General features: G+C 33.1%; 12 protein-coding genes and 1 long non-coding RNA gene across 19 annotated transcripts in view; 3 read left to right on the top strand and 10 right to left on the bottom strand.

Moving 5' to 3' along the window:
• Positions 1–9,760: 9,760 nt before the first annotated feature.
• Positions 9,761–13,196, bottom strand: LOC130612123 (uncharacterized). Its single transcript, XM_057433411.1, has 5 exons — positions 11,817–13,196; positions 11,543–11,675; positions 11,257–11,390; positions 10,825–11,002; positions 9,761–10,641 (listed from the first exon to the last, which is right to left on the bottom strand). The coding sequence occupies exons 1-5, from the start codon at positions 13,050–13,052 to the stop codon at positions 10,376–10,378; spliced, it is 1,947 nt and encodes a 648-aa protein (XP_057289394.1). The 5' UTR covers positions 13,053–13,196; the 3' UTR covers positions 9,761–10,375.
• A 15,195-nt stretch (positions 13,197–28,391) lies between these two features.
• Positions 28,392–45,915, top strand: LOC130612085 (5-hydroxytryptamine receptor 1A-alpha-like). 4 transcript variants are annotated; one of them, XR_008975381.1, is made up of 2 exons: positions 28,392–28,719; positions 41,436–42,840. XR_008975381.1 is itself a non-coding variant. In XM_057433373.1 (2 exons), the coding sequence occupies exon 2, from the start codon at positions 43,042–43,044 to the stop codon at positions 44,740–44,742; it is 1,701 nt and encodes a 566-aa protein (XP_057289356.1). In that variant the 5' UTR covers positions 28,442–28,719; positions 43,028–43,041; the 3' UTR covers positions 44,743–45,915. The 4 variants fall into 4 exon arrangements, 2 of the variants coding, with proteins under 2 accessions (XP_057289356.1, XP_057289357.1); XR_008975380.1 differs by lacking the exon at positions 41,436–42,840 and adding an exon at positions 35,404–37,306; XM_057433373.1 differs by lacking the exon at positions 41,436–42,840 and adding an exon at positions 43,028–45,915 and having other exon boundaries at positions 28,442–28,719.
• Positions 45,916–47,590: 1,675 nt separating this feature from the next.
• LOC130612042 (leucine-rich repeat-containing protein 74B-like) lies at positions 47,591–51,604 on the bottom strand. The gene is made up of 2 exons (XM_057433329.1): positions 48,510–51,604; positions 47,591–48,370 (listed from the first exon to the last, which is right to left on the bottom strand). Exon 1 carries the CDS (start codon positions 51,458–51,460, stop codon positions 50,021–50,023), a length of 1,440 nt encoding a protein of 479 aa, XP_057289312.1. The 5' UTR covers positions 51,461–51,604; the 3' UTR covers positions 47,591–48,370; positions 48,510–50,020.
• An 807-nt stretch (positions 51,605–52,411) lies between these two features.
• LOC130612040 (putative uncharacterized protein DDB_G0282133) lies at positions 52,412–58,942 on the bottom strand. The gene is made up of 5 exons (XM_057433328.1): positions 58,816–58,942; positions 58,069–58,294; positions 56,733–56,998; positions 53,998–56,545; positions 52,412–53,471 (listed from the first exon to the last, which is right to left on the bottom strand). The coding sequence occupies exons 1-5, from the start codon at positions 58,895–58,897 to the stop codon at positions 53,273–53,275; spliced, it is 3,321 nt and encodes a 1,106-aa protein (XP_057289311.1). The 5' UTR covers positions 58,898–58,942; the 3' UTR covers positions 52,412–53,272.
• A 5,418-nt stretch (positions 58,943–64,360) lies between these two features.
• Positions 64,361–67,642, bottom strand: LOC130612043 (ELAV-like protein 3). Its single transcript, XM_057433330.1, has 3 exons — positions 67,343–67,642; positions 65,819–66,079; positions 64,361–65,429 (listed from the first exon to the last, which is right to left on the bottom strand). The coding sequence occupies exons 1-3, from the start codon at positions 67,400–67,402 to the stop codon at positions 64,641–64,643; spliced, it is 1,110 nt and encodes a 369-aa protein (XP_057289313.1). The 5' UTR covers positions 67,403–67,642; the 3' UTR covers positions 64,361–64,640.
• A 651-nt stretch (positions 67,643–68,293) lies between these two features.
• LOC130662614 (dual specificity protein kinase TTK-like) lies at positions 68,294–100,100 on the top strand. Its single transcript, XM_057461509.1, has 9 exons — positions 68,294–68,676; positions 91,566–91,769; positions 92,441–92,745; positions 93,727–95,225; positions 95,614–95,768; positions 98,263–98,506; positions 98,856–98,960; positions 99,468–99,641; positions 99,778–100,100. The coding sequence occupies exons 1-9, from the start codon at positions 68,654–68,656 to the stop codon at positions 99,847–99,849; spliced, it is 2,781 nt and encodes a 926-aa protein (XP_057317492.1). The 5' UTR covers positions 68,294–68,653; the 3' UTR covers positions 99,850–100,100.
• LOC130662616 (E3 ubiquitin-protein ligase CCNB1IP1-like) lies at positions 71,328–78,600 on the bottom strand. The gene is made up of 12 exons (XM_057461511.1): positions 78,303–78,600; positions 77,487–77,502; positions 76,886–76,945; positions 76,432–76,502; positions 75,624–75,698; positions 75,030–75,144; positions 74,523–74,543; positions 73,966–74,057; positions 73,812–73,834; positions 73,162–73,277; positions 72,499–72,594; positions 71,328–71,970 (listed from the first exon to the last, which is right to left on the bottom strand). Exons 1-12 carry the CDS (start codon positions 78,372–78,374, stop codon positions 71,849–71,851), a joined length of 879 nt encoding a protein of 292 aa, XP_057317494.1. The 5' UTR covers positions 78,375–78,600; the 3' UTR covers positions 71,328–71,848.
• On the bottom strand, positions 78,745–88,297 carry LOC130662615 (LIM domain-containing protein B-like). The gene is made up of 12 exons (XM_057461510.1): positions 88,181–88,297; positions 87,189–87,399; positions 86,723–86,817; positions 85,335–85,407; positions 84,701–84,750; positions 84,537–84,612; positions 83,594–83,673; positions 82,409–82,511; positions 81,911–82,030; positions 81,735–81,830; positions 81,304–81,519; positions 78,745–80,041 (listed from the first exon to the last, which is right to left on the bottom strand). The coding sequence occupies exons 2-12, from the start codon at positions 87,390–87,392 to the stop codon at positions 79,949–79,951; spliced, it is 1,206 nt and encodes a 401-aa protein (XP_057317493.1). The 5' UTR covers positions 87,393–87,399; positions 88,181–88,297; the 3' UTR covers positions 78,745–79,948.
• Positions 100,101–102,084: 1,984 nt separating the features above from the next.
• Positions 102,085–104,862, bottom strand: LOC130612374 (lens fiber membrane intrinsic protein-like). Its single transcript, XM_057433678.1, has 3 exons — positions 104,615–104,862; positions 104,235–104,372; positions 102,085–102,739 (listed from the first exon to the last, which is right to left on the bottom strand). Exons 1-3 carry the CDS (start codon positions 104,784–104,786, stop codon positions 102,546–102,548), a joined length of 504 nt encoding a protein of 167 aa, XP_057289661.1. The 5' UTR covers positions 104,787–104,862; the 3' UTR covers positions 102,085–102,545.
• A 3,418-nt stretch (positions 104,863–108,280) lies between these two features.
• LOC130613147 (uncharacterized) lies at positions 108,281–110,442 on the bottom strand. Its single transcript, XR_008975607.1, has 4 exons — positions 109,883–110,442; positions 109,519–109,566; positions 108,982–109,028; positions 108,281–108,664 (listed from the first exon to the last, which is right to left on the bottom strand). It is a non-coding gene; the product is annotated as an uncharacterized LOC130613147 (long non-coding RNA).
• A 1,583-nt stretch (positions 110,443–112,025) lies between these two features.
• Positions 112,026–121,209, bottom strand: LOC130612296 (uncharacterized). Its single transcript, XM_057433606.1, has 11 exons — positions 119,710–121,209; positions 117,766–117,863; positions 116,458–116,582; positions 115,961–116,013; positions 115,408–115,474; positions 114,822–114,914; positions 114,170–114,456; positions 113,628–113,716; positions 113,264–113,311; positions 112,727–112,773; positions 112,026–112,409 (listed from the first exon to the last, which is right to left on the bottom strand). The coding sequence occupies exons 1-11, from the start codon at positions 120,862–120,864 to the stop codon at positions 112,345–112,347; spliced, it is 2,127 nt and encodes a 708-aa protein (XP_057289589.1). The 5' UTR covers positions 120,865–121,209; the 3' UTR covers positions 112,026–112,344.
• A 5,398-nt stretch (positions 121,210–126,607) lies between these two features.
• Positions 126,608–128,352, top strand: LOC130612248 (uncharacterized). Its single transcript, XM_057433553.1, has 2 exons — positions 126,608–126,743; positions 127,535–128,352. Exons 1-2 carry the CDS (start codon positions 126,624–126,626, stop codon positions 127,760–127,762), a joined length of 348 nt encoding a protein of 115 aa, XP_057289536.1. The 5' UTR covers positions 126,608–126,623; the 3' UTR covers positions 127,763–128,352.
• Positions 128,353–130,097: 1,745 nt separating this feature from the next.
• LOC130613256 (oxysterol-binding protein-related protein 8-like) overlaps positions 130,098–143,252 on the bottom strand; it is a 19,853-nt gene continuing 6,698 nt past the window's right edge. For 2 of the 4 annotated variants that reach the window (XM_057434597.1, XM_057434596.1), the window contains 21 exons: positions 139,785–139,880; positions 137,984–138,085; positions 137,745–137,825; positions 137,370–137,492; positions 136,799–136,883; positions 136,615–136,681; positions 136,228–136,277; positions 135,993–136,018; positions 135,619–135,664; positions 135,444–135,526; positions 135,034–135,099; positions 134,655–134,767; positions 134,336–134,417; positions 134,013–134,208; positions 133,727–133,825; positions 133,534–133,631; positions 133,239–133,328; positions 132,735–132,935; positions 132,176–132,327; positions 131,741–131,950; positions 130,098–131,250 (listed from right to left, as the gene is read on the bottom strand). In XM_057434597.1, the coding sequence (XP_057290580.1) occupies positions 130,977–131,250; positions 131,741–131,950; positions 132,176–132,327; positions 132,735–132,935; positions 133,239–133,328; positions 133,534–133,631; positions 133,727–133,825; positions 134,013–134,208; positions 134,336–134,417; positions 134,655–134,767; positions 135,034–135,099; positions 135,444–135,526; positions 135,619–135,664; positions 135,993–136,018; positions 136,228–136,277; positions 136,615–136,681; positions 136,799–136,883; positions 137,370–137,492; positions 137,745–137,825; positions 137,984–138,085; positions 139,785–139,880 (2,340 nt within the window). In that variant the 3' untranslated portion in view covers positions 130,098–130,976. Of the gene's footprint in view, positions 131,251–131,740; positions 131,951–132,175; positions 132,328–132,734; positions 132,936–133,238; positions 133,329–133,533; positions 133,632–133,726; positions 133,826–134,012; positions 134,209–134,335; positions 134,418–134,654; positions 134,768–135,033; positions 135,100–135,443; positions 135,527–135,618; positions 135,665–135,992; positions 136,019–136,227; positions 136,278–136,614; positions 136,682–136,798; positions 136,884–137,369; positions 137,493–137,744; positions 137,826–137,983; positions 138,086–139,784; positions 139,881–141,483; positions 141,769–143,252 lie in introns of those variants that run through there. The other 2 variants (XM_057434599.1, XM_057434598.1) reach the window with 2 other exon arrangements.

The raw sequence follows: 143,252 nt of genomic DNA, 5'->3' as shown, positions 1-143,252 counted from the left end.
AAGTCTTTAAATTATGTAATCTATCAAATTCTCTTCATCTATTTGAAAGTGTTACTTTTGTTAAAAAACTTTCTATGACGTCACGAAAATCCCCTCGCTGCGTCGGTGGAGGTATAAATATTGCAAACAAAACAATGAATAATGGAAATTACTATTTCCTATCATCCTTTTTTGTGTTAGGCTATTTTTCTATTAGGCTAACGTTATGCATTCAATAAACCTCCTTTTATCATATATTGAACAGCAGTAGGTAAATCTGTTGGTAAGACACTGGCAGGTAACCCTACTACCTAATAATTTGTCTATGGAATAGTTTTGAATTTAAAAGCTATAAAATATATATTTAAGACTTTTCCAGGCTTATACCCACAAAGGAAATTTTTAGATGCTCTAAATAATCTATTTTGCAAAATTTTTTGCCATATCAATCCCACGAGTGGACACAACAACATTGTATATATTGCACATATGAGCATGTTTATTGTTGGACACCCACGCTACCATTTTTATTGCAAGCATTACCAAGCAACACTGAAGCCGTGTAGCAACTTATATATATGTAATTTTTTTATTAAGGTATCATTATGAATTACTTGACTGATTATTTGTTTTTGTTTTTAGTTTTTGTTATCGCTAATCGTTAATATTTCCTGGCAAGGTCGTTTAATTAGGTATAGTTATTTATTTATGGTCAACACTACATTGCCGCCATTTTATGCGAATCTAAAATGCCAACCAGATGGAGATTATGTCAACATTGCTCCAAAATGCGCGGGACATTGTTATAGAACAGTCGCTAAAGAACTTTTAAGAAAAGAAAATCAGAGATAAAGTATTTTAATGTTTGATCTGAAATTTGACTTACGACGCTTACAAACAAAATTTTACACAGACTTTCAAGTTTAATTTTTCACAATTTTCAGGCAAAATTAAAAAAAATTAAAGAAATGACCTTCTGCATGTCTTTTATTTCTTTTTTTTTATCTAGCTTATCTTCCACGTGACGACAGGAAATAAGGGATACCATTTATCTAGCGTGCCTTCCTGTATTTGATAGTAAAGCAGGTAATCTTTAAATAAATTGCTGGTTAAAATATTTTACCGCGAGTTGTTACATAACATTGCCACGCAACACTTAAACCACACCAAATTCTATCTTCTTTTCCTACAGCTAAAAGTTCTAACTCTCGTGGTGTAAAATTCTGGGAGTTTTGTCAGACGCATACACCTGCATGGAAGGTGAAGGGGTGGCATTACCCAGTTTTTATAAGTACTGATTGAGAATACTTTATTTTAAAGCTTGGAAGGTACAAACACCAACATTTAGCGTAAAAAATCATTGACGATGTTGGCACAGTGAAAATTTTTGCTTAGGTTGCAAAAATTACTTTAATTTGTTAAGGATGTCAGAAATAAAAAGAAATGTTAAAATAAAGCATACATGTAAATCATACATGATAAAAGTTACTAGATATAACTAACCGTGTCTTGTAGCAGCTTAGTCTATTGATTTTCATTATTATCGATAAAAAAGGAATTTTAAAAAGGTTATAAAGCTGATAGTGAAGGAAAAAAAGTTTTATGGAACAGTGTTTTCGGAGCTTATGATGAAGTTTAGGATACGTATTATCCTACCCTTTCCATGATGGGAATAACGGTGCAGAATACAAACATTCTTGCTTAGTATACTTTAATCATAGATAAAAAATGTAGGTGAGTTTTCATGCGAATATGTCAGGCGAATGTCTTCTGCAGTGTAAATGATAACCAAAAAAAAATACTTCAAATCGTGACTCAGCATAAAAATGATTACAAGCATATTATAATATTCTAATCAATATTTCCAACAGAGACACCCTGAGAACGAATTTGGTGACAGAATCTTTTCATTGTGTTTTATATCTCCTTCAAACGTTCAAGTTTACAAAAAATGTAAAAAATACAACATAAGGAAAAAATGTAAGTAGAGTACAGTTGCATTGACATTTGCAAAGATAATTTGAGATCACAAAAACAAAGAAAACAAAAGAGGTTACTGGACAACTACCCTTTTTCTCATACTCATACGCACTTAGGTTAGAGCACAAAAATATCCAACCAATTTGAAGACATAACTTAGAGAGACCTTTCAACAATTTCTTTTTTGATCAAAAAGCATATTTAAGAATTACTATATTCGGCTGCTAATTTCGCAATGTTGGGTTATTTCTTCAGTACATATATTGGTGCTGAAGTAGAAGTACTTTTGACATCTGAAGTACGAATTTTTTTAACAATATTGCTCAATTTTATATGAAAAAAAATGTGCAGCAATATTCAAAAAAAGACTTTATGATACCATGTGGGAAATCTCAAAAATAATGTTAAAATTGAAAGATTTGGCGGTAGACTTGGAGAGGCACATTTATTCTCTACAAATATGGAGAAACATGGTATTACGCGTTTGACTTCGTTTTTTGCCTTGTCGCCTCCTATGCCAGAATTAATCTTTTATTATAAAAGTGCATAATGAAATGAATCTCTGGAGACATGAAGTTGTATTTAAATCAAACTGCTTTGATTTGAAACTCCTTTGTCCTAGTTAAAAGAAAAAATATCACTTTTGTGAAATTTATCGTGGATCTGGGTCTACTCTAAGATATTTTACGCAAACCACAAAAATAAACAATGAGTGAAAGATAATCGCAAGTTAGTGGTTAGGTTCAAATTGAATCACTTAATGTTTGAATAAAATATTGATTTACGCAAGTCTTCAAATTGACAGTTATTATATACCCGCCAAATTGAATTGTTCAATTTCCTTTTGCACGTATCGTGTGGGCAATGAATTTTTTGTGTTGGTGAGTTGCTATAGCACTCTAGAATAAATACCAACTAAATTGATCTATTTTTGTTGGAAGTACGTAAAGAACGATGAAATACTTTTGTAAGAGCACTAGCCCTCAAAACTATTTTAATTTTTATGCCAGGAATGACTCATAAATCAAATAGTGTACGGCAATCCAGCTTTTAGATTTTATCCCTTCCCGTTCTCCTTGCTCTAAAATTTGAAATAAAAAAATGTAGGTCCAAGTATCGTTAATCAATACAATCCCAAGTCTTCAGACATATAAATGTAGTAGCATGTAATATTTTTCACGGTATGCTCTATTTAAAAGTCAAGAAATTTAAACCTCTTTCCCCTAAGCCGGCTTAAGTTCAATTTGCACTTTTTAATTTGGTCTTTGCCTTGAGCATTTTCTATCGCGGACATTTCCCTTTAGAAAAAATATATTGGTCATTTCTCAAGCTAAGTTCACGAGCACTTAAATTTGTGAACCTTTGAAATAACTATTGTGTTTATAATGTGCGAAAAATATGATTCGGGTTTCGGGAGGGGGGGGGGCATGGGATGTAATCTTTTATCGCTACACTGGATATGCTTGCAGGTTTGATATTGAAAAGACTAAAAACAAATCGTTTCATAATATAATTATAAAATGAACGCCTTAGCTATAATTTGGACCAATTTACTTAAGTAAAAGATGTTTTTATGGCATTTATTCTTCAGCATGCAGTGTTGTAGCTCGCGCAAATTAAATATCCCTTCCTAGGTCATGTTTATTAAAATTTCATTAAAAATTTAAACTTGCTCTAGTTATGTTAAAATCGTCCTAATATAGGAAGTGAATATTTCCCTTCAAATAAACCGCTTGGCACATGATCAAAAACAAAGATTTTCTCTGATGTCATTAATTAGAATAGAGTTCGGTTTGTTTACCACATTTCAATACCATCAATCTCTTTAGTAATTATTCATTTAACGTCCTGTCTTAAACTAATCAGTGGCTAATTAGGGCCGTAACTAATGATTTATATGACAGTTGCTTAGCAACCTTAGTATAAAGTATAGAGCCATGGCAGTAGTGAGTAAATTGTGGGCCGTGTTAAAAAACTGAGATGCAATTACCTCTACGTGATCAATCCGTACAATGGCAATTTCCGAACTAATTATCAATTTTAGTGTTTACGTCATCGAAGGGAGGTACGCTTTGCGATGACAAATCTTGTTGATTTTCATTAATTACTAATTTTATGGCTTTGTTTACAGAATAGTGATACTTATATTTTTATATAATGTCGGACTCCTGGTGGTCCTTCAGACCCAATGATTTAATTCCACTTTTTAAAAGATCTTTGCGGGATTATTTCGCTAAAACAGCAATTGGGAACGATGGAACCTTAGAACATTAGAAGGTATAACTTGGCAATTAAAATGATGCCATGATTAATTAGCGATGTCTCATCTAGCTTATCTCTTGTTTCGTCATAAAAAATTGATGAAAAAGTTACAGAACAATATTGTATTTTCGAAAAACATATTTAAGGTTCGATCGTGCCGAAGACATATTTTAAATCAATGGCATGTGCAAAAATAAATTTCAATCAGACTGGATTCTGAAATTTTTTTTTTTAGATTGTTTGGAGTTATGATTTGTTACATACATGTTGCCCTTATGGTAAAAATCAAGATCGATTGTACTTTTTCTAACTTAATTAGGCACCATCTAGTATCTGAAAAATAATGAAGTCACTGATTATGAAAACGTTGATTTTTTTTTCTTTGAAGTAAAAATTACAGAACGTTTGTGTTTGATGGGCACTTCATCAATTGGCTATTTCATTTTTATGCTTAGACTGCAAAAAATTATTCACTAACAGCCCCATACACGACCGCCACACCTCCTAAGAACTAGAATGTTGATTTGTTTTAGAAAGAGGATGGATTAGGTTACCCAATGGTAGCAAACACGAACGGTGTTTTCTTTAGCCACCAATGGAAACTTTATGGTGTTTTTTGGTTTGTTATTGTTGTTGTTGTTGTTGTTGTTGTTGTTGCTGCATTAGCAATGATGTTGCTAACAAGTTGAAGTTGATTTAGGTTGATTTGATTTAGGTCAAAAACTCAAAAGCAATTTGCGAGGCTGAAAATTTTGAGAATTAGGCGATTGAAGTTTAGATCTCAATAGGCTAACACGGAACGAGGAAAGGAATTCTTCCAAAGAATAACATGTTTTTCCACTAATTTATAAATAGGAGACGCTAAAATAGCAAATGGTAATCTAAAATGCTATAAAATTTGATTATTGCGTACACATTTTCCTTGTAACTTCAGGGTGAAATGAAAAATAGAGTAGAGTCATAAAATAGCATGGAGGCTGGACACGCATCTTGCAGGCAACAAAAGTACAATAGACACCATAAAGTGAAAAACTCACTTTAAGAGATCATATGGTTATCTTTTTTGGGTGCACTGGACTTCCATACACCAATCTTACTATTACCCCAAAACAATAACAAAATAAGCATTCCCTGTGTGTTTCCTCACAATATCCCTTCCCACGGTACTCTAAATGAAAGTTATGGGAAAATGACAAAGAAAGTTCCCGGGGACTTAAAGTCCTTTAAATCTTCAAATATTCTATCTCCGGTATCAGTGCCATAACTTGTTGTTTTTACATTCTAAGAAAAGCAAAATTTTTGTCCTTTCTGATACCCCTTTGTGAACATGCGCAATGAAGCTATAAAAGACAGTACAAAATTTTGATAAGTTGGCTTGGGCGTGGGCTTGATTGAAGCATTATACGGTAGACTTGGTAGTGCAACGCAACGCCCGGATACTTATTGGATTTTTTTGAGGTTTAAAGGGGGCGCTTATTTTTGAGAAGGTGTTTGATTGATGCATCAAACCATCATAAGTAATACTTAAGATTAGTCAATTTTACGACATGTTTTAAAAATACGTGTGCTTCCTCTTCAACTACGCTTTGTTTTGTTTTACAACCATGAGTTGGGTTTCACATAGTTTTAATTGACAGATATCGTGAAAACAGATAGTCTTTTAGGCTGCTAATTAGAACAATAAATTTTCGTTAATCTAACACTAACTCGACCGCAGAAACGCATTTCTGCAATAGTGTTCTGAATATCTATTAAAAGAATATAGATGTGGCTTTGTAGCTGGCTGACCTTAAACGCATTCCAACGGATAAATAAATCATTTTTTCTAAGTGCTTTGTTTAAATTTGGAAAGAATGTTTCTTGTTTGAATTCTCTTTGCAGTGCATGCGCAGAAGGTATCAGGTAAAACTGGAAAAAAATGCAATTTAACATTTTTAAAGGGGAAATTTATCTATGAAGGAATAATTTGATAAAAAATTTTTTGGTCCGATAAAAAAATAAGTACTCATAGCAGAAAACTGCTTCCTTTGATCTTTTTTTTTGTATTTATTGATTTATCTTTTTTAACAAGATTGTTTTGATTCTGAGTTTCAGTTTTTCCATAAAAAATACATCTTAACCCACAAAAATTCATTATTTCAACCAAAATTCAATTTAACGAGGACCTCACTGAATTTGCACGTTGTTCTCTGAAGGTTTTGATTATGGAAAAAATGTAAACATTTTCTTCCTTCAAAGCATCGTGAAAATAATATGTTTTTATTTGAATCAAGTTAAACTAACCTTTTAAACCTGCTTTTCCCATCTCAAAACTTTAAATGAACCAAGATATCACGAGAAATCTCATCTGGGCTAACATCTGGACCAAAAAATGATAAAATTAAGCTGGTATATCATTGAAGTCAAAATAGAATCAATTGGTACAATTAAATATTTAAAAATAAAAAGTAAAAGGAAACCAAGCTAAGCACGTCAACTTGCAGCATTGCGTAATAACTTTGTCCACTTTGCAATTTGTTTCCGCGCGGTTGTGGTAATTTCCTGCGTGTAGAGCACGGTTGAATAGTTCAGTGTTATGAAAAAAATTTGTAAGAGGCGTGGCCCAACTAAATTAAAAGTACTGCGTTACTTAATGGTTAATCTAATTTTTCCATCATAGCCGAATGAAATACTTCGGAAATGCGTGGTGTCTACGTTTTCCTAACAGCGCAATGCATCATAAAGTTAAAAGTAAAGTCACGTTTCCAGCAGTCATTTTTAGTAGCAGGCATTTTTAGTAGCAGCCATTGTTAGTAACAGCCTTTTTTAGTAGCAGCCATTTTTAGTAGCAGCCATTTTTAGTAGCAGCCATTTTTAGTAGCAGCCATTTTAGTAGCAGCCATTTTTAGTTTGCCTGTAAAAGATTGTGACGATCTCTTATATTAAGAGCAGCCAGTGACGCAACCGACAATACGCATGTAGCAAATCGGTTTTATAGCTAGCCTAACTTTTGCCGCAAGTTTCAACGTTGGTTAAAAATCGCTCTAAGCTTTCATAATAAAAACTACAAATTGCAATTTGCGGCATTTTGTAGTAAAACGTTTCACAAACTTTTGTGTGATCCGTGATCGACCTTGTTGAAAATAAAAAAAGGGAGAATCCTTAGCCTAATTGTGAAGTTTTTAACTAACGAAACTCGTTGCCTTCTATAACTTTAACATTGGATATTTTCATTATTTTTTCAAACCAAACGGTTAGAAGAATTTTCAGAGCATTTTACTAAAACTCGGCATTAATTGTTCAGGTGGTATTGGAGTGACCCAGAATCAAAAGAACCCCAACTCCAACGGCCAATCTATTTCAAAGTAAATGTGATTATTGCTGACGACAACAAAAAGATTTTTCGACATGTATCAAAATACATTTAGGGATCCTTTTGTCTAACTTGCATCAATTATTATAATCGAAAGCGATTGACAAGGTTTCATGTTAATTTGTTCCACTGCAGAATTTTTTCTTTTACAAATTTTTATATTATATTTTTATTTTTAATTTTTAATTTTATACATTTTTTTACATTCTTTGCTGTTATTGTTTATGAGAGTTGACTAAACATAAAACCAAGGAAACTTCCTTGATATGATATTACAAAATATAGCGCGCTTTTGTCCATATAGTGTTTGTTTTGGCGTGGAGGACGCAAAAAGAAGCGCAACAATTCGCAAGAAAATACATTTTTAATAAATAAACATATTTCACAAAGGCTTAATTGGCCACTGTCTTATTATTTAACGCCATAAAAAAAATAAAAAGTCAGCTATTAAATAAAAATTGTATAAATTTAAGTAAAGAAAACCACAAGTAAAGAAATAACTTCCCTCATCTACTTATATTTGTCGTTGATAGATTGAAGGCATCTTCGACAATAAAATTGACTAGCTTTAAGCCCGCTGAATATTTTTTCCATCCTATAGTATAGTTATTTAACCAACAGCCAATTTGAACAAACAAATTTGGTTAGTTACTGCGCCAAGTTTGAAACCCATAGCAATTGTTCTTTCTTAAATTTAGGTTGTCCTACCAACTTACCCTAAATATTCCATTCTTCCTCCATTAAGATCGAGTTAAAGCCGAATTTTTCCGATTCTTTTTGAAAAAAACAAATAATGCACAGTTGAAACAACTTGATAGGACGCTACAAAGATAATTAAGAATTGCAAAAACACCTTTCATCAGTATCTTATTCCTTCGTCAGCATTATTAATAGTCACTAAATTACAACGCATCAGACGTTTACCAAGTTCCTGGAGTGTTTTGATAATTCATCTTCACTTTTACAACTTCCAGGAACAGTTTAGAAACAATCTCTATACTGACGTTATTAATTGAAATTCACTTTAATTATTCTGCAGTACCAAACAATCGCCCATCCCATCCCCTCAATTACTAATTTTTGAAAAACAAGCCCTAGCCCCCCTCCCAAGCGTTATTTTCAACACCCCATTTATAAATTTAGCGATATAGATCATCTAAAATATAAATTTACGATTGTTGCATATTTTTCAAGTCGAAAATTGAATTTTACAAATTTTTTAACTAACTAATTAAGCTACAAGTAAAAGTGTTATCCATGCGTTGAACACCCAGTGTAGCAATTAATAAGAGTCGCAAATTGTGCCACACATCCAGGTGGGGCGCTTTAGTACAGATATGGTGTATGTCGTAAATCAAGTGGAGCGCACACAAAATTATGGTGTTCTGGATATAATATAATCATAAAATAACTTTCCTGCACGTTACCGCGTCATAGAAAAAATTGACTTTCCCGGTGAAAGTTCAAAAATAAATGTCACTCCAGGCTGAGGTTTTAGTACAGGTAAACAATGTCGCACACACATAAAGATGCAATACCCTTTTTCAATAAAAACTATCGTAACTTTGGCTAAATAGGAAAAAACACAGGAAACAGCCCGTTGTAACACAGGGCTAAGCGTTTAGTACAGGTATACCGTGTCGCACATTCGTATAGACATATTACCTTGTTCCAAAAAACTCTATCCTAACTTCAGTTTAAGTAAAAACATAGTGTGCGGCTAAAACAATCACTAAGCAATTTTATTTGGTGGAAAAGTTTTTGTAAATTTAAAAATAAAACCACAGTTTATAACCTGTTTTTACTCTTTCTTTAAAGCAAAAACAATCTTTCACATTCAAGAAATTTTATGCACAAAAACCAAAAAAATGTCACGCAGAAAATTTACTGTCTACTATGGAACGCCAAGGCTGCCTTATTCGATGATTTCATTCGGTCATAAAACACTATTTGTCGCTAATTGTATTCGATTTTGTTAAAATTCATTCGATTTTGTAAAAATTCATTCGATTATGCGCTAAATTCATTCGATTATGCGCTAAGTTCATTCGATTATGCGCTGAATTCATTCGATTATGCGATGAATTCATTCGATTATGCGATGAATTCATTCGATTATGCGATGAATTCATTCGATTATGCGCTGTTTGCATGTGATAAATTATTCGATGCGCTGAATTCATGCGCTAAATTATTCGATGCGCTGTTTGCATGCGCTAAATTATTCGATGCGCTGTTTGCATGCGCTAAATTATTCGATGCGCTGAATTCATGCGCTAAATTATTCGATGCGCTGTTTGCATGCGATAAATTATTCGATGCGCTGAATTCATGCGCTAAATTATTCGATGCGCTGTTTGCATGCGATAAATTATTCGATAGTTTTGGCGCCTCAATCAAAATTAAAATTAAAAAATGGTAACCTCTGAATTTCTTAGAAAATTAACAATTTCGCGGGAACACTTTACCATAGTGTTACGATTAAGCGTCAGTCTAATCTTGCAAAGTACATCGAAAATTTCTGAAGAAACTACGGAACATTTATTCTCCTATAATATAAGAAAATGAATACAAACGATAAGAGCTAAAATATAAAAAATATTCTCTCTGAATAAAACAAAAATTAAGTGTCCCTTTGGAAAGGGACACCGTAAACAAAACGAAGTTTACAAGTAAACAACTACCAATTATAAAATAAGTTTTGAATCAGTGAAAAGGTAACGAAAGAAAGCATAAATGTTTGCATTTAATCACAAGAGTTAAGTTCCTAATAGGCATAAATAATAAAACTGTCGACGACTTTTAAATTTGTCCAAAAAATCGACTAGAAAAGGCTAAGTCATATAAACCGAACAGAGCGTTTTCGTCTGGAAGGGAAATAGCATTACTTTCCATTGGTAATTGCAATTGATTAATGCAAGTGTTACTTGTCGGAAGAAATCGACCTTCTTCCATCACCGGAACAAATTTTATCGAAGGGGCCAGTGCAAATCCTAACAAAGGCTCTTCTTCACTTCCAGTGACAAACCTTAGTACATCGGGAAGCGAAACACCCGAACGTTTTCCACCTAAACAGTAACAAAAATAGAAAGTTTATATATAGATATTTCTTCCGCACATAATTTCTTCCCTTAAGGTAGCAGAAGCCAGCTTCCTTTGTGAAACTCTGCTCATACAAAATAAAAAATGTTTGGCTATTTAGTTTATAGAAAAGCGGAGCGAGCGCGTGGAAATTTAAATTTGACACTTACCATGTGCTTGCCTCAAATATTTCATTAATGACGGATAAAGCTTTTTCTGCCTGTAATGTTCGTTTGACCCTTCAGCTGCCCATTTTGGCTGAAGCAAGTTGACCAGTTTTTTAAAAGTGAAAGTAGCATTAGGATTGGGTCGGAAAAGGTGTAGCATGATAGGAAAGGCTTCCACAATCTGAAAGCAATGATAACTAATTATAATGATAAATAAACTCATTGAGTGTAGATGTAAATACAATGCTCAACAGATCTTTTCCTTATGTATTTACTTACCGTATTTCCTCTATTAACGCCCCCTCTAATAAACCTTAAAATGCTGAATTTAGGTATTAGAAAACAGACGGATAAGAGGAAATACGGTATGTTAAGAGAAAGCTTTATGAGAAAAAGCTTCTTTTAGAGAAACATCCAAAAATATATAATACAAACTTGGAAAATTCCAAGATCCTTGAAAGCTCTTCGGAGTTCATTGAATTTGCCAGGTTCTTCGTTAAAAAATATTTTTTGCAGGTCATCTTCTTCCAAAAACTGTGGAAATGGACCATTCTGAAGCAAACTCAAGCCTAAAAAAATAAGAATAAACACTCATTTTCATAGAATATTTATCTTTTTAGATTTTTTTTTAGTTTTTAAGAAGCTCACAACAACAAGAAATGTTTTTGTGTTCCTTTTTTCAATTTCTCACAGTGGTATAACGCTGAGTGTAATTACGTACCAAAAACTATTCCAATATCATAATAATCACTTAAAGGAAACAAGTTTATTTCACAATCAAAGTATTTTTCTTTGATTTCTCTTATTATCTGTTGAAAAAACTCTTTTCTTGGCCCTCCATAATCTTCTGCCAACTAAAAATATAATAATATAAATGATAAATAATATAATATAATGATTACACAAACATGTCTGGTAAAATAAACAAATTAACTGATGAACAAAAAAACAATCTTAATATTAAACATGAAGATAAAAATAATACTCTTTCCTACCTCACCATAAAACTGCACAGATAAACAAATCAACTTATTTTGCAGTTCCCGTATCTCTTCTAAACCAGTTTCAATAAGATTGGCCCGATCAACCATGATAAAATTTGTTGGTCTGTCATCATGAACCGCAATATCAGTTATTTCTAAACTTCGACCTTGAACTAACTTCTGCTGCATATACCGTAATATCTCGACTGGTGAATTCACTTGATTATCAATGCAATAACTGATGATGTTGTTAATGTTTGCATTGAGATCAAATTCTTCGTTGTTATTAGCATTATCCTGCTTTTGATCTCTTGTTTCTGGAATGTACTCATAGCTTATTCGAAAAGCAGATTCAGTTTCAGTTATTTCATTGTTTTCCTCTTCATGGGTCACCTCATTTGATAACACAGGGGGTAATGCAACTTCTGAATCATCACTAGATTCATAGTATGGCATGCATAACTCAGTATGTTGTCTCAGTTCTTCGAGACAAAACTCCTCAAAACAATTTAAACATTTTTCTTTGATAGAAGTTGTTACTGTACTTGCCTTTTGCAGAGGTATTACCGACAACGACTTTTGAATTGGACGTATATAAATCTTTCCTTGTCCTATGGTAGCTTTCAAAGATATGGAACTTAGTTTGCAATTCAAAGGTTCAAGGATCCTGCAATTTGGGATACATTTTAATAACTCAAACCCGCCACAATGTTTTAAAGTTGGAAAACCTTCAGTTTCTCCATTCTCTTTGTTTTGTGCATCTGCCATTAATTTGGTGTAAACGTCAGTCTCATCATCATCAATATCAAAAGAAATCTTTTTTAAACCAAGGCCAGCATTATGTAGCACTTGCTTTTCTGAAGGTGTTGGTAATTTTGTTCTTGTTCTGTCAGCTAAGCAGACAAACTGGCCTGTCCAAGTTCTTTTCTTTGCTTTTTTTGATCTACCATTTGGTTTACTACTGCTGCTGCTTCTGCTGCAGTTTCCATTTGTCTGTCTTGCATATGGCGCGAATAGTGTTCTTCTCTCTTCTCTGATTCTACTGGACGGGCCTTCCCTACTATTAGAATTTTTTTGACGACACATGTCCTTAAGACGGATCCTGTCACCCAACCTTTGCACTCCCAGACGTTTCAGATCCTCATCCGTAGCAGCCATAACAATATTGATATCCACCTTTTCTTCATTAAATCGGGGGAGAAGGTTTAATAAACCTATGTCAGTAAGAATATTTTCGATAGAAGCCATGTATACTATTAGTTGTTGCTAAAGAAGAAAGACAGTATTATATGATAGTATCCCCATAGAAATCTGTAATTTAAATAATAATATTTTTTGTTAAAGAAATATAGCTTTATGCATTTTAAAAAGAACTTTTCAATCATTTAAGATGCAATCAAATTACTTTAAGATACAGGGTGCCACAGGAAGAATTTGTTTGAACATAAAACTTACAACATATATAAAGGCTCTTATATATATACACCATGTTAATAACAAAAAAACAATTCAAATCCAGTTAATATAGTTCTTCAACAAGAAGAAAAGTAAAGAAGAAAATAATATATATATATACTATTTACATGGATTATATATATGTAACATAGACAACTTTCTGAGCCCTCAAAACAAAACAAATTCTGAACTTGGTTCTCAGTTCATAACTTAATTTTGATGAGTTAATTTTCCAGTTCACATTAAGCGAAGTGAGAATGTATCCAAAAAATTACTCATAAAAAATAAATCAATCAAAATACACCAAAATTCACAACTTTCAATGTCAGATTATTATTCTTGGATATATTTTTCTATTATATCCAGAGCCCGTAAATAGCTGTTAATTCCACTGTTCTCATGTTTAGAATCATCCGTTATAGTTTCTGAAAGCTCTTGAAAACAATTTTGACTTATCTGCTGATGAAAAACAAAGATTGGTCTCTCATTCTCCTCAGGTTCTTCCTCTTCAGTGGATAAATAGCCTTCTACTCCATAAAGTTGATCAACCTCATGAGGGGCAATACCCACAGGATTGGTCATCTGTCCAGAAACCCACAATCTGATGGGAGAAGAGTTGACTGTTCTCAATCGGTGAGTAGACCATGCTTGTCTCCACCATTCAAGCTTAGCAACAATTAGGGGCATATATATATAATGCAATGCAGACAAATGCAATCCATTTGTCGCATCTAAAATACCTTTGTCTTCCATAAAGTAAAACAGGTTATAGAAATAAGACAACACTCCACTAAAAATGTCTCTCCAAAGTCTTTCCACTCTTTGGTTGTGTGTACTTTTACCTGCTATCACACTTCGCCTGTCAGTTCCACGCTTTTCTAGCATGTAATCTGCTACGAGAACATTTTCCTTCCCTTTGTCACACCTCAATCTGCTTGGAAGACCATATTCGCCGACTGCGAATTGAAAACATTGAAGAATAGTGTCCGATTTATTGTTATCGGTGCAAAATAAACCGACAGGTAACCGGCTAAACCCATCAACGATCCCAGTAGTTATAAAATACCAGCGCACCAATTTGTGGTTTGTGTCTATATGCCACAAGTGGTTTGGCCCTTGCACGTTATAGATTCGACGGTGCAGCCTCCTTTTGCTTCTAAACTGAATACCATCTTTATCAATTCTCTGCAAACTTTCTCTTAGCACTTGCCTTTGAATTCGTATCCCACGTTCCCTTAACAGTTCTCGTAACATAACTTCGCCACAATTAGGAAACTCTTGAGTCACAGTGCTCAGAATTGAATCACACTCTTCATTAGACATTTCTGTAAAGTTATGCTTTTTAAGCCCATACTCTTCCATTCTTCTATAAATTGTTCTTTGTGAAACGCATAAGATATTGCTGATCTCCGAAATAAGACAGCCGTCATTGAGTAGGTTTTGTAGGACTTCTTCAGGTATTAGGAATTTTGGAGCTCCTCCATTTTCCCACTTTAACTTTTGTGGTTTAATTCCACCAAAGCTGCAAAATTTTACCCTCAAGTTCATTATAACTCCATTATCTGTTACACCTAAGCTTTCGAAATGCTTTAGAGAAAGCTTTGGTATCAAATCAGCGGTTATATTTTCTTCACTAAACTTCAAAATAAGGTGTTTCAATCCAAGTTTCTTTAATATAGCTCGTGTTCTTTCGTCAGCCATATTAATTTTGTAATCCTTGAGTTTTGATTGAGGCGCCAAAACTATCGAATAATTTATCGCATGCAAACAGCGCATCGAATAATTTAGCGCATGCAAACAGCGCATCGAATAATTTATCGCATGCAAACAGCGCATCGAATAATTTAGCGCATGAATTCAGCGCATCGAATAATTTATCGCATGCAAACAGCGCATCGAATAATTTAGCGCATGAATTCAGCGCATCGAATAATTTAGCGCATGCAAACAGCGCATCGAATAATTTAGCGCATGCAAACAGCGCATCGAATAATTTAGCGCATGAATTCAGCGCATCGAATAATTTATCACATGCAAACAGCGCATAATCGAATGAATTCATCGCATAATCGAATGAATTCATCGCATAATCGAATGAATTCATCGCATAATCGAATGAATTCAGCGCATAATCGAATGAACTTAGCGCATAATCGAATGAATTTAGCGCATAATCGAATGAATTTTTACAAAATCGAATGAATTTTAACAAAATCGAATACAATTAGCGACAAATAGTGTTTTATGACCGAATGAAATCATCGAATAAGGCAGCCTTGGCGTTCCATAGTCTACAGATATATACCAAAAATTGCAGATCGTACATGTTTTACACAGGCTTCCTGAAGGTAAAATATTCTGAACCGAAGTTGAAATGCGGTAAAATTTAATGATATCGTTTTGATATGGTTCTGCCTCCAGCGTCAATGCGCTATTTTGTGGTAGCCTCGTTTTAGCCACTACCTTATAGGAGGTTGCGTTTAAACCGCAGGTGTGTCTGATAAAATCATTTTACGCGCCGTTTAAACTTTCCTGAACAGTTTTTTTAAAAAACGAAAAGAAATACATGAAAATAACATTAGTTCATGTTGTGATGTTTGAAAACTCAAATAAAAAATTAAGGGCCCTTGCATGCTAACATATCTCGATGTTTCATATTATCTTGCATAGATCCTGTGGAAAAGTTTTTAATTGATTGCGTAAAAGAGAAGAGTTTTCCTTTTTTATGTTTAGATGAAAATTAAGAAATATCTTCTAACCCTGAAATGCCATTGCTGCCAGGTTTGAAATCCACATGCATTAATATATTTGGTACATAAAAAGCACGAATCTGTCAAGATGAAAAATAGGATGTGAACTTGAGCTATGGTATTTAGGTTTGTTATGTTGTCTTGATGTATTACATTTAGTTTGTTTTTTGTACAGTCAGTTTAATTTTATTTTCGCTTATTGGAGCTTTCGCAACATCTTCCCCTACTGTGGTGTGATAGAAAGTGTTGCGGAGCGGGGGGCAGGGTCCCCTAGGTTCGCAAAATTTTTAGTGAGTGTTATTCTGAAAAGATAATTTGAGACATGGCAAGACAAACAAATGTCTTTGTGCAGCATAATCACTTTTTAAGATGGATTACAGATATTTGTAACCAAGTCAAAGTCTCTCCCAAATCGGTCGTGGAATCTTCTTAAGAAAATGGAAAATTTAAAAGATGTTTTTTATCATCAAGTTTCTTCTTTTTCATAAGATCATCATTTTTGACACTCCATCTCACCTTTTAATTCATTTGTACAAGGTATCCTTTTTGCATTTAATCTATCTGGATTACAAATTTTAACTTTATTGCACTTCTTTATTTTTCTCTTGTTTATTATTTAAGTGTTGGCTTTCCAGCACCAATATATTATAAAAACCAATACATTTTACAGAAGTTTCAGGTCAAATAAATTATAATCAGCATAAACTTTTAAACAAGTCAAATCAACTTTAAGGTGAGTTTCCATTAACATATAAGTGTTGAGCAACAATTGTACGACACAGCAGCCGTCACCACCCTGTCACACCTGCTGTACAACAAAATGACACAACGGATGTTTTACAACAATTGTTGTGACTTTAATGAAAACCGACCTTTATAAAATGTTCCTTACACTCACTCACGTGGAATCTGGAATTAATTTTTAAGTTAATACAAGTGAACCAGTGCATAAGCTTCCAAAGTACACATCTAATAACTTTTGTAAGATTCATTTAGATACATGATATAGGATTATTCAGTCGTTTAGCAGAGAAAAACTTACAAATTTTAACATCTCCATCGCCACCTCGTGCCAGTAAAACTGTGATGTTCCTTCACTCTACGTGATGCATAAGTAATTTGTATTTGAGAAGCAAAAGCTCCAATATAAAATGTCATTTAAACACTAATAATAATAAACAGTAGTTTTGCTTGTGGTTCTTTCAACACAAAAGTAAACATTTGGTAGATACTGATAGCCATAACAGCTCAAATTTTTCTAAATGCATTCATTGATAAAAGAATATGAAATTGCAATATCTGTTACTGTATACATTGTCACACCTGCAAAGTTGTTTTGTTGATATTTGGCTTGTGACGACGTCCTGCTGAAACTTTTATAAGATAGACGAATATCTGATTTGAAGTTAGCAAAAAGATTTAACGCTTTTTTCTAAGATAAAATTTACAAATTTCTAATTAAAAAAGGGCGGATCACGTGTTTTCGCCTGTATAGAGAAGAAAAAATTAAGATTGTTCCTGATCTTATTGGTAAATCACCAGTTAGGTTCAAATTTCCATTCCGGTCCACTTTAAGGTTGTGAACTTTCTAACAGCCGCCTTGTGATTGTAATACCGTTAGGGGGAAAGTCTAGCAAGCGATGGATAAAAACTTACCGTACTGATTAGAACTTACGCCCTGGGTTGTTATTAAATTTTTCAATTTTTGTATGGGCGTTTAATCAGTAGGGGCGCTTACAGGAAGCAGGCGTTTGATATTTTTTCTATTTTTTGTTATTTATTTAAATTACAACAAAAAAAGACAAAAACGTTCCAGCAAATTTTTCCACCTACACAAACCGACTTATTCCAACTTAAATGGGAAAAAAGGGATAACTTTACAAGTTGTGTTAAATGGTAGTATTTAGGTCGTCGGGAGATGTCTTTCTCGCATAACATTTTACGTTATTTTATAAGCACATTATCATTGAAAATTACGGGCTTAGGGTAAGGGTTATGTAAGAGACTTGAAACTAACTTATAGTTCACTTATATATTGTTGCAGTGCTAGGTTACTAAGACAGAAAATAATTATCGTAAATTGTTTCCGAAAAAATGATCAATATTTTGCGCAAATGAATTTTTGCGAATATCGCGAACGCCGAGCTCTCCAAAAATTTTAGCGGTGAAAACTTTTCGCAAAATTGACAAAAATTTATAAAATTTGCAAAGATTGATTCACTAGAAAACAGAGAACTGAAAATAGAAATTACACACCTATCTAAATCTCTATTTTCGCTTGCGATTCTAAAAATACGGAAAAGTGCAACTTTCGAAAGGGCTTGTTTGTCAGAATTGAGAACTTATTCGAAAGAAGAGAGTTGTATTGGAAGGAGGGGGTTGAGTATTTACGGTAATGAAATATATAGAGCGTGTTCTAGACATTGACTAAATTCAATGTTTTGGTACGAATGACATCCGAAATGAGGAATCTTATGTTTTTCTATTGTGCATACAACATGTGACAAACACGCGCATTTTTCATTCCGCGGTTGTTTCTCACTGGATAGACAGGAAATCCATTACCTCGTCCATGTGTTAACGGAATTTTCTGGAGATAATTATTCTTTTTTCAAAAACCGTTAGATTTTTGCGGTAAACGAGTTATGTACATTGCGAAAATGTGTAATGCGATAGATAACCACGACAGGAAATGAAATAATTGCCAAGAAAATGTTTTTTAAAAATAAAAAATCTACACAAAAAATTTAACTTGTTTGTTTTTAAGTCATCGTACAAATACTCATTAATTGATTTTCATGAACAATGCTTTGAATTTCTATCCTTGGCTAGGTATTCACAAAATAAAATACTGTTTTTAGCTACAAGTATGGAAAGAAAGATCTTACCTTCTAAACATGATTAGGACTCCTAGACATAAATAGGAGAAGAATGTAAGGATCACATACTTCTTAGATTTCTGGGAAGGTTGTTACAAACTTCGCAACAACTTTTCTGAAATATTGTGTTCTCTCGATTTATACCCAACCATTCTCGTTTCCAGATCTCTTTGAAATTAAAACAAAGAGCGCTGGGAACGAAAATGACACCCAGCTATATTGACAATGTCGAGGGGAATAAACTGTTTAAGTGGAATCTCTATTTCTTTAAATCCTACAGGCTGGAAATCTTTTTCAAGGAATATGATAAATTGGAAATTAAGCACCCTCGTCCCCAGGTTTTTTTTGTCTTTTTGATATGAGAGAAGACGACGAAAAATCTTTCATATCAACAAGTCAACAAAACCCTGGGAACGAGGGTGAGGGTTTGGGTCAGTGTTACGACTTATACGAGGTTACCAATATACGAGGTTACCAACTGGCGATGTTTTATCCTCTTACATAAATATTCAATGCACGTGATACACAGAAAGAAAAAATAGACAGTTAAATACAAGAAAAACGACGGAAAAGAATGACGAAAAATACATAAAACAAATAAACTAACATCTAGACCAATCGATAGCATGCAATGTAACAAATTACATATTGCAAGTAACTCTGGCAATTTGAACATCGTAATAAGAGGCGGTAGCGGGTAATAAATCTCTAATCTTAGCCTTTTCGTTCTTTGACCCTTTTTTGACACGCCTCCCTTCAGACGCCTCCCTTCAATACAATATTCTCTCAAAGCTTCCTTTAGCACACTGAGCAAAAAAAACGCTGACAACACACACGGAAAGCTCAACGGACCGTAAAATATTGTTTGCATAATTAAGAAATATATGTTTTACTTTTCCAAGAATGCATCATTGTTTGACACCTGGCTTTTCGTCGGAGACTCAAACTTCCTCCGTTGCGACTAACATCACCAGATTGTGTATTGCATGCTTAAAGCACTTCCATTAACGAACATGTTTACACTTCGTACTGCGCCATTTTTGTCTTCAAATACACAAGTTACTCTTGCCATTGGCTGCTCACAACGATTTGTTTCCCTTTTCAAAAAGACGACATCTCCTACCTGCGGGTTACGTTGTTTTTTTATCACTTTTGTCGAAGTTGTAAGGCGCATAAACTCTTTTCTCCAACGGTCCCAGAAGTAATTAGCAATGTTTCGTACCCTTCTTCATTGACTCCTACTGTAAATATTGGCGCCTGAAGAGGATTCTGCATACTTTTAATAATCAGTGCTTCACTTTGTATCTTTATCCCGGCTTTCACAAAATAAATCTGTACAAGAGGATAGAAAGAGAAACCTAACCTCCTAGACAGTACTAAGTGAAGAAATTTGAAATTATATATTTTTTAGATTTTAAGAAAGGTGAGCACCAAAAAACCCTTCTTTCGACAGACGTCCCAAAACGACAAACTTTAGGGACAGAAAGATAACTTTTCAAGTTGTAACCTCTTCGAATATACGGAAAACAAATACACACATCTCAATTATATTTTCAGGCTCTCGTGTTTATATCTTCTCCTCCGTAAATTAAAGACAAAAAAATTACCTAGTATTGTGGAATAATAGCTACGCTGGGACTCAGAGCGAACTTATCGAAATTCTGTTACTTGCCTGCGTAATAATCTTCAGGATAAATAATTTTTAAAAGTACGTAAAAAAACTAATTTCTCGGTTTCTCTCCACGTCCAATTATTTAAAAAAAAGCACTAAAGCTGATGTTGCAGTCAAGATGTTTACCTAATAAAACGGTGCATAAACGCACTTTGCATACAATATTATAGACATTTTAACTATGAAGATAAAGGGGTATACAATGTAGGAAACCAGGTTTGCTACGGTTTGTATAATTCTTGCGCATGCAAAAACAAAAAAGAACAAAAGCAGAGGTTGTGAACGGTTTTAAAAAGCTCGAATTGAACGTGTTTATCAAAGTTTTTTTTTATTAAAAAACATAATTATGCAACAACAAATAAATTTAAAGGCTGATAAAAGCAGGATAATTCCCAATTACGTCCTTTTTAGTCTAAGGGCATGGATGGTTCTTATGTGTACATGGATTCAAATCCTAGATAGTCCCATGAAGATAAAAACATGTCAGGAGTTGCCAGAAATGTTACAGCAACATAAATGCAAATAAATATCATTTGCTTTGGAAATTTGGAAATCGATTGTTAGACACTTTGTACAGCCTCCGTCCCAATACATGTTGCATTTTTTTGTATATCTCACAACTAAGCTCAGCGCCGATTAAAGACAAAGGCCCTGAGAATGAGGGTGACACTCTGAAACATATAATAAGAAATTATGCTAAGGGTGATTAAACGCCTCTTTTTTGAAATACTTTGTTGAATAAATACCGTTTCTCTAGCATGAAGTTTTGTTTTGTACGTGCCCTTCTTATACACACTCCTGCTAAAAGAGAGTGTTTTCAAGTCCATAGTTTTAGTTTCAACTTTGCTTTAATCAAAAGAGGATTAAAACTGACATTATTTAATTCTTAGACTACGTAGCCGATTTTTGAAAAACATAAACAATGGCCGACAATTTTTCGTCTTTAAGGGCTATTTCTGGCCACCTGCTACTTCAACGTTGGTGAACTTAAACACTGCTGGATGGAAACTGAATTCCCTTTCATATGAGAATCTATTTTAATATATTAAAGTTAAATGATTATGAGTTATGGCTTTATACGGCATGTTGTTATTTTGCCCATTGTTGCCAGTTCGCGATGCTCGAGGCTAAAGATCTAGATGTGACACGAACTGTAAGTAAGTAAGCAAGGGGATGTTTAACGTCCTTGCCGATTCCATCCTAACGGATCTTCGTCCTCTCCGATTGTGAGTATATTACATTATCACCAAAGATGGAGCCATGCTCTATCTTTCTTGTCTACCACACAAGCCGGTTCACGATCAGTAGATGGCTCAAAATGAGCTGCTAACACTAAATTGGATAAACGCAGCGAGTATTCTTAACACATTATTTGTTCACAGTAGTATTCATTCACAGTAAAATACTTTACTGATTGTTTTTTGCACCCGCCCTGATTGGCGTTAGTTTTTATGTCAAAACGGCTTCAAATTTTACGGCAGCATCAAAAGAAGTTATTGTAAACTTTCGCGGCGTTAACAAAATTGACGCTTTGTTTGTCTCTGTTTAAGTTTGCTTTCAAAAATTTAAAACATTTTTTAAACAATGGGTTTTAGATAACTCTTTAGAGAATTATGTAAGACTAGTCGTTAGCCAGTGGAATAACCAATCAGAATTCGCCTGCCTCTATTTACTGCTATCATCTTTGGCCCGCAACCTAAAACTCGTGTGCTATAATAATACACATCATTAGACAGTAAGTTACCTTTAAAACTCACCTTTTCAAGTATGACTTGCATAGCCCAAATGTGCACATGCTTTAGGTTCTCTTAGTTTATTTTTTATTGATAGTGGTCAGGTAAAGAGATTGTGAAGAAAGATAATTACTGAGGCACGCTATAAGTGCGCATTTATCAGTACCTTGTCATAATTTATATTCGAAAAGAAGACAATCATGAGATTTGTGGTAAAGTATGAAAGATTGCCCTGACAGCAATCCCCACTAACCTTATCCCTATGTCTATTTACTTTGCTGAGATTTGTGATAGTTTAAAGGGCATCGGGGTCGAAATTGTGGTCCCACAACTGTCAGTCATGGGCTTTATGGTTTTAGCAGAATATTTTTGCTGTAATTAGAGCTATTGATACAACTGACTTAAAAAGAAACACTCTACCAAAACAAAATGTGAATATTGGGTATGTGAGTATTGGGAGTATTAACTTAAGTATTGGGTAGCACGGTCATTCAGTTCCGCCTGTACACGGGAATTTCAGTCTGCGCATGCGCTAACTTTTGAAATCTCAAAACGCAAAAATTCCGTGGCAATGATGACGTCATAATCTCGACATACCTGACTTAACATGCTAAATTACAAGGCATGGTGCTAAAATATTGTTTACTTTGTATTTTATTATAATAAGTGTGGCCAAGGCTCCGTATAAACACTGAAAACGACGGGTTTGCTTTTGTTGTGGCAACGTAAACGAAAGGGTTTATTTATCCGACAAATTTGCAGAATTTTTCTATATTCTACCAAAATTTGAGAGAGAACTAAAGTTTTTTACCCGGTAAAGTATATATATTTTGAAAAGTTACGGGATTTGTCTTTCCGCTGCAAAAAACCTTATTTTGCTTACATTTTTCTACTAAAAGTTTTTAAGCATTTTCCACGGTAAGGGTGTTTGGCTAGCTAGCCTCCTTGAATATCAACAAACATGGCCGACAGATCGACATGTAAAAAGTTCTATAAGTCTTAGATAATCAAAAAAGGTTAAATTAATCTCATTATTACATTTAACAGTTCTTTTGATTTCACTCTGATTTGCAAAATCTAAGTATGAAAGTGTGGTAGATCAAGACCACCTAGATACAGTGTAGCAGGTCATTGGGTAGCTAGCCAGAAATGCTAGGACAGGGGGAAAAATTTTTTTTAATTTAATTCTAATTCTATTCTTAAATCCAAATTTTAGGTAAGAATAGAATAACACGTCATAATTGGTGATAAACAATTGTAAACGCAATAAAATAGTTCTATTCACACTATATTTTTTAAACAACACAGTGTACTATACTCCTTATTGACTACCCTTAGGTATTTTACTTTAAGGCTACAATGTTTATGCACAAAGTTGTAAAGCTATACACAGTACTTTAGTCATAATAACAATGTGTTGCTAGGAGAGCATAGGCCCAGCGTTGAAAAGATAAAAAAAATATATAGTTTACTAAGAAAAAACATTCATATCAGTAACCTTTGTTAGTCAGTAATAACAAAATTCTACTTACAATTCATTATACTACTCATAACATCATCATTCAAGTGCCATTTATAGCTAGCTACAGGCCACCAAAATATCTTGACTTTGAAGGCAAATTTTTCAGAGCAAAAAAATGTAAGCACCAGCTCGTTGAATTCTTCTGGTAATACAATGTTTGAAATTAATAAAAATAACTATGAACAGTCTTGGAAAACTTTAGAATGTTAGTTTTAGGCATTTTCATATGCTCCTTTTGCCCCTGTCGGAACAAAAATACGTTCTTGACAATGAAATGTTCTTCTTTCGTTTTCTTGCTTTTCACCATAGCTATCAACAATTTTTTTGTCTTCGCCAACATGTTATCAAACATTATAAAATTAAAACAAACGCTTTATAGTTATGAAAGTCAGCCTTTGTTCAAAATCAGTAGAGCATCCAATTTATAAAACAATGTTTATCAGGCATGCGACGATGTCTACCATCTTGAAAAAATTACAAAATATTTCACGCGCATTCTGAATGAACGTGGTAACCCAATTAGCGAAAAACTTTCTGCCGCCGAGCTTTTATCATTTTGGAATAAAAGTACAAAAATACAGTTTTGACAAAAGAAGCAGGTGGTATGCCACGCCCATTTTTATAACCTCATTTTCTTCTATTTTCCTAATATGTTACTGCTTTTTTTCTTTAAAGCTCTTTATTTAAGACTTGTACATTATAAAAAGTTTAACACTTAACGCCCCTTTCGTTAATCACCCGTTTACGCCCAAGGGCGTTAATTTTTATCCTACGAAAGAATTAATTTCCTCCCTTTTTAAATTTTTTGTAAAAGTATCTCTTTTGATCTAAAATAGTTAAAAGAGTATTTTTCTAACCAAAAACGCGCAAAATAATCATTATATCTAATGAGCGATCATGTATCAATTTTTGGGGACTTTTTACCCACTTGACGCCTCAAAAGCTGATAATTTTTTTTAAATTAAAATGTCACTCAAAGTCAACCTCGTAACTAGGGTTTTTTATGTACACTTTAATAATATCAAAAAGTAAAAAATAGCCCTGTGGACGAGGCTGTCTCAAAGTGCTAAAATAAATAAATATCATCAAAAATATATGTCGAAGATTTTGTCGAACAATTTTAACAAAAATTGCTAACGTCGGCAAACAATATTGCTGATAGTCATCATTTGAGTCATGATTTTAATTAATGACAGGTATTCTTTGTACCCACTTTTATTACTTACAATCCAACACCAGGAAAGTTATGGGAGTAGGGCATTCCCTCCTACCTTGGCACTACACTAGCTTTCCTATACCCCGCGGCATGAATAGGGTTAAGGAGATAATAGTGAATCTCCGTAATTTAGTTTACAAGCTGTACTTCTTTTTCCTTGGTCTAGCGCAACCTTAAGCTTTATAGTTTAAAACAATTTTTATATAAAACTGAGTTTTCAAAATCCCATTATTTTCTTTTACAAAAGTAGGTGTTAAATTTCATCTTTTTGCCTTCGTTTCAATAAGCAAGCGAGATTAGGCGGTCGCTTCATGTATTGAACACATTTAGTGGTCTTATATTTTGCGCCCCATTACATATGCTAATTTCGGTCCAGTTTTATTACAAGAAGTGCAAAACTTTTGAATGTGTCTGTTTGTCTTGCCTTTTTTTCTTTTAGTCTTGACTTCTTCTTCTTTCAATCAGAATAATTGAGACATTTTTGCTTTATAGAACCACTGGCGACAAAGAAACCCTACGAAGTGTTTATTTTGTCTTATCAGTATCGTTAACAAACGTGATAGATTAACTGCAGATAAGAAGAACATAAAGTTTAGTTTAGCTAGGATTTGCGAAGATTTAGTAGGATTATATCTCTTTTGCTTTTCTTTCAAGTGAAGATTACTTTAATCGATCTACATATCCGGCTATTGTTTGAGTGATTTTCTAATATTTCGTTGTTTTCCATTTTTCTTTTTTATTCCTTAATAATAAAGATATTATGGCAGATAACAAGTGGAGAAAGTGTAGCCTTTTATATTATTGTGATCCTGTGCGGATTGGTGTGTACTAGAACTGTAGCAGATAGCTTAAGTTTCAACATGTAATCATATCCATGATGCAATCAAGAATATTTTTGTAAGTTGAGTACATCTAATAAGCAGTACGTTTTATTCGTTTAATTTTTTTTGGTGAAGAAATTCTCGTTATTCTTGTTTCTATCGCTAATTCTATATTTGTGTATACTTGTAAGTTTTAAATTATAGTTCTTGGTATATTTTTCTGCTCATACTTCTAACCTCACAACATTGTTTCTCTTTTTTTTAAGTTGACTTCAAGTAATTTTTTTTTTGGAAAGTTCACTTTATTAAGTTGGACGTATTTTACGCCTTCGTGGCGTTATAAGGTATATTTGGGCGTAACAAAGGTTTAAAAGGCGCGAAGTCACTTGGTTTTGTTATCAGAGAGCTTTCGCTAAAAAGTCTACGACAACATGCAAAATTCGTAGCTTTATAAATTTTTGGTTTTGTTTTATAAAAAAGATTGTGAAAAAGTCATTTCATGTTCACAATTCAAAGATTACGGATTAACTGTCAAAATTTCAAGACAATGATTAGACAGACTTATTCTGTAGCCTCTTATAACATCGTTGTTTTTTGCCGTACATTGGCAGGAAAACCAATTTGCGGAGATATACGCGAAACTCGTTCACAGTCTTTTTTATTGTCAACGCCAAAACTCCGTGCACGTCACCAACGTACTTTTTGGGTTGGGGTGAAAAGATGCGTCTGTTATAACCAGTAATAACGACTGGGGTTAATTTTATCTTTTTGCATATTTTAATAAATTTCAATCACTGACGTGAATTAATCGTTCAAGATATAGAGTCTATATATACAAAAGTCAGACTATGCCATAAGGCTTTACAATGATCTAAGATCATTTACCGAAGATTCAAAGACTTTCCTATACGGCTACTCGTTTTGTTCTCTTCAAGAACACTTAAAAATACAAAAAAAATTAATGTAATAAAAACGCAAAACGTTAAATTAACTACAATAAATACAAAAAAATAGAATCATTATTAAGTAGATATACAATAGGTAAACATAGGTTATTGAGATTTATTAACCCGAGGTGATTTATATTCAACGACGCGCAGCGGAGTTGAATATAATATCCCCGAGGGTTAATAAATCCAATAACCTATGTTTACCTATTGTATATATGTTTTATTATATACCCAAAAGACTCTTTTTTGTATTAACACTATCTTTATCGATTATTAATTTTTCAATTCTTGCATCATCTATGTCCCCGAAGCGATTCATTTTTGTTTCGATTTCTTTGTTTTGATGTTTTTGAAAAAAGAATTTCCTCGACAAAAAAGTTCCCGCCATTTCACGTGTTTGGAAATCGACCAATCAGAAAACGGACCACTAAGAAACAACCAATCACAGTTAATTACGATAAAAATTAATGAGGCGGAAAGGATAAAAACAAAACATGCGTTTACGAATGTTTTGTCAAAACTATTGTTACGTCACAAGCATTGAATAATACGGGTGGAATACGATTATTTATTCAATGGCTGTTATTGCTTACGGGTATATAATAATTTCATAAATGAGACAAGAAAAGTTGAATAAGCTGCTACTGGAGCTTGTCTTTTGATGTTCAGAGTCGTGAAAACCACAGCTTCCAAACCTCCTTCAGAATATTGTACAGTTTTGTAGTAAAAAGAAAATAACAAAATTATTTTATTATCCTTTATCTTTGTGAATCTGCAATCGTGGACATGAAATATCAAGACATTTTTGGATGAAAGTTTCTTTAATAAAAACGCTCCCCCCTTCTCAATGTTGTGGATAGGCTAGACTTGCATTTAGCGAATGTTTTGACATCACAACTCTGAGGTTTGGGGAGGGAGAGTGACGAACTCAACTTTTATGTAAACATCTGAATTTTCCCATTCATGCCCACCAATGTAGTTGTCTCGGTTATTCAAGAGGTAGTTAATTAAAACTGGTCTCACTTAAAACTTATATTATACAGGCCATCTTATAACCTGTGTTGCTTATTTTTACGTTACTATAACCTTGCATGTTTGATTGTTTACTCAGCTGGAGCACGCTTCGTTTTGGCAGAAAATCGATGTCTGTTTGAGATTCTAAAAAGGTGTTTTGCACTACAAAGACTATATTCATTTTTGTATTGTTCGGCGTGTAGGCCTTACTGTTTATTTGTTTATTTGTTTGTTTGCTTCTTGTTGTTATTGTTGTTTTTGTTGTTTTTGTTGTTGTTGTTGTCGTTATTGACGCCAGACATTTACGCTATGTAACGACTGTTTTTAGCAACGCTTTTAAAGAAACACTTTTGTAATCATGAAGGCCTCGGACTTTGATATTTTTGGAGTACACCCAAATTTCCTTAGCGTGGTCTGTTTTATAAACTTGTGTGGAGGAATGTCTTTCATAAAGACAAGCTAGGAAGCCTAGATGTTAGTAAATAAAACGCTTTTTTATCATGTTTATGTTGTTGTTCTTATCTCTTGTTCTTGCTCAAAAAAAATCTATTTTATATATTTATCATGAAAAGGAAATATAAATTATATAAAGGATTTAGGAATCTTATTATTAAAATATATCTGTTTATAATAGAAGATAACACGAAAAGGTTTTAAAAAGCAAATATTAATAAACTGGCAAATTGCTTGTATTAAAAACTTAAAATCCAGCAATAAATGGCTATGAGAGAAAAGAGAAGAAATATATATTGAAGAACAGAATATTTATCACGTGATATTACAAAACACAACAAAATGCATGGGGATAAATATAAACTAATGTTAAAAAGAAAAACAGTGTCGAATTAAGATTAGGAGGGAAAAAAAGATTAACAAGGGATGCCAAAGTATGTTTGCACGAAGGTAAAGTATTACTATTATTATTATTGTTATTGTTGTCATTACTATTTATTTCTACATTTTTTATTTTATTTTTTATTTTATTCTTTGGTTGCAAAGATGTGTTTTAAGTTTGCTATTTCTTTACTTCTCTCTAGCAGGGTATAATACAGTTATAAGATGCTAAAGCACAGGACTCGTCTTTTAATAAGAAGTCCAGTTCGTAAAAGTCTAAGAATCAGAATGGACCAAAAAGTTAAGCAACGATCTTAGCAAATTTTAGGTCTTATGCCCTACTCATGAATACTTTTCCCACACTTTGCAATCTTACAAGTTGTGCTGTGCCAGAAGTCTTTTCACAAGCAATGCATTCCAATGTTTAAACAACACTTTTCTTTAGACAGTATTATTTGGGTATGTTATGAGTTCGCTACTAAATCCAAGGTAGGGTTAGCAATGCCATACTATGTCGAGGTAAAAGTTGGTATTAAACAACCAGCTACCAAAATGAACATTCACCTTCAGCAACCTTAGGCCTGATCCTACAAATTGCTTAATATCACAAAAAAGAAATACCATGAAAAAAAATGGTAGGTAGTTTTCATGGATCACAATCCAGGGAGCTTAAAGCCTTCTTCTATAGGTCAAAGTAAATAAAAATAACAACAGTAAATCAAGTAGTTTTAAACCTCCGTGAATATTTTGACTATATTTTTCATATAACCTTCTAAATATCAGCACTCAGCACTTTTATTTTTTTGTCCATTTCAATGGACAAAAACAAGCTTGAATGTGATTTTTTTTTAACTCATATTTTTTAAACTCATATCGAACTAGCGAAAACTTTCCACGTACTACGACTACGACACATCAACTGTTCTACTAATATTTCAAATGAACTTGGCAAAATCACTTTGACGTTATTTAACGAATTAAACTTTGCACCGCAAAAAGGGTGAAAAAATGTTTTTAAAACTATGGTACTTTTTTCTTACTTTCTTACTATGCTAAAGATCTCAGTTGGTCTTGCAGCTTTCTTCTTTTCTCTTAGATAAGTCTTTTCCAGCCCTAAAGACATTTTATATTTTTCACCATTCACTAAAAATTCATAGAGGAGACAACGCAACATCATCCTCACCTTTAAACTGGGGATGTTAATTATAAAGTTTTTATCGATCAGTAACTACTAAGGATGGGTTAACATCCTTCTTCCCTATGCATGGGCGGTTTTCTAAAACATTTATGAAAATATAAAAACTGCTTGGCTAGGATGTTCCTTTTTATTTATTATCAAGATCCTCTGCTGTGATAAAAAATTTGTCTTTAAAATAAAATATTTTTAGAATCTACAGGGGTTTTCCTAGGATTCTTTTAAACAAAATATAAGCTGTATACAACATGTTTAAGCATGTTTTATAACGTGGCGTTTCTTGGAGGGCGTTAGGTAGAACACTGTACTTTGCAAATAGATGCAGAGTATATTGGTAGCTAACTAAAGAAGTTAAAAAAAATTAATTTTTGTTTTTAAAAACTAGAACTTTTTCAGCTGCTTTTTTTTTTCGTTGACGTGACACCAATTTTTTTCGCGCCTATTGTAAAAAAGTAGCGAAACACTGAATATCAAACTGCATGTGTATTTCATATGGTGTTATATATATTTTTAAAGCAAGCTGACATCTTTAAAAAATAGTCTATTTGGAAAAAGGCTTTGTGGCTAGAAATCATATAGCTACTTTGAGCTTTTAGCATTGTTTTGAGGTAAGAAATATTCCTTCAATTCTTCATTTTTCTCTAGTAATTTACACATTTTTCTTCATAAGAAACCAATCAAAGGCTTTCAAGAAATTCTTATTCATAGTTTGAATGTTGTGTTTTTTTAGTTCTAATGTTTTCTTATTTTGTTTCTTAATTTGACTTTATCTCTTGTCCAATATGAAAACCAAGCATTTTTTTATTTCCTTTATTTCCTGTTTTCTTCACCTCTTATCATGAGCAAAATATTTAAATCTTGTGTATGTTCAATTTTTCTTGTAATCAAAAACAATATATATATTAATGCCACCAAATTTTTTGTTTTGTTGTCAGTCCTAACAATTTAGTAAAAAGTTTTTAATTTTTTTGGGAACTCGTAGGTTTATGAAAAATCCAGTCGTTTGTTTATGAACAAATTTTTTTCGTTTGTTTGTTCGTTCGTCCGTGTTTGTTTTACTTGTGGTTTATATGTTTATTAAACTGGGTTTTGTTACAACATTTGAACTTCTTTCATTTTCATTCTGAAAAGTTTTCTCGACTCAGTTAAACACATTCAAAAGGTGTGTTTTTGTTAAATTAGTAACCCCCTCCCCTTACACTATAGTATTTGATACCTAAAAATCAAATTAACATTCTAATTAGCGCAGTCACCTTTGACCATGTCACACACTTCACTTTGGAATAACTTTCAGGAGCTACGTAGTCCGAGGTGGTTAATGAATATTACATTTAGCAAAAAAACCAATTTAGGGCAATTCTACAGAGTCTTTCCAACAAGACTTTTGTACTAATAAAAAGAGTGATAAAAAATTGTAATATAAAAAAATGTGTGTTTAAATTACTATATAAAAAATAATCACAAGACTTTACCAACTGGCTTCATTCACATGTGCGTAAATTTCCAAGTAAGGGCTGAATGTAAATTTCATTTATTCGCTTATGTTTGTGTAAACTTTCACGCACGTCCGACTTCTCGTACGAAATCTACGTAACGCCTTACGTAAATATATTAATAGTTGTTGCGACCGAACCCAATCTAGCGCCCAGTCTATTTACACAGTGAAATTGTGTTTGGTACTAAAAAAGCCGTGGGAACGAGAACAGAATGAATGGTTATCTGGTTGCTGACAAAAAACAGATTTGTTCAGTGACATATTTATTAATGGGATTACTACAAGCATAAAAAAAGATCACACATCAAGACTCACTAATTCTATCGTGGGTTCTAGTCTAGTCAAAACCCCTCCTTAGTTTTATCTCACAAAGCTTTTTAAGTGAGCTATATATTTGTAATGAAACTGAACATCACCATAGTAAGATCGTCCACTCCAGACGCGTACTTTGTTAAAGAAAACTTTCACAATTAAACAAAAATTTGGAACAAGGATCTCGAATTTCTGAAACATCTTCCAGCAACTTTTTTGCACTTCTTCCATCGCGATTCCGACGTCCAGAAGAGAAGGAAAGGGGAAGGCTTTTACAAAATTTAACACTTTTTTTATTGCGAAATAGGTAGCGGTGCTTACGTGACAGGAATGAAAAAAAAAGAAAATACTAGACAGACACTTTTAATATTGGTGAAAATTTAAAGTTGATACAATCTTGCGCTCTTATTGCTACGAACAGTTTGTTTTTAAGATAGATTTCTTCCTGATAAGGTAGACGACCAGCTTCTAATCTGTTCGCAAAACGTTTCAAAGACGCTAAATATGTCAATATACAGATTCAAATAAAGATATAGCACAAAAATACAATAGGTATCAATGATTGAAATGGCGACAGCCGACTATTAACATTAAATTGGAGATATGGATCCTGTTGAATACACTTCTTGTCAAACCATCTAAGATGTCTTCATTCAATTTGAATATATAGTCGAGAAGTGATCTCCAAGCAACGGGGACTTGTGTATGGATGAAACATGAATGGAAGTTGAATTGGTTGATAAATTTCAACATGCGATGTTCAGAATGACCAGTTTATAAGTACACGAAATTACGTGAATTGAAAGTAGCTTTTATATTTTTTTTAAAACAGACATGTTATGTGTTAGATTGTTCACACTTTTAGCGTTTGGGCTTAAAAGCTGGTAATCTACAGGCGCTACAATGGTAAGGATTTAGCCTGTCCAATGAAAGGCTAAATAATCATTAATATTGGGCTGTTCTGGTTATTCTTAAACGTTCAATTTATAAGGACAGCTATAATCCCCCTCCCCAATCCACCCCCAGTGACATGGTGTCATGTCTGGTCTGTGTGATATCCAGTGAGATCAGTACAGTTGTTGATAATAAAAATATAGTGTTCTCTTGTTATCTCTACGTGAATTATAGTAAAGTGAAAACCTTAAATTTACCAATTAAATTTACAAGCAAATATATGTTTTTTATATTATTTCAAATTACATTCATATTAGTTGATATTACTTTTAACACATTGTTAATGGCGTGCCGACTGAATAAAAAGTCACACCGGCACATGTAAACACATGGCTGTAGTGTATAGCTTATCATACTTATTTGAATATGGTCATATCGTATGCCGTTTGATTGTTTCTATTCCGATTAAGTGTTTAACGACAGACCTCTCACTTCAACCTCGATCCCAGGGCTTTTTTTCTCTTTTTGATATAAAGTGGCATCGAGTCTCGCTGTCATTTTATATCAAAAAGAGAAAAGAAAAAGCCCTGAGATTGAGGTTGCTCTCACCTTTACTGAGCGACAATAAAGATCTTAAATGTGTTGCTTGTAATTTATAAAAACTGAAAGAGAGAAGGATGCTCAGAATAATGTATGTTTCATTTTTTCTTTCTACCTTAATTTACTAGTCTTGTGAAATCATATTTTTATTTCGCGGCTTAGCAAGTAGAACTTTAAAATGACTTTTATTTTCTCGTTGTTTTAATACTAGTACACCGTCGTGAGGTACAAGTCTTTTAGAGTTGGTAAATGTTGCAAACAGAACTTATTTACTGGACAAGGTACAGAAAACATGTTAATTTTTGCGATAATTATTTTTATTAAACAATATTTTGAGTCAGGTTGGTTTGGTCAATACCAGTCTGAATCAGCGACTCCGGGTGGAGGGTTGGGACCGAGAGGTTGTCGCCCCACTTCACCCACTTTTGTTCTAAGAGTCTGTATTTGTAAATTTTGAAAATTTACTGTGCCTTTTTTGTAATTTGAAATAGAAAAGCAGCTAAATTGAAGCAAGTTGAGGTCATTTTTCTTTCTTTGTGTCGCTAAACAATGTTGGAGGTCATTTTTTGGCTCCGCAACGAGTATTATTGATTACCCATTGTCCGTCACCCTTTACCAAATATAAAAACTAAAAAAACAATGGCGGGCTCCAAATAATAATTTTCATATTGGTGGATTGCGATCTTGTAAACGTAATTGTTAAAAAATACATACAGTTACCTTCCCGTAATTCGAACACCTGATAACTCAAACTTCCAATTTATTATTGCGAGTAATTTTATTGGGTCCATTGAACTTGCGTTAATACTTTTTTATCAAAAATTACGGTTAAATCGAACCTCGGATAACTCGAACATTTGTTAACTCGACCTTTTTTCCATGCTCCTGAGACTAATTTCTTCAGATAACTCGAACTTACTCGAAATTTATCGAGAAAGGAAAATCAAAGACTAGATAAATGTGATATTTTTTTTTAGTTTTTAAAAACTCATGATGTATTATAGACAGACAATGTTGTCTGCTAAGAAAAGTTCAATTTACAAGGGACTTGCATGCATTTTTCCTCGCGAAATAGCAACTGTCGTCCTATATCTTAGGAAAATCACCTTAACTCAAACTATAATCTTATTTCAACCTCCCTTAAAACATAAGAACAGCCAGCATCAGGCCAGCTTTTACTGCCATAAAAAATTCTTATTATGATTTACGTTATTTCTGAAAAAAGTTACAAATTTTGATTCCATTTCTTGCTTGGAGAAACTTTTTACTTTCGTTGCCTTCTGCAACTGTTCTTGAAAATTAATTATGTTAATAATGTGAACACATTCAGAGAGCTGTAAAAGTTCCGTCGAAACTGCTGGTTTCTCTCAATTAATAACTTTCTATTGGAGTTCTTATTAGAAAAGGTCTATCTACATAAAAACGGTCTATGATAGAGCTTCTTTCCCTGAAGATAGAGCTATGTTAAGCCCTGCCATATTTAATCGCCTCCAAACTCGTTGCGTGTGGATTTATTATGGTAGGATAGACCCAATATAATAAAATCAAAAAGTTCTGTAGCGGGAAGGAAGAAGCTTTGTGCAATGAGGATAGAAATTTGTATGATTAATCTTTTAAGTTACTTTATCGGTTTTATCGGATTTAATTACTTACTACATTTATCATAATTATCGCGTCACTGCGGTAATAACGATTCAGGGATCAAGGCACCCTAGGGACGAGTATGGCTTCGCTGTATTTGCATCTGTAACTTCAAACTCTGTAATATTGATGTTACAATTTTCCTTTACATTGCAATTGAAATATCCTATAGGACAGAACTGGATGGTTTTATGGTCACAAGAAATGTATTTTGAAATATGTATGAGCTTTTTATTACAGGTTTAAAAGGTGTAATGTACAATATATTTTTAATGTTACGATCCCTAACAAAAATTTGGACTTAACAAACTTAATTTTTATTCTCCTCTTTAAGAAACCCTTATATTGTCCTTCGATAAGGCTAACTTTCCGAGTTATGTTTTTTTCTTCAGGATTTGTTGTATCGAAAGTTCACTGTATGACTTTCTTAGTTATTCTCGTTGCAGTCAAACTTAAATATAATGATAAAATGTTGTTTGTAAATCACAATGAAATGATGAGTTAAGAAAAGCCGAAAGATACAATCTGTCAACTTCTGTCTCTTGGCTAATAATCTTTTTCCTATCTTCGACGCCATCTTGTTTTTTTTGTTAATTCTTTAGCATGTTTATTGTAGTGGATTTGCTGGCTACAAAGATGATACAACGAGATATAAACTTACCATTTCAACCAAAGGAAGGGAATACTCGCAACGATTTTGTTTGCAGAAGTTAAATAGAAGTTTCGATGTGTTTGGTCTGTTCATTTCTTCACAAGTATGAGAAAGGAATCAGGCTTTTACTAGTAACCTCGTCCTCAGGGGTTCTTGCCTTTTTGCATCGAGGCAAGCGGCGAAGAAATGTCAAGTAAACGCTAGCGGCTTTTGACATCAGGTATTAAACCCTGGGTACAAGTATGTAAATATAGGTTTTAGCTGTTTAGTTTTTTTGTTTGTTTATTTGTTATAGAATGTGCCACTTATAGGAACAAAATTTGTTGATTATTCATCATTTTTTGTTTTTGTGAAGCATAATTTGAACATAAATACAGCTTGTACTTTGGGAGCTTAACGATTCGGCTTTGACGTGCGAAAAGATTCATATTAAAATAAAGATAAGTTGTATTTACATAACCTTTAACAATATACATTCAATAAGTCTTTAAAAAAATTTAGACGTTTTTGTAACAAAATCCGCCATCTTTTTTATGAAGTCTTTGCATATATTATGATGACTCGTGAATAAATTAATTAATGTAAATTATTCATATTACACTTTTTCTTTTGTAAACAATTGATTTTTTGCACGCCGCCCCAAACATTCTTTAGCTACTTAAGGAAAACGCTCGTCAAAATCTTTTTAGTTATGAGTTCCCTTGGAAGGTTAATATGGAGCGAATTGTCTATTTGCAAAGTATTTTAAACTTAGTCAAAAGCGTTTAATGTCGGAACTTTAAAATTTGCAAATTATTCTTTTAATTCATTTAATTACATTGTGATTTCAAATTTTTAAGTGATGCCATTGTAAGTTAAAGTGGCACAGGGTTGAATCTCTGACAAACTGTGTAGGACTTAAATTCGCGCCATGATATTGTTTGGTATTTGGCAAATATTTGCCAAGCTAGATTGTTTAATTTTCGGCTATTTTTTTGCCTCATGCAAAATTGTTTAGCATATGTTTAAAATTTTGCCAATTTTTCTTTTCTTTCTTTTTTTTTTGGAGGGGAATTTGTTTAAATTTGGCATTGTTTATTTAAAAAAGACGTGTACAGAACTCACCAGGTTGTAACAGGGATTTCCTCATCGCGGCCTCAAAAAATCTCTGGGTAGGAAGTTGGAGAACAGTTCAATATATCAAGCAAAAGTTGTGTAGCATTTAATTGTAAAACTGTGATAATGTCACAGAAAGAAAACACTTGTTTTTAATAAATGCGAGAGACAGCCACGTGTCTGTCAAAAGTTTGGAAATCTCGTGTAAAAAAACAATATAAACATTAAAGCTACGGGCAGGTTGCTTGCTTCCCATGACTCGCTCCTTTTTTATAAAAACGATTCACAACATTGATGAGTTTGAAATGACTGAAATACATCAACAAAATAACTACAATATAAATTATAAAAATTACTGCTTTGTCTTTTGATAGCATACAAAAATATTGGGAAGTAACTTTTAAGACTAAAATTTTGACAGAATTTCCTTCCACATGCTTTCCCAGCACAAAATATATATACTGTTATCTTCTTTTAGAAATTTAAACAATATATTTATAACATGATTTCACCTGCATATAATCTTAGCTAAATACGATACCACAAGTTATTCCAAATGTGGATTACAAGCCAAACAAAAAATATATTTTATATAAAAAATATTTTTGATTTATCAATATCAGCTTTGTATTTCTTAACGCGCGAAAGGATATATTTCATTTCGCATCAAAAGATTAAAATTGACTTTCAAATTCTGAACATGGTTGTAAACATTTTTTTATTATTTTTATTCAACAAGAATGATTACCTCTTTATTTCTACTTTCTTCTGAATCAAGGGCCAAATTCTTATGGCAAATATTTATTACTTATGAATTTTAAACCTTTCAAGTATATATTTACATTGCTCCATACTTCGTATTTATCCAATGTAAAATAGAAGAAATAAGTTATAAAGATATATAAAACTTTTTTTATAGAATTGAGATATGATCATTTGTGTTTACCCTACTGAAGATTTTGTGTTACATCTGTTTTTATCCACTATGGTTTATCATACTTTTGTTACGTGTGCTTATATCCACCATGGTTTATCATACTTTTGTTACGTCTACTTATATCCACCATGGTTTATCATACTTTTGTTACGTCTGCTTATATCCACCATGGTTTATAATACTTTTGTTAGTCTGCTTATATCCACCATGGTTTATCATACTTTTGTTACATGTGCTTATATCCACCATGGTTTATTATACTTTTGTTACGTCTGCTTATATCCAGCATGGTTTATTATACTTTTGTTACGTCTGCTTATATCCAGCATGGTTTATCATACTTTTGTTGCGTATGCTTATATCCACCATGGTTTATCATACTTTTGTTAAGTGTGCTTCTATCCACCATGGTTTATCATATTTCCTACGGACTCTGTTAACAGAGACAAGAAAGTTTTTCAAGCTGGGAATCTTTTTTTAACTTTTATTTATTATTAATTAGCCTCTCTTCCACAGTATCTCATCAAGCATGAACTAAGATATCTATGGGATGGGCAAGTGTAGAATGTGGAGGAAGAAGTGGGGCTGGACAATAGATAAAAGATGAATTATCGCAAAATAAGAAAATGACTTTTGAACTAATTAGACTTAATAAACTCCACTTCTAAACAATTCTTTTTTAAATGAGCAACCCTAAATAAAAGGGAGCTCAATTGAGGGAGGCAATCATTTAACATTGTAGTTCACAAGAAGATGGAGGTGGAATTAGCTGGAAAGGTGGAGTTAGCAGGGAATTTTCTAATTTGTTGGAGGCTAAGATTTTCAGAAAGAGGAAAAATTCAAGATTTTAATGATCTAACAAAATTTTGATGTTTAACAAAAGTTTAAGAGGTAGCAAGGTAGATGTTTCTTATGCTGTCCACCAGAAATCTGGTAACTATTTTATTTAAAATTGGGATAATAACAAACAGTTTAATTGAAACATTGTTGCAAAAATCATTTTTGTTTCATCTCGTCTCTTAGGTAATTTCATGAAACCACATTTTAACAAATTATTTTAATTTTTAACAATTTTCTCTTTCTGCGTGTGAAACAAGTTGGTTAAAAAAAGATATCAAGAATATATAATATGAACAATAAAAACTTCTTCACAATAATACAATACTTCTTGAGAGTGAGAAATGGGACGGACTTCTCGATTTGAGTAGATATAGATAGTAATATTGTGATATTAAAAAATCTTTGGCTTTTATAAAAAAGCTTTCTCGCTGCTATATCATCTTGTTTGTACACATCTCGCGAATATAAACAAACATATGGTAGCAATACAAATCAATATTTTGACAATGTGTGATGTGATTGATTGCATAGCTGCTTGTTGCATGCAGAGACGTATTACTTTAAAAGACGTGGGTGCGTAGACCATTGACGTATGCCATTACTACATTCTCGTCGAACCTCATTAAGTTGGAATTTCGATTTACGTTAAAAAGATTGTTTTAAAAACCGAACTGATAATTATAATTCTTTCTTATGGTTTTAGAAAGAACACAAAACGTAAGTACATGTTATTACTAAACACTTTTTTTTACTTTATTTTTATAACATAACAATAATTCTCACAATGATTTTATGGCTTACTGATGCTCATAAATAACTAGACATCTTATATTGTCTGCACAGTCATTTGTTTAAAAATGTTTTTTATAAATCTTATAATTTTTCCTAAAATACTTTGTTTATACCGTACTTGAATTAAACGGTTTATAAAAAATAGTTCCATCTTGGATATCCTTCCAAGGTCCCACTAACTAACTTGGTTGTTTCTTTGCCTTAATTAGCTATACAATTAAAAAATACACGACTTATCTATACACTCTCTTATGAAATGTGCAGCTTTGAAAATAAGGGGATCCCTCATCCGAGGGAGGCTTTTGTTAAATATTCCTTAAGAAAAGATGCGCTTATTCGAGGAGAGAGCCTTATCAAACAGTTGGGCTCGTTCGAGTACATACAGTATACACAGTAAATATCCGGCTGGTTCTATGATACAAGACAGCTATTCCAAAGATATTCGACAGTAAAGAATACTTCTAAATTTCTCGTGTTTTTTTTTTTTGAGATTTTTGAAGTTTTACGTTAAAAGAAATACCAAAAAAAATACCTATTAAAAAAAACGCGCACGATTTGACTAAAAGTATCGATCGTTAAAAAAATCTTATCGTTTATTTAACGACGAGTCACAGTATCGTGAATACTCCAAACTGGGGATAATAAAATAAATGTTGGGAGAGCATAATTGAGTTTGATAAACAGTGGATCCTTTTTGGACATCCAGCTGCTCCAGATATTGATTTCCAAACCACGTAAAATAAAAATTGAGTAAAGCCTGCTGAGTCTGTGTGTGGCCACAATCTCATTTTGCAGACGTCAAAAATTAGACAACAAAGATGAAATTTTATATATTTATTCATTCATCGTTGTTTTGCAAAATAAAAGTTTAACAAAGTTACTGAAAATGTTTGATAGTAAATTAACTTTTACCCTCTATTACTTCCTATAATTCTTTGAAACATAATCACGTTAACAAAAAATCACGCGAGTATAAGATAGGGATCCTGAGAGAAGATATAATAAAAGAGTATTCATAAAATAATAGTGATATGGAATTATTTGGTTCACAAGACATAATAGATTTATTTTACATGATTTTAGATGCACTATATATTTTCCGATGAAACAAGTTACTTGTTTTATGCAGTTATTGTGAGTTATATATGTTAGCAACGTCTAAAGTTTAAACTTAACTTCAAAAAGCTTTGAATGAAAAAATGTTTATTCCCTTTTTAACATTATTATTTCGTGTTGTTTAATTTATCTGCACTTATTTTCTTTAAAAAAAGACGTGTATAAGAAACTAGAGGTTGGAGTTTTTTAAAAATAAGAAACTTCCAGTATTACAAAGTGTGTTTTTGGAAATATTTTTTTCCTTCGACTAGCTTTTGGGTGTATTCTTATACGTGATCATGGCTGCAGTATACAGCCGAAAGCTAGTTGAAGGAAATGTCAAAAAACTTCCAGCACTGGATTTTTTAGTCTTCAAAATTAAAATTAATAAACTAATAAATAAACTAATAATCTTCTCATGAACGTTTTCTACATAATGTCAATTTTAATCGATAAATAATGTTATGAATATAAACTTAAGGAAAAGATGTGTTTTCATTCGTTATAATAGATACATATAAGAACTACGTTAAGTTACCTGTATGAATCTATGTTTGAGAAACAATATAAGAAACAGTCAGGAGTCTTTCACTTGTTTCTTCAAAAAAAATACGTGTATACATTTATAACGAGGATATGGAGAATTTTTATTAATATTTTTTTTTTCTTTTTTTACTGATGTCTTTTTATTCCCCATATTCTGTTTATCCACTGAGCATTGGCATGTTTTAAAAGTTTCCTAATTTTTGAACCAATTTTTAGCGTTGAAGTTTTTATAAACCGAATTGTTATACCCCAACACGTGTTACAGTAGGGCAGATAAATATACATAAAAACTTTGCTAAAAACTGTATTTCGGTGCAGGAAGGGGAAATTCGAATAGAAAGGCTTCCCAAATTTATTGCATCAACCGCTTAAAGAAGTAGAGCAAAAGCCTTATCTCTATTTATTTTTTTCGTCCAATGTAAATGATCTACTACGTCATGGAAGGTTCTAATGCAGTCTGATGGTCTTAATTATGACGTTTTGTTATCGCTAATGAGCGTCATCATCCCTCTAATTATGTCAACCTTTTAAGTAATTATGTCCCTTTTATTTAACATAAGGCTGGTAAAAACTTTCACATTTCATTTTTTTATCAGTTAGTCTTTGAGTTAATTAATTAGACCATGAAAACTTTTTGTCGGTTTACTTACATCGTCACAAAATTTTCTCTTGTCCATGTTTTTATTTTCAGATTGAAGTCGACACGACAATAGGGATGTTTGTCATCTTCGTATGCCAAACGTCTTTACTGACAGCGTTTGTTTACAGACCGAGAATAAGAAACAATTTATATAACAGAGTGCCGTCTATATTTTATGTACGTTAAAATGGAAAATGAGTTATTATCTAAAAGAATGGGAAAATATTTGAAGTTTTGTTTGTCTTTTAACATGTTTTGTTGACTATCATTAATATATATAAATATATATATATTCAGTTCTTGTTTCAGTGAATTTGTTTGTTATATTTCTCTATGTTAGTAAAAAACAAATAATTTGAGAACATGGAATATATGAGACACTTGAAATATGTTATCCGATTATTTCGAGTGTTTTCCATACTTTTTTTGTTTATATTTCTTTCTTTTCATATTTCTATCTTCTTCTTCAGGGTTATTTTATTTTAGATAAACCTTTTAAGACAATAAAATGACTACTTTGTTAGGCTGTAGGAAATATTTTCATAAGAAGGTGTTACTGCGTAGTTGAGAAGATTCGGATAACACCTTGGGATGCTCTGTTCCTAATGTTGGTTCGTTGTTTCTTATTGTTGTTGTTAATGTTACTGTGTTGTTCTTGTTGAAGTTGCTAATGTTCTTATTGTTGGTGCTTTGGAGCAACAACAACAACAAACTTCAACAACAGCATTGTTGTTGTTGTTTTTTGGTACTCATTTTGATATTATTGTTTATGTTGCTGTTGTTGTTATTGTTGTTTTTGTTTTGGTACTCTTTGCTTCATGTTGGTGTTATTGTTGACAATTGTTGTGTTGTTATTTTTCTCGTTTCCAATTAAAATATTGAGCTGGTTCGGATTATTCGTTTGTTTTCTATTTTTATTTGATTTTGGCTTTGTACAAACAAACAGATATGATTTGTTTCAAAACATAGGTTTCATGGGATCAAACGTGAAGTGATAATTGACCCTTTTTCTGCACAAACAATTTCAAAATTATTAAAATAAACAGCGAAACTACGAACGACCAAAAACGTAATTTAACCTTCTTATATATTTCGCCATAAAACAATAGCTTGTGTACCAAAAACCTCTACTTTCATGTTTATTATTTATTTTTCAACACGTAACGTACACAATCTGTTAAAATATTTGTAACGAGGGCCGTCAGTGGTATAAATAGCTTCCAATAGGATTGGTTGGACAGTGCTGAGGGAGTTTGTGTGAGGACACGTGATGATTAAAAATGGTGGAGTAGCTGTGTAGTAATAATAATATTGGCAAGACATTTAAATATTCCTTTTTTAAATTATTTTTTGTTGTTGTTGATTTTGTTGTGTTTTCATGATAAACCAATCAAAGCTGATCATATTTTCTTGTTATTACTTGTTATTACTTGTTATTACTTGTTATTACTTGTTATTACTTGTTATTACTTGTTATTACTACCCATCTTAACTTCCTTATCAATTATATACTATATTTTTTGAAGAACTATTCCTGATGAGCTAAAAAAGTAGTTAAAACGTGCAACCCTAAAGCGAATATCTGTTCCCGTGTTTCACACCTCTTTGTTACCCGCATTTCTCTGATTGGTATACTTTTTCAGATTAAACAAAAATAATGAATGTGTCATCAAATCAAACAGATTCTGATCCATATGGTCTGCAAGCAATTACAGACGGTGAAAGATACTTCAACACTTTATTTCTTACCATTGTCATGGTGCTAACGATTCTTGGCAATTCTATCGCATTGCATGCGTTTATAGTCACGCCAGATTTGAAAAAAGTGACGTATTATTTTATAGCTAGCTTATGCATCTCAGATCTCATGGTAGCTATATTCTCCATTCCTCTATGGATAGTAGAAGTATTATCAAACTGGAGTAAACTTTCACAGACATGGAGAGTATTATACGCATGCGTTGATATACTTTGTGGTACATGGTCTATTATGAGCCTAGCCATGATTAGCATAGAAAGATATTTGTGTATTACTTACGCAATGAAATACTTTAGAATTATGACGATGAACAAGGTGTATATAATATTTGCCTTTGTCACTGTATACAGTGTAACCGTGACGGTTGTGGATAGTAAACAACTAAAAGACACGGGGTACATAGTGAAACAGTTTGTAATATTCACGATGTCGTTTGTTATTCCTGTTCTGATAAAGTTGTTTACGTATGGAAAAATATATGAGGAAGCTCGTAAACAAACTAAACAGATAAACGCATTGCAGAAGGTCGGTCAAAGCATTCATGAAAACGACATAAACAATGATGCAGAAGTTAATTCTGATTCTAGTACTAATTCTCTGAACAAAAATATACACTCTTCAAGTCGTGTGTCATGGACAGCGTCACCTCTTGCAAGGAAAAGACAGTGTACGCAGGCACGCATACAGGTTTTAAGTGAAGTTAACGAAGATGACAATGTTAGTGACTCACTAGATGCATCTGAAAAAACATCAAGCACTATTTCTTTTTACAAGTGGTTATTTAAGCATGAAAAGTACAAGCGCAAGAAATACAACGTTACTGATGAAAATGGAAGCTTGAGTAACGGTAGTAATAAAATCAATACTTCGCCTTTGGTATTAGATAAAAAAGAGATATTTGTTCGACAGGACACTAATGGTAGCATAGCATCTGTTGTTAGATACAACGCGAAGGCGACTTCCGTTGACCAGAACTCAAAAGGTAATAAAGGTATAAAGAAAAAGAAAAAGAGAATGGCTCAGTCTATGAAAGAAAGTTACATTGTAATTCAACCAGACGATGTTGGTGAACGAAAAAGATCTGTCTCTTGTCCAGACCCCTATCGGCAAAACACGTCAAGAAAAAGTTTAGAACCAAATGATGCGTTTGGTATTGAGACTGTTGATGGTAAAAAGGTTGTTCATGACCCTCTTTCTTCACCGTCTTTATCTCAACGACTTCGATCATATTCAAAATGGAGTCCAACTAATTCTCCATTACTATTACGGAAAAGTCTTCGAAGAAGTAATAATAATAACAATAATAATAATAATAGGCATTTGCAAAAGTTAAGAAGATTTAAGAAAGAATTAAGAGCAGCGAAGGTTGTTGGACTCATTATGGGTACATTTCTACTTTGTTGGACGCCATTTATGATCATGGTGTTGCTAGATCCATTAGGTGTGATAGTTAAAGTGCGTTACGTTATGATAGCTAAGTATCTGCACTATTTAAACAGTGCAATCAATCCTATATTATATGTCATTCTTAATAAAGTTTATCGAAAAGCAATATTAAAAGTCGTGAAGAAAATCAAGAGACATATATACTGCTCATAGATGATGGACGATAAAATATGCGTTTTGTTTTCTTATTTTCAATCGAATTTTGAGCGTATAGGGTCGGGAAAGGAAAATAGCCTCAAACCAGTGCAGTAAATAAGTTCAATTCACAATATCTATAAACTAAAATGACTCTTAACTATTTGTTCATATTTGCCTTGGCGGAGCATATGAGAATTACGAATTTTCATAAGATTCTTGTTTTTTTTAGTTTAGTGGTTCTAACATAAGAATACTGTAAATGACCTTTCTTTTGCGAACCCACGTTTTACTTTTAAACAATAAGACCTATTATTTGTAACCTGAAATCCCAGCCTAAGATTTTAATAAAGCATTTTATTAAATCATATGTCCGCCTATGAACTTTATTTGATAAATAGAACGCCCTTCACATTTAAGCGCCTCGTTTAGATAGAAGTCTAAGATAAAAAAAAAAGTATTAAAGACGTTTTAAGTATGTATAGTTTTATGCTCGAATATTTTATTTATATTAACAGATTTTATAATGCAAACTTGTAAGTTATCACAACAAAAGAAATTATACAGAAATTGAATTCGTATATTGTTTCTATTATATTTTCGTTACTGTATTACATCTAAAAAACACGATGCCTTGTTTTTGTAACTTTAACTTTAACAATGACATGAAACAACTTATCACAAAAAATTTTATTCACAATAAATAAACGGGGAAAGCTTTTTTAGGAGCAATGAGTATTCAACCCGTAGAGATCATTGGTCAAATGAGTGTAACTTTCAGAGCTTTTATAACAAACAAATTGATGACAGAGAAGACGTCGTATTGCATAAATAAAAGCTTTTTCAGCTATAAAAACACAACCACAACATAAATAACCTGCTTCACTTGGTATTACTTAAATTTATACAATCAGTTTTTGTTAATAAATAAACAAAATAGAAGATTGTATTTTAAAAAAAAAATTATTTACAAGAATATTTTATTAATTTAGGGCGGTGGTGTTGCTTAACGCCTTCAGATGGGGCCAAAGTCTGGCAGGTTGTCAAAAAAAAGGAGGATTTTAAAGATGATCATGTAAACAATATGAAAATAACTTCAAAACATAAAAAAATCATTTGGAATTGTGGTGTATAAGGTGTATTGACGAAAAGGTCCGTTGACTGAAAATGAACATGTCATTAAGAACATTGTCCAGATATACTGCAGTTTCGTCCATATTTACAATCTGACGAGGAAGACTTTATGATATTGAATCTGTTTTCACTAGCTTACCAATAAAACAAAGAATTGAGTACCTTAATAGCAGAATATATGATTATACAGAATTGATTGTAGCTAATAATCTTGTTATACAAACTGATAACTGCAGTAATACATGGAATCACAGTCCCCCTATTTACTTGCGCACGCATCAAGTGATTACGTAATGCCTGATGCGCACGCAGGAATGGAGGTAAAAATGTAAACAAACTAAGCGGAAAAGTTACCTCCATTTCTGCGCGCGCAGGAAAAACACGCACTATGATTGAGTGTATTGTTTTTAATCAACAACAAGTCTTTATAAATAATTGATGGCGTTTCTATGGGAGGTACTTTATCAGTCGATTTAAGTGATTGTGTTATGAATAAAATGGAAAAAAAATTGTGATTTTAAAATAGCCTTAGTTTTAGATGAATTATTTAATGCTTTAACCATCCTCATCCCCAGAGCTCTTTGAGAATAAAATTTTGAAAGTAACTCTGGACCTGTCTGGTCACGTGATGAAGATATGCCACTATACGTGGCATATTTTTTCTTGACTCGATTACATAATGTTGTGCTTGTAAACTAGCCGTTTTTAATTTGACTTATCGTTTGTTGGGACCTAATTGGGTTCGCGATTTAGCACAACTTGAGAAAGCGGATCTGACAGTACAGTGGAAGATCCTGAAAAGAAATTTTATTTGATGATTCTAAGTCCAAAGCACTTATTTAATTTTTGAAAAAAAACTTTTTAACGTTTAAGCTATATGTAAATCTAAAACTTAGTGACGCAGTTAGTCCCTGTTTTGTAGCTTAGGTGCTAGTTTTAGCTAGCTAAGTGAAATTCTCACCATACGTACAAGTTTAACACACTAGTTAGCTAACTATGTTTCCAGTATATTGCCGTTTTCAATCATGAGTTTATATTTTTAATAGTAAGTTTAACCAGAGTGGCTTCTACTACTGCAAGACTCCAAAAGTCTATAAAAGTGTGAATCAATCCTGTCTGTTCAGCGTTCAATATGAGAATAGGATTGATACCTCAGGCGGTTGTCTAGTTAAGCTTCCGTAGCTCAAACAGAAGTTTAAATGGCTAGTTTAAATGCCCACTTCGCAGAAACCTCATCGATAACATATATCGTGTGTTTGACTCATAAAACGCAAGATACAAATACAGATATAAAACGCGTACTTAATAAGGCCCATTGCTAGTGACTGTCCGCCATAATTGCGTAAACCGAAAAAAGTAAACAATCCGTTGTCTCTAACCGATAACCCGAATATCCGATAATATATATAACATAATACTATACATACCATTAAAAATTAAAGAGGCTATCTTGGGTAAATAATGATAATAATAATAATGATTATGTATATCGGTATTACGCATACCAAATTGCCCAGCCCCTCACATTGGTTTTGCTCCAGTTGTAGTAATGACTAAATATGCCCGCGCGGTGAAAATCTTAGGATTATGAAGCGAACCATGAAACCACATTGGCACGCCAGATTACAAATGTCGTATTATGCATAACTAAGCTTAATTAAATTTGACCCAGGATATTCTAGTGGTAACAATAACTATGCGCTTTTTTAAAAATATTTATTGATGCATTTATTGAGCTTTAAGACAGACAACAGCAGAACAGTCTGGATTTTGAGCATAAATTCTGCCTAACTTTTTATCACCGTAGTAGTTTTTCAGCATCGTTTTTATTATGAAAATATAAAATAAGATTTATAAAATTATGTTTCAAACAGCAATAGGATACATAAGTTGTAGAAAGACTAAAAAAACAACAAGATAAAAATGTTTAAAAAAAGATGAATACAAACTTCCCACACATTTTTCATATATGATGCACCCCATAACCATCAAAAAGTTTAATTTTATCTTCTTCCATTTTTTGATGATGGTATGGCTGTAAAAACAAAGATTGCTGACTTGGGCTTTTTTTCGTAACGCATGTTTCAAATAACTCGATAAGACAACAAGAAATAATGGCTGCAATATACCATGGAAATAAGGCCAGGATACTATCCGGATTAATTCGCTGACCGATAACACTGACGACACTTTGGGTCAACAATAACAAACATGCTACGATCCATATTAAATTCACCACAGTTAAAGTCGCATGAAAACATTTTCGGATTCGGATGTTACTTTGCACAGCCTTGGAATAAATTTTTAAAATCAATGAAAGCCAAACAATAAAACAAACGCTAATAAGGAGAAATTCTTTAAGCGATTCTTTCGGAATAATAATACTAATCTGTAAAGTTTCATTATCGAAAAGTTTAAACTTAGGATGCGGCTTGTAAACTGTAGCAGGGATGTCATTGAACGCAAACGGTTTGCAGTCTGTACACACGCGGACGTCCATTTTTCAAAAATTCTAAACAAAATTTACACGCATTATAGAAATCAACATCATGTTAAAATATAATTTTAACTACTGCTATTCGCACGAATGCATTTGTTGTTTATATTTAAAATTCTATAGCGCGAAACGTTAAACTTTTTAAATTACTTACTTCGAAGATACAGCCACGTAACCTCCAGTACCACAAGTTTTTTTAAAACGCAGTTATTTCGCTTTCTTTTTCAGCTTTAAGAGATTTCTTCTGCATAGAAGTGCTTATTAAAATTTGTTTTTAAATTCAACTTTACAATTTTTATTCTAGCTGCGTTCGAATTCGCATTCAAAGTGATAACGCTGCGAGGTAAAATAAATTAAATTTTGAGCTCCAACTTAGAGGATTTTTATTCAGCTTGTTTTCGATTATGTTTGAGGCTCTTTTGATTGTTAAAAGTAATAAATAACTTATCTGTATATTTGTGGTGATAAAATATGCATGCTACATATATTTCCGTTAGCGTTATATTTGAAAAAAATGTATTCAATATTTGTTGTAACTTCTTCGCTAATAATTGAGCGCAACGGTGAAGTGTTATCATTCAGGTAGTTGAATTATACAGAAAAGACATTCACTCAATTCATTCATTTGAAACGAATTTTCAATTTGTTAATGGATGCTAAGTTTTGCTATGTGAAAAAATTATTACATTTTTTAATCCGGAACAACAAAATATTCATAACAGTAAACGTTTTTTTTTAAATCGGACTTCGTAATGCGCGGGTGGTCTTAACAACATTTGGCCTCAGCCAACATTTTATGTGTGTTAATAAAAAAGGGTTTACACGAGAGATTTCATCTAAAAATTAAGAACATAGCACTTAGTCTAAATTTTCTTATAAATATAATACAAAGAATGTAATGTGCAGAATTACGAAGAAACGAATTATTTCTGAACACTGAACTTTTCATCGCCATTCGTAAATTTGATCGTATAGTTTAGGTAGAACACAAATGAACATGCAAAGCGGAAAAATGGTATTAAAAAACAACAATCCTCAGCTAAGTTTAGAAGCTCAAAAAAACCTGTGGCTGCCTCAAAAAAAGTAAGCAAATCGCTATGGAGTTAGTAGCTAAAGTCGTGCTTACACCTTTCGGATTGGTATTACTCATGCGTCTCCCGTTACAATCCTGGAAGTATAATCACGTCATGTTATCCAAATAAACTGATATTTGCTCCGCAGAAGAAAACAGTAAAAATGATGAGAATTCATTATTTGTAAACAATAAATTGCGCATTTGTTATTTTCTCGACTTGCTAATGTAATGTCTAATAAACTCTTCCCCTTCCAATTTTGAAAAAAAATAGTAAACGCCCAAATAAACACCAAATAAGCCCAAATAAACACCCGTCTTCAATAAATCAGCCCCGCCCTTACAATGTTGAAAAAAATTAGTTACTGGGATGTCAGTGTAGAATCTAAAAAATGATTATTTTTAGAGTTTCTTTAACATAAAATTATTTTTTAAACCACACGTTTCGAGGCTAGAAAATGCTGACTGCACTTAAAAAAGTGAGATGTAAAATTGAAATAATCCATTTTGTGCAGTGCAGTTAATATTTTTCAATTTACGAGTAGCCATTTTACTTTATATAGACCTTACAATAAATAATTTCCGACATTTTTTTATTTCAAATATGATAGAGCGTTGAATTCTGCAAAATCAATAAACCCGTCTTGGTCGGAATCCAATTTCCGAAATGTTTTTTCCAGAATATCTTTTGTTACTGGGATACCTGCATCATTAAGACCTGCTATTAATTCATCACTCGTTATTTTCCCATCTTTCTGCTTGTCCCAGATTTTAAATAAATCTAACATGCGTAATCGTTCTTTTACCATGTACTGCCGTATAAGTTCAAGTACTTCAAGCCTTATGATATAGTCTTCATTTATTTCATTCTCATGCTCGGACGTACACATCATTCCATGCTCTATGCGAAACTCTGGGTTTCGCTGACGCAAAATCTGGATTGCTTTCTCGCACGTTTTGTCAGGAGATGTATTATGCAAGTAAAGTTCATTCAAGGTATTACCTTTAATTACGCCCGTCAAAAGCGACTGGACTCCACTCGAGGTAATCAGGTTTGAACTGATATCGAGAACCTTTAAGGCTTTGTTTTGAGACAAACCAACAGCAATGTAGTAAGCGCCCTCGTTTGTGATCCTATTGTCTCTAACGTTCAGAGAACATAATGTTTTGTTACGCACCAATGAACAGCTTAACGACTTAGCCCCAGCATCGCCAAACCCGTTAAACGCAAGCGAAATTTTTTGCAAACAATTATTGTTTTTAAGTGATTTTGCCAAGGCGCATGCACCGGAAAGTCGAATATGATTCCAACTCAAATCTAAGTGTTCTAGGCCTTTGTTTGTTAATATCATTTTTGCTAGCACTTTACCCCCTTGTTCGCAAAATGAGTTGTGACTCAAGTCCAGTCTTCTTAAATGTTCGCTTTTATCTATACCGCGACATAAATAGAGTGCATCTGCATCACGTAGAGATGTTGATCGAAGTTTTAAAGATGTTAAAGCCGCCGAGCTTTTTAATACGTTGACCAGTAGTTTAGCTCCCAATCCACTGAAATTATTGTATGATAAGTTCAAGTTTGTGATAGATGAGTTTTTCTTCAACAACATTTGTAAATCAGCAAAAACGTCGCGATTTAAATTTGTATCTTTAAGATTAATTTTTGTCACGTGATTATTGCTACGTAAGCAAAAAAACAATGCTTTGAAGTCCGCTGTTGATATGTGCATATGCCTCAAATTTATGAATGGTTTCTTATACTGCAGACATATTGATACTTGATGTAAAGGTACTGAACGAAAGATCTCACATGTTTTTAAATATAATTTGTTGGTTGGTTTAACTTTCTGCGCATGCGTTCTTGCAGAATCATTATTATCTCCAGCTTTGCATTTTTCCTGCACTTTGTCTTTGACGTCTGCGTCACCAGTTTGCAAAACTGTTTTTTTTTCGTCAATTTTTTGATGCGAAATTGTCTCTTCTACTTTATGAGCAATAACACCTCTCGAAGACTTAATTGCTGGTAGTTTTAACATTGCTTCCGCTCAGTATTTTTCATAATTTCATAATTTGTTAAAGGTGTACCAATAGCTACAAAAATAATTTTTGTTTAAAACACATTTCACTTTTAATCGTTTAGATTTTGCTCTTTTCACTGATATCGGAAATTTCCTAGATAAACATATTTTCTGCGTACAGGGGGTATAATTTAATTTGTATAAGCTGGTGAGGTACAGTCGACCTTTCAATAGAGTAAATTTCTATCAGAAATAGAAGTTTGAAATAGGTACGCACCTCTCCACTTACCAGGTTGACTCCTATAACAACCAGGGTTTAAATCACTAATACATATTCCTTTATTGAATTTATGAACCTCCAGTATATACCCCCTGAAAATATAACGACTATTTCTTTGATCTGACTTGACTATTAAAGTAATTATAAATATTTATTTCACATATTGAAATTGATAATTAGTGCGGGAGAGGTTAAGAAATTAAACGTACGTCACATAATACTCAGGCTGTTGTAATCTCACCAACAAATTACTTGAAGTCGGATTTTTAACCAAGAACAAAACGGATTCATAGAAAAAGAATAAGAATAGTTCTTAAATTTGATTGGTTAATTTGCTGATTATTCTGTTTTTTATTAGTCTTCGCTCCTGTCCGCAGAAAAAGTTTAAATGATTTCAAAATTTTGCTTAGAGCAAAACAGTGTGGAATTAGTAATCACAATTTTTTGATTTTATTCTATCTGTTTTCTTCCTGAGTCTAGTTTCACAATGGTTTGTTGATTTTGTATATATGAAAACACAATTTTCTGTTAACTATACAAAAAATGATTCATTACTTACTCCTTAATTTTCGCAATTTAAGTGCTCGAAAATATTTCGCGGGCATTAAATCTTGCGAAAAAATCTATCATTCTCTCAATTTGATATGAACGACAAGGATGAAAAAACGAAAATGAAACAAGACTTTCAAATGCGCTTGTATTATTAAGACAAATTACAGTTATTTTACAGCTAACGAACAAAAACAAACTTGAAATAGAGAGCATCACATTACATAAAATGGATATTAGCGAAATTTATTTATCAAATTGGCAGGGCTTGTATACTCCTGTATAAATAAAATATAATTTAACCCTGGACTTTTTTTAAATCTAATAACCTTGAGAGGAGGGTGAATTTAACCTTCTTAAATAACCTGTGAATGATTGCTATTGGATACAGCATAAAAGAAATTGATTGATAAAATAAAGACTTGCTGATGTCAGCAATTTTGTTAGTTTTATTGGTTTCAAAGAAATTTTTTTTCTAAATAGTTCCTACTTTATTACCTTTATAAATTAATTTTCGAAACAATACAGAAGTGGAGTAAAAACAATGCTTAAAAAAACTAGTAACATGGTTGCCATGGCAACTTCTTAAATGGAATTTCAAACTTTTTTTAACTAAAAGTTGCCAAATCAATAGGAAGTAAACGTCACCAAGTTTCAGCCCTATTGGATCGGTAGTTATGATTAAGTTAGATAACTGTAGAATCCACCACATAAGGTTAAACTTTTCCTTTTAATTTAATCTTAATATATATACAAATGATTCACGTAAAATCTCTCTTCGTCTAGTACGCATAAGACAAAGTACATTCACGGGAAGAGGTTGTTCATCACCACGTCTTGGGTAGAACTATTCCGTTAGGATTACAATGTCATAAATGTTGAATATTCACTGTTTTTTCCATCCAAACTGTAAAATTTCTTGTTGGAGCTGTTATTGTTTCCTGCAGAAGCTGCTATCTTTTTCACTTTTCATTCAACTGCGTTTTCTTTGTTTAAAACTTTCACTTTGGTTTATTTACATAGTTTCTTCTAGTTTTTGGTCGTGTAATTTCATTCTTTTTCGCTTGCAATACTGAGAGCAACTTCTCTTTCATATTTAGTTTTGTGACTAGACTTTTTTTGTAACTAGAACGAAACACTTTATTTCTCTTCATAGCCACGATTTCCATTTTGATAGCATTGATTTCTTTGATCAAATCGCTGAAAGAAATGTAAACAGAACTAAAAACTCTGTATCAACTTTTTATTTAGCCATTGGATACTTGTTGGTCATCCTTTCCCAAAGGGGACTAACAGTAACCTTAACCTGACCCTAACCTTAACCATTTAGAAAACTAACCGATAACCAAACCTCTTTACCTCCTTGTTCCCTTTATTTCAAAAGGGATCAATTTTCGTTTTAGTAAGAGAGAAATTCGAATTATGAGAAGTCTCTTTAATTCGAATTTTAAAGCATGAAAGGTAAAAAATGGAAATATTATTCTTCTTATATCATCCAGGGAACACATTTCCAGGATATTCTAAAGTTGTTTCTTTGAAAAATTAAAACAATTGAAAATCAAAAATGAAAAGATAGATCGATTGTAAATATCTCAATGATTAGAATTACAGAGAGAATTTCGCCGTAGGGATCTAAAAAATTGTTTAAATTAAAGAAGTTTTTGAATTGGAAAAATAACTTCGTTCGGGCAAACTTTGTGTAAATATATAAGTTGACATAACTTACTTTATCTTGTCGTACATTTGCTTATCAGAAACTTGAGGTATGGGAGCTGATTCAATTGGTATTGATAGATCTTGCCGATCCCTACCATGGAGTTGGTTACCTTGCGCATTTTCCATCACCCTGTTGTAATTTTCATCAACTGTGACTTGTATGGGACTTTTTTCATTTTCAGCTTTTCCCTTGAGTTTGGCTTCAAAATTGTTTATGCTCTCTTGATCGAAGGAAGGATAATTTTTAGATGGAGAGTCTATCTGTTTTGCCTTTTCTTCAATATAGTTGATGGCTGATGTCCTTTCTGAATCACGGTTAGTTAAACTGTTTGATGGCTTTCCAAACATATTTAAAATATTCGACATTGGAATGTAGATATTCTTGCCAGAGTTTGAAAGATCTAGTGGTTTGTATATTTCATGTTCTTTTTCTGATAACCCGTTACTTTTTGTTATGCTGTTTGATATGGATTGCTTCTCCTCCAAATTACTTTCAATTGCACTAGTTGGCATATGATTAACAACTTCATTAAGAGGCCTTTTACTTAATGCTTGTTCAAGTACACTTTTTAAGCTTGCGGTGTCTATAACCATCGCTGGCGACTCCCTACTTTTTACATCAGTGTTTGAATCATCTAGCTTCTTGCGTTCTACATTAACCCGTTGTACACCATTAGCATCACGATCTATATTTTTGTTGACAATTCTTTCCTGAAATGCTTTAAATAAAGTGTCTTCTAACGCCCTGACGTCTTCACTGTTTAAAGTTTCATTGAACAGCTTCGTATTTTTTGTATCAGCATGTCTAACTACTGGTTCATCCATTTCATTGTGTTGAACATGACCAGTCGACGCCGTCATAAGTTGATCAGTTGCTGCATTGAGTCCGTTATTCTTCCCAATAATGTCTGCGTAACTTTTAACAGGTCTGAATCGAAAGAGAGATTCATCAGCAGAAAATATCCCAGCACGATTCAACGCGTTTTCTAGATCGATAGCATGCTGTTGTTCTTCCGTACTTTGCATGCCTTCTTTTGGGGTTAGCTGTTGTTGTTGTTGTGCCATAATGTTGTTGTCATAACTCACATTAACTTTAGGTTCCGAGGTTTTTACAGGCTTTTCAAATTGAAAGGAAAACTCTTGCTCGTTCTCCTGATTTTTTGCATGCTTTTCAAATAACGGATCGTTTGATTGAACAGTGTTACTATGATAGTTACTTACAGCTGATCCTTCTGATTTAACATCTGCGTGATTTGTTTCGATATTTTTGTTTTCAGCATGATTTTCTACCTCGCTGTTTGATTGGTCTTCTGTTTTTGGTTTGTTTTCAAATTCTTGTGTTACATGAAAGTTGTTTTGTTTGCTAGACGGAGCTTCATTATCATGATTTTCACTGGCAATAGGAGCTGGTTTTTCATTTTCTTTTTCACTTAATTCTTCATGATTTTCTCCATGATTTTCTACATCAGCAACACTTCGACTGTGCGTTAAATCTTCATGCTTTTCTTCACTCCTATCATGTGCAGCATAATGAGCTTGTTTTTCATCTCCTTCTTTCTCTTCTATATGACTATCAGTATGATGATGCTCGTGGCCTTGTTTTTCTTGCGTTTGTTCCACTTCAACTACTGCTGAATCGTGCTCATGATCTTCGTTTTCATCTGCAGATGAAGCTTTGTGTGCGTCATCATGGACTGTAGAAAAGTCATTGTTTTTATAATGGTGTACCTCATGATCGTCATGTGAATGTTCATCATTTTCATGATCGTGTTTATCTTCATCCTCGTGTTCATCATATCTCTGGTGATGCGATTCAGTTTTCCTGTCATCACTGTGTTCGTCTTCCTTTTCTTTGTTTGAATAGTGGTCAACTTCTTCGTGCACCTCGATTTCTTCCACAGGATGTTTGCTTATTTTCTTCCATGAATGATGTTTTATTTTCCCATGCTTATGACGTTTATTTTCGTGCTTAATGACAGCTTCCTTTAAGGCATTGATTTGGTTAATGAGGTCTTCAAAGTTCTTATGATAACGTTTAACATTCTTTCTTTTCTTTTTAGATTCTGCATCTAAGTTGTTTTGCAAAGCATCGAATAATTCTATCACTTTCTGCGTATCATGAGGCTCAGATTTACTCGTCGTGATTTCTTTCAAATCAGTAGCTTTTCCAAACGACCTATTAATACCATTAGTTGTCTTTACTTTTTTCAAACGATATATATTCTTCTCCTTTAATTTTGATCTCAATTTTGTTTGTCTAATCGAGGCGTTCTCTCTTTCATTGTCTTCATGACCACTGCCACTATCGATATCATCTTTGCTTTTTGTAGATACTTCTTTAACTGGATTCGAATGCTTTCTAGATTTGGGCACGTATCTGTTAATGCTTTGATGCATTGTTTTCATGAAATCTTTTAAATTGAGATCGAATACTGATTCTTCATCCTTTGTCCGTTCTAATACTTTGATGAAATGGTTAATCTGTTCCAACTTGCGTTGTAACCTTCTTCTTGAGTTGTGCTTTCTTCTGTACCGTTTTCCACGTTTACTCAAACTTCCTAAGATCATATCAAAACAAAAAATGATAACGCCTAGATTTTATTTACTTTACCCACTCTATTATTAACAGCACAATTTTTTTGGCAAATATTGGAGATTAAAACCCTTTGTGGCTAATATCATTGGCTTGACTTAATCAAACTTGTTACTTCAAAAGAATCTGCAAAACGTTTGAGAGAAGCTTACTTTCAAAGAGTTTAGGTTTGTCCATGACTTTAGTTCGCACATTTTCCGCCCTCTCAACTGTATCTGCTGACACAAGAGGTGTTTTCTCAATCGACACATCCTTCATGAATGTTTTAGATATAGGAAATAACTTGACATCATCTGGTAGAACAACTCCGATGGAGAGTTGTGGATCTCTACTCTCTTCTGTTGATTTCGTCGTTGCCTTCATGAAATATTTTCGTCCCTTTTCGAGGTATATCAAGTGCGATGCCTGGTCTGCATATCTGAAATAACAAAAACAAATGAATATCGAAACATTGTAAATTTTGGATCACCAATTTTTTTTATTTTGCAATGCATTAACACTCCGTTTTTGTTATACAGTCAAACTTTCATTATCTTAAAAAAAATTCTTGGGTCCCTGAAACTTGCGGCAATACTTTCTTATAAAAATCTCCGGTTAACTCGAATCTCAGATAACTCGACCCGTTTTTCATCCACTTGAGGCTAATTCTTTGGATAACACGAACTTTTTACCCGTGGAAAGGAAATCAAAGATAAATATTATAAACGGTTTTTTTAAGAACTCCTTAACGCTATGCTGCATTGCTATGATACTTACTGAGTTTTAATGTTTGTGTCTATCAGACACCTGCATGCCAAATTTTAGATCCCGTGCCTTTCAGAGGCTTTGATATTGACTATTACTCGAAACTACCCCTAAAAATCTCTAAGAAACCCTTATAATAGAGAAAATATAATATCCTTAGAACTTGAAACTTACAACTTTGTTTCATCAAGAAGAATCATTTTCCATGTCTTGGACACAGGATTAATCGAATTTTCCGACTTTTCGGATCTTACCCAAAAATCGGAAAAAAACGGATTTTCGGCAATATTTCGCAACTTTTCGTATGATCCATGTAAAAACCGGAAGATATGTTAAATAACTTTTATTTAGCTTTCAGATACTTCAAACAAAATGTAAAAATTCGCTCTAGAGCTAAAGTAATTGAATTTTAAGCAGATAGTGGCACTTTGAACAAATTTCAAGCTTTTGATGACATCACAGAAAATATGCCGACGCAAGCAAAATTTATTGCCGCCATTTTGTTCCTTTTGTGACGTACTGTGCCAAGTTTGATTGAATTTGAACAGGCGAAATCCGGTTGCATTGTGGTTATCTAATCAAGCAGTTTCTTAAAAAAACACGTGTATTTAACTATTTCAAGAAATAACCAAACCCATTCACACGAATATGTTCAGAGTCTTTTTGTATATTTTCTGTGTGTTAATGACGATTGCTTAAAAAAATCTACAAAACTATGTTATCAGAACTAGCTTATCTGCGTACCTTTCAAAATCACCAGGTTTAGTTTTCTCATTTTGCGAGATAATTCTTCTACCATTTGGACTATCTCTTCCACTCAAGTAGATTTTGCACGCTGCTCCGCAGCTACTGTAAAACTTGTATTCGCCAGTTTGTGGAGGTATAAAGTAACCAGATATTTTCTTCGCGGTTGGTAAGTCTTTATTTTTGTTTATCTTCGTTTCTTCCAACTTTTCATCAGTATCATCTTCTACAATAACAGTAAGAATGACAATCTTTACCAAAATAATTTTGTAATGCACACTTTTTTATACAAGGATTATTTTATAAGAAACATTATACGAAGATATTTCAAGCCTGAGGCTCAATCATTAGACACAATTTTCTTAACGTATAAAATGCGACTTATCTGAATATTTTTTATCATAATTTTCTTAAAACAATTGACGGCGTATAGGTAATATTTTTGTAGTGTAACCAATGTTTTATTAGATGGATAGTCCCGTTTTCCTCTCTTTAACCATGTTTTAAACAGCTTAACAGTCAATTAGTAAATACGGCGGATCATATCATATTTGCTTGTTTTCTTGTCAAAATATCTAATTTTGTGACTTTTCCGAAACACATATAAGAGAACATTTTGTACTGAAAAAGTACTGATCGAGTGTTAGACTCAGCTAAAATTTGGATGTTCTTGTAATTTAAAAGCCAGATTGCAGCTTATTCCTTCGTTTTGACAAAAAAATAGCAAGACAGAGCAATATGTCTTACCATCCATATAAAAGGCACGCCCATTACAGACCAACAAAAGCGACAATGTCACAAACAATCCACTTTGGCCTCGCATTCCCATTCATGAATGCGCAGTTTGACTTCGCACAGTTTTACCTAGTTTAATTATTATACCGAATAGAAATTTCTCCTTTATCATTTTCGGCATTATATTGTTTACTTCGAGCTTACTCAGTTGAATGCGTATATTATAATGGTTTCTTCTAGATATTAAAGTTTGACAAGCGACAATTTTTGAGCATATTATAGGCGTTTGTTTGTTGAAAACAAAAAAAAATCAAAAAATGGTGTGAAAAACAGTCCAGGCAAACTTATGTGCGTAAGCGCATTGGAATACAATGAAGACGTCCAGGGGTGTTGTCAATGGAGGCAATTCAAATGAAATTTAATTAAACATATTTATTTCTTACGCAATTTAGCTATTTTTTATATTTTCGATTTTATTGTTCTACGGCTTTAGCCGGTAGAACTCTAAAATGGGCTCCTTTTTTGTCTCCGTTTTTACTATCGAGACTAATGAAGCACAGAAGGGACTTTTTTTTTTAAAAAAAATATTTTTTTTAATTTTGATTCTTTGGCATAATTTCCTGATATTTTTTAAAAAAGAATTAAAAATATTTATTGTTAAAAGTGATAAAATGAAGAAAAGTCTTCTTTATCTTTTAGTGTTTTCAATAGTGTGCTCAAAGTTTACAATCCCTCAAATATATTTAATCTGTATATGAATTAAAGAGAGTTATGCAGAACGAATAAAAAATTGTATCTCTACATTAACATAGGAAATATTTACACTTTAATAATCTATACAAATATATTATTATTTATCATCTATACCTTTTTAATTTATTTCTTTATTTTTTATCCTGTTATGTCATGTTATCCTGTTGTCTGTTTAACAATAACTAGACCCAAAGTTCATGAGTTATTAATTATTCATAACGTTTAAGTGGGTGTAACCATGATTCTTGCAGCTAAAAGCAAAGGTCTTTGATTTGCTTTTTCTCGAAATAAAATTTTCAGTCGTAACGGTATATATTTTTGTCGAACACTCCCCTCCATCTTGTCGAAATTGTACGAAAACAAGTTTGTTGCGACAATTATATCTTTGGCTATAAAACTTTGTTTTTTTAACGCAGAAAGTGAGGAAATATCGAGTTATTGATCTATCATGCTTAAAAATAGATAAATCTGTCATAAAACAGCTATTGTGACACAAAATATGCTATATTTTTGGAACCACGTGTTGTTTTGAGTAAAAAAAGCAATGTTTTTTAGAGCTGAATAAGAGCTTCGCAATGATATTTTTTTCAACGAACAAAAACTTTACTGAGGGGAGTGATCGACAAAATGAACTGGAAGGGTGAATATTCGTATATAACTTTTTTTCTACCTTTTGGATTTTTTTTATGAAAATATTTTATCATCATTCTAGAGATAATTTATTTGGATTTCAGAATATATATATTTGCTAGGGTTAATATAGCGAACAGAGGGGATATTTTAAATTATACTGAGTATGTGTCTCAGGGGGTTACCGTACCTTAAATGTTTAATATGAAAAAAAGTCCACAAATTAACAATCTTACCCCTTTAAATGAAATCCTGCAGCTACACCTCTGACGTGTTTCTTTTCTTTCATTGTGTTTTTGTGATCAGAACAAATTGAGTGTTTCTTAAAATAGAAAGTTTCCACAGCAGAAATGAATATTTATTGTTATACCTTGTAAGAGTTGATTAACCTAAAAATAGTGTTTTCAAAACTATAAACAACCTGAACCTAAACGTTTTCATAAGATAGGAACAATGCATGATGTTAATTTTCTTCCAAGTTAGCACTTGGTTGTGATCGTTTCTTTTTTCTGGCTCGTTGTTCATGAACGTAATCGATGAGCTCTTTTAGCAACAAAAACACCTATTTTTCACATAAATTGCAAATTAAGAACAACAAGGCTGAATTCTGAAATTGTGTAAAATAATGATAAGAACAAATCAGGGCAAAGAAGGCTTTGATAATAAGAACAGATTTTACTGGTTCCTACAAAAAAGCGTGTACGTAGAAAAAATTGGTATGAGAAAGAAGAATTAAATTGAGGAATTCTGCAAATTCTTCATTTCACAATTGAAGTGGCACTGCAGTAAAAAAAATGTATTTCGAAAAATTGTTATTTTGATAAGACAATACATAAATATGTCAAAATAAATCTTTTATAATCGTTAAAAATCTTCATTCATACCATTCATTTATATCATCTTCAATTTCAAATACTTTTCAAAGTCGTGTAAAGCCGAGAGGGCTGGGTCCCAATAAATATTTATTTGCTTGGTTTAGCATAATTTTTTTCCAGCATTTCCATTCTGTTCAAAAACTTCAAATCTCAAATCGAGGTGTTCTTCTTCAGGCTATTTTCGAATCCATTAAATTTACATATATTTTTGAAGGTCTACATTTGACACTTCCTCTGACTTAATTCTCACCTAGTTCTCCGTTAAGTAATAGACAGGATTGAAATTGAAGTAATCAAAGAATATTTATTTTTTGGCAGATTTTGTTTGCACACCCATGATATTCTAATGGGCGGTTGTCCCATCGAGATATTATAGGCGGAGAAGAGCCCTAGGAACAAGGTTGCTTTCCGGTTGTTTTCCGGTTTTGTCTCCATGTAAAAAAAACCAAAAAAGTCCTTGGGGTTGGGATGAAACAAATGGCGGGAACAGGGGAAGCAGAAGAATAGCATATGAATTAATACTCTCATTTTTTTCTAACAGTAAAAAAATGAGTAACTGTATTTTCACCTATTTTAGCTTCGGTCCTTTTATTATTTAACGTTACTTATTTTCGCGTTTCTTTACGGATTTTGTCCAAATTGGCGAAATTATGAACTCACTAAATAATATTCAAGATTTCATTTGAAAAATTGTTAACCGTCTGGATTTTTCAATGCGGGCAATACGGGTTTTTAGGCATTCTGATTGGCTTAGCGCTCTTGACGATGGGCCCATATTTTGCGGTATTGCCCGTCGTCGAGAAAAATGGTAGCTTTAAATGTTAATAAGCACGAAAAAAAATATTTAAGAAGCATTGGAAATGATTATATCTCTAACTCTTACAATACATTTATCGATAAAAACATTTTCATAGGATAGAAACAAAACAATGTCAAGTTTAACACTTAAAATAACCAGATTCAGCAACATTTCGTCTGCATGCTTCTTCAACATGGCTAGTTAACTAGCTACATTGTCCATAAAAAAACGATAATCTAATATCCAGTTTTATCAAAAATAATAAATACAGGGCGACGGAATCATAAAAAATACATCTTCTCTCATTTTCAGGTTCGTTTCTTCAGCTTTGTGGTTGCCGAGTCAATGTAAAACTCGTTGAAGCCCATGTTATTATTGGCTAGCTTGATAGTTAAAAAAAATTACTTTAATATTCGTTGTAATTATATTTTAGCTGCGCATTCAACTTTACACATTATTCTGTACGTGTCTAACATCGTAATGTTTGTTTACAAAGTTTTATTCTATAAGAGACTTTCGAATTCCAAATAGGATGTTTGTTTTTAGACAGGACTGTTTCGAATTTTGACGTCGAGTGTTAACAAAAGTAGTGTAACAACAGTAGTGAATTATATTATTATAAGAACACTAAACTAAAATTCTTTTTTTATATTTTTATCTAACTTAGACGGTTAAAAAATACAATAATAACCGATTACCACGTGCTGTACCGAAAATATCGACCTCAGTCATTGCACCGACCTCGCAAACTCGGTCGGCACTTAGACCTCGGGCGATATTTTGCGGTACAGCTTGGGGTTATTAATAATACCCTCGGAAAAATTGACAAATGCCAATAATTTGGGAAATTCCATCTTGGAGTGAAATATTTCATTCACACAAAAAAGAAATAGAACACTAAAATGCTAACAAAAAATAAATTATCGGAATGAAGTTACTCTCGAAAATATTTGATAACATTTTTATTTCCTTTCCACGACTCGCCAAAATTAATACTACCGAGGTAGATTTAAGCTTTGGGCACCAATAATACTTACACATCATTATGAATCACTTTGTGACCAGGTTTAATTATTCATCACATAAACTCTTTATCGGATTCATATGGAATATTTGTTTGTTTGTTTGTCTCTTAAGATGTACAGATGGAAATCTGTCTATGTGCAGATTTTTCTTCTTTTATTTCCTGAAGCAGATGTCGTTGCTCTTCTACACGTAACATAACATATTTTTTTTGAAATACAATATTTTAAGGATTTGAAAAAAAAGTTTAATAACGAATATTCTTTCAGTGTACAAGCAACAGCAAAAAAATTGTTCGCTGCAGGGCTTTAAGTTGAATTGTACCGGGTTAAAAAATCTAATAGCTAACGCAAAAAATCTAATAGCAAATAAAATTCCTTGTCTCGTATTATCTCAAATCTCTTGGAAATAATCGTTCAGAGTTCTCGTATCCATTGCTACAATCTATGTTTAACAAGACGATTAAAGAGATAGCATCTTGTGCAAACATTTTACTAAAAGATTTCAAATGATAACAAGTCTTGTCTTGGTAATGTCGAAATGAGTTTAACGTTACAAAAAATATCACTGAAAAATAAGAGACTTGAGACTCGAGTTAAAGAGAAGAGTTTTTTTATTGGTGAATTCAGATCTCCGCTGATTTCAGTTGACAAATTGGTAAACAACTGTGGAGTAATCCAAATAGTAACAGTAAAAAAAGCCACAAAAAAATATTCTTCTTCAAATATTTTTCTTCAAATAATCTTCTTGAATCGTTTAGACGTAAAACATTATACAATACAAGATAATACGTTTAACAACTTTAACAAGTACTTGAGTTACCTAACTAATAATATACTCGTGAAAGCGATTCGGCTATTATTTTAAACAGAACACGGGTATTATAACTCTTGACCCCAGAGCTCTTTAAGATTTGAGGTTTTAATCGCAAGAGATCTGGGGACGGGAATGGGTATTAATATTGGAGACGACATGAGATAAAATACAAAGATACAAATAAAAAACAACATCCCAAAAAATAGATAGCAAATATTATTCGGGCCTTAGTATCAGGGTCATAGATGATATTAACTTTCGGTTTTGGAGCGTGAAATGGGCGGGTGTAGATTTTATGAGAGTTTTGCTGTAAAATATTGTAAACTTGAGCCGCTATTATGGCTGGCGTACAGGGAGTTGGCTTAAGGTTTGCAAAATGAGTGCTGTTATTGGGGAGGCATGTCAGCCACCACACCCCTCTTCCTCAAATAACCCAGCCCTCCTCCACTTTTTGCCCCTCTTTCTTCACAGTGCACTACACAAACGTAAACATAAACCATATTGAGGGCTTCAAATTTTAGAAAAGATTTTCTCCATACAAAATACTTATGAATATTTAATATTTGACGGAAAACAAATTATTAAAAACAAGGAGAGTAAAGAAGGAAAAAATAAAGAAATAATATATGGAATTAAAATGTTAATTAAAAACACATGAATAAATAAGTGACCCTAAATTTTTTCGATAATCCTAAAATCTAATTTCAATATTTTACATACAATGTTTATAGGAATAAAGTTCGAAACATTATAGAAATAATTCCAACTTAAAGTTTGCTTCTATGAAAAGTTCCAATGTTCAGAAACATGCACCAGAGCTAAATAATTTTCAAGCAAAAATTTTATTTTATTTACAATTTCTTGCTACAAATATATCTGAAAATTTACACTATCAATATATTTTTATATATCTTCTAAACGGCCCAAAATCAAATATCAACTTAGTTTCCAATCCCCATAGCCCCAATTGACTTTGGTCGTTTTAATGAAACTTGCAAAGGCTTGCCACGCTCCAAGCAGTAACCATTGAGACGAAAAATAGCCGCTACGGCGTCGTCATAATGCACCATGTTGACGAAACCATATCCACGGCATTTCTTTTCGTGATCTGTTATCACACGCACAGAGTGAATGGCACCGTGTTTGCTGAAGAGTTGAAACAAGGTCAAATCCGACGCATCAGATGGTAGATTATAGACAAAGACGCACCAACTGGTCATGCTCTGTTGTGGCATGCCATTCAAAACACTATTATGTGCAGTTGGAAATCCGTTGCTATATGATGAAGTCGGTACCGCAGTTGAAGCAGATCCAGGTGTTGTACCTGGAATAATAGCACCTGATAAGGGTGAGTACAAGCCCTGTGTTTGCAAATAACCAGCTGTAGCTATGCCGGCTTTAGCTTGCGATAAAATATCCACGTAGGATTGTATCTTCTGACTCGGTGGATTGGCAAATTTGACAGTCAAAGGCTTGATTGCGTTGTGGAGATTTGGAACTTTGTTATTTAAAGCTTCGATGGACTGTTCAGCTTGCCTACGTTTATCAAATCTAACAAAACCCACCCCTCGACTTTCCCCATTTTCATCTACTAGCACTTTGCTTGTGATAATCTCGCCAAAGTTTTGAAATAACTCACGTAATCGCACTGCGTCACACGTTTGCGGTAAACCACTGATGTACAAGTTGGCGTTTTTAATTTCGTTAGAACTTGGTCGAGCGTAACTTACCTAGAAAAATAAATAAATATAAGACAGAAATTTCAGGATAAAAAGAAAAAGTTATTTATTGATGATTTTTCTTTTTATAATTTACCCAGACTGTTTAATATCTACTGTCACAGCTATCAATGGGAGTCCTTTGAAAAGGGTCCTAACCACTTAAAGCTCCCAACAAAAGCCGTGTGCACAATGACCGCTTAATCAAACGACCGCCTATGTCAATATTATTCTGATGTCGGCAATTGAGCGAAAATGTTGATTTACATTGTATAAATAACGGTCGAACAATGAAATGTTTAACTTGATCATGTAAGTGAACAGTGTCAAACGTACCGAACGATAAACAGCCTAAAAAGAAATTTAATAAACGGCTTTACACCCTCCATGTTCACACACACCTTGATGGTTTTTGTTGTTAGTTTCATTCCTTGCAACGAACGTATCGCTTTTCTTGCGTCACGTGGATCTTGATAGTTCACAAATGCATATCCGAGGCTTGCCTTTGTTACTTTATCACGAATTAGCTTACAACTTTCCAAACTGCCGACAGACGAAAATAACGTTCTGAGTTCTTCCTCAGTCATCTCTTGCGGTAAATAATTTATGATAAGATTTGTGCGTGTATCATCTTCATCAAGTTTGTTGGTATCAAGCTCTTCCTATGGTCACAAGGAGAAGTAACATCCACATTTACTTTCTGCATACTTAGCTGATAACATAGTTGATAGAAAAAAACCCTTTTTGTCTATCAACTATACTGATAACTTTAATAACCCTTGATAACCTAGCGGTATGGAAGATGCGGGGATAAGAAGGAGGATTATCTTTAAACCATAGTTGCGGAGGGTTTTAATTCTCACTGCATTAACACAAGTTTATATTGTTATAACAAATATCCTTTTGCCTTATGATGTATTTAAAGGCTCTCGTCAAACAATACGTTTTCTTTTTTTAAAAAACTTGGATAATTACCAAAGAACGGATATTTACGGGACTTTACGGGTGGCGGAATTTCGGGGTTTTTTTAATCTGGAGGGTGTTAGTATGAGGGGGTTGAAAATGGATCATAAAATGTATTTTAGTTTAGGATTTACGGAGCTTCATTGTGGTCTCAAAGAATAACTGAAAAATTAGCTAATAGCTTAGCTTCACCTTTTTTAACCTCTAATTTTTGCAACACAGGCAAGAAAATGTTCTCTTCTCATAGTTACAGGGAAACAAAAGGAGTCGATAAGTGGCCTTTCGACTGATTTTGAAGCATTTTTAAGTCATTTAAACAACTTGTGTTAAATAATGAAATATAATCTTATGAAATATCTTTCTTATATTTTATTTTTAAGTACATGTTTTGTTGTTTAAATGTTCTAATGGAAAGGGCTGTCCATCATTTAACATAGAAGTGTTTTTTTTTAAATTTAATATCTCCTGGCGAGTGTTGATGTAACGCCACAGTACGATACTATGTAGTGTTGTAAGAGTTGTTTTTTCTTATTGATTTATTTATTAATTTATTTAAAGATTTTTCTTCATACTTTATTAAATTTAGTTATTTTTTTTTTTGATAAGAATTCTTTTTCTGTGACTCATCATTTTCTTTACTCATATTTGCGTCTCATTGAAAAAAAAATGTGCTGGAATTTTTTTCGCTTTTAATGATAAAGAAGTCATGAATAAATAATTTTTATCAGACGTAAAAATTTGCACGTCCCTGCTGAAAAATTCTTAAGCTTGAAATTTTGTTTTTTTATTTATTTTTTTATGTTTTTTTTTTATCACTGCTTTATAAAATGTTTTACCTCTAAATTTCCACGTGATACCTATTTTAACGACATACGAAGAACAACAACAACAACAAAAATGGTGGTACCACAACAATAAAAATAATAACGAAACCCCAAAAGCTTATTAACAATTTTCTTTACCTGGTTGATAATAAGCTGATTCTTCTGCAAATACATCGCTGTTTGGATCACCGGTGCCATTAGATGTAATATGTTTTCAAAACTAATTTCTTGATTGAATTATTTTGACAAACAAACAGAAAAAGAAAAAAGTTTTCTTCTTGACAAAGTGAAAATGCCACCGACGAGAATTACAATTTAGTTAGAAAGAAAATTTTATAAAAAAATTTGACAGACACTAAAACAAGCTTTACTGTTAAAAAAAATCTTCTTAAAAACGTCTACTCCTAGACCTCTGTTAATCAAAACTTATATAATTATGTCTGCTTAAACTTCATTGGTTAATATTTATAATTTATTCATGTTTCCAACACAGTAATAGGGAAAACTAAATTCTTTTGTTCTGGAACACGGAAACTTTTGTTTATGAAAATTTTCTTCCGATTAGTTTTTCCCCCCTGCAAGGTGTTTTAAGAATTTTTCCTCTAATCTCTCCAACAATAAAGAATATTAAAACATTATTTCAAAATATGGCACACTTTTCACTGATAAACCTCTTCCATAATGGCATGCTAAAAGGGTTCGCTTTAAATTATTTATAAAGACATTTGAAAATCTTTGTAAAAGTTTCATTATGAATTCAGTTTATTTTTCCTCTTTTTTGAAAAAAAAATCTTCTTTCTTATATTTCTTTTCACATTTTATTTTAATAAAAAGAATGAAAGAAATATAAAATATAGGAAAATGAGAAATATTTTTGTCAAGTTTCATCAGTTCCATAAGTTCAAGCAAAATATAAATCACCTTAAGAAAAACTTACTTGACGATGATAACGTTGTCCCCAAAAAATTTCCTACAGCTAAATTACAGGATAACAATTTTATTTTTTTTTATTTACCAAGTTTTAAATTTTTCTTTCGCAGAAAGTGTTTTAGGCCGTGAAAGTGACAATTTCAAAAGTTGATATCAAAATTTACTTTAACTGATAAATTCATGACTCCTTACCCCCGTAATTGTATTTTCTTCTTTTTGAAAGTGATGAAAAATTATTTAAAAACCCTATTGGCCAACAAACTTTGTCGGTGCCCTAAAATGACAAGTATTTAAAAGCTGACGAAAAGTAGGTCTCAGAAAGATTTCAATCGATAAAGTCTAGGCTGGTGAAGTAATCCAGGAAATGTTTTTATCAAAATAAATGCTTAATTTGTTTTGAATATTTAAAAAAGACTGTATATATCTGTTCGTTGTAAAAACAAACAGAGCACTTTGACGCTAAATCATTAGAATGCGGCATATTTGTACACACTAGTCTCAGTGAAAGAGCACGGGAGAATGCAGGCTAATCCGCACATAAGGTAAGAAATCCAAGTATTTCCTTTTTTCTCTTTCGAAGATACACAGAGCTAACGGCGTAAATTTACGTTTGTTAGAAAATCTGTTCTTTAGCCAACTCGTTGTCCAAAGAAGCATATAAGGAAGACTGTTTTACATCCATTAAAGATTAATGCAAGTTTACAGATGAAAAGAATAGTCCAAAGGGTGCGACTGCTCTTCACATGTGTTTTTCACTAGAGTATATTTTCTCGTCGGAAAAATTCATATCACCACAAACTTCCTTTCGCGGTGACAGTGTTAATATTAGGTAAGGGGTGTAACAAAACGCACGGTTTACTATCTGGCTATTATATTATTGTTGACTTTTTTGTATAAAAAAAACGCTTGACCATTGTTTAGTAAAAGCTCATCGTAAATCTGTTGAGAAATTGTTATGGCGTTGTTCGGCTTTATCTGTACAGTGCTTTAAAAGGTATGTCGTTGCTTGGATGAAAGTTTAGTGGAAAACATTTGGAGAGAACCTTCTCTCATATCTGGAGAAGTAAATTCTCTAATGTTACTCGTATTCGCAGGTTGATATTTTCTGCAGAAATGTTTTGAAAGAAAATCCTTTTCTGAATAAACATTCACACAAGTACATTGTGGTGTTATGATTTTCTCTTTTGTATGAAAATGAAATTGAGTTCTTTTTCACTTTAAGATAAAATTTAAAAAAAACTCTTATTCGTAATAATTTTCTCTATGACACGTGACTCGCCTGAGCTTGTACATAGAGAACGCGTGGGTACAACGAGACGAGTGTTTTGACGTTTTAGGAGACAACGCATCTGCAAACTGGTACCAATATGTATACCTCTGGATACATAATTTTGTGGATTTGAGCAAAATCCTTGAAAAACGCGAAAATGGATACTGAGGATCAAACTACACAAAATCAGAAAAAAAAAATGTTAACCATTATTAGGGGCTGTTCATATGAGGCGAGCTGGCTAGCGTTCATATGGAAAATTTTCATCCCGCCTAGCCGAGATCTCGGTAAAAAAAAGCGAGATCTCGGCTAGATAGGCTGGCTCGGTTGTCATATGAACACATTTTTATTTTTGTATGTGCTTCTTGATAGTAGCGAGATCCCGCCCAGCCGAGCCAGCCCGGCCAATCGAGCCAGCCCGGGCGATCGAGCCAGCCCGGCTCCATACGAAGAGCCCCTAAAAAATATTTCATTTATTATGGATTTTTCGTTTGAAATTTTTTTGTCACGCCTAAAAGTCAAATGAGAACAGCAGATAGAAAAAAGGAGCAGTAACAATGAATATTCACACCAGTATATTATTTTTTCTTATAAGTGTGGGCCATAAAATCTAGCCATATTTTGATTTTTTGCGATCGTAGTAGACATATAAAATGTTCCCAACAAATGTAATTTGTGTTTTTGTTTTCGTTCTTTCATAGCAAATATTTTCATGTATAAATTTTTTTTCCTTCTTTATTTTTGGCGCATGCGTAAACTCAATAGCTTAATCATCCAATGGAAATTACTTTAAATTTTATGTTATAAAAACGTAATTCTAACTGGATTAGAAAAATAAATACGAATTTCTTTATATTTTCGCTTTCAGAAATACTTTAGAAATTGGGAATTATCCTTCGTCCAGACATATCGAATTAATGAAAATTAGTTTTCATAAGGAAAAATATATTTAAACTCTCCATCTGTTCACTGTAAACAACTTTCCATACATGCTTCGTTCCTTCCTCCTTCATTACAACTATGCAAGCGTGTTTTAATAACAGAATTTCATTTACATAGGTCTAAACACTAATCAAGCGCTTTTATGGACAAATTTTGAAACACTCACAGAGCGTAGGCATTTGTTAGAAAAAACCTGGAGTTGCACAAATAGTTATTCACTTTGTCCTTTGTATTTTTACTTTTTAAACTATCTTCTTCTACCTCTCTGAAAAAGTCAATAACTAAGTTTTCTCCGCTTCCAACATTCAATATACCACAAAAGAGGACTAACAGCTCCATTGAAGGGAGTTATTAAAAGGTGAAACGTCATAGTTAAAGCGAAAAATAACCTAAAGAAACATCAGGCAAGATTGTGCATTTTTGCCTCTTTTCGCAGCACTAATCAGGACAACTATGAAAAATTGACCGTGAAATTTATTTTAGCTATCAAGACTAAAGCAAACAAGCTGAACAATTTGTCCCTACAAGCGCCTTTCTTGTAATAAGACCTGCGCGGAATTAAACTGGGAATTACTTGAGGTGCAGATAATATTGCGGGACAAAACTTTTGCAAATAAAAAATTCGCAATACAGAAGCATAAATTTTTAGCGAATTATACACATTTAAAGATTTTATGAATAAAACCATGGACGAATTGACGGTCTTTCTTAGAGAAAAACCTACGAGACTAAGATTCAAAGGTTGAACCTTTGAAACAACGTATTCTTTTACCATCAACAAAATTATATATAATTGAAACTGCAAATCATTCTGCAAATTTATCGGTTGGATTAAGTCTTTTTTTAAGCGGGATATCACAAAGTGTCCGCAGCCATTTTGATACATAACTTCCCTTACTACAATTTTTCGACTTTTCTTAACGTTTATAAGGAGTTTGTGAATTATACTATGCGAGGGTATTAGTCTTGGAACAGTAATTGTTTCTAATTTTATTTATTGTAAAATGTTGTATTTGTTATATAAATAATTATTACATGTATTCTGGTCACAAGGTGGTTGCTAAGCACATATATAGGCGATGGGGATAAAATACAGACTAGATATACAGTAAATAGTAATCTAGCTGATATGACGTAATTTCTAGTGTCAATGATGCCATTATATTATAGTCCATTACTTCTTCTTATAGGTAAAGAATGTTTTAACTTTTTAAGATTACAATTCTTAAACACTGGGATGTGTGTATCTTGAATATAGAACTGATAGACAACTTTCTTAGTAATTTCAAGACAAAACATGATAACAGTTTGAGAAAGCACTAAAATTTCATAACAACAAGAAAGGTGAGAAAACAACAACAACAACAACAACAACAGATTAAAAGTTCGGAAAACAAACAAACAAACAAACCCAATTAACATATCCTTAAAAAGATGAACAGCAAAAATTCTGACTTTACAAATCTTTCCATCCTTTGAAATATAACACCTCCTTTAAAACATCACTTTGATCTCGGTGTATTTAACTGTAACGTAAACCGCTGACCGAAACTTTCATGTTCTTCTACGCGATTACGAGGCTGTTGAACAGGTGTAGGATAAGGCTTTAACACGAAACCGTCACCTAGGTAACAAAGGGATTTCGTTGCAAAGCAAATTTATCTCCAGATTTTCTTTTACTTTTAAAAGACTTCAAGACGTTTTTTCGAACGAGTTTTAATTGGTCAAAGACCAAATAACGACGTTTTTAAGATGTTTTTCTCCAACCTGTTTTAGTTGGTCTTGGTGGGACCAAATAAAAACCTGGTTTGAGATGTTAGAACAAGTGGCAGACAAGAAAAGACGTCTCTTATATTTACTAGGTTGATACAGAATCGCTAAGAAAATCTGTTACAAATGTTTGCGGCATTTATAACTCCAATGAACAAGCTCGAAAACTCCGACTTCCACAAAACAAATAATGTCATGAATTTTGCGTAATTAATTTTGCGACTACATAATTTAAATGTTTTGATAAAAACGAAGGGGACAAAAGCCACGGTGGAATACAAAAATGTCAACACAATGGAAATATTGCGAAGTCCCCTTAACAAATTTACTGCTAAAACTAAATTGAAAATTTCGCGAATTTTATTTAGGCAAACTACTTTACCTGCTGGTGTTGGTGAGGTGTGTCCATTAGGTTTTGATACATGAAATAACGCCTGGTGAGCTTCTTGTAACGATGCTTGAATATTTCTTGTTGATCCTAGACAATAAGGACGTTCTACCTACACCGCTTTGTTCTCTGGGAACTTATCGGTTTTAGATGGGGCGTTTTAGTTCGAATGAACTAAAACTCCTGACTAGTTTTAGTTCGAATAAAGGCTCTTATGTATTTGACAAGAAAACGACGCAGTTAGGTTTGTCACAATTAAAACATAGAAGTTCATATTTTTAAAGTGTATTCTTTTTTTGTCGCACAAAGTAAAGGAACTATGGAAAAATATCTGTGTAAGTGTAGCGAATCGAAGTACGCAAAAAATTGAACAATCAAGGAGTTCTTGACTACAGCCTAAGCAGGCTGACCATCAATCTTAATTTTCTAAACAATAGACCTATAGTTTTTCATCTAAAACTTAAGCCTGATATTCGTATAAAGCTTATTCTAAATTTCTCGGATAATAACAGAAAAGTTTTTTGTAAGGTAACCAAATTTTCGTTCGAGATAGGGAGGCTCATTACGTCATTTTTTGACAACTCTGTCAATAACCCAGAACCTGATAAACTCTTCCTTAATAAATAATCTATTTTTTGAAAATTTGGAAGACTATACCGAGGAAAGTAGAACCAATTGCCATTTGAAACTGATTTCTTTTGTAATGATTAGCAGACGGTGGTTGTTTTGTTTGATGGTTTTCTTCCTCCAGTGAAGCAGGATTTATCGATCTCCTTGAAACAAATAAAAATACATGAAGCTTCTCTATGGTGACTTCACTTAGAAATATTCTGTAACCATTTCAGAATCAACTAGGCAGAACATTTTGCGTTTTTAGCCGACGAAAGTTTATGAAATAAAACAGCCCGAAGAAGCCCTGATTTTCTTTTTACTACTTTTTCATTTCTTTATATCCTGTATTTCGCGTTTTTTTTCTTCACCAAACTGTCTTTCTGCGGACGAATTTGCCCTTTAAGTTATGCACTTAAAGGTCAAATTCATTTAAACCGTAAAGAAGTATAACTTTCAGCTCAATCGTTTTTGGGAAAACAGGAAAAATTACACAATATTAAATTACAAGGAAACGAGGAAATGTGCAGAAACCTGACTGCTATTGGATTTGTTAACGACACTTGGACGTAACACTCATATGGGGGAGCTAGCGAAAGTGCTAAACATGCATGTGATGTATAAAATATAACAGATCATTTGACAGTCACAGTAAAAGTAATTTCAGTAGTTATTGAATTGAAATTACTGCCACGTACCTTCGCAGAGTATCATACATGATCTAAACAAAACAAAAAAAAATACACAAAAACAAACAAACAAACAAAGCAAATGTAAATAATTTAAAGCAAAAAAACACGTATGAACAATCTTCTTGATATTTTAAACACTACCTCTATCATAGTTAGCTACCTGTAGTTTCTGATGTTGACGAGATTTTTCCTGATGCTGCTCGCTAAGTTCGTTGAATCGTCTTTTTGTTTCATTCAGTTCTTTTGACTTAGCTACAAGTGAAATAGAAGGAAAGGTGTACTGGTGTGTAGATAAAATGAACACAAAACTGGTGCAGTAAAAAGTATGAAGGGATACAGAAATAGTGACTTGAAAATGAATGAGGGACTGCGTATTTTTAGTTGGAATTAATTTAAGGGAAGAAAGTTTTTCGGGACAGATCTTCTGCGGATCCGAGAGTTTCGTATACCTCTTGGGAGTAAATTTTCGCGGTTTCAGATATCAACAATAAAAATCAAAAATTGATGCAATTTATCAGACAAATTTTTTGACCAAAAGTTTACGATGTGTGGTATTTTTATTTTTCAATTTTCGCGTTTTTTTCTTAAAGAGATTCTGCGGAAACAAGCGGTCGCGGTTGAGCAACATAGACGCGTTTTGCTAATACATGAATGAATGAATGAATGAATGAATGAATGAATGAATGAATGAATGAATAAATTAGCTAAATAGCATACCTGATAAGTCAACTTTAACGGCTAATTAAGAATTGTTAATGAAATATAAAACACATACAGTCAATTTTTGGTCTTGACCTTTTTGGTCATTTGGTCTTGTCCTCTCTTGACAAGATCAAATGTGATAAAACACTACAGCAAGTTACATGGTGATGCACAGAAACAAAATATAAAGTTTAAATACCCAAATAATTCTTCTTTATTTCCTAATCAAAGTTTTCAGAGCTAAAAATGGAGTGTTATTTATCTGTCTAAGATGGAGAGAGCTTACTATATCTTTTATTTTCATTCCATGCAGTGCGCAGCATGACAAAAAAGTTATACTTTTTAACACGGACTTACTTGTCGTGAAAAAGTAATTTTTATTTTTACAGAATATAGAGCGGTTAACAAAAGTCTCAGATAGTCGCCGGATCGTTTAAATAACCGTTATTTCATTAAAGGACGAAATTTCGAGGCCTGATAATAATTACAGCAAAGGCATGCAATAGCTTAAGAAAAAGATACATTTTAACTCCACTTGTAGTTTGTTTACAAGTTGTTCAAAATAATGCTCAAGTTTATCTCGGGATTCCTTATTCTTCGCTGATGCATATTCGTGGTAAAGTTTCTCTTGTTGTGCCTGAAACAAAGACAAAGAAGAAACTTCTTATCAAATATGCAAGCAAATTTATTGGTCGAAATCATAAAATTACGTCATTATACACTGCAGCTCTCACAGCTCTTTTAAAAAAGTTAGCGTGCGAAAGCGCTCTTAAGCATTACGCAATTTTAAGCATTTTAATGCGTGCGTTTTAAACCGACGTGCTAAAAGATTAAAGTGGACTACAGAAAGAGCAAATCAGTCAAATGAAAACCGTGAAAAGGGGTCCTTTACACGGAATTCTCTATTTTTTTTAATGACTAAACCTTCATCAGACCCAAACGAAACGCGAGAAAAGGTTAAGGCTGAAATATAAAGTTTAAAGGTTACCTAATCAAATTTTATCTGCGCAAAGACTTTAAGTGACAATTACCACAATCGATTAATCAACAGACAAGAAACGACTTAACAGATTTTTAAAATTAATTTTCGATATTTTGTTAGAGAAGTAATTTTACCTGATAAGTCCAGAATGCGATGGCTCTAGATGCTATTTCCATGATAATTTCGGGTTTCAAACCAGCAAGTATCATCTTAACATAACATTTGAATCAAGTGTGAAGCGTAGGTTAGGAATACTGCATATACATCGGATGAGAAAACACAAAAACAAGGCTTATGTGGACATTGAAAGTCATTTCGCAACAACAAGAAAAATACGGTAGTAGTTTAAATTAGTGATTATTCGTGTTATGAAATAAATTTCTAATGTAAATTCTAACGGTACCTGTTTTAGATTTTAAGATTACATCGTGAACTCCTGCGTACGGTTACCCTGTTATAAGTAGTTTCACGTTCGTTGAGACAGGGTGAAAACCCGGTTCAAACATAGAGAGAAAAAATTCCAGGGCCTATTCGAGCATAATTTTACATGCTTATAGACTTATTAAATCAATATTGTAACGTGTATATTAAAGCAGATATAACTCCAGGCCTAAGTGCATGTTAATTTAGACTTTTCTTTTTAAAAACATTTACTCCAATAACAAGCAATTTGTAAAAAAATAGCAATAAAATTATCATCAACTGGAGTGAAGCAGATAAATTTCGCTTCAGGGTGAAGCGTGCTTGTAACCCTAAACCAAACTGAGTTAATTGGTGACTGCCTTCCGGAGTGAAGCTTTGCTCCGGAATTTCTTACCACCGCGGCTACTTATGACTGCATTCCGGTGAAATCTTGCTCCGGGTATTCTTTCCACACGGGTTACTTAAGCAAAATGAAAACGTTCTTAATATTTCGTTTCTGTAAAATGGAGAAGAACTTACTGATTTGTATTGTTCATTGGGTTGGAGTTCATGTCGAACAATGTCATGTTTGCCATTCAGATTTGTATCGCCTATAAACCAAGAAACATCATATTTTTATCTTTTTTGCTAAAATATTAAAGTCGAATGCTAAAGTTCAACTGCTTCAGTTGACTTTTGTGTAAGTCACTGAAGTCGAACAAGACGACCGGTTTCGTAGTTATTCTAATATCTCCAAAAGAAACTGCCGAAGGATCACGTCGCGAAAATTATTCTGAGGGGAGGGGGCTACAAGCTAAAAACAATGTCGCCCACCATGCTTGACCTATGTAACCAACCATAAAATTCATCCACAGGCTTCTCTATTCTCGGTAATCTCCAACAGCGAAAATTCCTTGGACTGAGGCAGACCAACTACAACTTTTTTCGGGCATTACGTTTTGCACAAAATACAAAACAACAAAATACAACTTACAAGCTGGACAGACAAATGATTTGCTGAATTCTCTTGTGCCATCTTCATCACAAAATGTATCTGTGCTGAGTTTAAGGACTTGTACAACGAAATTATGAGAGACTGTGTGTATGATTTTTACACAAAGGCTTTTAGTGGAGATGATAAAATTTAACATTGCGTTACTTGTTTCGGATAAACTTTCTAACAATTTTTTACACTAAGTTCTACATTACAAACTTTCTTCTGGTGCCTGATAAATTTTTTAATTTTTTCACTTTGGGCATCCTCGTTATATACTTTTTAAAACCGTGTCCTAAAAGTTCATTGAGTAACTAACCAATCACGGTTAAGTAACATGTACTATTATATTGGTACCACCATTGTTAAAGTTTTGTAGTTGCACCTTTTCAATAACGAGATAGTTCATGCAGCTTCGGTATCCTGTTAAAATATAGCACTCTCTTTTCTTCACACACGCGGCCGACGGTTGTGGCGGTGTTATACACGCAAATACTGTCACACACGCTACCTAATCTATAGCTATTTCTTACCAAGCCTTTGAAAATCTCCTCCCACATCAATATAAAGATCAGAAACAAATAAATAAACGAAAAGATACGTGAACATGATGTGACCTATGATGTAGAGAAATTTCGCATTATCAAATAAGCAAAAGAATAGCTGTGTATCTTTTTCATTATTTCGTATACCTCTTATGAGACGATTTCTGTTCCTCTTTGTAACAGTTTAGTTGGATATAACTCAGACTTCAGATAAACCACTAGCGTCTCTTGTATGTCATTGTTACTTCTAGCATGAAAGTGACTCGCTAAGCGTTGTAATTTTTGCTAGTTTTACCACAATTTTCGTATTTATTTAGTTTTAGTGCTATTTTCACTGATAACGTTCAAAAAAATTTTGAATTTGGCCAAAACTAGCGAAAATAAACACACGGAAGGCGTAAGATTTTAATGTGCTCTTTAGTACGACCCACAACGTAAAACGTTCGATAAATAATTACTTTTATTATATTTATTATCACTTCTCTTACTTTAATCATGGTAAAAGGAAGATGCGTGGCTGTTACGTATCTACGCAATGCTTAATAAATTCAACTATTACTATGCAAATCTTCCACAATGTAAACGAGATCTAAAGGTGAATTCCACTGGACGAATGTCACGGTGAAATATAAGTAAGGATGGGCAAAATTGTTTAAAAACAGAGACGCAAAAAAGTAAAAAAACCCTTCGCTGGATAAGAAGTATTCAACGAGGTAGAAGGCAAATGACAGTTATATTAACCTCTATAGAATTAATTGAAGATCGCCAGTTAACATTTTAACAGGTAATTGGACAATTACTCGCTACTGAGTTCGCCTCGTGGAAATTCACCCTAACTGTCACTAAACTAATCTATACAATGTAATCCTTACCCATGCTATGTTAACCAATCTCTTTCTACACTTCTTAAAGTTGCAAACTAAATCATTATCTACCATCGCCATCTTCTACTGTTAACTATTATACGATCTAAAATAACATAATACTTTCTGACTTCGACAAGAGCAGTGAGTGTTCACTTCAGTGAGTGTTAGATACATTTCTGTATAACAAGCTAGCTAAGGAGTCACTCGTTACCACAACAAAATAGAAAAAAATAACCATTTTGATATAAGAAACTGCACAGATAAAATAAATAAATTTTCGTTGTTAACTAATTTTAGTTTTGGTAACATAGAAAGAAAAAGTTAACTCGTTTTTAACTTTATTATTTTGCACACGAAATTAATCTCGTAAAAGTCTAAGATAGGAAACTTTCTGAACTAGACCCCTTCCATCACTTACCCAGAATATGATTTTTGAACAGTATTTAAGTTTGCTTGATAGATATTCGATTTATTACCAGCACATGAAAATTTATCAAAAAATTCCACCATCATTAAAAGTTTAAGTTAAAAAACCATATATAAAATCTAAGAAATCATAGCATAACTTTAAATTATTCTTTAACTCAGAAAAAAAAATAGAAAAGCAAAATCAAGAAAGTCAACGGAAAAAGCGGAAATGTTTACGAAGTTTTATCAACACACTAAAAATTTATAATATTAGCTAGGGAGATGTGTTCTGTTACAAATTGCTGCAAACGGTACTTATCTTTTAAAAAATCTTAGACTGGCGTTACCTTTCGGATTTTTTATTGCCGCTATTTTGCTTTTTTGATCCAATTTGAACAATACTATGAAAAGTTATTATTTATATTTGCTTTCTCTGGAAACATTTTCAACTAAGTCAAGCGACACAACTAATACACGTTCAGGAGATAAATTTTCGCGAATTAATAAATTTTCGGTAATTTTCGCGAATAATTTTTTCGCGATTTTGTGATAGCTAATGTAGAAAATAAATGTTCACGAATCATGGGCAATAGGAACAATGGTGAGAAGTATGAAACGTAAAATCTTCACGTACTTGGCTACTTTCGCGAGTGAATTATTAATAGCCTGATTTTAAAAAACCGAAAAGGGCATCGGAGAAAAAAATATAAAATCATGAAAACACCAATAAAGAATCTCCAAATTCGCAAAAATTTATCTCGCAAATAATTAATCCCGGTAGGGCATTCCGATGATTGGTTTCGAAAGTTCAAAATATATCAAACACGCCGCACCTACCTCCATCAATCAGATAGATACACCATCATTTAAAATTTATTGTTCTTGGAAATAACACTATAAATCTTCTTATAAATATATCCTATATTATAATATAAATATAACAGTATAAAGAGTAACCATTTTTGGAAATGATGTAGCAAGATATAAAATATGGAAAAATAAATATACCTAAAGTACAATTTTGTAATCAAAAATTAATTATATACAATAAAAAGAAGAAATAAAGATGTTACAAATCACTAAACACAAAAAAATAATTTATAAACCAACAAAACGGTTAAATTATATATCACACATACAAATAATAACCTTAGCGTAGTATGGTCCATACTATATGAGTAACGGTTGGTAATAATCTATGCATAAATATTTATCCCATCAAAAGTGACTACAATATGAGGTGCTCATCCAGTAACCTGCTTGTAGCATTCAGCGCAATATGGCATTCCATCGTGTTCGTATATTTGAACTTGAGCAGAAGGTTTCTTTAAACAATGCTAAAATTGAAGTAATTAGCTTTGATTATTATGATGAAATGTTGGACATTTATTTTTACGAAAACTAAAGTTCTAATGACACAATTTGTGAAAAGGCTTCTATCGAAAACAACAAATATTTTTCGTCAACAACACATTCTTTTATTTTTACAGGGTTGACACTCTTTTTTAAATTTAAAAATTTGTAACATTTTATAAAATGGTATTGTCATAACAAAATATTGGGCAGATTTGAAGATACAGTTGTTAAGAAATTTACTTTTAGAGGAGTTTTGAGGGGACTTTTAAAAGATGATAACATGCTGTCTTGTGTTTCGTTATAAGCTAGCGGTAGGCTATTAGTAGGCCATTGCGATAAGTGTGTATCAAAAAAAATTTTTAATGGTGTGTTTTCAGGATAACCACAGAATAATTTTTAGCTATCTCTCTTTTGCAAATTGATTTCATTGAGGTATAAAGAAGACCGAGAGGAATTGTCAAAGCGCAAATGAAAAGAACATGATCGCATCTATTTTGCAAAGCACGGTTAAGAACCAAAGTTAGCATGGTTATGAATCAAGGTTAGCATGATTAGGAACCAAGGTTAGCATAGCTAGGAACCAAGGTTAGCATGGTTACGAACGTTAGAATGGTATGAACCAAGTTACTATGGTTAGGAACCAAAGTTGGCATGGTTATGAACCAAGGCTAGAATGGTTATGAACCAAGGTTAGCATGGTTAAAAACAAGGTTTGAATGGTTACGAGCCAAGGTTCCTACTTCAAATTCATTACATATCCGTAAACATAAAAAGTTGCGTTACGAATGTTTACACCTGTAAAGAAGTTTGTTTTGATAGAAGAATTTTAGGGGTTTCACAATGTAAATATTATATGACCACCTAGTGTGACAATATAAGAAGAATCTGAAATTCTTTGTGGCTTCGTGAAAAACGAAACTTGTAAAACATAAAACGGCGGCTGGTTTAAAAAAAATACAGGATTCTGTCATAGGATATGGACATATTATGTGACTATTTATATAAGGTTGTTTAAAATTTGACATTTGTACTAACAAAATACTTAACCCTAATTTTATGACATTTTGTGCTTTTTGTGCGCGTATTTTGCAGAGAAAAAATGTTTATGAAAGAACGTTCACTAGATCCATAATGTAATTGGAAAAAAGTTCACTAGATCCATAGTGTAATTGAAAGAAAACTCACTAGATCCATAGTGTAATTGGAAAAAGGTTCACTAGATCCATAGTGTAATGAATAATACCTTGCATGCAAAACAGTCAGTGTGCCAGTAACCACCCAAAGCATTTATATAACCAGCTGTGATTGGATTGGAGCAATTCTTACATTTTGGTGCGTTCTTTACAAGGTAACAGTTTTTACAATACGGAGAACCCTCGTGTTCAACATACGATCCACCCAAATCAGCATTGCATTCAAAACATCGAAAGTGATTCATATGCCATATGCAGTTAAGAGCCTAAAATGTAGATACAATGTTTTCTTTTTAAAAGTAAAAAAGACAAAATGAGCGAGACAAAATAGTTGAGACAAAATTAAAATTCTGCGTAAGTTATACAACAAATGCTCCATAGGCGTAAAAACCGACTCCATATATCTCCTCTTACTAAGGACACGCAAAATACAGTACATTTCTAGAATAGAATAGTTTTCACAGTCCGAATATAAACTCACCCTGAAAAACTGTTCGTTTGGCTTGATCACATCATTACAATGCGCACAGACAGAGCCAAAAAATTTCGAACGATCTTTTAGCGACGCCGGCAACACCTAAAAAAATAACTTCAAAAGTAAAAATAGAATAATGAAACAGAACATCAGAATTTCATGAAAACAAATAATTTTCTCACTTCAACCACTTTACAACCAGAACTGAACCCATCTAATTTGTAAACACCAGGTTCTGTGACATGATGGTCAATCAACTTCGTTTTATTCACCGCTTCCCAAGTATCCTTGGAAAGAAGAATCTAAAAAACACCTTTTTTAGTAAAGTCGAATATCTAGTCCTTTTTTGAACCTTCCATGCTTACTGTTCACAGTTTCAATCGAGTATAGAATGGATTCAAAAATTAAAGGAGGGTGAGGGAAGGGAGGGGGAGTTATGGGTTACATAGTTAATACTTGTTTTATTCGTGTGCAATTTTGTGAGTTACATTGACATAAGGATACTGTCATGTTACTTGTTCATTAGAAAAAATAAATAAATGTTTTTACAATTTTACTTTAAAAATTTAAAGGTAATGGAATTACTGTAGGTTATAATCTACGGCAATCTTGTATAGCCTGTAGTGAAGAAATTGTTTTAAACTATTATATTACTCCACTAAGAAATATCTCAATTTTACCTGTCCACCCTGGGCGAAATTACCAATTGATTCTGTCTTGAGAACAGTAACACCAGAATATGTCGTTTGTCCAGAACTATCTTTCTTATGAGATGCTTCACCACTGAAAATAAAGTATATAACATGTTTTAAAGATTTAAACAAGTCAAATATCTATCATAATAATGTGTCCGTCTGTCTGTAACAGGCAAAGTGGATGTGTTCATTTTCCTTTAAAGTTATCTCTTATAACCATTACGTCATCTTCCGCGTGGGTAACTAGGGGCCACCCAGTACGAAGTTGGATAAGTTCCGCAAAATTGGGTAAACTCACCCGTTTCGGAACAGACAGGTTGATGACGTCATCAAAAAAAGTTCAAACCCTAATATATATGTAACCGTTCGTCAAAAGTACATGATCTGATACATTTTCTTTATCAGCGTTTTAAGCTCTATACAATATAGAAAATGTGTATATAAATTTCTAAAAAATGTTTTTCTATGTTTTGACAGAAATTTGCTAGGGTCAGCAAATATTTTAGACCATTATATCTAATTAACCGTTCGTCAAAAGCTCATGATTCTATATATTTTCTTCATCAGTGTTACTAACTCTACACATTAGAGGCAATAGGTAAACAAGTTTCTTAAATAATTTTTTTTGCTTATCCACTGCTGATGTCAACAAAATTTCTATTGTTCCTCTGCCTAAGTGGATTTTTGTTATAAAATAATACGCTGTCTGTGACAGGCATAGTGGAAGTGTTCTTTTTTCTTTAATGTCGCAGAAAAATGCAAATGCTAATCGACAAATTAAACGGTTACGTTGACAAAATTAATTTAACGTCAATTTAGCTATTACAATGCACTTATAACTTTAAGGCCCAATAACTTGGAAACGGGTGAAAGTAACTGACATCATCTCCCGCATGGGTATCTAGGGAGCACCTGGGTCCCAAAATCCGTTTCAGAATGGACAGGTTGATAACGTCATCAAATTTTTAAACCCTTATTATTTCCTTAACCGTTCGTTAAAAGCACATGATCTTATACATTATTTTGATTAGCATTTCAGGATCTATAAATACAGCCGACAGGCAAAATTACGTACCGATATCATTAAATTTTAAGTGAAGGGTTCTTTCATTTTTTCTCTGACTAAGTAAACTTTTCAACAGGCTTAAACGGCTATAATAACACACAAACCTGTGGATTCCAATTTGAACTCTTGGTCCATAAAACAAAGGTTTCGCATCATTTTTTTGAGAATCGTCAGGACGAACAAGCTAGAATCAAAAAAGTTACGTATATGTGTAACAAACGCATAACACATTGTACAGAGGCTGCGGTGCCAAGGGTGCGGTGCCAAGGCTGCGGAAAAAGCTACAAATGCCCTACTTTGTTACTGGTGTTTTCTCACAAAACAAAACAGCTATCTTAGTGGGTGCTAGTATGGTTTTGGAAGAAAATCCTTTATTTTCTTTATTATACACGGAGGGAAATTTCATTGAAATAATTTTTTGTCAATAACTAGCAGGTTTAATTATCCAGTTTGAGTGAAGTAATAGTAATAGTGATGAATATAATCTTCTTGAAATATTAATCAAAAGAAACATTAAAATTGAATAAAAAAACTTGGACACACTGACAACAATTACATTACTCTTTTTTTTGCAACATTCATCTGTAAAAAAATTGAAAAAACATTTCAAGATTTCAGTTTATTCCTTAAACATGTCAAAAGCATTGTTATCGTTATTATTAGTTGTTTCACTAGTGTTAGTTTATCTCTAGTTCGTTGTTTTATTTTCACCCCCCCCCCCCCCCCCCCACCCCCAATTTTATTTTTACCCTCGCCACTCATTTTACAAAAAATTTCGTGATACCCCCTCGGGTCATTATTTTATGACCCCCACACTTTAAGAAATTTTCCCCAGAGTATCCACCCCCACCTGTTTATTCGATCCCTCCCCCCTACAATTAAGCACAAAAGAGTTTAGAATACTGATTTTCTTCGAATTCTCTGCTTTGAATACAAAACTTAGGATCTGTACTGCAAAAAAATTATGAGATGCATTTACCCTCCATGGTCAAAACCTGTGGAGAACTCTATCCAACCCGAATTATGTATAAAATACAAATCAAATACTTTTTTACATCCTGGTGTTTTCATGATTCCATCACTCCATTTGTTTTCGTTAAAATTAATCTGTACTTTCATTGCCCTGAAAAAAAATTAAAAAGAAACCAATTTCCCAACATTTTACCATTTTCAGTGCATTCTTAAAATATGTTTCGAAACGAAAGCCTTACAAGTTTATCAAATCCTCTGGAGCTTGAGAAGCAAGCAGAAACTTTCCTATCTAAAAACAATTTCAGGAGATCAGTATACCGTTTTCACATTAATAATACCTAAAAACCTTTACATACACTGCTGGAAGGTTAACAAATTTTAACTGCAAAATACTCAGACTTTTCCCTGATTTTTTCCAAACATTTCAGCAAAAAATTATCATTAAAATAGCAAAATTTCCTTAGGGTTTTATTTTGCAGTATGATGTGTCACAGTGTTATTTTAAACGGCAGCCTATGACTAGAGAAACATCTTTTTGACTTTTGACCCCCCTCCCCCCCCAAAAAAAAAAAAAAAATTTAAATTCACGCCACAAATCATTGACTGAACGTGGTCTCTCCACATTGTAGCTAAATATATGTTTTGTTCCTGCTAACTATATATATAATATTTCAAGATTATATGTTATTTCTTAGTTTTGCTGTGTTTCCTAGAAAATATTTCTTAGTTCTGTTTTGTTTTATTTAAATGCTTTTCATCTAATTATCCTATATTATAGCCAAAAACACATTCATGATGAAAAATTTTATTTTGCAGAAACACAACAAAATGAAATTGCAAAAAATAAAATAAAAAAAAACAAGTCTCTCGTACCTCTTCTTTCGCCTTGTAGACATTATTTGGCTGCAATTCTCTTGACACCAAATCATGGATATCTTCCAAGGCTCTATTATAAATAGAAAATGATATATGATAAATAAATTAAATATTAATAGAGGCCATGTGCCAAGTCAGCAATAAGGATCCCTCAATTAAACATTGGTGAGAGTTGAAAATTTAAAAATAGCAGCATTCTGTAAATTAAGTAAGAAGAAAACAGACCCACACCATTCTTAATCAACAATGACATCAAACAAATGCATCACATTATCATTACTGTAACATACCTTTCTACATTTATGATAAATGAACTTTTAAAAATAAATTCGGGTTTGAAGTTTCAAATATCTTGTCTTTCTATAAACCTTGCTTGCTACAAGCAAGGTTTATAGAAAGACGGATTTTTTATGTAAATAGAGTTAGTCTGCATAAGGTTAGCTAACATGTGATTCCTGTTGTGCACATTGTCTAGTAAAGGATGTTGTAGAAATTTCCCAGAAAAAAATCTTTATATAATCGCATATTATCTTTTGAATTTCTTGGATTGCAGGGAAAGAATTAAATAAATACAAAAAAATGACAAATACACGATTTTTAGGACATAAATCCGGGATTAGAACCAGGATTGAATCAAATTTTGATTTATTTATGCACAAAGGGATGAACTTTCCATCTAAAATGGTCCAAAACTGTCCCAAAACTAATAAAAAAGTGCATTTAACATTTTAACATGTGGTATGGATCGAATAAAAATTGAAAAAAAATGTAACTAAAACAAAAATGAGGCATTTTTTGTTAATTTCAAGAATGTTGGATGCTATTTATGATCAAGGAATGTGATTTTATAAATATTTAATAGTTAAAAATAAAAAAATTGAAATCTGCAGTATATATTTTATTTAAATTTTGGAAAAAAATTCTTAGTAACTCCAACCATTTGACACAAGGGAATTTGATTCTTACATTTTGTCAATTTCAAAGTGGAATGAAAGATTTAGTTTTAATGTTTAGCCAATGGGTGCCTAGGTAGTTAGGTAATTAGCATAGATAGCTCTGGTTAAAAAATTTCAGAATAAGATGGAATTTGGTCACCTATGAAAAAACATAAACAAGAAGATGTTGTTAAAATAACTGAACCATAGTTTCTGATGACTATCAGTGAAATTATTATTTTGAAGAAAAAGACAGACTTTTTTAGTTTGCAAGATATGTTTTGTCTTGAACGTCAAGACTTCCTTAGTTAATTCACATATTTTTAAATTAACTGAAGATGTCTTGACGTGCAGAACGAAACATGCCTTGCAAACTAAAAAAGTTTATTTTTTTTTAAATGTTACATTAAATATACTAGCACTTTTGATTAGCTCTTTTTCAATACATACTTCAATGCCGTGTCTTCATCAAGAGATTCCCAAAAAGAAGCAACATTCTTTATAGTGAACAGACCAAACGTAATATTACCAAGAGGAGCTTCAACCTAAAACAAAATTGTTTACAGAAAAAGTACTGGTCTACTATTGCTGGCTTGGTTGATAAGGATAAAGTGAATTCTTATGAAAGAAAAGTAAAGAAAAGTTGTGTGTGAACTGTCAGTAACCTAATAATCTTATTGGATGACATACTACATTTTACCATTTGACCACATTCTAATGCTGTTTCTTTTTTTGATTCTATGCTATACTCCTGCACATTATTCATTCAACTTTTTTTACTCTACACATCGATTACAGCACAAAACACAAAATGTATGGTACTACGCCAGTTCATGAAAGCAAGAATTTTCTAAAATTTATAATTATTTTGATATATGAATTATGAAGAATCCTTCTCAATGCTGTTTACAAATACCTTGACTACTCCAGCGGAATAAAGTTCACTTTTCTCTTTTTCTGCAGTTTGTAATTTTAATTTCTCCTCTTTTTTCTTGATCCTCGCATTTAGTTTGTCTTGGAAAGTAGAGCTTTGTTGGTGTTTCGCAGCATCCAATCGTCTTGTATTTTTCTCATGTAACTTTAACTGTTCCTCAGCTTGTTTGGCAAGTTCTGCAGACATGTTGTGTCTAAAACCAATCATTATATAAATCTTTTTTAAAGTAATTATTAAAGGAATAAATTTTAACCAAAAACATGAAGCCACAAGCTTTTCTCCCAATAAATATTTCTTATATTAAATTACATGTCACAAAATTTTGTATTAGATAAGATTTAGATAATAGGCCAGACATAACACACATTTAACTGAGTTTTAGCATCTAACTGAATAAATCCAATATTTACGTGCATATAACCATCTCCAATACATTAGTTTTTTCGTAGCACCCCGTAGATCCGCTAAATTTGAAGTTTTAAAAATATCCGCTTCATCAGGATGTATCACGTGACGTGACATCCTAATTAGGATGCAGTAAAGCCTAAATAGACTATCGCTAACAATGAACCATTGTTTATAGTCCATATCTTTTGAACCCGGGGTGCTGGAAATACCATTCTTCTTTTATAATTTTATAATATATAGTGGTCAAACTGATAATGAAAGAGCTGCAGCGGTGATTCTGCTAAAATTTACATTTTTCGAGAAATCGGGGAAAAACTTTTTCTATCTCCTAATTTAGATGTATGTCACCTAATCATTGTATGATACAGCTTATTTAGGAGATCTCCAAATTAAGCCAGCTATACAGCTTAATTAAGAGGATTTCCCTGACTGTCTTGATACTTAGGTGACATGTTGACAGTCTGCAATTTTCACCCGTGACTTCATATAAATAAAATTAATGTGTTAAGGCTAAATAGATAACTTCTAGACCTTCACAATTTATATTAGATATATTATATACGTACTATCCCTTTCGTCTTGGGCCTTCGTCTTGTTGGCGTCAGGTTTGTTTTGTTGACATTCTTCTGTCGTCCAGACTGGTCTGCCGCGATTTCTTTCTCCGGGTAATGTTGGAGACGATACGAAGAATGACTTCGTGTATTTTCGCACCGGACCCGTTTCTTTTTTCCATGGCCGCACGTACCCTAATACAAATGCAACCTTGGTTCGGGAGAGTTGCTGGGAGAATGGGTTAAAACATATAGGCGCTGAAAATTCAAATGATTGCTGGTTGTTTATTTTTGTTTATCAGTGACGTTCGTAAAATTTTGCTTTACATCATGGTGTTTTAACAGTTTTAAAAATAGCTGCATAGCAAACTGGCTTTTCTCAGACCTCTCACAAATATTTCCTGTTTTTGTTTTGTCCTATTTTTTTAAGAATCCCTACTAACCTGCATGCAATCCTCTTCACAATTTACTGCAAAATTGTTTGCACTTTACTTGCTATTAACTAGTATTTAGCACATTTCAAATATTTTTTTGTTGTAGGAATATTTTCTCGCAGTTAGCTGGATTATAGACTTCTTAGCTATAGCCATGTATTTTAGCTTTGTTTATCATTTTTTATCTTTGATATTTACCCTAACATATAAGCATAACATATAAGAGATCCACTGCATAATGGTTGCAATACTTGCCAACTTGTCTCAGATGTAGCTAGTGGTAGCTACAATGATCGCCATGTAGCTATCTTTGTCTATTTTTCTCGAAAAAACTGCAACTTTAAAATCAACATTCCGTTGATAATTATTAGGTAACTGCATGGTTTCGTTGCTACATGATAGCTGTACGGCTGCAGAACTTGGTGACTGCAAACCCTAACCCTAATCAATGTTGGATGACCTTGCAGTTGCGCAGCCACAGCAAGGTTAAGTCAAGGGTTTTGTAATTTAATGTGCATGTGTAGGGTATGGAATTTTGCATACATGGCAATGAAAAATTTTTTCATGAAAATATTCTCCAGCCTAAACAAATACAGTGATAACATTAAATTATTATGTCATATCGCTACGACTTATAAATTTTCTTATTGATTGGCTAACCCAATGATGTTTAGACAGTTTGTTCTGTAAAGTACACAAGTATCAGAAACTGCAAGGATAAACAATCTTTCTCCCAGACTGCACTCAAAGTGCACAAGATTCTCCCTCACTTTGTTATTAGCTTATGAATATAATGATGTATGATGTAAGTGGACAGAGGCTAACAGGTTGAATATATATTGCAGTGGTAACAGCTATTGTATGCCAAATATTAAACACCTAAATTTACCTAAGAGATAAATATTATTGAAGATATTTTTAGGGTAGTGTAATTTGCTTTCTACAGCAATGAGCAAAGATTTTAACTCAAATAGAAACCCAGCATGGAAATTAAAGCTTGAATAGGTGAAACAAGTATTTTGCAAACATATCACAGTTTTCTGTTGAGTGATCATCAGAAGTACACTGTTGACGTATTAAGCATGTCTTAATATTGTCCCTTTATACAAAGATATAACATCACATATGTTGCAACACATACCGAAAATGAGGTGTAAACATAAATCAGAGATGAATGTTTTTCTTTTTATTCAACCCAACCTAATCTTAAATTTAAGCAGAGATGGTGTAGTAGTAGGGCATACATTCGACTTGTAATAATAAGGTTTCAAGTTCGACTAACTGGCTTGTGTTGCAGGCAAGCAAGCTAAAGCAATGTTTTACATATCTCTGGCAGTAATGTAACATGGTTATTTATGATTGGAAATAAAATAATTATGAATGAACTTTCATAAAAAGAAGAACTCAAAAAATTTCTTATTATGATTATTATTTTTCTTTATCGAGAAAAAATTATTAACTGCGTGCGTGATGCGAAAATACATAAAAAATATGCTTGTGTAACACCCTCCTCTGTTTAGACACAGTAATTTATTAAAGAATTAAAAATCACACGTTTTTTTTTTCAAACAAAGTAACACTTTTAAATAAGTTTTTCCCTGCAGCTTTTCTAATTCCAACCTTTATTATACTGTTTCGCCTCGGCATTTAGGCATTTCATGGCAGCAAAAAAATGACGAAATGAATTTTTGTTTTTCTGATTTGCCTTGCCAATCTGCAATTTTGCGTTGGCCAGCTTGCTCACATTTAAACTACCTTAATTCTATTTCTGGTAAATAAGCAAAATGCTCAGCAAACACTTTATCATATTTATTAATTCTTGCATTTAAGAAGTACTCTTTATTGCTGATATAATAAGTATTATATATTCACAATAGATTCAAGGCAAATGAAGGATTCCATAAACTTCCAAAAAATGTGATATGCAGCCTTCGAATTTCGCTTTGGCACTCGGCAATTGCCGAAGTAATTGCCGAAGTATTAGCAGTTATAAGGCTTTCACTTCAGCAATAATATTGCCGAAGAAAAACTCGATCGTCGACTGTTGTAGTTTCCCTTTTTTTATGAATATTCATATTATCCATACTCCTAGATTTCATCAAACGGATATCGCCATAATGACACAAATAACTTTCCACTGCCCACTTCGAAAACAAAGAAAAATAAAAAAACATATAGTCCCGAACAACGTGAAGGTAGACAACACGATTCCTTCAACCAATGCACTGCACTGTGGTGACAAACTTAATATCGACCGGCCCCGTAGTTTTATTCAGTTTGGCCTGCGGTTCAAAATGGTGAAGTGACCAAGTAAGGTTGTATTATCGTTTCCAAGAAAAACAAAAACATCAGGATTAACTCAGTTGAATTTGTTGATGTTTGATAATCGTCAAGGCTTGGCATCATATTTATATTTTTTTCATTTTAAAAAGTGCCGAAGAAAGTGCTGAAGTCTGCCGAGGCAATTGCCGAAGGTTTTCAGTGCTTTTGACCATTGTCTTCGGCATTTTTTCTGCCGAAGGACTGCTGAAGTGATTTTGAAAAATTGCAAAGTTACTTCGGCAATTATTTGCCGAAGCAAATATATCTGAAATTCGAAGACTGGATATGTAAAGAAAAAATTCACCTCAGCAAAATTTAAGTTTTTTTAAATCAGTTTGGCATTCACCTTAGCATTTGCAGTGTGCCAACGCAAATTAGAAAGGCTGTTTCTGTATTCGCAATTAATAGCAATGCTTGTATCTGACTCCTATTTCACTTCTTTAACACTATTTTTATAAATTTTGAACGATTATTAAAAATAAGTTATTGAAAAAATGGTCAGACATTTTTTAAGTTTGTTAAAAATTTTTGCCCTACCCTTTCAAAAACGGTTGGACATGTCTGATGTCTGGACATTATTTCCATCACTGCCTCTATTGTTATTTTTATCTATTTCACTGATAAAGCATCTGACTTTTATTTAGAATGGATATAAAGTTCCATATCACTAAAATTATTGAAAGTGGTAGCAATGCTGAAGATTGGATTGTTTTCATTGATCAACTCAAGCAGAACAAATGTGACAGAGACCTGCTTACACAGATTTATACAGTTGCTTTGAATAACATATCGAATAAAAAAACAAAGATTTATAAGAAGTTATTGATTGGACTGGCAAATTTACAGAGGTTATTTTTTATTTTTTTATTTACAATCCCATGCATGTGTCATCTTTTTTGAAGATTATGTCATAAGCAATAGCGCTTTTGTCTGTCTGTTGAAAATGCAGGCTGTATTCCAGCCTTCTCACTAGCTGTTAAATAGTGTTAAAGTACTATATTGAACGTTACCTATGTTTACCTATGTTTTATTATAAAAAAAAGTCCTCGCAAATGATTTAACAGATATAAATACTTTGTATTGTTTCCTCAAAAAATTATTTTTAAAGGAAGTCAGTATTGGCCCCAATCTTTCAGTAAGCATGATTTTTAAAACAAATTGATAAAAAAAATCCAACAATTTTTTGACTTTTGATTTCATGTTTTTTTCAGCAGCTCATTTGCAGGTGAAAACAACTTACTGTTCAAAAGCCACTTTCCTCCATTTATTATTTTGTTAGCACATCTATTTTTTATTTTGTTAGCATTTCTCACACATGGGAACATGCTATATACAAGCATACATGGGTGCCAAATGTCTTTGAAGGGTTTAGAAATGACAAATGTGATAATTTACATATTAAGCCAATACTATTAAAAGTATTTATTATGCATACAATTAAAATAAAAAATACATTACTTGGTTTTTGTGCAGAAAATGTTTGAGCAGCTAACCATTGTTATATAATTTTCCCTTTCAGTGAAACATCTCCTGATTTGGCACGGACAACATTTCTAAATGCAAATTCACTAGACAGTGATTGTGCTGTGGTGTGTGTCTATCATGCACAGTTTGAGTACAAACAGCAGAAAAGAAATGCTGCCATTCAAATCTTGAAGTGTGGAAAGTGTGATGGACGTTCCCCAAAAGTGATTATAAAAAAGGCATACATCAATTTAAGACAGAATAAATCAAGTTTGTTTGACGGCGTACTTGATCCATGGGACGAATCTTGGCAGGACATGTCAGATACTATCACAAATACACAGTCGCCTACGAATATGGGTAGGGTCAGCTTTTTTAAGTTTATTTTTGTCTGGTTTACCAATATACCATTATACTAAATGTCATCCTGTGGAACAACAGCTAGAACTTAGAAATTGTTAGGGTTGCTACACAATCTAACTGAAAAGCCAAAAAATTAGCATTTTTTTTAAAAAAAATATTCCTAAAAATTGGAAAAGTCGAAGAAAAATGTTTAAAATCAGGGAAATGTGTGAATTGTACTGATTTTTTCGTCAGATTCTTGTGTACAAAAGTTACCTGAACTAAATTTTTAAATGTTTAAAAAGAAGTCAGAAAATTGTGTTTTTTCATTTTTTATGGCATCGTACTGTGAGACCTTTTCACAGGATTTTCAATTAACCCTGTGAGCATTGCTACAATTTGTGGCAATTTCTTTCATTTCATGTGGCCACTGGATGTTCTGCAATATTCATTTAACTTTATTTTTTAATGAAAACACAAGGGTTGGTCGGAAATGTAAATTTTGGTTTGTGCGTACTATATGGTCTAAAATAAACAGACACTTGATTTTTCAAATACGCTTTTAAGAAGATTAATTAAATCTTCCATGTTTCACTATATTTCTTTCAAAAAACTCTTCTTTCGTTATCTAACTAACCCCAGCTTTTCCGCTTACTTTTTGTGGCAGATATTTTGAACCATTTTCTGATTAAAAACAGAAATTTGAAGGAATAGTTGCAAACTGTAAAAGACCCTTTTTTGAAATAGAAAAGTGTTGTAATAATGTCAAACAAAACTATGGAGTATGTCTAGCAGCAACATTTTAGCTCAATTTTGCTCAGTTTATCATAAAAGTGTATATATGACATAACAATTTTTCGAGGCATGTATGCAACGCGAGAAATTGCATTATGCAATGCAAAGATTGTATTGTATGTAGATAAACGTTTTCGTTACAGAGGCATTAACTAAAGCAAAGAAAAAACATCTGTTTGTGCAAATTTTAACTGTTTTTTTAAGGTCTAAAGTTACCTCACGTGACCCGCAGTACAACTAAATTGACAAAAAGTCTGGGCATGCCAACTCGTTTGTCTGGCAAGACTCATTCTGCATCTAGCGTGCTCAAAGAATCCAAGGTGAAAAGCCCAACTGAAGAACTTGGTGAAAATTTTGGACTAATCCTAGGTGATAAAATTGAGGAGATAAAAGATGAAATAAAAGCTAAAAAGAGAAACGATAGTGGTATTTTCGTTGCTCCTGCTTCAGTTAAAGCTCTGCCAGACAAAGAAAACAAATCATATGGACCAAGCTTGTCACCATTTATGAATGGCTTTGCATCACCACTCGTGAAGAACCGTACTTTGTCATTTACTGGAAGTACACCTGGTGTGTTTTTGTTTGACATGATTAAATCAAATGAGAAAGACAAGCCTATAGTTTCGCGCACAGTAACCAAAAGGTTTTCAGAACTATTTACAGATACTGATGAGACGTTTAGAAGGGGTGACGTTACTAGTGATGATGGTTATATGTCTGCGAACACATCTAATATTTCTAATAAGACACAAAATCTCACTGCAGTTGAAAATTCTCGATTTTCCTTACAAGCTGACGAAAAGAAAAACACTTTAAAGCGTTCTCTTGGTGTGTCATTGTTACAGGAAAAAATAGCTATACCAGAACCCGCAAACAGTGGCCTGACTCAGTTGATTGATGATATCGACTTAGGTTGTAAACCGCTGGAAGAAAAAGACGTAGGTCTGGTTGTTCAAAACGAAACAGATCAAGCAAAAAACAACGTCAAGCCAGTTCTTCCTCTTAATGTGCAAAAGCATCGAAAACCACTATCTCTTTTAAGTGAAACTCCTATGCGGAAAGCTGACAACACAAATTGTGACTTATTCTCTAGTGCAAAGAAATCGAGTGGAAATAGAATACCCTTGAGTGAGTTAAGAACTGTAAGCAGCAAACGTACTGAGGTTGCAGTTGTAAGCAGTGACAGCAAAGATACACCAGAATTGTCAAATACTAAAAGTGTTGGAAAATTGTTAGCCAAAGATATCGCTACACCTGGAGTAGAAACAAAGAAGAAAAAATTAAACAGAATACCTTTAAATGAAGTTAAAGATCAAGGCCTGCAAGTGAAACCTGTTAGTGACAAATCGAAAGATATAAATACTGAAAACAATGAAAAATTGCTACAAACATCTAAGAAGAAGTCCATTTCAGAAAGCACTAGCAAGAACACTACTTTGAAAGAAACATTACCCAAAGAAAAAAACAAGGAACCAGTTGCATTGCATAATTTACAAAGTATGAAGATACCTGAAAACTTACCCAGTACAAAAAAGGATGTTGATTCGTTACTACAAAGTGGACTTCATATGCTGGGTCAGAATGGTTTCGACATGAATAAAAATTTGCGGCACATCCCCTCTGAAACAAAATCAAAAATATTCATGGTGAATGGAGTGGCTTACCAACAAATAAAGTGTATTGGCAAGGGTGGTTCTTGCAAGGTATGTTTTCTAAATGTTTTTTTTTATATAATAGGAATTTTTGTATGTAAATCTTTACATGTTTAGACGGTTTTTCAAGGTTGAAGTGAAACAATATCTTCTATTGTTATGCATTTTTAATTAAGAAATGTAGGGCTGCGAAAACCTGGAAAATCTAAAAAATTTTGGTTGCACTTAAATCTTGGAACAAAAATTACAAAGTACTGCCAAACATCATTTTGAAAACAAAGAGGTCATATTTATTGTACAGCATCATCAGAAGGTTTAAGGGTATTATCCGGATCCATATCTCAATAAAGTAGTTATTTCCATCATAATCACACAAAGATCCTGTATTTTTTCTCAAAGAAGAATTATGAATTCTAAATTTTTTTCTGTATTGTTGCAGGTATATGAAGTGGTTGACTCAAGCGGGCGAGTTTATGCGCTAAAAAAAGTCAAACTTGAAGATGTGGATCAATTTATGATTAGTTGCTATATACAAGAAATTAAATTATTAGAACAGTTGAAAGGAAAAAGTCATATAATTGAATTATACGGATGGTGAGTAAAATTTTACTCTGCTAATAAATTGAAATCATCTTTGTCATTATTACTATTATTACTATTATTGTTGTTGTTGTTGTTATTGTTGTTATTGTTACTGTTGTTGTTGTTGTTGTTGTTGTTGTTGTTGTTGTTGTCGTTGTTATTGTTGTTGTTGTCGTTATTGTTGTTGTTGTCATATATTTCAAGCATCCATAAATTACACTGGTTCTTATTGCTAAAATGCCTATAATAAATGTATGTGCAAACGTTAATATAAATTCAATCAGACTTACGTTGAAAAACACTTAACCCTGACTCTCTTTTGCACTACAAATGCTACAACCATGGATGCAATATTTGGGAATTTGTCCGTTTTTAGCTCTTTCTCAAAAGGGGCGAAGAGCATAAGTTAAAAGTCTTTGTTTTTAGACTACTTTAATGAAATAGAACCAAAAAGATTTTTCACTATCGTAAGAGTTTTGTAAGTGTAGTATTTGGTATCGGAGACGCCGATAAACCGGTTAAAGATCATATCAAGTTTAATAAAAAAATACATGTTAAAAATAGAATAGCCAATTCTAAAGATAGAAATAAGTCATATAGGGTCTGTGTGAAACTTTCGCGAATTCGTGATTTTTCGCCATTTTTGCGAAAGTTTAACTCCCGAAAATATGCGACTTTCTTCATTCGCGAAACTTTATCTCCAGAAAGTTTTCTTCATTTCCGAAAGTTTATCCAGTAAGCTATTTTATCATTTTTCACCAAAAATGCACAAAATACTTTGAAATCTTATTTCAAGAAAAAGAAATTAATAACATTTTCAATTATGCTAAGAATTTTGAAGTTTTTCACTGAAAAATTCTTGTTCGCGACAGTTTATCTCGCAAAAATTTGCGAGTTTAACAGCAGATCTAAAAAAGAAAGACCAGTTAAAAATAATGAGGAACAAGAATACAATATTTGTGATGTAATACACATGCTATATAAAAGCTAAATGTGTTCTGCAGAGAATTCTCACATTTTTCACATTGTGTATGCCACGTCTGACGACTTCTAATATATTATTAGTCGTTTAACCATGGTTGCACTTTCTCAGACTAATTACATGAATTTACTATACAGGATATTTTTATACCAGGAATGAAAGTACATATGATATTTTATGGCTTGCTAGCTGTACTTTTCATGTTCACAGCTATACTTTAATTTTCGCATTTAAAAAGTCAATGAGATGTTTTAAAAAGAAAATTACAGACTTTCGCCAAACAGTAACAAGTATACGTATGAACTATTTAGACTGCGACGTTGTGAAGTACTCTGATGCTCAAATCCCATTACTTTAAAGATAGCAGCTACATAAAAAATGTATATAGTCGCTTGATTTTGTAGGTCGAGAGTCAACAGTTGAGTCATTTTATGTTGTGCAATACTAAGTCATTAGTCACAACACTGGATGTCAATTGTGTTACGTACTTAGGGTCTTTTATCGAAGTCACACTTCGTCAATAAAGTCTCACAAAATCTACTTGTCACTCACTCCTTCACAGCATAGCCTATATGTAGTTAGCTAAACTACATCAAATTATAAAACCTCAATTTTTTTTACCTAGCTAAAGCAATTAGCATGCTTTAGTTTTAAAAGTGGTGCAGAATTGACTTTAATAAAAGTTAGTCAGCATCTCTAGCCCTAGCTACTACTATAGACAGCGAGTTGAATTGAGCCTACTTGCGAGTTGAATCGAGGTTAGCGAGTAAAAATTAGTAGGCAACTAGACTGTTTTTTCCCGAATTTTCTTCAGCCTTCTCACAGCGTGTCATCAATAACTAAACCGTTGTTCCGGGCTATAACCCATTTGCGAGTGTCGGAACAAGCTATATTTTCAGGCAGGTCAGGTACCCGTGGCAGTTTCGCTCATCTCAATATATAAAAAAATCAGACATAAATGAGACATAAACTTGCTATATAATTTGCGCTGCTTTAATATGCATCCAGCGATCTACTATGATCGCGTGATTTTGATGGCAATCTTTTATATAGGTTTTAACCTTCTTCACCTATAGCTATATCTGACCCTGACAGAAAAAGTCCGAAATATCGTGGAGTTGGGGCGTGCTGATGTCAGCATAAATTAGCAGCCTTTAGGACTTTGAATCTAGCTAAATAACCTGACAACCTGACAAGTCCTAAGTCTGTTTTGAACATTGCGAGCTCTGAAATTCCGCCCTTTTTCAAAATATATATTGTCCGGGGTTTTAAGGGTACGGATTAAAGGATTAGATAGGGACATGAACTTAAAGGGTGGCACTGGTCAACTTGAAACTTCATGTTTGCAATAAATTTTTATAATACATTAAACGAGCTCGAAAATTGGACTTATTTTAAAGGGTGTGTGAGCAGTGCTGTTACAGCCGAGCACTTAAATAAATTACCGCCCTAGTTTTGCGCCTTTACTAGCTTCAATGCAGACAGAAATTCTTTTACTAAAAAATTTAATTATTTTATATTCAGGGAAAAAACAGCAGAATTTCTACTAATAGTATTGGAGATAGGGAGCAGAGACTTAGCAAATGTTCTTCGACAGTCCAAAGAACTTTCACCCGAGACATTAAAACACTACTGGAAACAAATGTTGCTTGCGGTTAGTGTGGTCCATGAGCAGGGAGTCGTCCATGCAGACTTAAAACCGGCTAATTTTTTATTTGTTGGTTCTGTTTTAAAACTGATCGACTTCGGTATCGCTGACAACATTCAGGTAATAATTGACTGCAGTAAACTGTGAATACACACTTTTTTATAAGCATTAGGAATTATAAGATTTTAAAATTATCTTTTTTACTGAACAAGTTCATAGAAGGGAAGAGAGTTCCACTATTTCGAAGAATGTACTATCTAAATAAACGTGACGCTAAAAAACCTGCATAAGGAGCGCGCGATTAGAAAACGTTTTAATTGTAACAGAAGCTGGCATCTATGCTTCAGCGTGCGACGTTATTTTTTATCTGAAATTTTTGGAGTGGCGAGTGAGTATGGGGAGTTGGGAGATATTACTCTGTACATTATTTTCTCTGCTGCAGTGTTAGAATTTTAAATCTCTTTTTTAGGCAAACAAAACAAGTGTTACCAGAGAATACCAAATGGGCACGTTAAATTATATGTCACCAGAAGCACTGATGTCTGATGTATCACATGAATTTGGGGCAAGCAAGGTAAGAAATTGGGACAAGCAAGGTAAGAATTTGGGACAAGCAAGGTAAGAATTTGGGGCAAGCAAGGTAAAAATTCGGGGCAGGCAAAGTAAGAATTAACTTTGCAACGAGTATCTTACGTTGTTTGGAAGGCATAAAACTTTTTTTAGCAGGATCTGTATTTTCATTTGTTTGTTTTGTTGTTTCAAACATAAAGCATATTTTGAAGCGTAAACTTTAAAAGTTGATGAGTTCCTGTCATCTTTTTTTTTTTTTTTTTTTTTTTTTTGCTACCTTAAAATCAATATAATGCAAATATTTAAACTGACTGAACTGACTAAAAATGACCGCGGAATCGAAATTTTATTGTTTTTACTGAGTAACATTTAGAGTTAATTTTCACGCACAGTAATATTGGGTCAGGAAAAGAATAGTTTTAAACATAAAAAATAAAAATAACGGTAAGACTCTGATACAAATTTTATGACAAGCATCTGACGTGTATATGACACAGGGAATTCTGTTTAGATCTCAAGGGCGTCAGACGTGTGGAGTTTAGGCTGTATGCTGTATTTAATGGTATTTAAAAGGACTCCCTATCAACACATCAAAAACCAAAGCATGAAAATATTCGCCATTCAAAAGGGTGAAGCTATAAACATGCAAGGAATCAACGACCAATCTTTGTACGACTGTCTTCAGGTATGCGAACGTTTTACACCCGATACAGAGTTTACGTAAACATTCAACACCGCCCCATCTTACGCCCTCATTGTAACAGTTTCCTATCTATTAGCCTATCCATACAAATAAACGGTCATTTAAAATTTTTTTCTAGGGCTGTCTGAAGTACAACAAACGTGAAAGGTACACTATACAACAGCTGCTAGCGCATCCCTTTTTGAGGTAGCTGCACGGTTTTCGCACATGGAGTTGCCACTGGTACATTTTTGTTGCACGTCACGCAAACGGCGAAAGTATGTGGTTGCGTCATTCCTTGCATCAAAAATGATTGCACAATAATGTATATTTTTATAGTTTTATAGTTCTAGTTTTTTGTTTAGCGCTCCCGCTTGTTAGTGAGCCATGTATATTTATATATATATCTATATACTACACATTGTAAAATGTATATCCCGCACTTATGACACTACAACTTCATCTGAAAATTTGCACTTATTTAAATTTTGTCTACTTTACGATTCTGTTCTTAGAATAAGCGGGAAATTACAAGCATTTATATTCCCTGTAACCATCAATATGCCACACCCTGGGACGGGTGCCGTGCACTTAGTTAGACAATACGGTGACTTTACAATTAAGCCCCCTTTTAAATAAGCGCCCATGCTAACAAACGAAATTTCCATTGCCCTGTCCTCTTTCCTCTGTCTGCTAAGTCAAAATTTGAATCAAAGAGATGTAAACTAACCTGAACGTGTGAAATTCAAAACTTCCAATACAGAATGTATTGGAAGTTTTGAATGAAAAAATCTCATTGGTGGAAGTTAATTTTTATCTAACGCAAAACATTGATTAAGCCCAAATGTTAGACCAGTCCAGCTTAAAACCTTTTTTATGCTAAAAATATACAAGTTTTTGTCAGAATAACTAACGTATACTGTTTCGAATAAGAAACTTCCATAAAGGCTAAAGTTTGAGTTAATCCGGAAAATAATTAACCTTTGAAGGAGACAATAATTTCTTTCCTCTTAAAACAACGCTGGTAACTTGTTTTATGTGGTTTTATTACTGGCAGTTGTACATATGTCGCCATCCATGCCACTCACACCATCTGTGAATGTATTCTATCTAAAGCTGACCCGAAGTGTCTTCCTTATAGAGATTTTCTATAAATGTTTGACCTAAAATCAATCAGTCCGTCCCGAGTGTTAATGTCTATTGAGGATTCAAGTGGTTTTTCAGTTATATGGAGGTCCACTTTCAGACCATGCCCATTTTGACAATTCCTGCATCTGTTTATGTGCCCATGTGATAGTGTTATAAGTAAGTTGTGATTATAAAATAATTCATTCTTTGTGAGGCTAGTATGCAATATTGCGAAAAACATAGGCCATCGGATTTATCATCTCCAAGTTCTTTGTTTCCCTGTCCTGGTAAGAATCTTGAACGCCGCGGGTCAATATAGTTATAAAATCGAATTTATTGCCTGTTGTGATTTAAAACTTCGAAGATCTCTATAAAGTCTGATTTTTTACGAAGTGCACCGAGGAAGGATAGAGGTATGGTTGAAAGGATAGTACTTAAAATGTTATTGTGCACTCTTTTTGTAAATTGTCATTTAATTTAGGATCTGGGAATTTGTCGACAATTTGCACTTCCTTTCTAAAATATAAATATTATACATTTCTAAATTTTTTCTATTAATCTAAATAGACTCGCGTGTTGTGTGTATCGTATATTCATTATTGGAACATCCGAGTTTTCTTCTGCTAACGCCTTTTCCTCCCTACGAGTAAGAGTATACATCTCTATAATAATAGCCGTCGTCTGTCTGTCTCTGCGCAGACCCCCCGCTGAGTTTGAAAATAATGTTACGGAAGTACGAATATCAAATGCGATATATTTTTATCCACTTTGTTGCGGCGGGTAAATATAAAGGACGGGCAAACCCGTGGAATTTTCCACGGGCAACGACTAGTCTCTTTAATAATAGCCGAATTTTGTCTGTGTGTCCGCGAAAGCCGCGTCCCGTAACGGAAACACGAAATTTTTAAAATGCGCACCAATACCAAATGCGATATATTTTTGTCCACTTTTTTGCGACGGGTAAATTTAAAGGACGGGCGACCCCGTGGATTTTTCCACGGGCTAACAACTAGTGGCGGAAACACGAAATGCGATATATAAAGGACGGGTGACCCCGTGGATTTTTCCACGGGTTAACGGCTAGTCTATATTATAATACACGTATACGTCTGTCTGTCCGTCCGTCTGTCTGCCACGCAAAATGGTAGCTTGGCTGCGCAGTTAGCGAGACGCACGCAATGCGGTATAAAAAGGACGGGCGAACCTGTGGATTTTTCCACGGGCTAACGACTAGTTTCTTTTTTTTAACCGTTGCCCCTGGTAAATCCGCCCGTCGCTACTCACAGCTACCATTTTGGTTTACTGACGTGTCAAAAGATTGTTTAAAAATATTTGATAACATTTATTTGCCCCGCGAAATACTTACATATCAATTATTCGCAAAAACTAATACAACAATTCGTCATATTTTTTATATCCCGCAAAATTAAGTTACATGCACACGTAGAAAACGTTTTCTCTAAAATATTGTATCTAATTTTAAACACTATGGTAACGCGAAAGGTTTTCGTAGAATAAGATTTTCTTGATTTAAGCTGATGACGAGATTCAAAAAGAGAATAAAGCCTTGGTGACGAAGTTGTTTAGGAGCATAACGCTTAAAAATAAACTAAAGCGAACTGCACGAGTTCTCCACCGCGGTGTCAGGAATCAAAAATTAAAAAAAATCTCGGTTTGAGGTAAAACGATCGATGTTGACCAATTCTATTCGCGCATCACTAAGTTGCATTTCGTAAAAGTTACTTTCTATAAATAAAAATTCCAAAAGAAATTGCCAGTTCACACTGTTTGATTTGAAGCTACTTTTTTATCTCCAGTGATAATATTCACGATCGATAGAATGAGGGAAACAAGGGAAAATATCATTGCCACCCATCCTAAAACCAAAGCCCAGCTATACTTCATTCCATATTTGTCAACATGTTCTGTTGTTTCGTCCATAAATATCGCCAACCCACTGATCATGAAGATGACTATAGCAAAAAATTAAATCTTAAACTTATTTAAAAATTATAAATAGAAATGAATATTAATATAAACAAAATTGGAGGAAAGTGACTAATAATAAAAAAAATTAAAAATTAATAACGAAAAATGTGTTAAAATTTAAATCACTTTTTCCATTGAAGTCAGGTATACAAAAATAAGCTCGATTATCATTCTTGCCCCCCCCCCCCTTAGTATTTAGGGGGGATAATTCAGAATCCCTAGTTACAGTTTATATTTTAAAATGTTCTCATTTGTCCACATTATGATTCGATTCACCTAAAAATAACGCTATACGCTATCCCACTGACCATGAAGATAAATATGAATAATCAGTTTTAAATATATAAATGGCTATAAATATTAAGATGAACAAAATATAATAAATGAGAAAAATTAAAGATTAATAATGTTCTCTGAACAGATACGTCCAGAAAAAATCTTGTTTGATATTTGAAAAACTAATTTCCAACATGATTATTGAATGATCCCAAATTATGTTTTTATTTCCAAATGTTATCCGATCAAACTGCGGAAAAAATGTTCTTTTAGCGAAAGTCTCGCTTATCCAAGAGAAATTTAAAATCTTGCTCGGGGAAAGTCTAAGTGAGACGGAATCTCGCCCATTCAAAGTATTTTAAATAACATATATATAACATACTATCGTTTCAGAAGTCTCTTCACTTACAATTTTATTTCAATGGGTTCCCCAACCTCGAATCCAAACCGCTACAGGGCATGGTTTCGACGTTGTGGGTTCCCTAACTAATAGGCAAGCATAGAGGTCCTAAATAAAACGTCCTAAATCATTTTTTTCTTTTTTTGTATTCAAATCCAATATAATGTAGACATTAGGTACCATAGATTAACGAATATTGAATTAAGAAAACTTCCTAAGTTTATTAGTAATATATATAGCGTTCCTTTTCAATCGTTTCATATAGAAATTAAAAAACTTTGATAAAATAAACGAACTGTAGTAAGGAAGTATTAAAATTCATTATCACTGGTATCTTACAATACATGTTTTTTGTTTGTTTACAATAATGTTTAAGTTTTAACTCACTGAAATTTCTTTAACACTTTTTGCCTAAAATATTCTTATTTGTGTCCTTCCTGAAATAGGGAAATATATGGTAAGATATATATGGTAAATATAAGATTAAAAGGAATAGATAGTATTTTAAAGTAGTACAAAGAAAAACTACCATCTATAAAGTTATTCAGTTTCAGTATATTCTTAATTATGTTCTTAATTTTTGACAAACTTTTAGCCTTAACGTTCTTATATACTAATTTCTTATATAAAAAATGACGTGTATCACTCCAAGGATCACAAAAAAACAAGGAGTTTTGCGAATGACGTTGCCCCAGAGATTGTTTACTGCTTTGCATTGGACTGGAATAAGTTGGAATGAAATTTGCTATCTTTAAATGGAGAAATGTTGAAGCATAATCAGTTATTATGCAAAGAAGATTTACCTGACAATCCGTACCCAACACACTTAACAATGGATACTGCCAAATGTGTACAGAAAATGTTCACTATTGATGAAATTATTCCGATCAATGTGCAGACAAGAGCAAGCAAAGTCATAGCTCGTGTTGATTTGATCCAATCTATAAATTATAGAATATAACAAAATTTAAAAATAAAAAACGTCTGCAATAGCCTTTCCCTGTAGGAGATAATTAGTTGAGCATCCTCTGTCGTCCAGAGAAAATAAAAGATACAAGATGCCCTGGGCGGACAGGCCTTTTTCATACTAAGAAGGATTTTAAAAGTGAAGTCTATGATTTGTTTAAAAATAATATGCACTATATTCCACACTATATAATCAATATATTCATTGATTTTTTACCTTCGACCTTTTGATGTTTTTCACAACCGGAATGTTCATTGCACGTTTTCCACAGACCGTATAAAACATCTCCTGATTTATCCGTCAGCCACGCATTACCACCAACGCTCACACAAGTAAACAGGAACGCAAAGAAGCCACATACAATGGGTATAATCTTTAGGACTTTCATTCTTCTTCTTCTTCTTCTTCTTCTTCTTCTTCTTCTTCTTCTTCTTCTTCTTCTTCTTCTTCTTCTTCTTCTTCTTCTTCTTCTTCTTCTTCTTCTTCTTCTTCTTCTTCTTCTTCTTCTTCTTCTTCTTCTTCTTCTTCTTCTTCTTCTTCTTCTTCTTCTTCTTCTTCTTCTTCTTCTTCTTCTTCTTCTTCTTCTTCTTCTTCTTCTTCTTCTTCTTCTTCTTCTTCTTCTTCTTCTTCTTCTTCTTCTTCTTCTTCTTCTTCTTCTTCTTCTTCTTCTTCTTCTTCTTCTTCTTCTTCTTCTTCTTCTTCTTCTTCTTCTTCTTCTTCTTCTTCTTCTTCTTCTTCTTCTTCTTCTTCTTCTTCTTCTTCTTCTTCTTCTTCTTCTTCTTCTTCTTCTTCTTCTTCTTCTTCTTCTTCTTCTTCTTCTTCTTCTTCTTCTTCTTCTTCTTCTTCTTCTTTTATTGCTACTACTACTTTCAAATATTTATATCAACTTGTTTTGCTACTGTCAACGGCAACAAAAATGTCCAATATTAAATATACAATTTACTTAAATGGTGATTACTTTTCCCACTACAAATCGTGGTTTGCACATAAATATGTTATGACAATTGAATCAACGCAATCTCAACATTTATTTCCAATTTAGTGTCTACGTGTCTATTCTTCACTCTACCTTTCTCTTTAAAAACAGAAAAAAAGAAAGGTTGTTTTCTAGTTACCTTTATCAACCTGACAGTTCTACACGCTTTTGGGTTTAGTTTTTTTTAAATCAAAGTCCGCAAGCACTTTTCAATTCTCTGGAATTCGCTTTCATGTTTCTTTTTGCGTCCGAAAATTATTAAAATATCGACAACAAGAAAAAAAAAAGGATCGAAATTTCCCGCTTCCAGATTCCAACCTCTTTGTTAACATCAAAGTCCGCAAGCACTTTTGCAAACCAAAATTCGATTAACGAGTTAGGTTTCAAAATTTTCGCTTTTATGCTTCCTTTTGCGTCCGATAATTCTGATTATTCAGACATTGACAACAACATTAACAATTACAACAATTACAGGCATTCCAACCGCTTCCCAAGTTGTCAACGACATAGTTTTATTCATGAAATTATTTACATCCTAAATTTTAGGTAAGTGAAACATTCCAACATAAGCAACTCGCAAATGCTTGATCATTGTCACTCTCGTTCTATTATACATATTTTCTAAGAAAAACGAAGGGGTTTTTTTGTAATTGCAAGGAGTTTGCTCGGATATTTCCCTGTCGGGCAGGTGAAACATGTTTCACAAAAACGGTACCTGCTCCTGATGACGGCCGTTTTGGTGAACCGATCATTCTCGTTGTTTTGGCAGTCTACACCTTTTTTTTCGTTCTGTTTCATTTTATTACAAGCTCGTGAGCTTGTATTAAAACGCAAATGTGTCCTACAAGAATGGAAATTTTTGCCTCTCTGAGCACCGACACGGGAGTCGTCGTGTGTTCGAATCTCATCTTGGTAACTATTTTTACTTTTTTTTTCTTTTTTAAAAAGATAAGACAAGTGTTCAAAACACTTGTTTAACTAACTAGTAAATAAAGGTGTTTCCACCAAACTTTTTAAAAGTTAATGTAGGCAGAATTAACTGAATTAATGAATTTCGCAAATTTTGGGGTTTGTGGGTTTGTGGTCTTTCTTCTTCCTGTCAGTCGGTTCACCCAAGACGGACCCATCGAAAATTAAAAGTTCGAGGAATTTTCCGTTCAGGAAGGTCTCACAAATCAATTTTGAAAAATAAGTGTGTAACAAATATTATTGCGTATCTGAATAGTAAAATATGTCGTGTCTAACTTCGTAACAAAAATCCCAATTTGATAGACAGCTTTTTGTAAACTTTATTCGCGAGGTTGTTTGCGTATATCATACGTCTTGTTTGGAGTTAAAATATTTCTGCATCTTTTTATAATACAAATATGAGCATTTGGTTGAGCTTAGAGTTTCGTGAAATTTTGATAATTTGGGCTTGAAGTTTTTTATTTTTCGGTAATCTTATTTGATCCTGAGAAGTATTTATTGACACAAGGTTTTTTTATCTTTGTACAGTGGTTTTGATACAAACGCCATTTGGTACGTTTGTAGGCATTTTTTTCGGTTTTTTGTAACTTGAAGTTAAGTTGTAGATTTTCTTAGCCTTTATTGTCTTAAAATTTTGCCTTTCAAGCCATATATAACAATTTTTTATACTGGCTTTATGTCTTTTCTTAAAGAGACGAAAGATAAACACTTTCGCCGTTTTAAACTTACTGTGCACCAGCCACATTCCACGTTGCTGTATACTATAAGCAGCTAATCAACAACCCCTACTCCGTTGTACTTATGTTTCTGCCTCTTTATGGGAATGAGACCAGTCATCTTACTGTGAAGATCAAAAAGTTGAGCACGCTTTTTCTTATAAAAGAAAATGCTTTATAAGAATATCAGGATGTTTTAAACAATTGACATTAACCTTGGGATGTAGAGATATAAGAATAATGACCAGCCTGGTTGAAATTTTGATATTCGTATATAAAAAAAACGTGTAATAGACTGCTGTTTATTTTCAATTTTTTTTCTAAGACAAAATAGGTATTATCGGCGGCTTTTTCGGTCCATGAACAAAAGCTTAACAAGAAGTCGCCAAATGCAACAAGACTTTTGCGTGCTGGCATACGAGCCAAAACATATGGGAAAAAACTTTTGCCGTTTCTACCACAAAAGGCGGAAAAAAGCCGCCATCTTGACCAGCAGATACCTAGGGGAAGAAATTATTGCAAAATTACAACCTCGTCCCCAGGACATCTTGTATCCGTTATGATCCCGAGACGGCGATACGAATTTTGTATCGCCGTCCCGGGGTCAGAAAAGATACAAGATGCCCTGGGGACGAGGTTGGCGAAATTGAAGATTGCGAATTTGGCCAAAATTAGCAAACTTTACTTCCTCAATTCCTAGAAAAATTACGTTATTCGCTATCTTTTCTTTCGCAATTCCTAGAAAAATTACGAAATTCAAAATCTTTTCTTCCGCAATTCTAAGAAAAATAAAATGAAATTCGCCATCTAATTTTGTAGATTTCCAAGATGGAGCTATTTTTGTCGTTATTTTGCTATATAAAAATTTACAGCGAAATCCTCTCAACTGCTACATCAAAAAAATTCATAGATTATTGCTCCAATCCGCAATTTTAAATTCCGCAATTTCTTGACACAATATCATATTCGCAATTTTTAGTTCCGCCATTTATGATTTTTTCGATCATGAATTTTTAATAACGCGATTCTTTCTTGCGCAAACTTTTCTTTCCTTAAGGTACTAAAAATTTTGCATTTTATACCTAAGATACTAGATGGCTACTACGGGGCGACTTAAGATACTGACAACAAGTCTAGTAATGGTGGAGGACAAACTCAGCTTCTGTAAAAAGCTTCAAATAACCGATTTTACCACTAACGCGAACATCTAATGAATAGAACTTTTGCAACGCAACGCGAAACTACATTTTTCGATTCACTTATATTTATATACACATATAAATACTTCTGCTATAATTTCAATATATACATACATAGTTTGTATAAATTAAGATAGAATATCTACAATTTAATATTTAAAATAACAAATGCGAATAAAAAATAGGGGACACAACAAAAACACAAACTAGAAGAAATGAAGTTACCTCTCTGAAGAAGTTATCTTCGCACTTAAAAAGAGGAGAACCGTTCTAATTTTCTCATAAAAATGGTTTTTCGGGTTATTTATGTTGAACTTGAGAGCTGTACAAATGTTAACGAGTTACAGTATAGTACAAACATGGCTGTTTCCTTGCGAACCTGACGGTGCATTTCTTCTCAGATTAGCTACAAGAAAAATGGTGGACACATAATAACCTCTGAAGAAGAAATTCTCACATAAAGAAAAATGACCATCTCCAATCGAGGTGTCAATTCCTTTAGGTTTTTAGGAAGAACTTCAACACGATCCCCGAGATTATAAAAACATCTTCAATTTAATACGAATGCATTTTTCCTAATACTAAAATTTTCCTCATGAAAAAGGAGTAGCAAAACGCAAATGAAGAGTCAAGAAACGTTTTTTTACATTATTATATATTGAAATCACCTGTAATCAATTTTGAAGCATATAATCACTTATCACGCAACAAAAAATTACCCACCTTCAACGTAAACTTCTCTGTCAAAATGTCCTCCTCCAATTACAAACCTAAAAAAAAAATGAAAGCGAACACGTGATAAAAACATCCATATATGGAATTCAAGCAGAACATTTGATTTCCTGGTCTGGTCATTTGATTTTCTGATTTCCTTGACCAGGCATTGGAAATAAGTGAAGAACCGTTTTAGGACCCAAAAAAAGTTTAACAGAATATCCCTCATAAGAAAGCTGAATTTTACAAACGGTTACGGTTAAAAATGGCGGATAAAAATGGCGCATAAAAATGTCTAATAAAAAAGTTAGATCAAAATAGCGGATAAAAATAGCGGTTAAAACTGGCGGATAAAACTGGCGGATAAAAATGGCGGTTAAAAATGGCGGATAAAAATGGCGGTTAAAAATGGCGGATAAAAATAGCGGTTAAAACTGGCGGTTAAAACTGGCGGATAAAAATGGCGGTTAAAAATGGCGGATAAAAATAGCGGATAAAAATAGCGAATAAAATGGCGGATAAAAAATGTCAGATAAAGTTACTTACTTGGATTTGTATGGTTCAACAGTTGTTTCAAATATCGCATAAACGGGTCTAACAACAAGAAACGATTCATAATGAGACTAACAAATCATAAAGTGTACGTTAAACGTCATTCGACGTAAGGGAAGAAGACACCTTGACGTCTTAATATCGTTCTACCGTAAATACATCTAGCTATTGGAGTTGTCGTCTACATATTTCACAGAATGGGTATGTCCCAGTACTTATGATTGTGCGATACTTAATATTTGATTTCAACTTCTAGGGGCAGGGAGTTAAACTAAACGATTGATTATTCTGTAGTAGAACGTAAGTGACAAAGGAGTACAAACAGAAATTTGTGAAAAAGGTGGAGTGATCGACATACCTATGATCGGAATTTTTGATCGTGTTACAAGAATTATAACATAATGCTCGTGAGCTTGTATTAAAACGCAAATGTGTCCTACAAGAATGGAAATTTTTGCCTCTCTGAGCACCGACACGGGAGTCGTCGTGTGTTCGAATCTCATCTTGGTAACTATTTTTACTTTTTTTTTCTTTTTTAAAAAGATAAGACAAGTGTTCAAAACACTTGTTTAACTAACTAGTAAATAAAGGTGTTTCCACCAAACTTTTTAAAAGTTAATGTAGGCAGAATTAACTGAATTAATGAATTTCGCAAATTTTGGGGTTTGTGGGTTTGTGGTCTTTCTTCTTCCTGTCAGTCGGTTCACCCAAGACGGACCCATCGAAAATTAAAAGTTCGAGGAATTTTCCGTTCAGGAAGGTCTCACAAATCAATTTTGAAAAATAAGTGTGTAACAAATATTATTGCGTATCTGAATAGTAAAATATGTCGTGTCTAACTTCGTAACAAAAATCCCAATTTGATAGACAGCTTTTTGTAAACTTTATTCGCGAGGTTGTTTGCGTATATCATACGTCTTGTTTGGAGTTAAAATATTTCTGCATCTTTTTATAATACAAATATGAGCATTTGGTTGAGCTTAGAGTTTCGTGAAATTTTGATAATTTGGGCTTGAAGTTTTTTATTTTTCGGTAATCTTATTTGATCCTGAGAAGTATTTATTGACACAAGGTTTTTTTATCTTTGTACAGTGGTTTTGATACAAACGCCATTTGGTACGTTTGTAGGCATTTTTTTCGGTTTTTTGTAACTTGAAGTTAAGTTGTAGATTTTCTTAGCCTTTATTGTCTTAAAATTTTGCCTTTCAAGCCATATATAACAATTTTTTATACTGGCTTTATGTCTTTTCTTAAAGAGACGAAAGATAAACACTTTCGCCGTTTTAAACTTACTGTGCACCAGCCACATTCCACGTTGCTGTATACTATAAGCAGCTAATCAACAACCCCTACTCCGTTGTACTTATGTTTCTGCCTCTTTATGGGAATGAGACCAGTCATCTTACTGTGAAGATCAAAAAGTTGAGCACGCTTTTTCTTATAAAAGAAAATGCTTTATAAGAATATCAGGATGTTTTAAACAATTGACATTAACCTTGGGATGTAGAGATATAAGAATAATGACCAGCCTGGTTGAAATTTTGATATTCGTATATAAAAAAAACGTGTAATAGACTGCTGTTTATTTTCAATTTTTTTTCTAAGACAAAATAGGTATTATCGGCGGCTTTTTCGGTCCATGAACAAAAGCTTAACAAGAAGTCGCCAAATGCAACAAGACTTTTGCGTGCTGGCATACGAGCCAAAACATATGGGAAAAAACTTTTGCCGTTTCTACCACAAAAGGCGGAAAAAAGCCGCCATCTTGACCAGCAGATACCTAGGGGAAGAAATTATTGCAAAATTACAACCTCGTCCCCAGGACATCTTGTATCCGTTATGATCCCGAGACGGCGATACGAATTTTGTATCGCCGTCCCGGGGTCAGAAAAGATACAAGATGCCCTGGGGACGAGGTTGGCGAAATTGAAGATTGCGAATTTGGCCAAAATTAGCAAACTTTACTTCCTCAATTCCTAGAAAAATTACGTTATTCGCTATCTTTTCTTTCGCAATTCCTAGAAAAATTACGAAATTCAAAATCTTTTCTTCCGCAATTCTAAGAAAAATAAAATGAAATTCGCCATCTAATTTTGTAGATTTCCAAGATGGAGCTATTTTTGTCGTTATTTTGCTATATAAAAATTTACAGCGAAATCCTCTCAACTGCTACATCAAAAAAATTCATAGATTATTGCTCCAATCCGCAATTTTAAATTCCGCAATTTCTTGACACAATATCATATTCGCAATTTTTAGTTCCGCCATTTATGATTTTTTCGATCATGAATTTTTAATAACGCGATTCTTTCTTGCGCAAACTTTTCTTTCCTTAAGGTACTAAAAATTTTGCATTTTATACCTAAGATACTAGATGGCTACTACGGGGCGACTTAAGATACTGACAACAAGTCTAGTAATGGTGGAGGACAAACTCAGCTTCTGTAAAAAGCTTCAAATAACCGATTTTACCACTAACGCGAACATCTAATGAATAGAACTTTTGCAACGCAACGCGAAACTACATTTTTCGATTCACTTATATTTATATACACATATAAATACTTCTGCTATAATTTCAATATATACATACATAGTTTGTATAAATTAAGATAGAATATCTACAATTTAATATTTAAAATAACAAATGCGAATAAAAAATAGGGGACACAACAAAAACACAAACTAGAAGAAATGAAGTTACCTCTCTGAAGAAGTTATCTTCGCACTTAAAAAGAGGAGAACCGTTCTAATTTTCTCATAAAAATGGTTTTTCGGGTTATTTATGTTGAACTTGAGAGCTGTACAAATGTTAACGAGTTACAGTATAGTACAAACATGGCTGTTTCCTTGCGAACCTGACGGTGCATTTCTTCTCAGATTAGCTACAAGAAAAATGGTGGACACATAATAACCTCTGAAGAAGAAATTCTCACATAAAGAAAAATGACCATCTCCAATCGAGGTGTCAATTCCTTTAGGTTTTTAGGAAGAACTTCAACACGATCCCCGAGATTATAAAAACATCTTCAATTTAATACGAATGCATTTTTCCTAATACTAAAATTTTCCTCATGAAAAAGGAGTAGCAAAACGCAAATGAAGAGTCAAGAAACGTTTTTTTACATTATTATATATTGAAATCACCTGTAATCAATTTTGAAGCATATAATCACTTATCACGCAACAAAAAATTACCCACCTTCAACGTAAACTTCTCTGTCAAAATGTCCTCCTCCAATTACAAACCTAAAAAAAAAATGAAAGCGAACACGTGATAAAAACATCCATATATGGAATTCAAGCAGAACATTTGATTTCCTGGTCTGGTCATTTGATTTTCTGATTTCCTTGACCAGGCATTGGAAATAAGTGAAGAACCGTTTTAGGACCCAAAAAAAGTTTAACAGAATATCCCTCATAAGAAAGCTGAATTTTACAAACGGTTACGGTTAAAAATGGCGGATAAAAATGGCGCATAAAAATGTCTAATAAAAAAGTTAGATCAAAATAGCGGATAAAAATAGCGGTTAAAACTGGCGGATAAAACTGGCGGATAAAAATGGCGGTTAAAAATGGCGGATAAAAATGGCGGTTAAAAATGGCGGATAAAAATAGCGGTTAAAACTGGCGGTTAAAACTGGCGGATAAAAATGGCGGTTAAAAATGGCGGATAAAAATAGCGGATAAAAATAGCGAATAAAATGGCGGATAAAAAATGTCAGATAAAGTTACTTACTTGGATTTGTATGGTTCAACAGTTGTTTCAAATATCGCATAAACGGGTCTAACAACAAGAAACGATTCATAATGAGACTAACAAATCATAAAGTGTACGTTAAACGTCATTCGACGTAAGGGAAGAAGACACCTTGACGTCTTAATATCGTTCTACCGTAAATACATCTAGCTATTGGAGTTGTCGTCTACATATTTCACAGAATGGGTATGTCCCAGTACTTATGATTGTGCGATACTTAATATTTGATTTCAACTTCTAGGGGCAGGGAGTTAAACTAAACGATTGATTATTCTGTAGTAGAACGTAAGTGACAAAGGAGTACAAACAGAAATTTGTGAAAAAGGTGGAGTGATCGACATACCTATGATCGGAATTTTTGATCGTGTTACAAGAATTATAACATAATGGTTGCAAATGGTGTTGAGGCACGGATTTATGCATCACTCGATCCTGGAAAAAAATATAAAAATTATGTTCACCCAAAATCAACAACACTTTTAAAATATAAACTCGATAAAATATTTCCTCTAGTGGGTTTGACTTGGCACGTCTTATGACAATACATCTTGTTACAATAGAAACATCAACTTCACAGTCTAGTGACAACGTCAACAAATTTTGACAAATGTAAACCACGCGCCAACGAGTAGCACATGCATACCTGCATGCGATAGACAGAACGGTAAGATTATAAATTTATAGACGTAGAAAGATTGATTGATGTTACACTCAAAGGAACTTCGTGAATATTCAAAACACCGTCAAATTAAATGTTTGCGAGTAAAATAAATTCTTATGACTGCTTTTTAAATAAGAACTGAAATCATTTTATGCAAGTCTAAAAAATTGCATTACATCCCCCTACCCCCTCTCCCATAGTAAACCTTGCATTTATTAACTTACAGTCCAAGATGGTACACGTTGCTTTGAAGATGTATCGTATATATCTGTATTAACGTCGAATTTATAAGTCGGCATGAAATAAATAGGAGCTTCGACGAATCCTTGAAATATTTTTCCACGTGAAAACACATCATTCAGCTGATCATGCTGCAACAGTTCTTTGATGACAACGTCCTTGCTTTTGCGATGTTTGTGAATGAGTTTGTCAACAACCTCACGTGGTTTCTTGACACGGAAATTAAAATCGCCAAACCAAAATACACGATCGAACCGAGTTGTCACATCTCCTGTGGTTTAGTAAAAAAATGATTACGTAATGCACCCGCGGTTGTATAAGAGCACCCGCAGTTGGATAACAGCTCCCTCTGTTGCATCAGAAGTTTGCGAGATAGTACAGATCGGCCACTCATTTTCAAAACGTAGATTCCAGGTTTTGTAGGAGTGTTGCAACTGTTTTTTACTTTTCTTCTCAACAACAACAACAATTTCAGTAAGAACAAAAATATTAAAAACGTATGCTTCTCATAACCTAAAGACTAAAAAAACCCGCGCCTAAACATGACTCAGAAAAAAAAAATTTCAGCAATTTCGAGAAAGATTCATTGATTAAATTATTATGCTTGAAATGATTTTAAAAACAACACCAACTCACTTTCTTCTCCTCTTGGATCAGTATATGGAAGTTGAATGTTTTGACATATACTTCTGTAATCATTGATCCTGTCACGAAGCTTCCCTTCATGTGCTAAGAAAATACAAAATGGCACTTTAAACGTCTGATAGGAAATTGTTTTTTTAATCCCTAATCTTCGCGAGTAAATTTTTACATTTAGTAAACCTACATTTATTGGGCATTTTACATTTTAGGAAATTGGTCCCAATTTTTTTGGTTTTGTTTTTGCAAATAAGGAAGGTAAAAGCTTTTTGGTCATGTGAGAAATTACTAGTTAATGCCGGGAGAAACATTGCCTAACAGGTTTAAAAAGAAAGACTTTTCAAAAAAAAAAAAAATAAATAGTGAATATCCATATTTTTACAGATGGCTTATCTTAGTAAAGTCAAAATACTTGAAGATATTTAAGCAGACGAACGTTTTCCAAGCAAAAAGTTCAAACTTTTTGTGTACTTAACATTTCGCGATTGAACTCTCAAACCATATATTCTTGAAATAACAAAAAAATGTTAGAAATAAAAACATACAATAGTTAGTCAAGTAGCAGAAACGAAAAATTACTTACACGTAAAATGAGATGTTATGAACAAGAAGGATGTACCAAATATACTGAAAGACATGGCAAGCGCACCCTGACAGAAAAGAAATATGTGCATAACATGAAAATAACTTGAGTGGTGTTTAACATAAGTGTAAAAAAATATTTTCAAACATTTTCCATAACATAAGTCGCTCCTTAAACATTAAAGTTACAATAAGGGCTACATTTTCCATTTCAAAATTTTAGGTATTTTCAAATTATTTAAGATTTAAGGAGGCGCAGATTGTTCTCGTGGAATATATTCTTCTTTCCTCTTCTAATAACAAACGAAATTTTAGTTAACAATCTTCCGTATTGAACCGCAAAGGTTTATTTAAAACTGAATGCTTTCTGCTAAACGCACCTTAGAATTTTTGTGAGGTAACCTTCCTGGGACTTAATTAAGTATTTACGACACCGCTTGTTCTTGAATGAAAAAAAATTCGTACACAGCATCTATCATTATTCGCACAACAAAAATTTACACATCTAAATCGTGCAAAATAATTTTCTTGATTTAACTCAACTTTTAGTCTACCTTGGTTTTGATTTTGTGGCCCATCCGTGTTGCTGTTGTATCTTGTTCCACACCTGGAGTGGAGAAAAAAGATACGAGTTAAGAGCTGACAAATGTTTGTTTTTTTTGTGTAAATTTAAATTATACATATCAAGCTTTTCACTCAATACAAAACATTCTACTTCCTGACATTTTTTGACTTAAGTTTCTGACATTTTCCCATTGAAATAATGAATGTTAATTCTAAAATTCAAGCCTTTCTAATATTTTATAAATTGAAAAGTTCAGATTGACCACTTATAGGTATAAAATTCCTGACATTTTCCAGCCATTTTTATGGCATGTCAAAGAAATTACTGATATTTCTGACTTTTTCCAGATATTTTGATATTTATAAAAACTCCTGACAATTCCTGATTCTATGACTGACTGGTTCTACAAAGCATAAACTGTTCCTACAAGCAACAGGAGGAAAATTTAGCATTATTATTATAAAGGTCTGGGATTGTAGTACTTACTGGAACAAAACCAAACAAGTTCCCTCCGAACAAACACAGACAGCTGTAGAACGCCAAAATTACTGGACTGCATCAAGACATGTGATGGTCCAAATGTTTCTTGAAGTCTTACTTGCCATTCTCGTCTAAGAAAGAAATAAAAGTTTGAGCTGCGTATACAATATTCGTAGTAAATTTTGTACACACACAAAAAAAGTTTGTTAGGGTTGATCACATGAGGGGTGGCTTGCTTGGCTATAAATCTTGCTCCTAAAGATTAAAGATTAGGATTCCGTTTTCTCAGAAAAAGTAAAATGCAATCAAAGAGAAATGAGATTTCTTGTAAAAACTAAAAAGACAAATGAGCCGGCTCAGAAAAAGTGGGCTGGAGATTTTTTGATCGCTCCAGGCTGAGTTTTTCATTTTTTGTGCATAGTTAATTTGCAGTTAAAGCAGTTACTTTTTTTTTTTTTGAAAACAGTAAGGGATGCTTGAGGAAAATGTATGTAAACACTACAGACGAATAAGAAAATATTAAATTTGTAGATGGATGTAACATGGATATTTTGAAAAACTTTAAAATCACTAGCTGTGTAAATAAATAAAATTTTGTGTTGTTTTAAATTTTACTGTCATTTTTCTTGTTATATGTGGGGGATGTTGATGATGATTAATTGGTAGAAAATGTGTGAAATAGATTTTTTTCGTTGCATGTAAATTAATACGAGTAAAATTTAATAATAGGGAAACCCAGTCTATTATCAACTTAACAATAAAAAAAGAAATTTGTCCATTAAAGTATTTTGTTGGTTTGATTATATACACAATCTTTCAACACTAGAATTGCAGTCACTATTATGTGCATCTGTTTAAAAACCATATCCTATAATTTTAGTGGCTTTATTTTTTTGGTTTGTTAATTGGGTAAAGACTGTTTTAGGCCCTACCATATTATTTTATAATATCATTAAGACCCGAGAGAGTTGGCAGGGGGTAATAAGGACATACTTAGTGCAGAGGAATTCGAGTTTAGATCTAAAGCAGTCTAGATCAGATTGGAAGATGGCTATTATTATAATCCGTCAAACCCATGCCAGCATGGAAAACGAAATTTATGCTAAGAATGATGATGATCGTCATCATCATGTTAGACATCACTATATCATGACCATCTTTTCTTGTTCCTTACAAACTTCAAAAATGGCATTAAGGCTATATAATTTTCTAAAACATAACATTAATGCTGCACATAATAGGCACTAATTTAGCTTTGCATGATATAAAGATGTATATATACCTTTAAAAGCAAAAAAATAAAATCAGACTAACCTAAACGGTGTTCCCTCTTGAGTACCAATTACATATATATCTTGTAAGTATATGCTTTCCGGAGGAAGCAAGAAGTCATCAAGAGAATCAGGCAAAGACTAAAATGATAAAACGTTTGTGCTCAGTCTGCTAATATTTTATTTCAGAATCAGGATATCATCTTTATTTTTTGCAGGGAGACTCTAAACCCCTGTTATCAGTAGCAGAGCCTACAAAAAGTGCTAGAATATAGAGGCTCTTTTGAAAGATTTGCAATTTTTCTTGGTATGTTTTTGCTTATGCTTATATTTCAACATTATATTTTGAGGCTCTCAGTTCTTGCCTAGGATTTGATACCAAATGAACCAAAAACATGTCAAGATTAGGTGACAAATCTCTCAAAATAGCCTCTTCTTTTTAGCATTTTATGCATACTTCGCTAGTGGGAACAGAAGATGCAAAGTAAAACTTGATCACCACAACAGAAAATTTAAGATTGTATCCTAATTCTAAAATCTGGTATATATACCTGAGACATATAATGTTTCCATGAATCTTACATGCCTGCCAATTATGTTTATAAATAATTCTGTTCAGACTACATAATCTATATTATAATACCCGTATACGTCTGTCTGTCATGGAAAATGGTAGCTTAGCTGCGAGGGGCAAACCCGTGGATTTTCCACGGGCTATCGACTAGTACTGCATAATTTGGACTATTTTAGAAATCGCTTTGATAATTTTTTAGTTCTCAAAAGTTTAGATACTGATTATCATTTGACAGTATCACTTAATTTTTTGAAACTTATATGAAAATAACTTTCATTATTATAAATACAATATCAAAGTTAAATAATTGATTTTAAGCACTTGATGTTTATGATTGCTATTTATTTTTTTTATTGCTATCATGTTGATTTGTTTTTATGTCATACTAGAACTTGGTTTAACTGCATTTGAAAAAGCCAAAAATTGCAGATCAGAAATTAGCCGTTTGCATACAAAATATGTTTAAGCAGTATTCATAGGCTTTAAGTTAACTTTGCTGATATTTAGTGCTTTTATTATTGCTTCCTGGGTAAAAATATCACTGAATTAATGATAATAAAAAAATTTAATTTTTCGGAATCTAGAAATTTATATCGAATCTGCATGACAGCATGTCTGAAATCAGGACAATCCAAGTCAAAATATAGATCAGTTTTTCTTACATATATAAATAAATTGAAATTGAATGAAAAATAAAAAGTGTATATCTATATAATAATACGTCAGTTCCGTGTCTCTGTGACAGGCAAAGTGGATGTGTTCATTTTCCTTTGATGTTGCCGAAAAATGCATGTCTAATATGGTAAATATTCTGACCTTACAGCACAACGTCAATAACACTATTTTAACGTCAATATCCTATATTAAATTAATGAAGCCATTACAGTGCACCTAAAATTTTGAGGGCAAATAAGTTGGAAACAAGGTGGTGACGTTAATGATTTTTCACCGTGTGGGTAACTAGGGACCACCTAGAAGCAATTTGGGTAAGTTTCCCAAATCCGTTTAGGAATGGGCAGGTTAATGACGTCATCATAAAACCTTCAAATCCTAATATCTCTGCAACCGTTTGTCAAAAGTAAACCATCCTATACATTTTCTTGATCAGCGTTTTAAGATCTAACAATAAACGCAACAGATAAACAAATTTGTAAAAAAAATTTGGGGTTTTCACGGTCCGTTGCTGACTTCAGCAAAATCTCATTAATCGCTCATCAAGAGCACATGATTTACATTTTTATCAGCAGTTTAAGCTCTACACAATAGAGGCAAATAGAAAACAGGATTCCAATTTTTTGTTGTGGCTTGGTTGCTGACGTCATCAAAATTCAAATGACGCTTGGCTTTTTTTGCATTTTTATCCTGCCTAAGTGGATTTTTCCACGGGCTTTATCGACTAGTAAAATATAATACCTTTGTTCCTTTCATATTCCATGTACCAACAAATATTTTTAACTTTTTATCTGGAAGGTATTGGTTGATATCAGCAAGTCTATGGTCGTTTTTTCTACTTCTGACAGAGTTAGTAGTCAACTTCGGAACTAATGTTAAAAACGTTGCTATTTCTTTGAATGAACGATGTTTACTGTCTTTTCTATCCCAGTCATATTTTTCAGTCCTACCATCAATAGTTTCATATAAACCAGTACTAATATTGGATGAAGTACCCGGTATAGGAGGCAATGGTCGAAATTTATACCCAATTTGTGCTCCTGGTTCACTTTCAGCCTCTGACTCATTTTTCACAACATGGCTGACCTTTTTTAAATCAAATTTATCAATAGAACGAAGGTCTGGTAAAGATCCAGTTTTATACATTGTTAAATTAGATCCTTGATTGATATGTGTCCTTGAATTAGAGATTACTATTTTATTCAACATTTTTCCATTTTTTGACTTTTTATTTTCATTTTTAATAGGAATACTATACAATGGTTGAAACCAAGAATTTGTTAGCGTCTTGCCTAGTTCATCACCACCATCACTGCTTTGAGCACCAGTTAAACTACTAACAGAGAAATCGCTGTCTGATGATAGGTCATTTTCACTTGGACCACTAATATTTCCATACCGTTCATTAAGAAAGTCTTTATACAAATTTATCAATTCTTTATCATTTACTTTTTTGGACACATTTTTCGCACTATTATCTAAATTTTTTCCAATATCATTTGAAAGAGTTGAGATTGCCCTATGCGATCCATTCCGAGAAGCTCTTAATTTACCAGAACTTGATTGAGGTTTGGGTTTTGATGGTGGTCGAGGAACAAATAGTTGTTGTTTGTCATCCTCACGAGGTGTTTGTAGAAGCAATATTGAACCATCTGATGGTTGATTATCTTCTCTCATACCACCTTTCTTATTAGGAAAATTAGGAACAGTCTTTCTTACAAAAGAAGCTTCCATATGCTGTATATCACCCTCATCATCCTCGTTTTTATCACGGAAGTCATTTTCTGCATTATTATTTGAAAGTCTTTTCACACGAGGTAAAACAATATTTGCATCATAAAACGAGTAGTTCTTGTTAGCTGAAGAATCACTGATATTATCCATAATTAAAAGCATAACAATTTGGGTTAAATACTAATTGCTAAGCAAGTCTATTATCATCATTTTTATTATCGCAACATAACTATGACCGCCATCTTGAATTACATGGTTTTATCTTGGTCATTTCTCGCTTTTAAAAGAGTATTATAGAAATTTAGTTTGGGACATCGAGGCAGCAAACTTTAATTTTCGTGATGTTGTAGCATCAAGCGATTTTCCTCACGATATTTGCATTTTGTCATAGCAACTTAGAAACTTCATGTTCAGACGTGGGTGACTATATACCTTTCCTTGTGACCATGGTGGCTAACGTGGATTACTTCGCTGTGCGGACATGATTAAGAATACCAGGAGCAAATTTCAAACGCTGTTCACCTGACCTATATGTGCGCAAAAGCAAGCATTTTATCAACTGCAAGACTGACCATTTTGACGCTTTTATCCATATTTAAAAAATGACAATAAAATGCTGTTTTTAAACAGTTTTGTACACGTTTGTATAGAATAAAAAATGTTTTTATTTTTTAACTTTTGGTGAAAAGGACTAACTATATATATTTTCTTTAACCAGAGGTTCAGAATGTAGCTGTGTTAAACAACCGCCCCGATTTACTCATGATAACTGCTTTAATGATACATGGACACCTTAGTACGGTTACAGGTTAAGTTAATGAAAAATATTCTGTATTTACTAGTCTGTAACCATTTTATTGTATCTACCACATATGATCGTCATCAAAAGCTGATTTTGGCAAATTCACGGCATAACAAAGGTGACATAGAAAGGTGTTATAACCATCCTCGTTCCCAGGGACTTTCTCATATTAAAAAGCCATGTGGACGAGGGTGGTGTTACAACCGTAAAAGTAACAGTGCTTAATGTTAAGAATCGACATATTTAGAAAGTTAACTAGAGCTTGCTAGGTGGGGTAAATTTGTCCAAGCAGGTTCACTTACAGTCAGATTATAAACTTAGCTTTCTTCAAAGATATCAAAATTCAGTTTCTTTCGCACGAGTTTAGACGCAAAAGAATGTGTCAGAGCAAATCCTAAACTCAATTCAATCAATAAACATAAACCAATTTCTCAGAGCACACTTTGTATTAAAATCAACCAATGATCACATTTATTTAGGTAAGTAAGACCACGTGATCAAGTAAGAAAAGGACAATAGAAGTAATCAATTTACAAGCGCGGTCACTATTCTAACTGCAGGAAATTCGTTTGCGACACCCAGTGTAATCTTCACCCACCTTAACTATTCCGACTTTACCGGGTAATCGATAAAGAAAATTTATGCTTGGCCTTCTGGCTAACCTACTGTTTAAAATGGTAGAACCTAGCTGAGGTCATGAAAGTAATTTGGAAAAACGAATTTTTTTTTGCACTGTGCGTTATTAACCTGCCTATACGATTTATATAGCGATAAAAATGTACATTCTACCATTTTTAAAAATTACTATTTTTCCCGCCATATTTTATTTGCGTGAGCATCGTTGTGTCACATCAAGTAGAAGGTGGTGCTGGTAAAACCTCAATTACACAGTACGCATACTTAAAAGTTTATTAAGTTCGCGACACAAAGGCGATATTTGGGAAATGAGAACGTGTTAATTTATTTTCAAAAACTGACCAAATCCTTAAATAGCTGGCTTTGTTAATATCTGCAATGTTGGAATGTTAAAGGCTGTTTTCCACTTCAAGAAAATTTTCCGCAGAACAGAAAAGACGGGAACAGAAATGCTTCTGAACATGAGTACTTCAAATCACTTGAGTGGAATATTTTCCTTTCCGTTCCGTTACTTTCTGTATTCAAATATGCACGATAATATAAAGTGAAAATTGCTAGCAGAAAAATTTCTGTTCTGTTTTTGTCCGTTCTGTTATGCGGGAAATATTCTAGAAGTGGAAAACAGCCTTAAGAAATCTGTAAACTTTGTGTTAAGTAGCTCTTTATATTTGTCATGCTTGTTTTAATGGGAGGGAGGAATGAAAAAAATATTAGATACGAATGCGATTCCTTGGAAATCTTTTAGTTTATTGGCAATTCAACCTGATAATCTAGGCTGTTTTTTTCCTCTTCATAAAACTTTTAATTTGCATTTGGTTATCCTGGACATAATGTAGTTTCGGACGTAAAGGGGAGGATTTTAACAAGAGCTCTGTCGCGAGTGCGTGACGACTAGTAATTGTTTAGACAGTGAAAGCTGCTTAAGGCGTGATAACTAACTGTGACATCGAGTCAAGACAAGAAGTGCACACAGATTTCACTTTAGCGTAATGAGATATTTTTACGATGATCTCTAAAAACAACAAATTTTTGAGTGATATTGAGAGAGAAACAGTCGCCAAAACAATGCCTTGATATTTCCAAACCACACAACAAAAACAGGTTAGAAATATCAGCATAACAATTTGATATCTTTCAAAGTAGCATTTTCTAAATTCTTTAATATTGCAACCTCGGACCGAGGGTTTTCTTAGTTTATGCATCGAAAGGTTTACAACCTGATGTATAACATTCCTGTCCCCAGGTCTCTCGACTCCCAGTTTGTCATCACAGAGCGACTAATAGTTAATAACTTTCACCGCTGTCGGCTTAATCAAAAATGTAACATGCCCTGAGAGGTCAGATGCAAAGACATAAAAAGATCTGGGGACTAGGATGTCAAACTTCACATGGTATTTTCACTGGCATTTTGATAAAAATAACTGTTAGCTACCAACAGCTCTGAATTTTTATTAGTGTCTGTCATATCATATAAGTCTGTACTCTTGATTAAAAGTGACACGGCGAACAATAGATATTTCTATCGACTGTCAAACATATTTATTTAAAATACTCATTCATAAGAGGGATAAACAGTTGATTCGTCAACTACAGACGCACTTGGTATATAAATTCAACTGAAGCAACGCACCACAAGGCAAAAAGAAACAGAAACGTACAGACGCAATATGGATGTTATTTATTCGCTTGTTGTTTTACTAATAAATGTTTCTGCTTATATACACGTCCAGTCGAGTCCCTTGTCAAACTGCATTGTCACTGGATTGGATTTAGTTAAGGGAAAAAGAGATATAAAAAAGATTAAAGCCACATTTGATATAAAATCGGTAAGAAAAAAACTGTTGTTGTGTCAACTCATTTTCTGCATGATTTAAGATTGGTTCGCAATAAAGTCTGTCATTGGTGTGTAACTGTTGTAGAAATAGGGAAAACCTTACGATATATGCTCTTTGTTCTTCAATACGTGTAGTTGTAAAGTAACTGTATTAAGTGTTATGTGTAACATGCTCCATATTTTTTTTTGTTTTGTTTTTCTGTTTGACTCTTTATTTACATCAAGTTGTTTCATAACAGCTGCACTTCTATCACTATTAAAAATACTCTTTTATTTCAAGTTTTATTTCAGGTTTTCCAGGGTCAATCGCGCAGGCACGCTGTAGAAGGGAAATCTTTTTGTTACTGCTACGCAAGCAGCGATGTAGTGTAACCAGGGAATGTTAGCATTATTGTAAAACTTTCATACGCGGGTTGATTCTGTACAATTTCTTTGATAATCGGAGTTTTTTAAACATGGCGGAATAATAACCAAAACATAGGGCATACAGAAAACTGGGACACATGGACCTAAAGAAGGTCCACAAAAAGTGTACATGATGAAAACGCAGTGCAGGGTGTTATATCGGGCCTCTTTTGTACAACCATTGAAAGTATGGGAATATATTTCCTTATATACATTTATTATTTGTGTTTTTGCTTGCTTAAAAATTTTCTAGAAACTATGAACTACTTTTTTTCCTCCGTATATAGCAAAGTTAGTTGTGTGGGAATAAAATTTAGTTGTCTTCTTCATGTACGATATTTTATCTTTATTCCCTGTTTCAAATTTTATACAAAAACTTTATAGCATGCTTTAATTGAAAAATCCGACAAGGTTGCATTTTCGCAATTTTTAGTTAAAGAAAAAAGAAGAGGAGAGGAAACAGCGGTTTATGCAAGCGTCTGTTACCAGGAATCCTGAAAATATTGGCATTGTGGAAAAGAATGCGAACAATCTTTTATATTGTAACAATGAGTGGAGTGATAACAGTTCACAGTACATCATAATATTGCAGAGTGTGAACGTTACACTCAAGCGTCTAAACGTCGTCATATATTTTGATGACTATCGTGTCAAAAAGATGTTTTGTACAACGAAAAACTTTAACCGATCACATTTCTAAGGTTTTTAACATCACACAATCATTTCATTATTTGATTGTTTGATTACATGTCAAAACTACGGTGCCGAAGTCTTTTTGCCTTGTTTCCTGTGCACAGTTTGTACATATACGCGACCATATTATCTCTTGTCAATGTTAATATAAAGTATATGCTTGTGGTGGCGCTTTCACTTTGAAGTATATCCTTGCATGGACGATTTAATATTGACATACAGAAATCCAGGAACAGGAAATAAGCAATTGAACATAAAGAAAGTTTATTTAAGTGGTGTAATATGTACTGTAGCTTAATCGAGAGGACTCATAGGTACACGAACGTGAGGATGGGGAGGGGGTGAGGCTAAACCAGACGAGACAATAAGATGCAAAAACTGAATAAAAATAGCTTTTTAATACAAATGAATAAATAAATGTGCGCATAGATGTAAATATATTTAAGCTTCTGAAAAATTTCTCTACGTCAAAAACTAAAAAAAGCCTAACAACTGATAGCGCAAAAGAAGAAAACTATTGATCAAATTTTCGGGGAGTAGGGCGAGATGCCAGCCCTCGGCCTTTATGGTGAATGCGCACATTCTTCAAGTGCATATAAAGCTAGCTAGAGCTTGGGTCTCATATTTCTTAACATACGTGTGTGCGTATAATTCTACTAAGCTCCTCCTCATTGTGGCGAGGTGCTTGAAGGTAAATCTATTTTCTGTTGACAACTTTAAGTTGACATAACAATTTCTTCACAAAAGGGGCGGAGTTGCTCTTGTTTAGCCGTTTAGGTGTGTTCACACTTTACAAAACAAACGTGACAAGAAGTAGTTGACACCGCAATATAACAACACAGAATATGCTGGGCCGTGTTTTAAGATCAATATGTTGAATGTATCCGCTCAACAAGCTATGTTGTTCTAGATACCTTAAGAGCATACACGAAGGTATAACATTCATAGTTTCGCATTCATTGTTGAAAGTGACACTTTTAAGATTAAGGTGTAGATCGTTCAATTATAACGTGATAAATCCATTTTGCGCGCTAAGATAGAAGAGTGAGTGTCAAATAAGTTGACATAGTATAAAATTTTTCAACGTCCAGCAATATGAGCACCTAAATTTCTTTTTGCCAAAATGTCTTTTCACATTAATTCACTAGCTGAAATATAAAAATTGAATTTCTACTACTCATAAAATATATTGACTGCCATTTTTTTATGTAATTTCTGGTGGTCCGGAGAGTAGTACCAATAAATTCCCAAATATGGTCAGAAAAAACCTACCTTAAGTGACCTAATTTTCGCAAAAGTCTAATTTTCGGTTGCAAGGAATCTTCTGAAAATGTTTTTTTAAGAGCTAATATTCGCAGTTAACAAGAGTCCAACTATCTTACAATAATTAATTTCGCGAAGTTCACATAAGAAACTCAACGACACTCTCAATTTATTTCGCGAATAACAAATTTTTACCAAATTTATCGCCAGACTCGCGGGATTCTTAAGAATTTATTCAATTCAGATAGAAAATTCACTTTTTTTTAGAATTTGGTGTTCTATCGCGTAATGTTTTGCGAGAAAAGTCATGTCTGCTTTGCTACGACGATGGAAAAAACGAAACAAAATGAAGCGAATAATGTGATCAAAAATGAAAAATTATGGTCAAAGTTAATGAGTACAATTATGGTAAGATATATAGCAAATTTGTTCCTAATCCATGTTTTTCACTTTCTCATTGGTGTAAATTCGTTTTTTTATTCCTAAGTAATTTTGTGTGAGTTTTGACTTTGCGCAATTTCCAGAACGCTTGTATTTTGCGACGTTTTAATTGTTGACAAGAGAAGAAATTAGACCTCACATGCAGACGCAAAAATAGTGAAAGACGTCATGATTCTCGAGAAAGAATACCTATTGAAAAAGAAAACATTACTTTGCGTCAAATCACGCAGTTCAAATACAAGCGGAACAAAATTGTGCACCATTTTTCCAACAGTGATATTTCTTAACACAAAAGTATCAACATCATTCTCATTGACTCTTGAAAGATAAGAGAAATACAAGATGTTCTGGAAACGAGGATGTCTGAGTAAAAATTTAACTTGTCAGCAACTTATTTTGAAAGTCGTTTGGTGATATGAAGCTTTCAGTTTTCGCTTACGTCCGAAAACATTTACCACATAACAGATGAACCATACTGTTGTATTTTCATCTGTTTATTTCTTGAATTTTTTTAATCGTGATTTATGATAATTGCTTATTGGTTCCAACCTCGTCCCCAGGGCATCTTGCATCTTTACTAACCCTGGGGCAGCGCCGACGAGAGACAAAAATCCCTGTAAACGAGGTTGTATTGGTTCACTTTTGTCCGACACCTCATCTTTTCCATTGGATTAAAAACAAGGAAGAATTTTATAAGTTAAACGGAAACAAGTAATAGTGGTGCCTATTCTTTAGCCAATCAAATTTGTTTTTTCTAGGGTCACAACACACTAGTTCCGTACTCACAAACTCTGCATGAACATATCTACGGTGGACAAAACGATCATTTTCATTGTCGAGGAAACTATTATATTATTATGGGACAATCTCGTTCAAATACAACGACAGGTACCTTGTTTAAACTTTTTCTACGACGTCGTCGTTTTGATGTCGTCACAATTTTGCTGAATACCGTGTCTTTTTCAGACATGACACAGTCAAAATAACAAGAGAGACAGCTGAAAAGTCAACCATTAGCCTAGTTAACTAAGCTTTTGAGAATATCTAATTCAGTTTCTCTCAAACGAAAGCTTAGATGTAAAAAAATGTCGGAGAAAATCTCTAAAATTTGAATCCACCTCACAGCAAAACCCGAATTATAGACAACCAATAAGCACAAAGCGGGCGTGGTCATATCGTACCCTCTTGATTATTACAAGAATTAATTATATTTGTTCAGTTGAGTGAAGCCATTTTCGCCTAAAGCAAAGGATTTCCTGATATTGACCACGTGAGCAAAGAACAATAGAATTAACAAATCAAAAAACGCAGCATAATTTTTTCCATCTTAACTATTCAGATTTACTGCTAAGAAAACAAATGCTTGATCTCCTGGATAGTCAACCATGTGAAAATTTACACTTTTGAATTCCAGGCAAATTTTTTTTAACGAACAGTGATAACAAGACACCATATTGGCCTATTTTCGTCACAACATTCAGTGAACTTCCACTCTCTTTTTTAGCGTGGATCATGAGACTATTTGAGAAAGCGATGCAGCCCTATGAGTTATCGATATCGCTAGGAAGAAAAATAACTCCTTTAACTCCTAAATTTTTAATATACACTTATGCACAATAGACAAATGTAGCTACACCATACTTTTTTTGGGATGATGGGACCAAATTTCCCGGCAACGTTTTCGCCAAAAAAATTCTCCCATTATCGATAAAGTTAGAAAATCTGGTTAAGTGTATTTTCCTTTTCTTTTAGAAGAAACAAAAAAGAAAACGACTTGCCTAAACAGTAACAGTGGTTCCTGCTTTCGGACTTGTTCTCATTCCATCCAAAAGAGTTCAAAATGTCAAGAGATCAGATTAAATTGTTCTTTCGATATGTGTCGTAAAAGTACGGTAAAGAAAAAGAACACCGGTTAAAAATTATCTCGATACAGATTTACCGAAATGTAAACAAACCACACGCAGGATATTATTACAATGTAAAATAAGAAGAACATATACAAAGTAATTTATTAAAAAAAGTTAGATGAGAAAAGCGATATTTAAGTTATGGTTGTGAAAAATATAATTGTATTGGTTCAATAAGCGTGTCTTGATTTTCTCCCCAGTAAGCATTCGATTAAGTCCTCCACCTTCCCCTTCAGTTAAGCCCCACTCTGATAGGCACCTATCTTCGAATAAACAAGTACTTATCTTCGAATAAGGACCTATCTTAAAGTAAGCACCCGTGATGGATTCATTAGAGTTGGGTATAAATTAGCCACTGACTGACAACAATACACCTTATTTTAAAAACTTAAACATTGAGGAAAAAGTTTCCCTCTTAAATGTTTCCTCCGATATCAAGCCCCCTTTTTGTTCTAATTAAGCCAACGCCCTCAAAATCATTTCTAACAAAAAGTCTTCGGGAGTTAAATTAAATATTTACGGCATATAGTCAAACAAATCTTATTACTTTACTGAGCCATGCTGGATGATGATATACAAGTCTATAGAAGCCATCAGTCGAAACTACTTTAAGTCGAAGGTCCCTCCTCCTATCTGGATAATACCTTATTAGTATATTTTTTTTGTTAGCTCTTATCATGTTTTTGTGTGTAGTCATACTCTCACAGATAAAAAACTTTCATCTGTCGTATAACTCGCGAACTTATATTAAAAAATATCGAAAATATTCTGCTATCTGTGCTGATAGGCGTGTCCTGCAAACACGATTGGCCGTGACAACAATCTATATTATAATACCCGTATACGTTGTCTGTCACGCAAAATGGTAGCTTAGCTGCGCAATAGCAAGAAGCACGCAATGCGGTATAAAAAGGACGGGCGAACCCGTGGATTTTCCACGGGCTAACGACTAGTAATTAAAATTTTTACTAATTAAAAAATAATATTAAATTCCAGTAGTGTCTAAAAGGTACGTATAACTACCATGTTCTGATGATGTTCTCGATGTGCTTTTGTTTAATGCGTTGTAACGTCGATATATTTCTATTCTTACAGTCAGAGTAATAAACAAAATCTACAAATAACGGATACCATATCACGTGTATGGTCGTTACATAACTACTACACCACTAGTACCGCGTTATTCTTGTCCCACATGGAGTTTAAAAAATAATTAAGGTTATTTTCGGTTGAGCAAAGCGAATTAAAAAATAAGTAAATTTATTGTACTGATGTATATTTGAGTAAAATCCATAAGGACCGCATCCTAAAGACCCTCCTACGCGGCGCCGAAACAAAACTCCATTTCCTTGCTCCCTCGTGAAGTTCGAGTTGTTGCCAGTTCACTGTTAGAACTGTCGCACACAACAGTTAGTTAAAACACTTTCTTTATATTATCTACAATACAAATTCTAAATATGTAATACAGAATACTTTCAAGTTTACATTATAATTCTTATTTTAATAGGCGAAAAATTAAATGGGAACAAAATTATTTTTACAAAACACCTGTGAGAAAAACTATATCTTTTTATACTTTTACTGAAATAAAACTTGGAAAGCGATGTTATCACAGTTTGACCAGCGTGCAGACGGCCGGTGGTAAAATAAGACCGTTATATTAGGCTAAAGATATTGATGAAAAATGACTTGTGCTTATGTTAACAACTTGGGTGTGGCACACAACCTTACTCAACCTAGTGCCGATAATATAGTAAGAATATATAGTCTAATACCTACATACACCTCCACCTTGTATATATTATATATGCTCATATGGTATATATATATGTGCTTTGGTGTCAGGTAAAAATGTTATACTCCAGCTACAATCTGTAATAAATGTTTACAGAGTACGATGTTGCGTTATTGCGAGAGTAAGAACAAGCATATGTAACTCTCATTATGGTGCATAGACCCGAATTACAATATCTTTATAACTTTAACAAAACGTTAAACTCAAGTTGTGTACGTTTAACGGCCGGCGTTGACTTGTTGTCGATGGCTATGTAAACGGGAACAAGAAGTCGGTTCATTTTGAGTAACATAAACTCGAGGATGACCCACGTTTGTCCACCATCTTGAATTTATGTTTATTTTTTATGCTGATAAAAGTTTATGAGATTTTAATAAAGAATAACGTAGACAAAAAAAATATGTAACTGCAAAAATTAAGAAAAATTACCACCCTACAAACGAAACTAGCACATAAACGATCCTAAATATTATTCTCTCTCCACGATGGAGAGTTACGTTACCTTTTCCACCACCATTGTAGCAAAAGTTGTATAAAAATAACGCCAATAACAAGCACTACGTCTCTGAAACTCAAAATCCCCGCATCAGACATACTCTCTCGAAAACGTCTTAGCTCAGCTCGCAACGCCGTTAATTGCTTCTTTGTTTCGATGTTACTATCTACGAGAGGCTTCAGGCACGCTTTCAACGTATCTTCGATTGAAACTCGTTTCATTTTTCCAATTCCCGTAAAAGCGTCGTCTTCGCTTCGAGTTGAATAATTACTGGTCCTAAAAGGAGAAATTTTAAAAGGATTAAAAACAAAGAGATTTACATTCCATACAATTAGGTTGTAATGTTTTTCGTCAAAACACAGGGCCAAGCCTTCATCAAAATCGCTCTATAAAAATGGTAACATCGCGCCAAACAAGCTAATCATTTTAGCTGTTCTCGAATCACAATAAATAAATAAATAATAAAACCGGAAAGTTAAAAATTACCCTTTTTTATATAATACAAACTAGGGGGTAATCACTGCTTTTCGTCCTGGCTCTTTTAACAAATTCTCATGAAATTAAACAATCTGTTATGTGGGAAGCGTGACAGGCCGACTAATCGGGTGGGCTGAGAAAACTTGCATGGTAACACTGTGAACAAATGATTTAAATGTAACTGAAGCAAAACATGTTTAAAAATTAATAAACAACGAAGTCATAAATATGTAACGAATATTGGACTTTGTAAATGGTGGGAAAAATTAAAAAAAAAAAAAAAAATTACCGGTCGTAGGAGTTTTTACGTGAGCCGGACTCCGACTCCGGTTCTCTAATCGATGGCAGTCGCTTGACTTTTTCAGGCGTCGTATTAGTAAGAATATTCGCTATGCTGGTGGTACGTTTGACCAACGGTACTTTATGTCTGGTCTGCGTTTTTATAATTCCCTTGTATTCGTACTGCATCAAGTCTGCACCTGTGTCCCACGCCCTCAAACTGAAACAAGTGAGGATGAAATCAAATCATGGGGTGCAATAGAAATCAACTGTGCAGATGCAACAGCTTTTTATATAAGAATAAATCATGCAAGAATACAAATTTTTAAAATGATTTGTGGACATTGCTGTTAAAAAAAAATCTATCAAAAGGTATTGCTATCCGCACTTTAGAACACTGAAACCGAAAAATCAAAAATTTTAGAAGAATAAAAGGAAAGCATACTCCTTGTATTTATATATCCACGCATGGGTATTGGTTGAATCTGGATCGCGCTCGAAATATCTAGGCGTCCATTGTTCGTCTTTTTCTTTAAGTTCTTTGTGAAGTTTTCTTTGCGCGTCTTCCAGGACTAACTTCTCTCGAGTAGCAGCCGTCTAAAGTGAAAGTAGAACATTTTTAATATGCTACGAACAACAACAGCAACGAAAAAAGCCATAACAAGGATAACAACGACAACAACGACAACAATAACAACAACACCAACAACAACGACAACAACAACAACAACAGGGTAAGGACAGTAGAACATTTTTAATGTGCTACGAACAACAACAGCAACGAAAAAAGCCATAACAAGGATAACAACGACAACAACGACAACAACGACAACAACGACAACAACAACAACAACAACAACAACAACAACAACAACAACAACAACAACAACAACAACAACAACAACAACAACAACAACAACAACAACAACAACAACAACAACAACAACAACAACAACTACGACAACAACAACAACAACAGGGTAAGGAAGAATATTAACACTGACCTGGTCCGCTTCTTTTATTGCTATCGACACCTGACTCCATAACCTCTCAGACTCGTACTCCTCCTGAGCGTCATCTTTGACTGTATGACGCTTCAAACGCGACCGTTTTACTTCAGGTGTAGGAGAAAAATAAACTTCAGGAATAGGATCTTCCACAGTCTGATTATCTTTGATATACTCCGTAATGAAAATCTCGCCATCCTGTTAAAAAGTTTAGTTTACAAAAACCTTTGTAATAAAAATAAAAACTTAATCATTCAATATGCAAAAAATATCAACCCTTAGATAGATAACATACATTTGTCGATTTACCTTATACCGCTCAATGCGTGGGTGGCACTAACTTTTGGGTGGCACTAACATTTGAGTGACAATAACCTTTGGTCACAATAAGTTTTGAATGGCGCAATTTCCTTATTCATCTTTTAATACAATCTCTAATAATTTACAAAGTTTTTAAAAATTGTTCAAGTGAATCATTTTTCAACAAGACATTTCACCTACCCATCGTCCTTCAATTTTTGACAAGACATCATTACCCATGCGAATTTTACCAGCGATATAATTACATTCTCCACTCTTCTTCCAAAATGGCTAATAAAAAAAATGTGTAACATCAGCATCGCGAATGCTTAAACAAACGCCCGTGTGAAAACCTGAAAAAACTCAGTAAGCGCCTACTAAACTAAACACGCCTCTTGATAAATGAAGTAGTGGTCAACTTTGCCTAATCGTGAAAACCATTCCATGTCACGATCGTTTTTCACATGTTTACTTTAAATATATAGAAAAGCCACACCTTTAGTTTAAATTCAATATCTGCACGATAACCAGTTTTTTCACATTTAATATGAACCACGCCGCCATACTCAGCCGTAAGTGAACCAATCAGAATGCCTAAAATGTTACGCGCATTAAAGATAAACATACACGATAGGTTAACTAGTAAGAAGCACAGCAACAGAGAGTGCGGAAGGAGTGCAATATCAAACCTTTCACATGTGCGTATGGCATGTTAACTGTGTAGTCTTCACCAAGCTTCAAAAAAGTGATTGTGGCTGTCCCATCCAAGATGGCGGAAGACGAGTTACCTGTAACACAATCAAATAAGTTTTTTTACGGTGGCGATGAAAGTTGTTGACAAAGATATTATATTATAACTTTTGCAATCCGAGTTTACAATTGTGGTATATAAGAAAGCATTTACGATAAAATTTTAATTCAACTTTTGCTATAAGTTTGCTACTTCGAAATTGTATAGGGTAGGGACGCACTCACCATAAAATTTCGATTTAGCCAATATAGAACCGCCAATTGCATATCCATCTTTACGGTTAGAACAATAAAATGCTGATACAGGTGGATGATGGGAGACTTGCTCTGCTATGAAAAACGTCCGGGATCCATTGCGTTCGTTGGGCCAATGGCAACGAAACATTTCGCCGATGATCGGATTGTATGGTTTTTTTAATCCCTAAAATGAAAGGAGAGAGGTTCTGGTATCATGAACCTCAGACACTTTTCAATGCTATCGAGGGACCCACAGTAGCAACATTTGTGAAAAGTTGACTGTGGAAGATTAATGACTAACAATAACAAACCTTCGGTTTTTTATAAAATCCAGAAAGATACCACTTAACCACTTCCTTCATTCTCAAGTAGGGATTTTCCTCCATTGCAGTTCTAAAGATAATACATAAGGTTTTAGTATGTATACTGCTTATAAGAATTAATGAGACGTGAAGAGTTCTCATAGAAAAGAACAGAAGGCGTGTATTTAACAAGCTTGTCAAGCGAGTTTAATTAAGCACGAAGATATTCTTACTTGTTGATAGTTTAAAATGAAATTTAATGAAAACAAATTAATACGGCAACAACATGACTTCTAATATTAAGAATCATTGTTGAAAATGAACATACGTTGCTAAATAATCTGAATGGTAGTAATAATCGGACAGTTTGTCGAGAAAGGATCTGGGTTCTAATATAAACGTAGGTAGCGTCACTTTTGAAAGGTCCATTCCCGGTCGAACCTACAACAAATAAATCTCATTCTATACATATTAAAAAAAACAAGCGAACGAGGAAGAGATTTTTTATTGATGACATCTGTCTGTATGTTTGCACCCATACCCTCTTTCAACCACCTGAACTAACGAACGAACGGACGGACGAACACGAAAGCAAGCGATAAAAAACACAAAAAAGCAATTAAGCAAACGGACTGACTGACTGACGAGAAACAAACAAACGAACGAGTGGGAGAGAATAAAGGAGAGAAACAAACAAATAAACCAACTTGTTTCAACAAAGCCCACAGTATGCTTTTGTTCTCTTCCTCCATCTCCTCTGATGTTTCACCAGCCTAAAAACAGTATGGGAGCGAAATCGGTAAAACTTTTTATCGCATTTTCTCGTCAATACTACTATTTATAATAGACCCCTCTCACCTAATGTCAAAAAACTCTGTATAATCGTGACCCATTGCCCTGTAGAAAGCTATATTTCTTGTATTTTCTCAGTTGGGTAGAGAAACATTTGTGACCACTCGAAAATGCACCATTGCTAATTTAAATTGGTTAATTGTTTTGCTTGGTAGAGTACTAATGAAAGCGACTGGCAGAATAGGAAGGGAGGTACCTATCCTGACTGACATGTCCTAAAGCAATGTTGACGGAAAAGAAAAGTTTTCATTTCATAGTTACTCACTTCACCGAATTCTTCATGTTCTACTGGAGCAACATAAGAGGTTTCTTCCACCGGCTCATCTGTACATGTGAAAGCTCCATAAGCTATTAATACAATTCACGATTTTGAATACAAAATAACTTTTGGTCAAGTTCTGATTTAGTTCACTTGTTCAATAATTTATTTATATACCCACCTTCTTCTTCAGGTGGGTCTTCGCCACTGGAGTAATCTGATTTGTCCTGAATAAATATAAATAAACATAAATAAATACAAATAAATATAAATAATATAAATAAACATACAAGAAATGATTAAACTAAAGTTTAACATTCTAAGAAACTTCACTTTGATGGCAAACTTTTCATGCGCTTTCATTCAAACTTCATAAAGATGCACACAACATTTCTCTAACTTGCTTGCTTGATACACAGGTTAGTTTTTAAACGAGTTGACAACACTAAACTTCAAGTGCGCCTATCTGAGGATTCGAACTTACAAACACTTGCATGTCTTAAACACAGATATATTAGAAAAACGCTATAATCAGATATTGTAAAAAAAACTTACACCAATAAAACCATCGTCGTAAATATCTAAAATAAAAATAAATAAATAAATAAATAAATAAATAAATAAATAAATAAATAAATAAATAAATAAATAAATAAATAAATAAATAAATAAGAACAGAAAGCTAGAATATAAAACAAAACGAGCAGTGTCATGTACCAGGATCTTTTATTACTTTATCAGTTTCTGCAAAATTGAAAAAGCTGTTTTCTGGAGTCGTTATTAAACTTACTTTCAGCCATAGAAGTATCCTTGTGTTGGGAGCCATATAAATCACTTTGACTAAATGAAAAGGTGAAGAGTGAAAACAAAACAATGAACTTTGGAACACTGGTTGTTTGGCATTGGTCTTCTGGTCCAAATTTGAAAATATATTCAGCAATATGCATTGGATCTATTACGTTTTATTTTTATAACTTTTAAAACGCCATACTCTTGTTTATTGTTGTTTCCACTTGAACTTAACTCAGTTGAGCCTCAAGTAAATTCCATGAAAAAAAACATCTGACCTTACCCTAAGATCTGAACTTATGTTCCGAAGCGACGAGTTTAAAGCTTTTATTTGGTAATAAAAAATTCTCTCAGTGGAAATGGAATTATACATAGAGACCTCACTCACATTTTATCAGATGAACTGATCAAAGAAGTACTTTGAGCAACCTCCAATGCGTCCAACCAACATCGTCCTACGTGATGAGACGAAGATATACATACAGCTACACCAGTCTGCTACAGTCACACATTCACATGGACACGGAAACAAAGACACTTATCACTTGCATCTAATATTGTAATCAACCAACCTATTTCTTCATTGGCTGCACGAAATATCAAATGATCTTTGGGCATGGGCTGCACTAAAGATCCAGCTACCTCGCCCTTTGGCCCCTAACATTAAAAGAAGAAATTTTAAAGCTCAAAAATTAAACAAAAAATATTTTTGAATGCTGGGGGAACAAGGTATTGTATACTGCACCCACTGCCAAATTCATTATTTTACCAAACTGTAAAACTGAATATCAAGCCTTATACTTTCACTGTAGTTTTTTCTTAAAAACTTCTTTCAGGTTTAGGTATTTTTTCGGAGGTAATTTGTGAGAGGCCTGTGTTAGCAGAACCATTTATTCCTGTCTTTGGTAAAAGACACCTTGTATTAGACTTAAGTTGACGTATAGACGGTTAAAATTGGGATAAGAAAAAATATAATCCAAAATATAACCTATCCAATCCAGGGTAGGATTGTAGGGGGTTTTAAATTAAAGACAATGTTAAAGATTTCAAAAATCCAAAATTAACTATTGAATATCAAAAGTGACATGTCAAGTATAAAGTACAATTCATAGATAAACAATATGAAAAAATAGAAGTCTTTACCTTTGTCGCCCATATACTCTGTCCATAAGGTTGAAATATTTTGAAGCAAAATCCTTCTTTTGATGAGGGCCTTTCAATGAATTCACAATTATTGATCAAAATGGTTCCAACCCAGTGGTGTTGCTGAAATTATTGAGAATGGCAAGAAACCTCAAACCAAAAATTTTTTTTTTTGGATATAAAATATTCTTGATAAACTTGTGTGCCAACTTTTACGAATATATTTATAAGAAAAATAACGTTTTGTCATTTCGCTGTCCGCATCGATAGTGAAGTCTACCATTGGTTAATTTCACAGGTTTTCAATTACTCTGCCCAAATATTCCCCAGCAAGTTGAGAAGATTATAGAGTAATAAGTAAAATATGAAACATACTGAATCACTCTTGTAAACAATTATCACTTCAGGTTTCACCACGCACCAGTATTTTGACCAACTTTTTAACGTTCCTCGTATCTAAAATGCAACCAGGTTAAAAATAAAATTATTGACCCCTTAAACAAGTTTTAAATATCACACAGCAAAACTTAAACAAGAATAAAATAAACTCCTTAAACTCAATTTGCCAAAATTTTGATACTGTACCATACACCGTTAACACGAAATAAAATTACCTTCAACCAGGAGGAGACAATTGTAACTGACTTGTCCTTAATTGCAGATGAAAATTCTTTTTCTTTCTTCTTCTTCTCCTTCTTGTATGTTCGTTTCCTTACCTGTAAATAAAAATCGTAAAATAATACAAAACAATTCCTTGTGTCACATGTGGCACAAGGATTGGCATTTGTGGCACCTTGTGGCAAGTTTAGAATTTTACGTAAAAAAATACAGCAACCAAGAATTGCCATTAAATCTTTTTACTTCAGCTGACAAAAACATTTGGCACAACGACAGATTTTTGGCCATTTTTCGAAGCTGGCAAGAATTATCAGCTCGCCAACGCTCCGCAGATGGCGCAAAAGTGCAACTTCCATATATGCTATGCAACATTTAGAATGTGCTAGAGAAACTTTCTGACATGCTGGAATGACAAAACTTCAGCAACAATTAGCATGTTTCAAAAATTTGGTTTTAATGCAATAACCTAAAGCCTGATGTAAACATGTGAAAGAGTGAAACTTTATAATCTCACTAATTGTAGTTACAGATAAAATACATTTTGTGTACATAATTTTAGACAGTATTACTATACAATAAATAAAAATTGATAATGCAATGTCTCTTAAAACAAATGTGTTCAAAAAAATTCGAAAATGGGCTATCCAAAGTACTGATTTTCGTGGCACAAAAGGAGAGCAATTACATCTCCATCAGAGCTATTCTCCATTTGTTATTTTATTTACTAATATTAAGTATATTTTAACAATTTTTTGTTCCTCCTAAAGTTCCTTTTTACTTCAGCTGACAAAAACATTTGGCACAACGACAGATTTTTGGCCAATTTTCGAAGTTGGCAAGAATTATCAGCTCGCCAACGCTTCGCAGATGGTGCAAAAGTGCAACTTCCATATATGCTATGCAACATTTAGAATGTGCTAGAGAAACTTTCTAACATGCTGGAATGACACAAAACGTCAGCAACAATTAGCATGTTTCAAAAATTTGGATTAAATGCAATAACCTAAAGCCTGATGAAAACATGTGAAACAGTCAAACTTTATAATCTCACTAATTGTAGTTACAGATAAAATACATTTTGTGTACATAATTTTTCTTTTAAACTTATTTTGCCTAGAGAGAATAGACAGTATTACTATACAATAAATAAAAATTGATAATGCAATGTCTCTTAAAACAAATGTGTTCAAAAAAATTCGAAAATGGGCTACCAAAGTTGAAAAGACTTACTGACAAAGACAAATATTTTCGTGGCACAAAAGGAGAGCAATTACATCTCCATCAGAGCTATTCTCCATTTGTTATTTTATTTACTAATATTAAGTATATTTTAACAATTTTTTGTTCCTCCTAAAGTTTTTTTATTTCCAACTTAAAAAAGATATTTAAAATTGGAGAACACAAGTTATTGACATGGATTATTCAATACACATCTCTGATTTTGTGATTCCATAAGCTGGAAATTGAGTTAAAAGATAACTTAAACAGACAGATTTTACAAATGTGGTTTTCTTCACACAAAAATCAATAAATATGAAATTGCAAGAAGCCTTTTGGCATTTTGATTTTCACATTAAATTGTAACATTTAAACAAACAGAAAATGTTTGAACAGATTCATTGCAAGTGCAAGTTGAAAAAGAATCTCATTTGAAAATTAAATTTCAATGTTTAAATAAGCAATTCAAACCATGAGAAAAAAACATTTAACAAAAAAGTGGTGAAAGGTCATTATAATTCTTGAGGTTGCAACTAAATTCTTCCATAGCAATCAAAAAAAAAAAAAAGAAATATTTACCTTAAAACTTTCTTTGTTTGTTAACTTGCTTCGATCATCTGAAGGATGTGGACTAGCTGATGTGGCAGTTGTTGGCAATGTTGACGTGGAATTCTTCTAAATACATCAATAGGATAGTGTTTACCATGCAAATTAATACAACAACAACCGATTTTCATATTCAGACATATTATAAATTGAGGCACAGTAATACAAAAATGTTTTATAAACATAGTTGATCTGTATCCCTATTATATCCGTGCTTTACCGGTCCATGTAACATTGGCAGAGGGGACAAAAAGTGCTGTGGCTAATAATTCTTGAACTTAAAATGTATCAAAACTTTTTACAATAATAGAACACATCAAATTTGGAAAAATTACATCTTCAGTGCCAGTAATTTTATGGTTAGCACAATAGAATTTTTTTTTTTTGCTCACGCATAAGCATAAAACTGTTATCTTATGCATTTTAACTTTTTAAAAAATACACCCAAGATTGGGAGGAAAGTAAAAAAAAAAATGGCGGCCTTTCATAGGAACTTATATTTTACGGTTTATATGTTAAAAAAGAATACAACTTTTGTTATATGAAAGTACGTTTTGAACTCCTTCTGAGTTTATCTTTAACCTTAAAAGTTTTACGAGACAATGCACAATATATGAACCTTTATTTCACAAGTAAATTCAGTAAAATATAAATTTGAGCCAAGAAGGTTTATACTGACATGACACCATACATTTTTCTTATGGTGCTTTTGTGCTGTATCAGGTTTTAGACAAAGGCTGGCAAAATGAATTCCCTGAGTTTCCCTGAGTTTTTAGTCGTTTTGAGACATTTCCCCCTAAAACTGACCTGGTTTTAGCACCTTTTTTTCTGAGCAAATATAAGTAGAAAACGTTAGATGCAAAATATAAATCGTTACTCTAACAAATTGTCAGATATGAGACCTACATTTATTTGTTGAAAATAAACTTAGAGCTGGGGATTGTTAATACGTAAAATTATAACTCATTTAAGAATCTTGAAGATTATTTAGATTTAAACAGACTAAGGGCGTAAAAAGGTGGCAAGGCTGACAAAAAAAAATTACCTGAGTTTTCCATGAATTAGAGAAAAAAATTTTTTTCCCTGGGTTTCCATGAGTTCCCCTGAAATTTTCTGAAAAATACCTTTTTTTCAAGGTTTTCCAGGTTTTCTAGGGTCTGTCTAAACCCTGTGTATTTATTTTAAATCTTCCCAATCTAAATATTTGCATCTTTGATTTGTACCAGAAGTTTTGGAAATTTCGATTAAAATGAAAACACTGGAAACAACTTGTCCAGCTAAAACAATCACTTAGCTTTTCACAGTAAAAGGTTTGCTACCTAACTGCATTTAGCATTATAAAGATTATTTAAAAAATTTTGTTGCAGAAAACTGAGTTTAACTGCTTTCACTTTTAAGTAGAAGGTAGCCACAACACCAGCTGTAACTGAATAAAAATCATATTGGTGAAGATAACAAAAAAAGAAACATGTTGGATATGATTAAAATCTTTCTATACGAAACTAAATAAAAACCCTAAAATGTAGCAATATAAAATCTACTCGGTCCACAAATAGTGAACAACTTATTCAACACCAGATTTAATAAGGAGACTGTTTTCTATATTATAAGAAATGTTTTTAATAGCAGGATTAAACAGAACATACTCTACACAATCAATAAATCAACTAACCATTCTTTTTTCAACAAAAGTATGTCAACATACAATAACTCAGACAAAACATTATTTAGTGTTTTAACTGATGACCTTCTAGCTTTATCAACAATAACATATCCACTGCTTTAATTCATGCCTTTAAGACAAATACTAAATATTGGCTAGCAATAAAAAACTCTTTAAGCTTTATTGAATGAAAACTAACACCTATTCACAAATATTTAACATAGTATTTAAACCATGTGCCACAGTATTCCATAACAGCAGTGGTTTTCTTTTTCTTCCGTTCAAGTATGATTAAAACCAAGTTTGCGAGAAGAAATTATTACAGCAAATCAAATCCAAAAATATATTTCTATTGAAACTCAACAGGTGTATTGTCGTTTTGCATGCTATTTTCATCTTAACAAAACACCCTTCAGCCAGCTTTTGTGGTTTTATTTATTCTTCTGTCCAAACCGAGGAACAGTATAAATAATTTAACACGGAACAATTTTCAATAATTTTCAAAACGAATTTTAAAAGTACAAAAATAAATATAATTTATATTTTTATTCTTTTATCTTGAAGCTAAATAAGTTATATATATATAAATATTAATGTGTAAGTGAAAAGAAATAAGAATATACATGTTAAAAATAAAAACATATAACTTTATATTTAAATATATTTGTGTAAAAAAACCATTAACATAACTATCAAATCAATTATTTTTATACACGAAAAAAGTTTTCATTTATCAGCGAATAACAGGTGGTCACTGATTTTTGGTTTAAACAGAATGAAATAAACTGGGTTTGTGAACAAATTTTGTAAACGAAAAACTACCACTTAAAACAAAAAGTTTGTAAAATGAAAAAAATACCAATCACAGTTTAAGGAATCAACCCCAGCTACAGAAAATATTTGTTTATTGAGTAGAAAAAGTTGTGTGCTTGTAAGAAAAATCATCCGTCACACTGAAATTAAAGCAATACAGAACGAAATAGATTGCTAAATGCATGTGAGAATATTGTGAAGTTTTATTTTTTAAAGGTGGAAATAATAACTTTTGGGTTTGAAATCCACAATATAATAAATGAACATTAATAATTAACTATGCAGAAAAATTTTAATCTCTAACAAATCTCTTGGGTCAAATAGATCAGACGCTTCTTAAAATTAGGTACTCTAGGATATCACTAATGATGATTCCTTTGCATGTAAATTTCTTTTTTTTATTTCCTGCTAATCAAAAGGCATAATAATTATCATGTGGGCAACAAGAAACGACACAAAATTTAACCAGCATTACAACTGTGACATACAGATGGAATATGTGTGCTTTTTAGCCATTCAACTATAAAGCAAGAGTAGAAAAAATTGGGTCCTGTGAATTGCTATTTTGTGCAAGTTGATTAAAGATGCAGTACTGTGTGCAAAAATAAGGCTAGACCAATTATTGTTAGTTTGCTTCACATTGATAGCTGAAGTTAAAACTACAAACAAACTGAAAAAGAGATAAGGAATAAGATACATTTATTTCTTGAGTGCTCTTATAGGTTAGGTACGACTTTGTAGTTTTTTTATTACAAGAAACTGTCGATTTCCCTATTAGTGGATACATTTTTTCATGTGCTCAAGAACAAGTAAAAAGAAAAAAAAACTGATGATATTTGACTAAATGATATTTTCTTAAACATTCTGTAAAATATTATGTTCATCCCAGGGTTCAAATAAAAAATAAAAGTCTGTTTAAAAGAGTTTGCCGACTGTACAGAAGAAAACCTCTTTCTAACTGTGAT

This window comes from Hydractinia symbiolongicarpus, chromosome 10 (genome assembly GCF_029227915.1).
Source record: "Hydractinia symbiolongicarpus strain clone_291-10 chromosome 10, HSymV2.1, whole genome shotgun sequence".
Classification (NCBI taxonomy): Eukaryota; Metazoa; Cnidaria; class Hydrozoa; order Anthoathecata; family Hydractiniidae; genus Hydractinia; species Hydractinia symbiolongicarpus.
This window is presented reverse-complemented; position numbering and strand designations above follow the sequence as displayed.

Excerpts from the sequence above, each read along its gene's own strand:
- LOC130612374 (XM_057433678.1), bottom strand. The coding sequence starts at position 104,786 with ATGAAAGTCCTAAAGATTATACCCATTGTATGTGGCTTCTTTGCGTTC. Across the intron at positions 104,373-104,614 it reads AAAACATCAAAAGGTCGAAG|ATTGGATCAAATCAACACGA; the intron begins GTAAAAAATCAA and ends TATAATTTATAG. Across the intron at positions 102,740-104,234 it reads TGTTGGGTACGGATTGTCAG|TCATCTTCATGATCAGTGGG; the intron begins GTAAATCTTCTT and ends TTTTTGCTATAG.
- LOC130662615 (XM_057461510.1), bottom strand. The coding sequence starts at position 87,392 with ATGTCTGCAGAACTTGCCAAACAAGCTGAGGAACAGTTAAAGTTACAT. Across the intron at positions 83,674-84,536 it reads AAACACCAGGATGTAAAAAA|CTTGTTCGTCCTGACGATTC; the intron begins GTATTTGATTTG and ends TTTTGATTCTAG. Across the intron at positions 82,031-82,408 it reads ATTTCGCCCAGGGTGGACAG|ATTCTTCTTTCCAAGGATAC; the intron begins GTAAAATTGAGA and ends GGTGTTTTTTAG.
- LOC130612085 (XM_057433373.1), top strand. The coding sequence starts at position 43,042 with ATGAATGTGTCATCAAATCAAACAGATTCTGATCCATATGGTCTGCAA.
- LOC130612296 (XM_057433606.1), bottom strand. The coding sequence starts at position 120,864 with ATGCTTTTAATTATGGATAATATCAGTGATTCTTCAGCTAACAAGAAC. Across the intron at positions 113,312-113,627 it reads ATCAAAAATTCCGATCATAG|ACCCGTTTATGCGATATTTG; the intron begins GTATGTCGATCA and ends TCTTGTTGTTAG. Across the intron at positions 112,774-113,263 it reads GTTGAACCATACAAATCCAA|GTTTGTAATTGGAGGAGGAC; the intron begins GTAAGTAACTTT and ends TTTTTTTTTTAG.
- LOC130612043 (XM_057433330.1), bottom strand. The coding sequence starts at position 67,402 with ATGGCACCGGTGATCCAAACAGCGATGTATTTGCAGAAGAATCAGCTT. Across the intron at positions 66,080-67,342 it reads ATCAGCTTATTATCAACCAG|GAAGAGCTTGATACCAACAA; the intron begins GTAAAGAAAATT and ends TTGTGACCATAG. Across the intron at positions 65,430-65,818 it reads TAACAACAAAAACCATCAAG|GTAAGTTACGCTCGACCAAG; the intron begins GTGTGTGTGAAC and ends TTATTTTTCTAG.
- LOC130662614 (XM_057461509.1), top strand. The coding sequence starts at position 68,654 with ATGCAGGCTAATCCGCACATAAG. Across the intron at positions 68,677-91,565 it reads CAGGCTAATCCGCACATAAG|AATGGATATAAAGTTCCATA; the intron begins GTAAGAAATCCA and ends ACTTTTATTTAG. Across the intron at positions 92,746-93,726 it reads ACAGTCGCCTACGAATATGG|GTCTAAAGTTACCTCACGTG; the intron begins GTAGGGTCAGCT and ends TGTTTTTTTAAG.
- LOC130612042 (XM_057433329.1), bottom strand. The coding sequence starts at position 51,460 with ATGTTAAAACTACCAGCAATTAAGTCTTCGAGAGGTGTTATTGCTCAT.
- LOC130612248 (XM_057433553.1), top strand. The coding sequence starts at position 126,624 with ATGTTTTGCGAGAAAAGTCATGTCTGCTTTGCTACGACGATGGAAAAA. Across the intron at positions 126,744-127,534 it reads AGTTAATGAGTACAATTATG|GGTCACAACACACTAGTTCC; the intron begins GTAAGATATATA and ends TGTTTTTTCTAG.
- LOC130612040 (XM_057433328.1), bottom strand. The coding sequence starts at position 58,897 with ATGGGAATGCGAGGCCAAAGTGGATTGTTTGTGACATTGTCGCTTTTG. Across the intron at positions 58,295-58,815 it reads GCGTGCCTTTTATATGGATG|AAGATGATACTGATGAAAAG; the intron begins GTAAGACATATT and ends CTGTTATTGTAG. Across the intron at positions 56,999-58,068 it reads AAACCTGGTGATTTTGAAAG|ATATGCAGACCAGGCATCGC; the intron begins GTACGCAGATAA and ends TTGTTATTTCAG.
- LOC130662616 (XM_057461511.1), bottom strand. The coding sequence starts at position 78,374 with ATGGCGATGGTAGATAATGATTTAGTTTGCAACTTTAAGAAGTGTAGA. Across the intron at positions 72,595-73,161 it reads AATTGGTTCTACTTTCCTCG|GATCAACAAGAAATATTCAA; the intron begins GTATAGTCTTCC and ends CTTATTGTCTAG. Across the intron at positions 71,971-72,498 it reads CACCTCACCAACACCAGCAG|GTGACGGTTTCGTGTTAAAG; the intron begins GTAAAGTAGTTT and ends TTTGTTACCTAG.
- LOC130612123 (XM_057433411.1), bottom strand. The coding sequence starts at position 13,052 with ATGGCTTCTATCGAAAATATTCTTACTGACATAGGTTTATTAAACCTT. Across the intron at positions 11,391-11,542 it reads TGATATTGGAATAGTTTTTG|GCTTGAGTTTGCTTCAGAAT; the intron begins GTACGTAATTAC and ends TTATTTTTTTAG. Across the intron at positions 10,642-10,824 it reads ATATTTGAGGCAAGCACATG|GTGGAAAACGTTCGGGTGTT; the intron begins GTAAGTGTCAAA and ends GTTACTGTTTAG.